This window comes from Danio aesculapii, chromosome 8 (genome assembly GCF_903798145.1).
Source record: "Danio aesculapii chromosome 8, fDanAes4.1, whole genome shotgun sequence".
In the NCBI taxonomy this organism is placed as follows: Eukaryota; Metazoa; Chordata; class Actinopteri; order Cypriniformes; family Danionidae; genus Danio; species Danio aesculapii.
In genome coordinates this window covers 30093836-30238014 of record NC_079442.1, presented here as the reverse complement: position 1 = coordinate 30238014, position 144179 = coordinate 30093836, and the positions used below count along the sequence as shown (strand labels likewise).

The window sequence follows — 144179 nt, the reverse complement described above, 5'->3', positions numbered from 1 at the left end:
CAGCCAAACAATGCTCTTACAAATCTGGAAATTTGAGTGTGTGCGTGCATGCGTGTGTGTGTGTGTGTGATGCTAGGAAGAATCAAAAAGGGTTTTTCACAGTGATGTCAAAATGCAGATTTTTTTTAATTCCCCAAAGTAGGTTTTAAGAAAAGTTTCTTCAAAGAATCATAATTTATGATGTGAAGAACATTGTAATAATATGAAGAAATGTTAGTGGAATGAAAGGTGACTTAAAGACTCTTCATGGAATTATCAATGCCAATAAAGAACCTTTATTTTCTCTGTAAAACATGTTTATGACTGAACATGCTGAACTTCTCACTACCTACCTCTGTGATTCTTTCATTTTCTGTGATCATAAAATTTCGACTGTATTTTGTATGTTGAGTGTTGTAAATCGTGTCATATTTTCTTAATTTATTCATGTACTTAATAAATATTTGTTTAACTTGAATACACTCTATGAAAATTATATTTTTGTTTCGTTAGCATGTTTGGCACAATGGTCTGTATGCACTGCTAGTGTGTTTCAGCCAAAGGTGTTCCAGTAAAAGGTTTATGTGACCATTTTTAGTTTCATAAGGTTCCTTTTACAGCTTTTATGTTGTAGTGTAACTCAAATATAATCCGTTAAATAGACTTAAGCATCTATTTTGTTGTTAAAGCGTAAAAAGAGACGAAAGATCATTTAAACGTAGGTGCCGTCATTAGCAGCAGGCTAGCGCAGAAACCCCTTTGAAAATACTGGGGTGAAATTAATTTGCATATTTTAAAGACATGGCGCGGAAAAATATAATTTAAAGCAATCCTTCTTGTTTGGTCTGATACCCACTTTATATCGTATACCTAGCAGTCTCAACCCAGCATTTGGGTTAAAAAACCAATCCAGCATTTTTTAGAGAGTATATCTCTTCTCAGTGAAGATCGCTGTTTTTTAAAGAAATTACATCTTAAATGCAGCAATTTTGTATGGGATGACAGTTTACCAAAAGCCCTGGGGCTGGCTGACTGAAATTAAAAGTGCATATACCCCTTTCTCCAATAGTAACTGGATGCTGTCTTTCTCCAATGAGTTTTGATATGGTCTCTAGGAAATTCCCTAAATCGCTTCACGTACGTTTTACTGACACCTAGTGGTTAAAATAAAAAAGCATGTGTTTTTGATTCAGTTTTTGGTTGCAACGGCACTGTAGTGCGTGTTGTGAGTCGTTATTCTGGATCACATAATGAACAGTAAGCAAAGACAGCCTGGTATCAGTGAGTAATTAGGTGTGAAGAAGCAGAGCTGATCCCTGTCATAAACTATTAAACACGAAGATCCCCATTCCACTCATCTCTGACTGAGATCAATAGCTAGACCTAATAAATATCAATTAGCTTCCCTGGATGCCCTTCATCAGAATGAGGTTCAGTATAAGAGAAATCTGGGTTTCTTAATATTGTTTTAACTGTGGAAATGTAGATGTAAACGAAGATAAAGAGAAAGATGTTTGATAAATGTTTAGCTTGCCATTTCACAGGCAAATTGTCTATGCCTTTTCATAAAAAATACATAGCCTATGCACACATATGTCGTCAAGCCTGTCATTGACATTAGAAAGTAAAATCTTCTGTAAGTTTTTCACTTATGAATGCATGAAAAAGCAAACAGGAAAATTCGACTATACTGACAAAATATGTTCTTTATTGTTTTATCATCTACTACATGATGGTTTATCACTTCCCATTCAGTGTAGTCATTAAAATGACATATCCTGACATATGTTATGCAAGGAGGAGGTGTGAGTGACGAATGGATGTGATGCAGTGCATTAAGGTTTAAGTAAAAGAGATAGTTTCAGTTTCTTCATAAATGAAATACATGAAGACATATCAGCATATTTATTAAAACTTTTATTAGTATGCTTAATATTAGTTCATAATATTAATTAGTCAATTATTTAATAAATTATATTTTATAAACATAAATCATTAAAAAGTAATAATTTAATTAAAAACGTACACAATTTCTGTTATTATGTGTGACATATATATGTTTTTATTGTATATATACGTACTGAAGAAAATAATAATAAAAAGGAAAGCTTTTTCTGCAGTGATAACTTTTCTCCAATTTTCTCAGGTTGATCACCTCCGCATGGCCACCCGGTCCATGTGGCGTCAGTCCCTCCGCGCAGATCCCGGATGGAGCGGCCATTGGGCGGAAGTGAACAGAGGTGCACAATAACTGCGGGTTGGGAGGAGGAAAAATAATATATACACTTTGAATTAAATTTACACACGGCGTGTGACAGCATTGGATTTAACCCCTGAAACCGCAGAGCCTCTGATTCTCTCGGAAACGTCCTCAGGCTGGACTTTTAAGGCGCTCGAGAGGACCGGATCGCCGGAATCAAGTCGTGGAACTTGCTGAAAAAAAGCGCAGTTGAGCCTGCACGGAGCCGAGAGGAACCCACGGGCTTCGGGTTACGCCGAGCACCCTCGCCGCTGCTTCTTTTTTCTTTGCAAGACTCTTGCCGAATCTAAAGAGGGCCTCTTGATGAATTATGTCTACCACCAGTATTGACCCACAGGTAGGTTGGAGTGGCACGGCGTCGCGAAGGCCTTCAGGAGGAGCAGGGAATGCGCGTGCAGCCTCCGCCGCTTCTGCGGAGACATTACGGGCATCTGCCTCCCCTTGCTCCTCACAAGCCCGAAGGCTAACGAGTTAGCATTCACAACACTTGTGTATATTAACAGCACACCGCATTTCCTCGACCAAAACGGATATTTCCGTTCGACACATCACAAACGCGCTTCGCTCCGGTGTACCTTCAGGATAAAACTTAATTTAGTCCACAATCTCCCTCATCAGCTTCCGAGAGTTACAACCAGTTTTCTCTGGACTTGGGCTGATCTGCGTGGTTGAATCTCTATCTGTCCTGGTGGTCGTGTAATTTTCTTTTATTTGACTACATAAGTGTCAACATAATTTCCCTATTTCGCGTTGTTAGGGGATAGCCAGCGTCCTCTGATAGCGCATTGATTTATTGGTGATGCTCTGATGGAGGCGATGTGGATTAAGAAGAGCGTGAAACCTGAAGTATTTACATGTTAAACACGAAGTGCTTGTGCTTAAAACAGCAATTCAGCGATGTTAATGTGTTATGTTTCTGTTTCTATCCATTTCGGATCACCAACTGAATGGGAAGACATCAAAAGGGCAAGACGCTAAAGGTAAGCTGGCTCTTTAATAGTTGTGTTTATACATGCTAAACGTCTAGGGTTGAGTTTTTCATTCGTTTAATTGCACCACCATTAATGGTGTGCTGCGGCCTTCTAAGTAAGATTGTTGCAGACTTCTGTCAAGTCAAGGTCTGGTTGTTTTGATGCTTCAATATCTTCACGTATCATTAAGAGTTTAATCAATCTTTTGGACTGCAGAACTGCTCCTGTTGGGTTCAATCTGCACTGAGACGTCTATTTGGCATTCAGAGTTTGAACATTAAATAGATTATGCTTAATAATTATGTCGCGTTAACTTCTGTAGTTATTAATTCATGCTCTTTGGGCTTGAGTGATTTATATATTTTTTTCATTCATGCATCTATGCCCAAAAGTAGGGCACATAGACCAAAGTTGACCCATGGTAATCTTTGGTTTGGCCTGCCGTCCCGTCTGAAAAGAGAGGGAGAATGATGGGGAGTTGGTTGGGATGAATGCCTTTGACAGAGATTGTCATTTCGAATTTAATGTATACCCTTTTAATTTTTGTTTAATTAAGGATCTACAAAAAAGCCAACTAAAATTAAATGTTTCATATGAATCAGACTTTTAAAATGTAAAAACTGTCACTTGACAGATAGAGGACCATGCACAAGACATTGGTGAGCAAATCAAGGGAAAGGCAAGAGCAGCTCGACTAGTGTATTCAGTATTGAGCTCCATTGTGTGATAAATGGATATGTTTATGTTTTCACTATAAGTTGATTATAAAATGTTAAATTATACTGTATCATCATTTGAAATCTTTTAAAGCAATTTCTAGATATTTTTAAATAATAAGCAAACAAATTAGCAAATTTAATGTATTATGGTTTGGTTTATTTAACTTCGGCCCACAGCCCTCGATCAAGTTTGATTTTTGGCCCTTTATAAGAAAAAGTTTGGGCACCCCTGATCTATAGTATTGTGATCAGGCAGAACTTGTGGTAAGTGAGTATAATGTAATTGTACATAATTTGTTGAAGATCTAAAATGTCACTAGCGTAGTATTGTTTCATTCTTTCAAGAGACAGAGTAAAGGCTTTTGGATGTAATCTGTGCAGTGGGTTTATTATCAGATGCAGTCATTTTGAGGTAAATCTGATTTAAAATGTCATTCTTTATTTCAGTGCAAAATGGCTCTCTTCATCAGAAGGAAACAGTCCACGACAATGACTTTGAACCATACCTCACTGGCCAGTCTAATCCGGTGAGAAATGTGTGTTTGTCCTTAAATAGGGCTCCGTGAAATTGATCTTGATGTTGCAATGTTTTGCTTTTCTCTGCATGGAAAATTAAAATAACATAATGATAATAACGATGGTTTATAAATAGCTGAAGGTTTAAGGGCAGTATGACTTGAAAAAATCTTCACTCTTTGTTTATGAAGTTCAAACAAAACAGGTTATTAAAGAACTTCTGTTTAATCCAATCTAGTGTGTTTCTTTGTAATTATTTGTGAAAATTACCAGCAGGTTCCGAGTGAAAATTGTTTCAAACTACATCTTTGTAATGTAAATGTTTTCATAGTCCAGTTAAAAACTTGGAACAGTTCATTGACTTAAAAATATTGTGACTATTAATAAAACAGATTATTAATTAAATAAAACGCAAAATAAGAAATGTAATGGCACAATTGTAATGTGAAATATTAAAATAAGAGTATTTTTATTATTTTTATAATTTTTTTTTTAAATGACAGCAAATAAAAATAAGAGTTCTAGGTTTATAAATCTTGGTTTTATTTGCATGTTTTCAGCTCAGAACATCAACTGTGTAAATTAATTTTTTCACTACAATAAATTTGTTTGATTTAAATATTGTTAAAATCAAAAAAGTTGTCACAATATTAATTATAATTTGTATTCCATGTTGCCTTTGAGTGTGAAAAGCAGAAAATGTATGTGTTTTAAGCAGTTATAGAAGTATTTTAAAAATGCTGCATTGTTCTTAAAAGAATTTGCTTTTAATCAAAGCTGTTGCTGTTACTGGGGCAGGTTAAGATTACCCAACTTGTATTTACTTTAAATTTTTTACTAAATTTGTACTAAAATTACTCTTTAAATTTTAAGGTATAATATTAAGTTCTAAAAGAAACTAACATTGTATTGCGTTAACCAGTAGTGCTAAGGAACTGGTTGTGAAATGTAATTATTGCATAATAACTTGAAATATGTTTATGAGAATTGTTACTGAAATTCCATTTAGTTTCATGCCTATTCTTTTTTTTTATCCTGATTAAATGTCTGATGAAATGTTGCATGCAATGGTTGCATTTTGTTGTTACTAATTCTGATGTCTGAATTTCTGGTATTTCCCTCAGAATAACAGTTACCAATCCATGACCGACCCATACCTGTCTAGCTACTACGCTCCCTCAATTGGGTTCCCCTACCCCCTCAGCGAGGCCCCCTGGTCCACAGGTGGAGACCCGCCGATCCCATACCTCACTCCGTATGCCCCCCTCAGCAATGGAGACCATCACTTCATGCATGACACTGTGTTTGGACAGCCGGGAGGTCTGGGCAGTAGCATTTATCCACACCGCTTTAACTTTTTCCCCGAAAACCCTGCGTTTTCTGCCTGGGGTACGAGTGGCTCCCAGGGCCAGCAGACTCAGAGTTCTGCATATGGGGGCAGCTACAGTTATCCGCCCAGTTCTTTAGGTGGAACCTTGGTGCCGGACGGGCAAACGGGCTTCCCTAGTGACACCCTCAATAAGGCGCCAGGTATGAATAGCTTGGAGCAGGGCATGGTGGGACTGAAGATCGGTGGTGATGTGACTGGAGGTGGTTCCGGGGTGAAGACAGTGGGCTCCGTGATTGGAGGAGGGCCGGTGGCTGCGGCGGTGGCCACAGGTAATGGTGGGACTCCTATTGGACTGCCGCCCCCTAAGCCCACATCCTGGGCAGCCATTGCTAGCAAACCGGCCAAGCCTCAGCAGCTGAAGGTGAAGAGCAAGCCGGGGATGCCCATGGCTGGAGGCACTCTGCCTCCGCCGCCCATCAAACACAACATGGACATTGGCACTTGGGATAATAAGGGGCCTGTGACCAAAGTGGCGTCACCTTTGCCACCCCACCACCACCACCAGCAGCAGCCTCCCCTCCACTCCCAGGGTCACCTTCCACCTCACCCACATGGACTGCCACCCCCACCTCAGCCCCCAATGCCGTCTGCCCAATCACTTGCCCAGCAGATGGCCATGCAGGGCCCACCCCCTCCGCAGCCTTACCAGAACCACGCCCCTGCTCCTCCCCCTCAAACCCGGTGGGTTGCCCCACGCAATCGCAATCCTGGTTATGGTGGTGGAGGCAGCGTGGACAGCAGTGGCTCCTCAAGTGGTGGAGGGGTCGGCAATGGTGGCGGAGGTGGCCCACCAGGCTCCGGCACCATCGAGTCCCACCCTGTCTTGGAAAAGCTGCGTGCGGCACACAGCTACAACCCCAAGGAGTTCGATTGGAACCTGAAAAATGGCAGGGTGTTCATCATTAAGAGCTACTCTGAGGACGACATCCATCGCTCCATCAAGTACTCCATCTGGTGCAGCACGGAACATGGAAACAAGCGGCTGGATTCTGCGTTTCGTGCCATCAACGGCAAAGGTCCTGTCTACCTGCTGTTCAGCGTCAACGGCAGCGGACACTTCTGTGGCGTGGCGGAGATGCGTTCGCCTGTAGACTACGGCACCAGTGCCGGCGTTTGGGCGCAGGACAAGTGGAAGGGCAAATTTGATGTGGACTGGCTGTTTGTTAAAGACGTGCCCAACAGTCAGCTCAGGCACATCCGCCTAGAGAACAATGACAACAAGCCCGTGACCAACTCACGCGACACACAGGAGGTGCCTCTGGAGAAGGCCAAGCAGGTGCTGAAGATCATCGCTACCTACAAACACACCACCTCCATTTTCGATGACTTCTCACACTATGAGAAACGACAGGAGGAGGAAGAGGTGGTAAGAAAGGTATTGTGCATGCATCAACCTGTTTAGCTGATTTAACATTACATTGTTAAAGTCCAATTGAACTCAAAATTGACAATGAGCTAGTGTACATAGTTATGCTTTATGTGAACAATTAATCTGTGAAAAACTGTACAAAAGCACGCACATCCCTCTTAACTGGGTGCTCAGCCAAAAAAGGTGCAAATTATATATTCAACAAAGGCGGCAACACCAAAGCTCCTAAAATGCTACATTTATTAAATTAAAAACCTTTTTAATTTAATAAATGTTGCAGTTTTGGAGCTTTGGTTTTGCCGCCTTTGTTGAATAAACAATTAATCTGTGCAAGGTAATCTTCAAAGTCTGACTTGCTTCTGTCTTTGGACTGGCAGTCCTTCACTGTTAGGATCACTGTTCACTAGGGCTGGGCGATTTAATCGATATTATCAATAACTTGAATGTGTAGTTTACACTGAGTTGGTGAAATGAAAATCAGTTATCACTCTAGCTCATGCAACCCTCTCCTTTGGGTTTTCATAGTTCCCCACGTATTTGCCATAGAAGCACACAAACAACATGGCAGCGAGTAGGGAAGAACTTGTGTTAAAGTAATAAAGTAAATGGCAGTACAAGCACATCCACCAAAAAAATAGCATAATTCAGGGCTCTGTCATGCATTCACTGTGAAACACACACATTTGAACCTGCCACACCTTGTACTTCTTAGAAGTAATTGATATTTCTCAATAAGGAGTAATGGATAAGACGGTTAATGTATAGATGCGCATATGAAAGCAACTTTTACCCATCTAATGTTGGAATTCAACATTGCTGTTTCTGGTTAAATGACTCGACCCAGCCGCAGAGACGCTCATTACTCGGTATGGTAAATATCAACACTATGACACAACTCGCACAGAGCATCAGTCTACCAGATGCAGTAGCCTGATTCAAATAAAAGCAATAAAACGTAACCCACTAGCCTAGCGTGAGTAATTTATATAACTGATATAACACAAAATAGGCATGAGTAAACCTCAGAACCAACCATAAACCGACATGAACCTCTGTTCATGTTAGAATAATGAGCACAAATTAATAGGGAAATAAATCATCTTTAAAAAATGGTCCGCTTTTTCACAATCAGGATGAGTTTACTTTCTCTTTAATTACATAAAATGTTTTAATTCATAATAATATTATTATTAAAATGTTGTATGCAGTTGTAAATAGATCTTGATAAATTGGATCTTTTTTTAAATCCTTTAATTATGTATAAGCTAATTTTATAGGTTAATAACCTTAAGCTCCACACATTTTTTAGTGGGCATTTTTATTTATTTATTTATTTATTTATTTATTTTATTTATTTTTTTTTTTGTGAAAAAGTTTTTAAAAGGTATTTTTTTAAAAAGGCCACAACGCCCAGCCCTACTGTTCACCTTAGCCACACTCATCTTACTGTTAGTTTGCTCGGAGGGAATGATGCACAAAAAAGTTCCACGATCTTATCAATATATAGTTTTTATTGGATGTACATCAGCACACATAAAAGTCTCAACAACTGGAAATAGAAAAATTAAGCTTTGATTATTCTCTTTTCAGGCTTGGAGAAGCCTATACAGCAATAGTCAAAAACTTTTTTTGGCCCAAGATGCCTAACCTCAGCCTGGCCGAAAGGCAAAATCTAACCATCAAAAAACGAAGAGAAAAATAAAGCTATATTTCTCATTTGCATTTTCAGCTTGAGACCTTTAATTTAACATTTTTGAACTATGCAAAGAGCACTAGTTTTACCTGCTTTTAATTTTTGTAATTGACGCAACCAAGAAAATGTGTGATGATGCACTGCGACATTAGCAATAATCAGATTATATGTGAATTTAAAAAAGAGATGGGTAAAATGATTTTCGCTTCTGCAGGAACAATATTAGCATTTTATAAATAAGCAGTAATAAAGTTTTAAAATAAATGTAAATAAAAAAACTACAGTAATATGTATACTAAAGCAGCTTACAGCTGTAATAGATCCTTTAGATCAGAGTGTGTCTGCCTAGATTGTTTTGAGTGATTGGTGCTCTCTTGCTTTTGGTAGTTTGGTTATTTCAATTATTTGGTTATTGTCTTGGATGTTTTGCTAAATTATTTATTTTATTTTGTTAGCTTCTGCTCCCAATAAAATGTACATGTACCCAGCTCTTATTAACACAATATGATTTTTTGTAGAAGTAGTAGTAGTATTTACTAGTAATATTTATTTCCCCAAAGTATTAATATTGTAGTAATATTTGTTTTCCCAAAGAAAATGATTAAATCTTTTGACAGGTTGCGTGCATAGCACAATCTCTGTAATTTAGAAAAGGTTTTTATTGTCATTTTTAAGTGGTGAAGTTTTTGAGTTGCATCAGACAGTTATTGATTTGAATCTCTTTTCTTTTTATCTCCTCTGACAGAATCTCGAGCCTGCTCCTATCCAGAACCGATCCCGACTGGATCAAGTAAGTGTTTGTTTTATTCATGTTATTTTAATCCAAAATGTTGTGATTTCCAGTCTGTAAAAATGAAATTAAGATCAAATTAAATTTTCATAATTTTTAAAGTATAAAATGTTTATATTAAAGTTAAGACCTATAATATGTTTCTGGCTGACCGATTTTACATCTCTAATAAATGTTTCAGAAATCCTTTGAGAGTAAAACATGTTCTTTAAAGCTAAATACTATATATAATTATTTTTACTCTTAAAAGGCTCGTTGACACCTGGTATTAAGATCAGCTTTTATCAATACAGTCATAAGTGTATGACACTAAATCTAGGTTTAAATGGCCAATAAAATTCAAGCTTGTCTACTTTCAGACGTATCCAGAGGTAGTTGAAAATGTATCTTGATTTTGTTATGTAAAAGCTCGTTTGGTCGAATAGTTCATATTACCACAAGCAGCATTCACAAGCAGCATTCATATTTTGCTGTATTGTACCACAACACTCAGGTTATGATCGAAGTCTTAGGGCTCGTACACACTGGGACGCTTTTCGTTTGCATTTATCGTCAGCGTTTTTCCGGATTCAAACCAAAACCAATCTTCAAACCCATTTTCATTGGCGTCGAGCAGAAGAGTATGCAAAATCACTCCTTGATGTTAGATGGCTCTACACAACTTTAAGCTTCTGACACCCGCTTGTAACACAGAAGAAGAATACAGAAATTTAACACGCTTGTTGTTAGAGTTACTGGCGATTCGAACACGCATGAATGTTCAAGTAGCAGCTCTAGCGATGAGGAAATTATTAGTGTTCACCAGTGCAATAAGCAGCTCCACGTTCATATCGCCTCTGGGCATCTTCTTCAGCGAGCGCTCGCACTGACAGTTTTGCGCCTCCAAGTGCTGTTTACTGTAACTTCAGCAGCTCCGTGCACATGAACAAAAGTGCTAATCTGATTGGTGGAGAAGGTTTTGACGCAGCGCGGAAAACGTGAGCAAGAAGTGCCCTGGTGCACACAGGCCTTTAGACTCGCCATCCACATACATCAATCGTTTGCTTTCCTGCTCGTTTGTGAACTGTATTACAGGGATTTGCTGATTCAGTAGTAGTTTTCTAATACACTACACATAGTGGGCAGGTCTGAACGCAATAAAAAGGGCAGGTCTGAATGCAAGTGATCACATGACACCTATATTTATAGGGTATATGCAGAAATATGCAGAAGGACTTTTAATTTGGCTGTAACCTGGGTCAAACGCTTCCGGTGAACTGTATGCAGTTACAAAATCGGCATGCTTAAGGTCTGTTTCCTTTAAAAATCAACCATCTCCACTGCCTCATTGATATACGATATAAAGTGGGTCTCAGAATGTACATGAAGCACTGCGTTAAATAAAATTTTCTCGTCCCATATCTTTAAAATATGAACATTTATTTTACTCCAGTATTTTCAATGGAGTTTCAGCGCTAGCCTGCTGATCCTAATGGGCATGTGCGTGTATACGGCTTTTTATCTCGCTTTATGCTTGAACAACTAAATGAACACTGAAGTCTATTTAACTGATTGTATGTTAATTGCAGTACAACATCAATGTTGTAAAAGCAATCGTATAAAATGGAAAAAAATTACATTAACCGTTCCCCTGAAGTTAATTGTATGGAAAGAAACGCTAGCTGTGCATTTACCCTATTTAGTTAAAACTAGGTTGAAACAGTAATAAGTCTTGGCAACCCCTTGAGATGGCTGAAAACATGTTCATCAAGGAGGAAACTGGGACTTTTGTCCTGTTTGGTCTGATCCTTTAAATGTTTCTTAAAAGGATGATTACACAACGTTTTCAGCCAAAAACGTGAAGATTTTACCTGTTTGTTTACGCAACAATAGCATTTTTGAGACTGAAAATGAAAAAGGGAAGTTTTTAAAAACAATGGCATCACATCCATGCATAGTAGGTGTTCAGGGGAGTGTAGATAGAAAGGCAAGCAGAACAATGACGGAGTAAGTGGTGATGTTGTTCTTGCTCAATTGTTTCCGAACGCTTCATCAGCAAAGTGTGGATTCACTTCACATTACAATCAAAAGTGGATATGGCAATTACACATGGCAAATTATATATACAGGGCTTAAAGTATTCCGGCACCAATGCCAGATCTCTGGCGTGTGGCCGTGAGGGGGAAAAAATATATATTTTAGAGTCTGCGCATGTGGTTTAATTAGGGATACTCAAAAAAAAACGCTTAACCGTTAACCGAACGGGTGCGTTTGTTACCAATTAATGGTATCAGTTAAATGATTAAAAAATATACTCTTATATATTTTTAAAGTTTAGCTGCATAAGGGGCAGATATCTGTTGAATGGTTTACTAGCGGCCGCGAGTGTTTTACGCGTGCTGTGTGCTCGAGCGGAAAAAGCGCATTACCTCAATCGCGTCTTTTTCATTCTTCAATCAAATGAAAGCAGAGCAGGGTTTCTGTTGAGGTGACAGCCGGGTTTGGATTGTCAAGGCGACTATGGTAAACTTTTAATAATGGAGGAGAGACTTGTGGTAGCTGTTTCAAGTTATCCAGAGCTGTATTACTTTACAGATCTAGAAAATCACAATATTATTAAAAATGACTATTATAACATCGACAGCAACACGACTAGCGCACAATAGACCAGCTGATTCAGTCGTTTCCTAGTGACATACAAAAGAGCACCGCGCTTTTTTTCTTGTCACAAACTTTCCGTTATGTTACCAAGGACTACATTTATGCATATAATGTTAGACGTGACACTATAAAGGTAAATCAGTAGTAAAAATTGAGAGCTTTCAAATCTAAATGTGAGAACTTGTGAGAATAATATTTGTATTAGTAGGTTGAAATGTACACTCACAGCTCTGATGTGAACAGCTGAATCTCTCGATTTGCACACACAGACAATAATCCAAACACCTGTGTTTTGAATTCAAACACGCCCTTAATGTTTTTGCGCCCTGCACTTTGGGCCTGGATAGAAGCCCTTGAGGTTCATTGTCATTTTCCTTCATCACACGCAGCGCACACACACACCGCGAGTGAGACAGAGGAAATAAGTCATAAGACAAAATCTTTAATCTAATGACTTTTATTAAAAATGTTGACTGAGGTTTTGCATTTAAAGCCGAGTCAATCCGCTGATCTGTCTTAAAGCTGACACATGGGCGATCAGCTGATGAATTGACTGATTGATGCAGTACTTCAGTGTTCATGTCTCTGTAATTGCTTTTGGCGAAGAGTGGCATACCGATGACCTTAATGGCCAATCACAGTTATATCTGTTGATCACCTAAACACAATAGCCAATCACTGCTCAAATGTTACACTAGGGCTGGGCGATATTGCAAAAAAATAGTCACAATATCGTGTTTCATATCATTCGGTATCAATAATTATTGAATATTTTTAACAACCCATTTAGGTATATTAAGATTTCTTTAAATGTAACCATTTTATTTAAATTTACCAACATTGCTAGGCAAATAGTTTTAATAGTCCAAAACAAAAATATTGAAATAAAATCTAATTTCTTTATAATAAAATAAAGATAAGTGTTAGAGAGACTCTTAAACTCGATAAATAAAATGTTAGAAAGTGTGTGCCACTAATGTAGATCAACATCTTTATGGTGTGAATAATAATGATAGAGTAAACCTCAAACTCTGTAAACAAAACAAACTGTGATAGTCAAATCTCAGCTTTCAAGTAAAGGAACCAGCCATCGTTATTCAAATACACGCTGAACATTAAAAATTGTGAAAATGGATGACTACATTACCCCTATGCTAAAAACTCTTTCAGATGGGGAGCTAGTGGCTGGGATGCACAAGAAAAGAAACCAAAAAGCCACTCTGGTGACATCCTTGCAATCTTTTTATTTAGAATCTCCTCACTGCTGCTATACGGCACTCATTTTCGCGTGTGTTGTTATTCTGACCTGAAGTGACAAGCGCGAGTGTGTGGTTTCCTTCACCATTTTGTTTGCGCTTGCATCCCCTGTCGTCTTGCTGTAACTAGGTGACAATCAAGTGTTTTGACAGAGGGTGACAAACGAACAAACCATTGCTGCAGCTCCAATACAAATTAATGGAGAGAAGTAAAAAGCACTGTAGTGTTTGGGTGCGCTGTGTTTGTCTCGGGTAATTAGTCTACTGTTATTACTGAAATGTGTTTATTCCATACAAAGTGGGAAGCAGATTGATTAGTTCTACTTAAATGAATTGCGGTACGCTCACAGCATTCGAAAAAGTTTAGATGTTTTCAACTAGGTGGAAATGTGCGCATGTCACATATGCGCATCGCTCCCATATGCACGTCATGCAAGTTGCGCGCCTCCATTGGAAGTGGCAAACTTACACCCTAATCTTATAGACATTGCTTCGAAGGCACTTGCTCAGCAGCCACATTTTAATAAAACTATAGCACTTCATACCGAAACTTCATACCAAACTTTTTTTTTTCTCATTATTGACAATGGTGTTCGGTCAATGAATACCGATACCAATTTTATCGCCCAGCCCTATGTTTCACTTTAAAAATTTACCGAAGTCGATACTTTTGACAACCCTAGAAACTTTCAAGCTGGAACTTTTAAGGAAATGACAATTCTAAATACTAGCCTGATGTGCATAATACAGCATTTTTGGACTTTTTTGCAAAGGTTTTAAATCTGTTTTGAAAAGGTTCAGGGAATGTGCAAGGAAAAAAAAATTTTTGGTTATATCATTGCCATGTAAATGTAACCTAAATTAATCTGATCTTAAATTAACCTGAGATTATGACATAAAGGGGAATATGTAGAAATAACCCATTTTGACTGTAAATGTTGTCAAAAGTTCAAATAATAAAGAACTGAAAGTTTCAGGGAAAATCGTTGGGCATTAGTTGTGGGAACCATCATTTTGGTGCATTACAAAAAAATAATAGGAATCATTTTTGATGTCTGGATTGCTTTAAAATGAAAAGTTTGTCAAAATTAACCACTCTGTTTTTTTGTTTTTGTTTTTCCAACAGGAACGCCAGAACCGAAATAAACAATAGAAGGCTGCCCCCCCCCCCCCCCTCTACAGCTGATGAGCAGTTGTTTTAGGACTGACCATTTGAAAAATGAAATTTAAAGAGGACACAAGATGAAATTTAAAACAAAAAAATAAACAATCATTATGTTTTTCTATTTAATTCTGGTGACTTCAGCCAGCGTCAGACTCAAGCCTCTGCGCCTCCGGCTTCACTTGTGAGGGCTGAAGTCGATTAGCACCTCTTAACGTCGCGTCATCATTTCGGTTGATTTTTTTTTTTTTTTTTTTTTTTAATCATTATTTTGTTCTTTTCTCTTCTTTTCTATCATTTGTTATTGTTTCCATACACCTCCCTACCCTGTTTGACCAACCAATACCTGCACAAGTCTTTTCTTTTCATCCTATATTATTGTTTCTTCAGCCCCACTGCTCCTTAACGTGCCCTTCAAAGTGGGTTAAATGAGTGGGTCATGACGTGTGTGTGTGTGTGTGTGTGTGTGTGTGTATGTGTGTATCAGGGAAGATAGTGGAGTGTATGTCAGTCATGTGATTTTGAGGGGCGTGTCCAGCAGGAGGGGCATCTCCAGCATCAGTAACTGTAACAGGCCAGTTTTACGTTCTGTAGATCCAGAGTGGTTTGAACCCATTTATGGAGAATAATGCAAATGCATAGAAGGGACAATGAAATGTGTCTTGAGATGATGTTATGAAAAAAAAGAAACTATATTTTTGAATTATGTAACACTTGACTTGTTTTGTTCAGTGACGAGCCACTTATGTCACAGTTTTTGTTTTGTTTTCTCCTTTGTTTTTCCTGCTTGGAGCCTTAACATTTTAAAGCTATGGAAACCGTTTAATAATGGCTGTTCTATACCTCAATTGAAACAGCATTATCAGGGAGATGACATCCCATGCATCCTTAACCAAGGGACGTCAACATTGTCACTGGCTGGACTAAACAAACAAAAAAAACAACACATAAAATAAATTAACTAACGTTTTCGTTATGGTTCAGAGCACAGTGCTCAAGCTTTGTTTTCATACATGCGTAATGTTTAAAGAGCAGAAATGTAACTACTTACTGTTCCAACCCCGCCCAGCAGAGGTCGCTGTTTCTTTAAGCCAATCAGAGATGTAGCAATTCACTGCTTTTTATTTCAAATCACTTTAGATGCATCACCTTTTTTTTCTTTTTTTGTTTCTCGTTCTTTAACAGATTTTATTTTATCGCTCCCCCCCCCCCCCCCCCCGTCCTCAGTATATTGCTAAGCTTTAACGTAGGATCATATAATTATAACAATAACGAAGAACGCCTCAAAACGTGTAACCTGAAAATTAATGTTACTGATTTACTGTTAAAAGTAAGAAAAAAACAAACAAACAAACAAAAAAAAAAGAGTATATGGTTTCTGTGCGTGATTTTTTTTAGGACCTGCTTGCTGTTTTGTGTGTTTGTGTGTGGGAGAGCGGAATTGAGGGTTTAAGATTTCTATAGTCATATAACAAAAGATTCATGAAAATATATGAAATACTAAAAATATTAAAAAAAGAGTTACAAGACAAACATTTAAGTCACCCCTGAGATGAATATGCATTGTATTGGAAGGTCATTATCTATCACGTTCTTAGATTTGATCATGCTCATTATTAAAATAATACTATATGGTGTAATTGATGTTTGAAGGTGTTCTTTTTACTGCCTTGCTTTGTTGGGAGGATTTTCACGTCTGCTATTATTCTGAATCAGTTTTTCCACTTGAACTGCAGAGATTTCAGTTTATTAAAATCACCTTTGATGAACACAGGATAAATATGCTAAAATTGAAGATGTGATGGACATTTATTTGTCATTTGTGTGTTTTCTGAAAATCAAAATATGCACTTCCGGTCAAAAGTTTGGATTAAAAAGTAAGATTTTTAATGTTTTAAAATAAGCTTCTCCTGCTCACCAAGGCTGCATTTGTTTCATTAAAAATACAGAACAAACTGTACAATTGTGAAATGTTATTGCACTATAAAAGAACTGTTCAGAAGTAGTTTTAATTTAATGATTTACTCCAGTGATTTAAATGATGAATTTTTAACTTCATTACTCCAGTCTTCAGAGTCATAATCCTTTAGAAATCACTCTAATATTAATTATTGTTGTTATTATTATTATTATTATTATTATTATTATTATTAATAGCATTATTAATGGTAATAGTAATTAAAGCAATAATAACTGGAGTAATAATTTCATTTGAAACGGCATACAATAAGTAATAAATATTTAATAAATAAATATTTGACTTTTTTTTTTTACATTTAATAAATGCCGCCTTGATGAGGAAAATAATTTTATTTAAATTATTAATCAAAATTAATAATAAAAAAAAATAACCTCTAACCTTTGACCCGTAGTGTACATTTTTCTCAGCGTCACTGTAAAATGAGCTTAGAAATAGAGCAAATGTGAAATTAATCACAAATGCTTTATAGTTCTTTATTTTTTTGTGGCTCAAATCATGAACGGGTAAAACAGTTTGCCATCAAAATTTTAAGGTTTATCTGCAAATAATATTTTATGCACAGTTTCTATTGTGCATCTGTAATCCCTACAGTAAAGATTACATAAGCATAACCTGTTTTATTTCTGTGCACGCCAGGCAGCCAGCATTTCTCAGTGAGGATAGTAACGTCATTGTGGTCACACTGATTTTTTGGCATGTGACATGACATAAAATAATATTTCCTAATAATCATATAAGGCACATTAAAAAGCACTTTTAACCATTTAACCGCCCCACCAATAAAACCTTTTGGATTGCATTTAACTCCTATTGTTGCTAGTTAACGCACTCAATGTTTTTTTTTTGCTTCAACACGTCCCATAATTTCTAAAATATCAACCTCTACCAAATGGTTGATATGTCAGTTTATGGTAAAAGTACTGGAATTAATACACATAATATAATATTATCAGAAAATATGTGTAAGACCAGTTTATTTAAAAGCATAATCAAAATAAAACATTTCTGAATAGTAAATCACCTTTATTTTTTGAAGTAGATAGTCATTTAACATATTTTCTCATTCTATTTTACAATAAAACAAAAATCAAGTGTAGTGCAACAGGATTATTTTCGTTAGATTATTTATTTATTTTTGTAAATCAACAATACATGTGTAGTGTAAAACATTTAAAACAATCATACTTGAAATGACTTTAACAGTCATTATTTAAAACAGTTAAAATATGCTTAACCATTTGGTAGAGCTGGCAGTTAAAGGGCTAAAGATTCCAAAAGGGTATTTTCACAGTGATGCCATTGAAAAGCCATTTTTGATTCCCCTTAAAACCTTTTAGTGAATATGATAGAGTTTTTATAAGCATTTTAATAATCTAAGAAGCTTTTGTGGGATTGAAAGGTTCAACTAATGGACAAATTTCTTCATCTAACCAATGATGATAAAGAACCTTTATTTTTAAGGGTGTAGGTGTTAAGTGTATTTCATTTGTGAAATGCTATCGCTCCCTTTAGAAGTGTGGAATCTCTTTAGCTAACAGAAAAGCGCCATCTGAATTGATTGGCTGCCATCTTGTTCTACTCATCCAGCACATCTAGAGTGACATCATTATGTGGAGTCCTGAGAGAAAGCCAGAAATAAAAACTTGAAACAGCATTTCTAAACAAATGACAGAAATGAATGAAGTAATGATTTATTGATGTGAACAAAGGAACGAAGTGACAGGTCTTGGTAGAAAGTGCTGTGTGAATTTTAAGTTGACATTTAGCAGTTTTATTCCCCCATACATATTCTAGGTAAATGCAGTATATACAAATCAACATCATTTCAAATTAATCTCAGTTTTGTATTTCTGTCTCAGTTTTGATGCATTTTCTGTCTTGCAATGGCAACCAAATTTCTTTGCAAAAATCACTGAGATTTTAATAGCCATCATGCTTATGGTTTCTTTAAGCAATGTAATGTCAGTACTTCAGTAATGTAAACCTTATTTCTCTATAAAAATCTGAGTAGCCTACCTGTATTCAATGACTATATGAAAAACTCATTTTATATTTGATTAAAATATATTACTGGAAACAGACTGACTGAAAAAAGGCAATATACTTTGAATTTGAATAGGAATTTCAAATTCCTGTCAGCTCTCAAAATTAATATTCCTAACATGCGCCGGCAAGTCATCGGCCTCAGTTCCTGTTCGGCTCAGTGGGAGAATAACCGCGCAGTGTTGGCTCTGGATCTGCGCATCTCTTGCACTGCTGCTGCTCATTTTCTGCCGCACACGGGTTTGTCGTTTTAAGACCCCTCTCTTGGCATTCACCGCGTGCCTTAATTGTATGGATATTAAATCAAGGTCCGCCGTGAACACGCAGAGTGGCGGGCCTGTGTCACCACCCTCTATGACGCGCACGCGCGCGAACGCACAAGCACTCGCGCACAGCGGATCAGGCTGCTCTTCAAAGAGTACCGCAAAGAGGGATGTCGTAATGCGTTTTGACAACTCGCCGACGACAAACGTCAAAATAATAATCACAAAAATGTTTCTCCAGCGGGTTTTTCTTTCAAATTCGCGTGCAATACAGTGAAATGTACAAGCAAATATTGCGCATAGCAGGCCGAGCATTGGCCTATATTCATTCCCTTTAGGAGCTGCACAGGGAGCCAGTGTATGATTCTGCAGCCACGGCTATTGTCCTCCTCCTTTTGAGGCTTTGAGGTTTTTGTGGCTTAGTGGCAGAGCGGTTAGGAATTCAAAAAGAATGTCAATGCTCAAATACAGCATATCATAAATTAATAGGTGTCGTGTAAAGCAAGGAACTGCACTGCAGGCGACGAATGGAAGCAATGAAGAAGGCACCATCCGTCCGAAGGGCGCGCATTGTTATGATTCTCACTCGTTTTGCTGACCTCTGCAGTAGTGCATCCCTCAGACTACATCAAGTGTAAACAAAACACTCGGTAAAATCACAAAATACACAATCAACTACCTCATGAAAAGCCGTCAACCAACCTTACTCAACATAATATCACCGCAATAAAAGCAAAATGAATTGAAACAGCACTACAGTCCGCGTCAACACGATGCTCCATTTTCTCCGTCGAGCATCTCTGGAGCTGCCGCGCGCCGTATCCCTCCAGCATCCCACAACGAGGTCACGTCTGTCGATTACCGCTCAAACGCGCTGATTGTATCCCGTTTTAATCGTAATCGTCTTCTGCAGCAGCGTTCAAGAGTCTCATTTGCGTCTTGCTTGTGCTGATCCCTTCTGGAGAGATTAGTGCTTCCTCGCGTCCCCGCGCGCTCGCCCTCCTCTGCTGATAGGACTCAAGCGCGAGAGGATTACATCGGGACATGGTGACGTCATGACCCGCACCAAGCCCCCCTCCCATCCCGTTAACCAAATCCCCATCAGTACGATGCCCTTGAAAACCAGTGAGGCTGACATTCGGAGGACAGAGAGCCATTAGCGCCCTTTACATTCAGCTGAGTTGCTGTAGTGGCTTCCTAAAATTGTTTATAACCACAGCAGAATGTCTAGAAGCACTCTAAATGATATCTGTCACTGTTAGTTCATGGTTTAGCACTTTTGGGTGACCCATTGCCAGACTTTTCACAGGAAGTGAGGTTTTTAATCTCCACCTTAACAAATATGCTCTGTTTTATGGGGAATGTATACTTTACATTTTGCATAAACTGTAAAAGAGAATGTGAAGCTGGTGTAATGCAGCGTTACATTCATGTTAACTGTTTTGTTTAGATGCCATATTATAGAATCTTCAAAGTCACTTATCTTCTTAAATGGCAAAATCCTGAAATATTAAATACTGCCAATCAAATTACACTTTTAAAATAGCAAGTCTGACATTAAATGTCTCACAATACGTCCCAAATGAAGCGCTGTATGAAATTCTGTTTTGTTTTGTTTTTTTGTCATTCAACATCAGTTGAACATTATTACTACATAATTTGATTTGTAAAAATTTTAAGTTCATTAAGTGTCCAACATTCTACATTTACTTCCTAAAAATATTATATTTGGAAGAGCCCTCACCCTCCTTCTCACTCTTGTTGGATAAGAAATGTTCTTTATTTTCTGAAATTAGAAAAAATTAGGTACTCTCTTCACCGAACTAGCACTATTTTTATTCATTGGGAACCCCTTCGCAAATATGTCCAAACTCTTCAGCTTGACCCTGCTCCTTCTGATTGAGTCCCCACCCCCTAATGCCCAGCTTTTATGGGAAACTACTTCTGGTCAACACATTGTAGACTTGTTTTTTATGTATATAAGATTGCACTAGTGTTGTTGTTTTTTATTTTATTTATCTATTTGTTTTCATTATCTCATTTTTATTTATTATTGTTTTTTATTTATATTATTACTATTTGCTCAAAATACTCTTCAGTGTATCTGCTTATTGTTACATGTTTATGTCTTTGTACATTTTTGTAATGTTTCACAATGTATAAATAAAACATTAAAAAAAAAAAAAAAAAAAAAAAAAAAAAAAAAAAAAAAAATATATATATATATATATATATATATATATATATATATATATATATATATATATATATATATATATATATATATATATATATATATATATTATACTTTTGGAGCGAACTATCCGTTCTCCACCGTTGGCAGACAACAACTGTAGTGAGTAGGTCATGTGATAATGACATGACAGATCTGATTTATAAAAAAAAATAATTGTGTAACCTAAATACAAATGATACATATTCATTGTGCAGCTAGTTTCACAATTTTTTACAAAGGATGAGGAAAAAATCTATACATGAAAGAAAAACAAATATTTAAAGAAACAAAATAAACAATAAATCAAAAGAAATAAAACATAATAAATATCTCAAACCATAAGTAAATTATTAAAGTGTTACATAGCCATATCTAAGGGATCTGATCATTTAAAAGTAATGCTTATAATGATAATAGTTTTCTTCAGCGGTACAGTTGTTTTGGCAGCTTTCTAATTTAACTATAGGCAGACAGATTCATAATAAAGTTTCAAGTCAGTAAATGTGCTAAAATTAGGCATACACTCAATAACTCTACATTTGTGAAGATGGAAAAGGCCACAAAGAGTGAACAATTTCAACACATTGTCCACTTCCTTACAATCTGACTCCCAAATAAATTAAAAACAATAGATTCATTGTCTTAAAATCAAAGTTTTTGTAAACTGAGAAAACAAGTCAAGATATTTCTGTCCAAAAAAATTCTACAAAATTGCATTCTAAAAATGAATGTGCTATTGTTTCCAGATTAGAATTACAGAATGTGCATTGTGAATAATTGTTTATATTAAATGTAGATAGTAAAGAATTACAGGGATAGTAATTGTGAAGAATTTTAAATAGTTCTTTCATCTTATTAGGTACTAAATACTATAATCGATACTAGGCCACATTTTAAGGGTGGACAAAAACGTAATTTAATTTCCACTTTTATGCTTTAGGGTACAAGCTAAACTTATCAACAAACTTTCTTCTAATGTAACAATTATTACATTTAATATCAGTCATTTTCACACCTCCAATAGCTAATTTAGACATTTCACATTTTAAGTAAGCATAAGTTCTAGTCAAATGTAATCGTTTTGGAAAAATAGATTTTATTATATACTGAACACCTACATGTATGAGATTATCATCTTTACAGGCTACTAAATAGATCTCTTGCAACAGTTTTGTAGTACCCCTATTGCAATAACATTCACGTCAGTTAAACACATTTTGAAGAAACAAAAACAGGGTTTCGATTAGTAAGATAAAGTGATAAATATTCACAATAGATTACTTTTTGATGGTCTTTTTATACTGATAGTAGAATGTTATAGTGACACTGTGGCCATACTAATCCCCTTCTTTTTGTTTTGCAAAAAAAAAACATCAGCTCATTCAGAAAATGTAGCCCTATATGTGTTTCTGGAGATCGCAAATTATGTAGCCAGAGCTATGGCTGCATTTTGTCTTTAAAACGAACACTATAGGGTGGTGTGACATCATTCCTTTTCTTGCTTACCAGCTAACCCCTTACCTCCATATGGATGGCTTTCCCGCTGTTATCATTTTGTCCAGTTAGCTCGACACGTACATCAGTGGACTTGAGATGCATAGCAGAGTTGACCATGACGACGGGGTTAGAGTCTGGTGAAGAACGGTTCCAGAAAGCAGGTAAGGGGGTGGGCGGGTCAATAGGTGCTTTTTAAAATACTATTGGTTGGGTCAGTTAGTTGGTCAGTCATTCAGTCAGTTAGTTGACAGCGGCCTCTGGTGGATTTGCGAAAACAAAAACTGCAAAAAAAAATGTAGCTCCTGGAATGTATTTTGCTCACACCAGAAATGTATATAGAGGTACATAATCAGAATGAGCGTGTGTTGAAAAAAAGCTATTTTTTCTAAATTTGTACATTTGTATTGTAAATTTCCCCAAAACAGCTTTTTTTGTTTAAGTTTTGGGGGGCTGAAAGCACCTTTTTGTATGTTCCCTGAGTTTGCGTGAGTTATGGGAGTAATTTCTGTTAAACTGAAAACAATCAGTGACACAATTAAAAACTGTGTACAATTCTCCAATAGTATTTAATCTTCTATAAGACAACTTGTCTGTTAGTTTCAAGAAAACTTATTAGCTAGTGTGCTCCAAAACCATGACAAAATTTGTGTTTAGAAAATATTAAACTCTAATATATATATATATATATATATATATATATATATATATATATATATATATATATATATATATATATATATATATATATATATATATACATATACATTTAAAGTTTGTAGTTTGTCACTTCTGCCTTTTTATTACGCCACAGTTCCCTTCTTCTAGACATGGCTCACATTAGGGTTCTGTTATAATGCAGACATAAGCATTAAATGCACAACGTAGGCCCTACCTATTAAAGCATCTTTGGACACAGGACACGATCCATGTCACTATTAAAATAGCTTATTTCTCTGAATTTGAATATTCTTTAAAACATTTGGGATAATGTAAATAGGCATTTATACTGTAAGTCAGCATATATACAGTTGAAGTCAGAATTATTAGCCCCCCTTTTATTTATTAATATATATATATATATATATATATATATATATATATATATTTTTTTTTTTCAAATATTTCCCAAATGGTGTTTAACAGAGCAAGGAAATTTTCACAGTATGTATGATAATATTTTTCTTCTGGAGGAAGTCTTATTTGTTTTATTTTGGCTAGAATAAAAGCAGTTTAAAAACATTTTAGAGACAAAATTATTAGCCCCTTTAAGCTATTTATTTTTTCCGATAGTCTACTGAACAAACCATCATTATACAATAACTTGCCTAATTACCCATAACCTGCCTAGTTACCTAATTAACCTAGTTAAACCTTTACATGTCACTTTAAGCTGTATAGAAGTGTCTTGAAAATATCTCTGTTTCCCAGAGATAGGTTGCAGTTGGAAGGGCATCCGCTGCATAAAACATGTGCTGGATAAGTTGGCGGTTCATTCTGCTGTGGCGACCCTGGATTAATAAAGGGACTAAGCTGAAAAGAAAATGAATGAATGAATATATGCTGGTTTGCAGTATGTATACCAAAGCAAACACACAAAATTGGTTGTTTATAGTTTTTTATATTTTATTGAGGAAATCGTACATTGTGTCTCAAAGAGCTTCGTATACGGTTTATGCGTATTTGCAGGCTACAGTGAAGTGTACATGAATACCGTATTAGCTACAACATATTCTTCAGTCTCAGTTTCCATAAATGATCGTCGTAATCATTTGTGAACCGTAAACAAACAAGCCCATGTCATTTCTACAAATTAACGCCAGTGGCAGGAAAGAAAGTGAAAAGGGATTTGAATAAGCCAACGAACCCACGTGAGATTTCATGGACCTGACAGTTAGCTGCAGTCTGCCATAATCCACCCGTTTACATTCACTCCGTTTCCAATCCCCCTCAGATCGACCGTAAATGCGTAAAATCCAGGAATAGATGTTCAACCGGGAAAACGGTAAGCTATATATTCTTCCCCTGAAGCGATATTTTGGGCCTACATCCTTCTCCGCTGAGGAAAGGAGGAGTTTTGTCTTTGCATTTCAATACGGCCAAGAATTCCTCCTGGTCGTCGCTGCTCTCCAGCGGCCTGTCCGCCCACCGCGCGCCCGGGCCTCTTCATCACAGCCCGTCACTGCAAATACAAGTCAATGCAGGAGGCTTTGCTGATGCAGGGGCGCGATTAAGCGCCTTTGTCATTGACGACGAGTCAAGATAATATAGATGAATAAGAGCTGAGAAAAGCCCATTGCGTTTTAGTAACTGCCTTCACCTGCTTGTACTGTCATGGATATCTAACCTAGCCGTCGAAAGAAGCCCCATACACTTCACAGGATTATTTAAAGACGTTTAAATCTGCTCTGTTGTTGGGTTATTGGCTGCTGTATCAACTACATAACGACAGAAAAATAATATATGGGCTAATAGTTTGAGTAAGACGACTTATATACTGACATGATAGATGGGCCTAAAAAACAATGTTAAAGGAAGCATATGCTGAATAGTTATTGCTACATTATTATTAGCGTACTGGCTACAAAAATATTGGCTTAATATCTGGCTTTTTATGCAATTGTTCTAAATAATTAATAATCAAAAGAGAAAATAGAATAGTAAAAATTCAAAGCTCAAACTGTTATTTAACTGCTGCTGTATTTAACAAGAAAAAAAATACACAAGTTTCAAACTATGTTGGCAACATATAATTTACTGTATTAACATGAATAACATTGTAAAATGGATCAGTTAAATGTCCTGAGAAAAGAACCAGTGAATTTGGATAACAGTATAGTTGCACAGTAATGATACAAAAAATAATGATACAAAAAGTAATATAGTGCACAACTATAAAAGGATCCACTGCAGGAAAAACACGTCTCTTTTTCTGTGCATTTTTACTCATTTTGATCTCTTGCCTTTTTCTACAACTTCCCTTCTCTGTCAGTTTTCATTCTCTGCATCCTCTTGTACTCTGTCTCTCTCTCTCTCTCTCTCTCTCTCTCTCTCTCTCTCTCTCTCTCTCTCTCTCTCTCTCTCTCTCTCTCTCTCCCTCCCACGTGTTTCTGCATCACTCTCTTCAGTATGAGATCTACTCTGCCCTGCACGTCTCAGCTGATTGGACCAGCTGCTCAACTCAAGTTCACCATAGCAACTATGATTCAGTCGCCCAGCAACGGGTTTTACTTTCACCCCACTTCCTACTCAGGGACCCCCGTCTCCCCTCAGCCAAGCGTCCAGTGGGTGAATCTGCTGAAATCTGATAAAGTGTGCTTCTCTTGCACCGATGCAGTGGGACGCTGAGAGCTACAGAATAGATCTGGCAGAAGCCTATGATTTATTTGTGATTTCTGTATTGCAGTTATATTTTTATGTAATATAATCATTTAACCTGCGTACACATTGGAAACAGGTTTCTTGTTTCAAAGTATATTTATCATTAAGAAAATTATTTACATTTAAATATTGTGTTTTTACAATGAAAATGTTTTTGGCCATTTTTAAACTTAAAATGCTGGGTTGTTTTAACCCAATTTTTCATTCATTCATTCATTCATTTATTCATTTTCCTTCGACTTAGTCCCTTTATTCATCAGGGGTCGTCACAGCGGAATGAACCGCCCACTTATCCAGCATATGTTTTACACAGCAGATGTTTTTTAAATAATTTTTCCTCCAGCAGTTGGATTTGTTCACCCAAATTTAGGGTGAAACAACCCAATATACATTTAAAATTAATTGTCGGTGGTGCTGTGGGTGGCTTAATGAGGCATTTGCAAATTAATAAAACTCATAAATGCACATAAAGAAGATTTTGCTTTCTTTTTATTGATTTCTTTCGATTTTTTTCCACATCTATTTACTCATTTCTGTTAATGGGGTGGTCCACTACGATATCATATTTTAAACTGTAGCTCATGTGTAATGTAGCTGTGTGAACTTAAACAACATCAACCCAAAGGGAGACATTGGCTTTTACAGATTTAGCTTAGCAAAGCCTTCAGTGAATGAAGTTGGGCACTACAAAAAATACATCCAGGTTAATGAAATCATAAACGCTTTCGGTTACATGCATACACCACGTGCAGCAATGGGGCGTGGCCTGAGGCGCTGTAACGTTATAGCAGATAAAGCTAAAATGCCGTCTAAACGCTGCTATTTCTACAGAGCTTGTTCTGTTTCTGTATTTGAGCTTCCAAAGGACACAACACAGAGAGAAGTGCTTATAATTTAATTTTAAATATGTTCCAGAGAATTATAAAAAATAAATATAGCTAGCATTTGACAAAGGACAGCTTTCAGAATCTCTCCTAGTTCAGTGCTAGAGTTGGCTAAAAACTCCTCAAAGAAGCAGCTTCAAACAGGATAGATGAAGCTGTGGACTTTTATACTGACACAACCTGTAAGTATTTTTATTTGTTAAAATTGATCTATTATGTGCATAGTGTCTAGTGTTAACATAATGTTGTAGCGAGGACGTAAACAAGGATGTAAACAATGTGAAATGCTGCTTGGCACCGTTAACAATTTAGCTACAAATTCATATGTATCAGTCAAACCCCTGTAAACAGTCACAGTCTTCAGCTCATGCAGTCACTTTCCCTGCTTTCTACATCTCAAATAACAAACTCACAAAAGATATGTGAACGTTTCATATTACCTACACATGCTTATTCCGAATATATGTGAAAGACACTTGTCAGAATTAATTTTAGAGGCGGGATGTTCATCTCTGTGCTCTTCATTTTCTGTCTGATTCAGACTCAAACTGATACGGCTAACAGCGAAACTGACTGACAGTATTTACACAGCAGAGGCACAGCACACTATTAGAGGCGTGACGCATTTCCTGGTGACGTGAAGCTAATCCACAAATCACAGCACATTATATTTGCTGACCAATCAGAGCCTCTTGAGGGTGGGCCTTTCGGAGGAACTAGGAATTATGAGTTGTTTTTATGTTAGCTGAGTAGCGGTATACAATCAAAGTAAGATATATGAAAAAATAGCGTAATTTTCTACAAATGAAGCATGAGCACACATTCCTTTGCATCTTATAAACACAACCAAGCCTTAAAAATACACTCTGGACCACCCCTTTAACTAAGTGTTTTAGTAAACTTTGTTTTTTTTACAATCGTGGCAACAATTTATTATTTATTTCGACATGAATTGTTTTTAAGAGTAGCTCATTGCCGAAAATATATTACAATAGAACAAATCATACTGTTAAGATTAGATAAAAGTAAGAACTTAGGAAAATCATTATTGTTTATAATCAAATATTGACCTAGCATACATGTGTTACACATTTGCATATTTGTATGAAGTGTGAATGAAGATTGCTTCAACAAAAAATGTCAAAGAAAAATATTTTTGATTTTAGTACATCACTGATGTGTCAACAAACCCTAAATGTATTGATCTGTGCTGCATAAATTAGACTTTCCATAATAAATTGACTCAGAGAATATAATCTGAGAAAAATATTGTGTCTTTATCTCACACTGCCAATACAATCAAAAAGAATATTAGATAATTAATATAATTCCTCTCCTTATTTCGCATGTTTATAATGGAATCTTGTTTGCATTTAAATTATTAGAATAAACAAATTACACTGTCAACTCTCACTTATTAAACAGATGCTTCTCCTTATCACAAAATACTTGATTGCGTCCCATCAACCCCCTCCACATGCACAGGATCCCTCCAGCGCCACAAGTCTAATTTGCAATCATGCTCATTTGCATTTGTAAATGATGACTAATTAATCAGTTTGGGGCATTTCTTGGGTGAAAGATGGGCATTGTCATTTATTATAGCATTTAAATATATAATTTTTGTACAACTGGGGAAATTGTTTTCCTAATATAGGATAGAGTTTCATGGATAAAGACCCAATTAATGCTGATACAAATTCATATTATAATATTTGGAACATATTCATTATGTTTTTGCATTTGTTTTATACAGATTTATTTTGACAATGTTCTGTTATTTTAATGATTTTTGTTTCTTATATTTATTTTAATCCACTTTATTTACTTGAATTGTATTCCTTTATAATGTTTGCATTAATGATTTCAAAGATATGTAATTTCAATATTTTAATAATTTTGGGGCTATTTATTTGTTTTAAATATGTGTATGTTTCATTTGTTTTTTTTAAATAGGTTATATTACTGTAATTTAAACTGTTTTTATTATTATTATTTTTGTATTTATTTTTCTCGAAGCATTTTCACAAACTCTTGGCTTCCCTTTGGCTTAGCAGTTTCAGGACTCCAGTGTGAAAACCCCTGCGATACATTTTAACATTTTCCCTTATTGTCACACTCAAAAACAGTTTGTGTGTGCAAGTTTTCTTCTGACGTTCTGGGGGAGATTTTTTGGAAATGTCTGCACCCTTTTGCTTTGATACACTGGGCAGATTAACACAGTGATTTGGCGTGATGACCCACTTTCCAAAAGCAAAGCCTGTCGTTTCCATCTCTCACAAAGTCAGTTTATGTGACAAAATATATAAATTATCTCTAGCTTGACTGGCTGGCTTGATTGTAAAAAAGGAAGAAAAAAAGAAACAACCACCAGAGCAAAATATTTTCTGCTTTTCAAGCTACAGCCCTAATATTACCATTACTATTGCTTTTATTTAGGCTAACAATTTTAATTTGACATTTCCCATAAAAGATTTAATTGTTTTCATAATGACTAAACGTTTATTTCAATGGCATATGACAATGTTTACAACAATAAGCTCCCTGTTTGTCAAAAACAGCACCTGTTTGTCTGTTTTTGTGACTGTGACTGATCCGATTGGACATACTCTTAATCCTTCAAAAGTTTCGACAGGTCAAATATGCGTATATAATACTGCGATAAACTCAATCGACAAAGGACGTCAGACGTAGACGAATATTAAAATCGTATCTGGCATCAGAATGAACCTCTGGAAAATGAATCCAATGGCAGTTGTTGGTGACCACCACGGCTGTGAACTGCGCTTCTACACCAGTATGAGCTGCGCGCGCCTTGGTGAAGGAGTTCCCGCGCATCCCTTCGACGAGTTAACCACAAACCATCAAATAATCGATGTAACAAAATCAGCGGAGACCGACAGAAAAAGTTTCCAGGGTCTGGAAAGTGGATGTCACGGAAACTCGGTGTTGAGCAGCGGGACAGTCAAGGAGCCAGGCGCGCTGCGGTTGTTAATCAATGCGCGTGAACGGAGGCGCATGCACGATCTCAACGACGCGCTGGATGACCTGAGAGCCGTCATTCCTTACACGTCGAACCGCAACCTGAAAAAACTGTCCAAGATAGCGACACTTCTCCTGGCCAAGAACCACATCCTGATGCAGGCTCGAGCCTTGAAGGAGATGCGCAGGATAGTAGAGCAGATGGATGTGACACAGAATATCATGATGCCGCCTCACACACTATCACAAATATAAGACTGTCAGTGTGTTTTTTATGTTTCTTAGCATGTGAGCAATCTGATGATAATTATACACCTAAAATGTATTGCATCAGGTTCTTGCTTGTGTAAATAATATTGTAAGGACATCATTGTACATGAAAAGAGACATTAGAAGTGTTGTTTGTTCCATAGGCTATGTGCATGGTCTTTGAAACATGTTTTCTTTACAACTTCATCTGTTTTATAGTGGAATGACAAATAAAGATATATTTCTGTTAAAAAAAATTGTCTTGAGTTTTGGGGGAAAAAGTTAATAAGTAACTCAATTATGAAAATTTACTCACCAATCTGAAGCGGTTTCATTTGACTTGCTTTCTTTTGTTAAACACAAAAGACGATATTTTGAAGAATGAAAATGACAGCCATTGACTTCATAGTATGAAAAAAAGGAAATTATACTGACCATGGCTATGGGTTTCCAACTTTTTTTCAGTATCTTTATTTGTGTTTAACAGAAGAAAATAATTCAGACATGTTTTGAACAAGTGGAGGGATAGTAAATGATGACAAAATTTTGTGGTGAACTATATCCTTTAATATTCTTATATTTATTTATTATAGTAAAGCACTGCAGGTGAAATCTAGACTACAAAACCAAGAAGCTGGGCATCACACATTGCAGCATTTGCTTAACTGAGCAGATAGATTTTTTATAATATTAGTTATAACAGCTATATATTCTATGCCAACACTCGTAAAAATAAAGGGTGCAAGTTTTGCAGTGATGCCACTGAAGAATTGTTTTTATGGTTCCCAAAAGAACCATTTGGTGAGCAGCTTAGTGTGCACAATAGTCAAACATTTTCCCAGTAAAGAAAACTTTGTGGAATGGAAAGAATTATGCTAAAAGTTCATGATAGAACCGGATGCCTGTAAATAATTTTTTATCAGTTTATTTTTTTAGAGTAACAGCACAAAAACTAAAGTCTTATATTGGAGAATCATTTAAACATCCATTAAATACTTTTTTATTCTTCACTGCATACTTTAGTTAAAGCAAAACAAAATTAGAGATAATAAAAAGTACACTTAAAAGGTTAGTTCCCCCAAAATTAAAATTCTGTCATCATTTACTCTCCCTTTATTTGTTTCCAAACCTAAATTATATTCTACCGTTGAACACAAAATATATTTCAGGAGTTCACACTTAGCTGATGATTGATTATAAAGCATGTTTGGCATGCTGTCCTGGGAGAGAGCCCTGAGCTCATAAGGTCCTCGAGCCCAGGGCTGTTTGCAGGGCAAGAGGGGAGTTTGAGCTCAGGTTGGTCTCGAGAACTCCCCTGCTAACTCCCCTGCTATGGCTAATGACAAATTAAGGATTGCAGAGAGATATACTGCTGATTAAGAGCTCGTCTATGGTTCTAATTTGGTTTGGTCAATTCACCTATGTCGCAAGTTTTTAGACTGTGGGAGGAAACCGGAGGACCCGGGGGAAACCCACGAGGGCACGGAGAGAACATGTAAACTCCAGACAGAAACGCAGACTGGCCTGTTAGAGACTTGGACCAGTGACGTTCTTGCTGTGAGGCAACAGTTCCAACCACTGGGCCGCTGTGCCACCCTATCAAGTAAAAGAAAGGAGGAGTAGGGGTAGAAGGGGGGATTCTTCAAGCTGAAGATGACTGAGGTACAGAACTCTGGTTATTTATAGTGAGTTAGGAATCATTCAATTGGTGAATTATGCATTAGCTAATGCGGGACCAGCAGCGGTCAATCATGATCCTCTTGAAATTAGTTTATAAATAAACTGCACTTTGAAAAAATATGGAAACCTGTAACCATTTTTTTTCATATTGTTTTTCCTTATAAAGGTAACCACTTGATGTTGATTAAATATTGAAAGAATTATTATTTTTAGGTGAATATTACGTGAACATATAAAGCATCAAGAAATAGCTCCTAATTCAATACTAAAATAATTCTTGAAGATAAGTTGTGTTGAACCTTTTATGAGACACAAAGAAACATTCATTCATTCATTTCGCTTGGACTTTGTCCCTTATTTGTAAGGGGCTACTACAGTATAATGAACCGCCAACTTATCCAGCATATGTTTTATGCACTATGGCCAATTTAGTTTATTCAATTCACACATGTCTTTGGACTGTGGGGAAAACCAGAGCACCTGGAGGGAAACCCAAGTGAACAAGGGGAGAACATGCAAACTCCACACAAAAATGTCAACTGGTTCAGCCTTGACTCAAACCAGTGACCTTCTTGCTGTGAGGTGACAGTACTAACCACTGAGCTCCCATGCCACCCACAAAGAAACATTGAAGCAAAATTTTAATGAAATGTTGGATTTAGAACAATTAAACTAAACACATTTTTACTGCTTACAGAATATCTGATTATCAAATAAAATAATAAGATTGATTTGATTTTCCAACAAATATATAAAATCATGGTAAATATGACCCACACAAAGGTTTTATTGCATCACCTCTTTTGTATGTGAAATAACATATTTTTCATTGGCTCATACAATGCGGTCATCATAAGGCAGATTTTAAAACCTTCTGTTGTCATTTTAATGTAATGTGGGGAGACGATAAACAATAGATTATTGCATTGTATTATCTAGACATGTTGTGCCAAAAATCTCCCCCACCATTGTTATTCTCATCTGGTCCTCATAATAAAGGTGATAATCTAATCTCATCTGATCTCTGAGACATAATCAATTATCTTTTTGGTCCTACAGTATATTTTGATGCTTGTTTTGCAATAACAGTACTGTGTTAGATAAGAGGATTAGGCAAATTCATACTTGTTTTGGGAAGGTTAGAGAAAAACAAGGTAAACCATCAAAGGTTATTGTTTGTGTAGGCTTTATCTGATGAAAACACTGAAATTGCTGAATATGTTAGTGAAAACTAAAAATTAGACTATTACATGATTGCTAATATTGTTCAGTTATCGGTTAAACATTATGAAGTTATTGTAAAATGTAGCAAAACAAAAACTTTCTTTTAAAAATATACAACTTGTAATGTTAACATGCAATTAAATAGGCTATATAGGGTGTTTTTTATTTGATGCTGAAAAACAAGTTTACATGAAAACATTGATGCTAATTTGAGTTCAATAGGCATATTTCCCTCTTAAAAACTATTTTCTCTGTCAGAAATCGTTTCTAAACAGACTAAAACAAATGAATACATACTCGATTCATATATTAATGTTCTGTATATCTTTTTTTTATTTATTTGGATTTAAAGTTTTTTTTTATTATGTGAAAAGTGAAAATATACAATCACAGCACATTATAAAGAAAATGAAAAAAATCTATATTTATTTAAAAAAATCAGAAGGGGTATTTACATCACACATTAAAGAAATAATTTACAACAATAAAGAATATAATTTACAAATTTCAGTTGTTTTTTGTAAAAGAGTTTCAAAGTAATACTACATATCAGTAAGCAAAATATTAAAAAAAAGGTTTTTGGTTTGTAAATTTTCATTTATGGATATAAAATTTAGTTATTAAGATAAGAAGAGTAAGGAAATATATTTTGTTTTTAGGAAGAGGTTTTATTTTGCAATTTACAGCAAACCCAAATAAAAAATTTCCATAGTAAGAAAAAGTGTTTATCAACATTCTCAAATACAAAAAGGAAAAAAACTTTCCAAAGCAAAACAGAATAGCTGCGTTGCCAAATTAAGTAAACTATAGGGACTCAGGGTGTTGCTTACAAAAGGAACAATTAGTGTCAATATCTTTTTTGTATTTTAATAAGAGAATATTCACTGGAAATAATACTAAATTAAATTTTCATTCATTTTCTTTTCGGCTTAATCCTTGGTTGCCACAGCGGAATGAACTGCCAACTTATCCAACATATGCTTTACGTAGCGGATGCCCTTCCAACTGCAACCCAACACAAGCAAACACCCATACACACTCATTCACACACATACACTACAGCCAATTTAGCTTATTCAATTCACCAGCATGTCTTTGGACTTTGGGGGAAAATGGAGCACCTAGAGGAAACAAACCCACACGAACACAGGGAGAACATGCAAACTCCACACAGAAATGCCAACTGACCCAGCGACCTTCTTTGTGAGGCGATCGTGCTACCGTGTCTTCCTAAATGAAACTTCTTTTATCTTATTTGTTATTAAGTAGCTATTTGGCATGAGCCATATTTTTTCCAAACAATATCATGAACAAAAGAGTTCCAATAAAAAGTAACATTTGTAACGGGCACTATTTCATTAGGAAATAAAGAGTGTATTGGTTTGCTTGAAGAGGTTGGCGAGAAACATCCTTTTCCTATCATTTTAGTAAAAGAGTCTAAAGGAAGAAAAACTGAAGGATAAGGGATGATTTGAATTGACATAATAACACTAGATGGTATCGCATGAAATACAACAGCAAACTCTTTAGGGTGTGATGGGAAAATTGAATCGATTAAGGAGTTCTTTATAATTTAATAAATGGCCATTTGCATTAAATAACTGACTAACAAACAGAATATTTCCTTCAGACCAGCATTGGAAAAAAAGAGATTTGTTTTTGTACAGCCCACAGCATAAGTCTCAAACTCAATTCCTGGAGGACCGCAGCTCTGCAGTTTTGCTCCAACCCTGATGAAACACAACTGATCCAACTAATGAAGGTGTTCATAACTCTTTTGAACACCACGATTATTTGGACTAGCTGTGGATCAGAGCTGCGGCCCTCTAGGAATGGAGTTTGAGACGTCTGGCTTTTGGTTATTCCAAATAAAATTTTGTAAGGACAGACGTTGTGCTTGTATAGTGATCAGGCAAGAACAAATTGTTCATGAAATTGAGTTAATTTAGGTGGTATTTTTTCAATATAATGTTCTGTATATCAAATAAATCTGTAAATTCGTTCGACGTCACTTTCCACCTGATCTAGAAACCTTTTTTTAATTTTCCTCCTGATCTGGCAACCTTTCCAGCTTTGCCACAGCAACCGTGACGTCACTATTTCAGCCAATCACAGACCTCCCATCAAGTCTCGTTACGAGCTCTTCTTTGTTATCGCGTGATCTTCGCTGAGGCCCATCGCTATTTATAACCGTAAACAGTAAGTATTTTATGTCGATTCTTAATATTTTGCGAAATATACAAGTAGAATTAACAGAAAACCGCTCAAATAAATTCAATTACGGATTATTTTATTTTTATGCGTGCTCACCGGTAAATGTTGTGGCTAGAAAATGGCTGAACAAGCCCGTTTTTTGGCTGTCACGCGCTCGTGCGCTCGGCGTTTGTTTATTTTCGTGCCCAGATACTCGCGAAACATTCAGTTGTATAGATTTTATTGATTTTAATTGTCGATTGCATAAGTGTCACCATTTAAAAAGGTTGTTTTTACGTCTCGTGTGCTGTGTGGCTGTCCCGTGATCCGCTGGCTGCTCTGTTGTGCCTGTGTCTATGAGCAGAAACACCGCGAAAATATGAACGCGCACAGTGCAGTTCATTCATTTACCGTCAAACACCAACAACTTCATCTTAGTCTGCCTTCAAGCGAAAATAGGTTTCTCTTTCTTTATAATTTGGACAACCAAACGCAACATACACTAAAAAATAAACCACACTTCTTTTCTTACAATTACATTTAATAAAAAAAGTGAGTGAATGTGCATTAATGTCATGTTAAATATGTGCAAAATGATATTTGTTATCATTTCATGTCATGTTTAACCCAGCACATCCGTGATGAGCTATTCAGAAAAGCCTGAGGACATTACAAAGGAGGAATGGATGGATAAACTGAATAATGTGCACATTCAGAGGGCGGACATGAACAGGCTCATCATGAACTATTTAGTAACCGGTATGTAAGTTTTATTTTGTGCTTTATTCAAATAAATGTGTAAATTATCCACCTGTTACTTTGCATAATATTACTGCAAAATCAAAAGCCTAATCTGCATGGTGGATCTCTCTTTTCCTTCTACAGAGGGTTTTAAAGAGGCTGCAGAAAAGTTCCGCATGGAATCTGGGATTGAGCCGAATGTTGATCTGGACTCTCTGGATGAGAGGATAAAGATCAGGGAAATGGTTCTGAAAGGTCAGATCCAGGAAGCCATTGCTCTCATTAACAGCCTCCACCCAGAGCTCCTTGACACCAATCGATACCTTTACTTTCACCTTCAGGTAAACACCTGATTTCGTATGGAGGAAATGTCTAACAGATATTAGAAGGAATGGTTTTATACAGAACCAACCATTAGGTATGGGACGATAACCGTTTTCAAGGTATACTGCGGTTTGGAAAAGCAAAGGTTTTAAATCTGCCACAATTTTCTGCTATACCGTTCCTAAGGTATATGTAAGATTTTTTATTTATATTTCTTTAGGACAACAGTATCTCCAGCAGAAAAGATATCCAAAGATACCATTTTAAATTGTATAGAAATCAGTGTTTTTGAAACAAATAAAGACAGCAGAAGTCAGTGATTTATTTGAGTTATTTAGCCTGACATGTTTACTGCTGCAAAATGTTTTAAATGTTTCTCAAAATAAAATGTATTGGGTTCAAAGTGGAAAAAAGTAGTTTTTTTTCCCCCAGACATTTAAAAAAATATATATATATTTTATAGCAGTAATCACAATACTGTAAAACCGTGATATGTTTATCCAAGGTTATCATACAGTTAGAATCTTATACCGGCTCATACCTAACAACAATTCAGAGTACTGCCAGATAGCGATCTAATACCAGCACAATTTTTGTTTTAATATCAATGTAGATCAATGTTCTCAAACTCAATTCCTGGAGGGCCACAGCTCTGCATAGTTTAGCTCCAACCACCTCCAACTCACACCTGCTTAATAGTCTCTAGTAGTTTTGAACACCTTGATTAGTGTGATCAGCTGTGTTTGTATAGAGTTGGAGCAAAACTGCAGAGCTGCGGCCCTCAAGGAATCCAGTTTGAGACCTAGTGTGGAACTAAAACTGTGTTAAGCACAATCGACTAAATACAGGCTACTTCATTATAGAGAAAAATATAGTAAAGAATAAAAAATATATATATTTGTGATGTAAATATATGTATGACAATAATATATATAAAAAAAGCGTTAGTGGATACTTTAGCAGTTATTCTAGATACATCGTGCTTAGGCATGGGCCAGTATAACATTGTGACGGTATGATAACCTTGGATAAAAATATCATGGTTTCACAGTAATATTTTCCCCCATTGTACACAATATATTTTATTTTAAGAAACATATAAAATATTTTGAAACAGTAGCTTTTAATGAGGAGGGTCCTATTCTGCAGGAGATATTGTTGCCCTAAAAACTAAATTAAATAGTCATAAAAAACACATATACACATATTTAAAACCTTGACTTATCCAAACCGCAGTAAACCTCGAAACCGGTTATAGTTCCATGCCTAATCATGCTGTGGCAATTTGATACAAAATTTTAACATTTAGTGCGGGAAAAAAACCTATTTAGTCGGGCACAAATAAAAGTCAATAAGGGCTGCTCTAAACCTAAATCTAAAATGTAGTATGTTTCTTGGTATGGTTTTAAAAGTCATGCTTAAACTATAAATTGTACAGAAATACATATTTTAATAAACTACATTTCTTTTAAAGATAGCACAGCAGCATTTGATAGTATAGACTGAGATGAAAGCCATAAATAAGATTTATTTGCAGAAAAAGTATTGTTAATATGATGAATATAAATATTATTAATATTTGTGCATTCGATGCAAAATGCGTCATTGAAAGGTTTAAAGCACAAAGGGATTAGATAATGATATGTATTGCATTATCATGTTTATTGAGCCTTTTAAGTTTTCTGTCAATTAATTCTGTCCAAAATCGCATACTTCCATACTGTATAGTATGTTAAAAACAGTATGCGAGCCAAGTAGTATGTCTGAATTCATAGAATTGAAAAACAGTAAGCGTTAAGTTACCCAGATAACCTACTACTTTCGGTGAGATTCTGAAGTTCGCATCCAATGGACGCTACGCTATCCCTTGATGCCACGTCAGAGAATTCATCAATGGAAGTGAAGCGAAGCAACTGACGTGGGTAGGTCACGTGATCAATGACAAATGGTGGATGTTGTACGTCCGAGTTCCATTCATGCTTTCACATTCACTATGTAGAATGTACTTTTCTAACGGTCTTTAAGTAAATTTAAATTTAGTACCTACTGAGTAGTAGGTGATTTTGGACGCAGCTTTAGTCTTTTCTATTCCTGCATTGTAATAGATAGCCAATAACTAATAACAACATTTAGAAACAGTAATAAACGTTTATTAAAAATTCAAGTAAAATAAAAACAAGTATCACTCTGAAACCTGTGCATATTTTTTTTTCAAACCATCAAAATAAAAGTCTGATGGGTTGTCATTAAAAAATAATACATTGATAGAGATTAGTTCTGCAATTTTACACTAAAACATTTTTACAATCATATAAATATAAATATTTATTGTCATTTGAAAGTGGTAAAAAAATAAAACTAGAGAATATTAGGATTTAAAATCATGTTGTTACTTTAAAATAGTACATTTCAGAAAAAGATAACAAAGAAACATTTTAAGTTAAACATGACATTTCAATAGAAAAATACTCAAATAACACTACTTGTAGAACACACTGCAGCCATTTTTAAAATCATTACTGAAACATTTAGTCCTTAAAATCCTATATCAAAATTCTCCAACACACTCCAGAATTTTGTATTGTCCAAATGTTGCTATTTGAGTCATGTAGTTCTGTATTTTTTGTATAATGTGAGTTTTTCCCAATATCTTTCAGTCCTAAATCTTGAATTTTTTTTTTTAACCGCAGCAGCAGCATCTGATTGAGCTGATCCGTCTGCGGGAGACGGAGGCGGCGCTGGAGTTTGCACAGTCCCAGCTGGCTGAACAGGGTGAGGAGAGCAGAGAGTGTCTGACTGAGATGGAGAGAACACTGGCACTGCTCGCTTTTGACAACCCTGAAGAGTCGCCGTTTGGAGACCTGCTCAACATGATGCAGAGGCAGAAGGTGTGTGTTATAATAATGTAGAACATACAGATTGGTTACAGATCTTTTTGTGTTTCCGCGACAGACCTTCTCCAGCTAAGATACAGTAAAATAATGTTTCCCAACAGTACTTACACTCACTGGCCACTTTATTAGGTACAGCTCAATAATGCAAATTTCTAATCAGCCAAACACATGGCAGCAACTCAATGCATTTGGGCATGTTGAAATGGTTAAGACGATCTGCTGCAATTTAAACCGAGCATCAGAATGGGGAAGAAAGGTGATTTAAGTGACTTTGAACGTGTAAACATGGTTGTTGGTGCCAGATGGGCTGGTCTGAGTATTTCAGAAACTGCTGATCTACTGAGATTTTCACGCACAACCTTCTCTAGGGTTTACAGAGAATGGTTCAACAAAAAGAAAATATCCAGTGAGCGGCAGTTCTGTGGGTGCAAATGCCTTGTTGATGCCAGAGGTCAGAGGAGAATGGCCAGACTGGTTTAAGCTGATAGAAACGCAACAGTAACTCAAATAACCACTCGTTATAAGCGAGGTATGAGGAAGAGCATCTCTGAACACACAACATGTCCAACCTTGAGGCAGATGGGCTACAGCAGCAGAAGGCCACACTAGGTGCCACTCCTGTCAAGTAAGAACAGGAAACTGAGGCTACAGTTCACACAGGCTCACCAAAATTGGGCTATAGAAGAATGAAAAAACATTGCCTGAGTCTCGATTTCTTTTTTTTTTTAATAATTATTTTTTCAGGGTTTTCACTTTTATTGGATAGAACAGTAGAGAGTATTGACAGGAAAGCATGGGGAGCAGAGAGAGGGGAAGGATCGGCATAGGACCGCGAGGCGGAATCGTACTCTGGTCACTGAGAGCACTGAAGTGCATGTGTCGACGCACTAACCAATACACCACTGGTGCTGACAGTCTCGATTTCTGCTGCAACATTTAGATGGCCGGGTCAGAATTAGGCGTCAATAGCATGGATCCATCCTCCCTAACAGTTCAGGCTGTTGGTGGTGGTGTAATGGTGTGGTGGATATTTTCTTGCCACACTTTGGGCCCATTAGTACCATTTGAGCATTCTGTCCATGCCACAGCCTACCAGAGTGCTGACCATGTCCATCCCTTCATGACCACAGTGTACCCATCTTCTGATGGCTACTTCCAGCAGGATAACGCACAATGTCATAAATTGTGAATCATCTCGGACTGGTTTCTTGAACATGACAATGAGTTCACTGTACTCAAATGGCCTCCACAGTCACCAGTTCTCAATCTAGTAGAGCACCTTTGGGATGTGGTGCAACGGGAGATTTGTATCATGTATGTGCAACCTACAAATGTGCAGCAACTGCGTGATGCTATCATGTCAATGTGGACCAAAATCTCTGAGGAATATTTCCAGTACCTTGTTAAATCTATGCCACAAAGGATTAAGGCAGTTCCGAAGGCAAAAACGGGTCCAACCTGGTACTAGTAATTTGTACCTAATAAAGTGGCCGGTGAGTGTATTTTGGATGTCTCCCTTATCTGACCTATTAATTTGAGGTTTTGGAGTCTCTTCTAATGTTCTAATGAGTCTATTCCAGTGTGTTTAATTAGGAAGAGGTTGAAAATGTGTACTGTTGGTGTGCCTTTAGGAACAGGGTTGGGAAAACACTGCAGTAGAGAGCATGACAGTATTTAGTAGGAATCCTGCATATATGATCATCCCTTCTTACTGCTGGCTTCTCTGTCTCCCTCTATAGGTGTGGAGCGAGGTCAACCAGGCTGTTCTAGACTATGAAAACAGGGAATCTACTCCGAAATTAGCAAAACTGCTGAAGCTTTTACTGTGGGCTCAGAATGAACTGGACCAGAAAAAAGTGAAATACTCCAGAATGACAGACCTCAGCAAGGGCACCATCGAAGACCCCAAGTAGAGACTGTAATGCACATGGACACACTTTGTTTTTGTTTTTTTGTCCTATTTATGAACAGTCAGTGGCTGGATGGAAAATATAAATCTATATATAATGTTTTTTCATTGAGGCCTCTATAAAAACTAACTTAACAGTATATGGTTTTATTTCAATCAAAACTATATTGACTGAAAGCAGTAAGCCTAAATCTTTATTTAAATCTACCATTTACTATGCTGGTAGCCTATTTTCTGAAGAATATAGAGTATTCCTATGGTACTATGGACACTTTCGGACTGACATATCTGTGTTTTATGTATTTTCCATCGTCTTTCTCAACACTGTGTCCTCATGCTTATATTAGGCTCTTTTTGAGGGAGTTTTCAGTTTCTGGTTATAAAGAAAAGTAATCAGATTTATTTTTAGTTTAGCTGGAGACTGATATTACTGAACTACCTTTATCACAATTCCTGTAATTCATTTTTTATTTATGCGCAGCTACAGATGTGGTCAATTAAGCAAATGTTTTAGACTTCCATTATAAGCTATTTTAATTACAATATAACACATATTGTCATTACAGATTTGAAGCATTTTGTTTATGGTTTAATTTTTGTTCACATTTTGTACTGCTTGTTTGGGATAAAGTTGATTTCACAGTAAATGTTGTGTACTAGATTTTTTTCTGGATTCACATTTTATGTTAGCTTATGTTTGTTAAGACCCTCAGAATCTATAGAGATCTTTTCAATCCAGAACAATGTTCCATCAAGGGATGTTTCATCCAGTGTTCCTACGTTGTCACCAGATAAACAAGAATGACCACATTCTCACAGTCGACATGAATAAAAGCCGTTCAGGAAGAGTTGCTCTCCAAAACAAAACTGTCATGTAGGTGTGTCGGAAGCGCGTCTCCGCCTTTTTTCTGTTCTTTGCGTGCTCTAAAATGCAAACTTTCTTGTTCGGTTTAGAGCCGGTGGTCAGTGACCGGTTTTTACTCATTTGGATGTAATGGCCGATGAGCAGGAAACTGACCTCCTAAACCCTCATGAGGACGCACCTTTCATAAAACAGTGCGACTGCAGTACACCTGGATTAAAGATAACGCAAATTAACGACAAGCCAACAGTATGGCCAAGGTATGATTGATAAACTTTGTTTGCTTAAATTCATATATTTAAACATCCTTCATCTGTGCGTTGATGGCACTGGAACTCGTCTTCAGGAGCGCCGCAGGTTAAACATTCTCGTGTAATCAACGGTAAACTCACTGAAACCGCATGCTGGAACTCTCCTCCATCATCCTTCCCTAAATTTTGCTTCCTGGCAACTGTTGCATAGAAATCATCTACTTTGTCTCAGCGGTCCCTTGATATTTTGATGTTTATTAGGGCGGATTATATATGGAAACATTAGGAGAACTCGTAGAAATTCAGTTTCGCGGTGAATATGTGTTTGAGTAAACGTATTTATTTTATTTTTATTCTTTAAACTAGCCTCCTACTCATGACATTTATTCCAAATGGAAATTAGGAAATGTCATTCAAAACATACAAGGACACATACATGAATACATACCCACTGAATAAGTTCTGCGGTTGCAACATTGATTGCTTGGTTATAGTAATTTTGTTGTGTTATTGTAATGTGTATTTGCTATTTTTAATATCTGTATTGCACGGATCTATAGAGAATTATTTCTATAGACTTGTGGCCTATAGAGTATTTATTCTTAAGTTGGTTTTAGTTCAGTACATTAAGGCCCAGTTTCACAAACAGGGCTTAGATTAAGCCAGGACCAGTCCTTTATTAAATTAGGCTTTAAGCCACATTTATAAAAATGGCCTTAAAAAATGTATTACTAGTGTGCACCTGGAGACAAAATAAAAAGACACTGACGTATTTTAAGACATCTCAGCGCAAGTTATTTTGAGTTGAGAAAACTCAAACATGCAATTTAATCTTGACTAGCCTTAAACCTTGTTTGTAAAACCAGGGATGAGTGTATAGGCCTATCTTAGGCATCTTGTCACTCTTAAGAGTTTTCACAGTGATTCCACAGAGCCATTTTAGGTTACCCCAAGATTTTTTTTAATAAAGTGTTCTTAATTAACTCTACCAAATGGTTGAGTATATTTTGACTGTTTAAATTGATGACTGTTGTAAATAATGGTTTACACACAGCATTGTTGGTTTACAAGAAAATAAAACAAATATAATCCTGTTGCACTACTACACTTGATTTTGGTTTTATTGTAAAAAACAAAACAAAACAAAAACGCTTGCTTCAAAAGAAAAGATGATTTAGTATTCAGAAATGTTTTATTTTGATTGTTTTTAAATAAATTGGTTTTACACTTCATATTTTGAGATTTTTCATAGTATATGCATTAATTCTGGTACTTTTAAACCAACATATTAACCTCTACCGAATGGTTGATATTTTAGAAACTATGGAATGTGTTGAAAAAAAATGCATTGAGTTAACTAGTGACATTAGGGGTTAAGAAATCCAATCCAGAAATGTATTTTATTAGTGGGGCAGTTAAAGGGATACATATACACATGTGATTGCGTAGTTACTGTAATTTTGTTGCATTTTTGTCATTTTTATTTGCTACTTTTAATTTCTGTCTAGCATGGCTCTATAGATAATTATTTCTGTAGACCAGTGGTCTATAGAGTTTCTATTAAGTTTATTCTTAAGATAATCGAGATGTATAGGCTTATCTTAAGGCATCTTGTCACTCTTAAGAGTTTTTACAGTGATTCCACAGAGCCATTTTGGGTTACACAAAGATTTTTTTAGTAGTGTTATAAAAATTTACAATTTTTTCTTAGTCTTTTCTTTAACAAGGTAAATAGAATGTTTTTCCACTTTAAAAAGGCTATCTTTGGAATACGAGAGGATTCCAGGTTTCCATTGGTGTGAAATCAATGCCAATAGTTAAAAAAATAAATAAATAAATACATTTTAGGATTTGATGATTTCAGTTTTAGTTAATTTAAATAACTCTGTTTTGGGGTATTTTAAAAGCAATTAATGCCAAAAATTATTTATCAAAAATTTCATGTCACCCACTATATACAGTGCTCAGCATTATTGAGTACACCTCATTTTGAAAATGAATATTTCTATCCATTTCTCAGTGAATATAGGCAATGAATTTTGGTGCATTTAAACAAAACAGATTTATTAAACAGATATATTTATTAAAATATTACTTTAGTCACCAAACATATTTAGAAAAAGAAAGATAATACAGTTAAATTCAAGCAAAATATAGAAAAAAAATTACAACCCACAAAATTTCAACTAAATTTTCTCTTGATTTTTTTTCTCATTTTAAAATTTATATTTAATATTTTTCTATAACATATACGCTTGGGTGTACTAGTTTTTGGACCGTTATTGTAAGTTATTTTGGTAGATAAGCTTCAGATTTGGCTTCAGTACTGACTGAATGTCTAATAGTATAAAATGTCTAAATGTAGTAATATACAGAACTAATGTATATGCACAAATATAATACTGTATAGCTTCCTATTGAAAATATGAATTTAAAAGAGAGATTTGTGAGGGGTGTACTTATGTATGCTGACCTCTGTACACATGAACATTTGAGATACAGTGAGCCACCTATTACACACTTTTATAATTGTAATGTCCATCTGCTGCAGGCCACTAGCCCGGACGTGGACCCTGATGCTACTGCTGGTCACATGTCTTCTCCACTGGTCACGGATGGCCATGCCGATCTGTGCCGTCACTATGGCCAGAGAATTTGAATGGAGCAAGACAGAGACTGGCATGGTGCTGGGGGCTTTTTTCTGGGGCTACTGTTTTACTCAGGTGGTTGGGGGTCATGCCAGTGACAGGTAAGTGTTTATTTCAAAGTCTGAGGCTGTAGATGATGTTGATTCTGATTATGAAGATTTGTTTTTCCAGGATTGGAGGAGAACGAGTCCTGCTTCTGTCCACCTCCTCATGGGGCTTAATGACATCTCTGACCCCGATACTGGCCAACACTGGACTCTCGCCTCTCCTTACAATGACAGCGTCCAGGTTTCTATTGGGTGTAATGCAAGGTGAGGACATTAGGAGGGACAGTGTGAAAAGAGGGAAAGATATTGGACAGATTCTATGAATCTTAGAAATGTGTCTGCATGTTTGAACTAGACATTTCCCTTTTAGTATGCCTGTGAGATCAGATGCTGGGGGCAATGTGCGTAATTACTAGGGTGGGTCTAAGTTAGTTTAATCTGAATCTGCTCGTCTGCAGTCATTTTAGTGGTTCATTTTGCACAGCACATGTTTTTTGCCTTCACTTATATCTCATGTGGCCCTTTATGAAAGGATGTTTCCATCACAGAAGAGAAAAACAATGTAAAGGCTTTGCTAATTGATAATCACAGCATATAAAGACAAAAATATGAGTCATAATTATGAATAATATATTACATAAATATGACAATTATAAAAATGTTGTGAAAAGTATAATATATGTATGAGAAATTCAATTATTCCTGTCATTTTATTTAGTTTTCCTAATACATGCTGCATTTATAATAAACATTTTCTTTACTTTTTATCCCAAAATAATTGACATTTTTAATTGTATAAATATGATTAGTAATGTCAATTACTAATTAATCTTAAATAAGATTAATGCCAATTAGATTAAGATTAATGTCAACATTAATGATACCCCTCTTAGCACAACTTTGACTTTTCCCATATTTATGTCTGACTAAAGAATGTTTTTTGGCTTTCATGAAGAGGATTCAGAGGCAAAGAATTTCAGTGACCATCATTGTTGTTTACAGGAGTTCACTACCCTTCTCTGGTCAGTATCTGTTCTCAGCGGGTGACGGAGGGGGAGAGAGGTTTATTGATGAGCACTCTGGCCTGTGGCTGCTACCTTGGGTAAGAAAACTATACGTGGCTTACAATAATGTCCAAAATCCTTACATTTTTTTTGTCTATAGAAACTTGTTTTAAGTCTTTTTGATGGGTATCTGTGAAATTATATGCCTTTATTGTCCTACTCTTAATAAATGCTGAGTTGTTTTTATCGAAATTGAAATAAAATGTCAACAAATCCAATAATTTTCCATTGAATATTTAACCCAGTGGTTGGATTTTTCAATATTTTACTTAAATTTAGGCTAAAACAACTCAGTACATTTGTACTCTTGTTGGTGTTCTGTCAGGATGCTGCTGGTTGGAGGAGTGGGCTCCCTGATGCTGGACTGGTTTGGGTGGCAGAGTGTGTTTTATGGAGCTGGTCTCCTTGCTGTTCTCTGGGCATGTTGTGTATGGAAATGTCTTCTTCAAGGTATTTAAAATCTTTCCATTAAATGATCCTTTAAAATTTAATCAACATTGTTCTAGAGATTTTGTACATATGTTTTGGAATGATGAGCTATTTTATTATTGTAAAGGCCAGTATTGGTATAATTAATTCTCCTTAGGAAATAACAGTGAATCAGAACCAAAGAGTGTTGACTTCAGTATTGGTGTTTGCCATAGAAACTGTGTGGATGGAGTAATTGGACCTTTTCTTTGCCAGTGCTGTTTAGCAACACTTTTTGTTTTAATAATCTGACTCACCACACAACACAGTAAGATTTCTTATCTTATATTGGTCTTCAGAAAAAGCTTTTGAGGTTTTTTGTTTGTCACAGGTACAGATTTCTCTCTGGACTTGCTGTGGATCAGCAGAAAAGATGTGTCTGAATCCTCTAGAATTAACTGGCTCTATCTCCTCAGAGAGCCTAGTGTCTGGTGAGGTTCAAAACTTAAAGTCTGCTTGAAATCCAAATGTAAAATATTAATTTTGCTCTAGCATATTGTTCGTCTTAAGGTGAACAATTAGTCCATGCAAGTTAGTCCACTAAGAAGTCTTTGTTTGGTAAACTTCAATCAAAATCTAACCTAAATCGCTCTGGAATGGCAATCCTTTTCGGATCACATTAGTTTGATGGCTTTGGCAAAATATGCTTAGACACGTCCTTCCAAGCATTTGTCTGCTGCCAGTGAAAAATAAGAGGTGGAGTCCAAAAAGCCCCTACTCAAAATTCAGTTTCAGTTGGAAGTACATCACGTGGACTGAACCAGAAGTTGCTGAGACTTTTATTTTAGTATGATGATGTACTTCTGACTGAAACAGAATATTGAGTAGGGGTAGGGCTTTCTTTTCCTGTGGTTAAGAATATTGATATATAGTTGCTAAGGAAGCCCTCAATTTGACATCAACAAAAGAACCACCACTGCAAAGGCAGAAGCAAATGATCAGAATTTGTTTGAAGATTACCAAAACATTTTTTTTTCATGGCTTAGCTTGCATCTATTTATTATTCACCTTAAAAAAAAATGACTATGTTTACATGGACACCAATAATCAGATTTTAATATGATTAAGACAATACTCTGATTAAGAGTGTACCATGTTAACGGTGATTTTTGAATAATTTAATCAGATTAAGGTCATAATCGAACTAAAGAAAAATCGAATTAAGACGTGGAGTATGTCGATGTTAGTCACATTATTGAAGTGGAGTACAGACATGTAAACACCTCAAGCAAACTATTTCTATCATTTAGGACTTTTTGCTGCATTTTGCGACAGGTTGGTCCACACACACACACGGCTGTTTGACACTATTCTTTGCACCTACCGAGTCAGTAAAGACCACAGACACATACACAGCGAAATGCGGAGGTTTTTTTCTCCCATTCAGTGTGCGGTATGAAATTCCATTAAAACAACACTCTTCCAGCAGTTCATACTCGCATCCAATATCTTGTTTTTCACAGGGGGCATACATGAAATGTTCCTGAATGAAAGTGAAAGTGCCAAACTGCAGTTAAAGTCGACAAATTAAAAATGAAACACACAGAATTACATGAAACTCTGGAGGAAATGTGGATAGCGTGGTGATGCATTGGCATTAATCAAATTATGTACTATAACATGTAAAACGGGATCCTGAAAGGAACATTCAAAAAGCAGCTCATGTAAACACTTTAATCATATTGTTGTCTTAATTAGATTAAGGCTAATGATTCGATTACTGGTGTCCATGTAAACGTAGTCAATGTTAGATAAATTAAGTACTGCAAATCTAGATTTCACACGGACTTAAAGGAAATGCACTTCATTTCACTCTCTGCATTCACTTATTGTATCAGTGTCAGGCTTAGTTTTCTATTTCGAATAGTTCCTGGTTGGACCTCTTTTTGCCTTCAGAATTGCCAACACAATCTCATGACAATTCGTAACCTTTTGATTTAGTGGCTAATTCGTACAATCTCATTCGTACAATTTAGTATGATTTGCTCATTCCCTTAATGACAATTGGGTTTAGGGGTGGGATTGAATGTTTTTTAAAATCATACATTTTCCTACAACTGAACTTGTACGAATTCTTAAGAATTAGCCACTAAACTGACAAAATGTTTTACGTTTTAAGTTACGTTTCCTCTTCTTGACATAAAGTGCATCTGAAAAGTATTGATAGCGCTTCACTTTTTCCACATTTTTAATGTTACAGCCTTATTCCAAAATGGATTAAATTTATTTATTTTCTCAATTCTACACACAATAACCCATAATGACAACGTGAAGAAAGATTTTGAAATAGTTTCAAATTTATTACAAATTTAAAAAAAAAAAACTGAAAAATCACATGTACATAAGTATTCACAGCCTTTGCTCAATACTTTGATGCACCTTTTCAGCAATTACAGCCTCAAGTCTTTTTGAATATGATGCCACAAGCTTGCCACACCTGTCTTTGGGTTTTTTTTCCCATTCCTCTTTGCAATACCTCTCAAGCTCAATCAGGTTGGATGGGATCCGACATTGTATCTCCCCAGAGATGTTCAATAGGATTTAAGTTTGGGCTCTGGCTGGGCCACTCAACGACATTCACCAAGTTGTTGGGAAGCCACTCCATTGATATTTTGGTGGGGTGAACCGTCGCCCCAGTCTGAGGCAACCCTGGGACCTTTTATAAACAGTTGTATGGCTTTTCAAGCCAATCAACTGAATTTACCACAGGTGAACTCCAATTAAGCAGCTGAAACATCTTAAGAAAGATCAGTGGAAACAGAATGTACCTGAGCTCAATTTAGAGCTTCACGGCAAAGACTGTGTGATTTTTCAGCTTTTTTATTTGTAATGAATTTGCAATAATTAAAAAATTATTGTGTGTAGAATTTTGAGGAAATAAATTAATTTAATCCATTTTGCAATATGGCTGTAACACAAAACAATTTGGGAAAAGTGAAGCACTATGAATACTTTCCGGATGCACTGCATATTCAACAAAGTACTAGAAACATCCCTTAGAGATTTTGGTCTATTCTGTCATGATACAGTTTCTGTATTTTGAAGCTCACAGAATATTGTCTTTTTTTGACAATTTTTTAGTCATGTACTAGTCGTGGATGTGCATGAAAATCCCAGTAGGTCTGCCACCATGGCACATTCAACGTCACCTTTTACCTAAATAAATATCTTTCCTCCGCATGCATTTTGATGCTCAGTTTGAAGAGCAGATCCTCTTGACAATGTATACTAAACTGAGTTCCTTCCATGTAATTGACTGATTAAATATTAGCTTTAAAACACTGTTGCACAGGTTTGTTTAACAATGTAGCCAGTGAGTGTGTACATATTACTCTGCAACCTGATGTAAAACTATATTAATAATTAAAATAATAAAAGAAAATAATGTATTAATGAAAAAGTTTCTCATTGTATATATATGTGTGTGTGTTTTAGGGCCATGATCATTGCTCATCTGTGCTTTAGCAGCTCTTATTACACCCTCATGTCATGGTTACCAACATTCTTCAAAGACACATTTCCTCATGCTAAGGTACCCCGACCTGTTAATGTGTGTGTTTTGGGTTCGCTTCCTACGTTTACACACCAGTGCTGTTCCTGCTGATATGTTAGTTTAACTCTATGTTGCTTAATTACTTATTTAATTGTAAGAGGAAGTGAATTTTGCTTTTTGATGTTTATTTTTTCTGCTTTTGGTTGATGTTGCCGTTTATTAAAGCCCTCTGGGTTTTGCTTCACAGGACTGGGTGTTCAATGTGATCCCCTGGTTTGTGGCACTGCCCACTTCACTGTTCGGAGGCTCTATCTCTGATCATCTCATTAGGCAAGGTGAATGAAACCAACTCACTCGCATGGCAGTTCTTGACTAGTATACATTTTGGGACATTGTGGCTAATGTGTGATGTGGTTCAAGCTAAATTGATTTTTTTTTTGTATAATGTCCTTATTCCAGATTAAGAATTTGTTTTGGGGTACGTTTTCATGCTTCATTCTAAAAGTCTTAATTTTGCTAACTTTATTTTTAATATATTTTATAATGAATTATATTTAATACAATTCAGATTTAATTTGACTTTATTTTTATTTACATTTAATTATCATTTTAAATGTAATCCTTTTATTTTAGTTTAATTTTATATTTTAGTTTATTTTATCTAATGTTTCATTTTAAATGTAATTATTTAATTTTAATTACATTTAAAATTCATTGTAGTTTATTTTAAAAATATCTATATTATTTTATTTTATTTAATGTTGATGTTACTTTAATTTTCTTTAATTTAGTTTAATTTTAAATTTAACACTTTATTTTTTTATAAAACAGTTTATTTTAACTTTATTTTACTTTCATTTTATGTTATTATTTAATTACATTTGAATTCATTAAAAATTTATTTTCTTTTAATTTATTGTATTATTTTTGTTTTATTTAATTTTTGTGTAATTTTATTTTACTTTCATTTAGTTTCATTTTAAATTTAACACTTTAATTTGAATAAAATTTATTCATTCATTTATTTTATTTTTGGCTTAGTCCCATTATTAATCTGGGGTTGCCACAGCGGAATAAACCGGCAACTTATCCAGCACATGTTTTATGCAGCGGATGCCCTTCCGAGTGCAACCCATCACTGGGAAACACCCACACACTTTCAATCACACACTTACACTACAGACAATTTAGCCAGTTCACCTGTAGTGCGTGTCTTTGGACTTGTGGGGGAAATCGGAGCACCCGGGACAAACCCACGTGAACACGGGAGAACATGCAAACTCCACATAGAAACACTAACTGACCCAGCCGAGGCTCAAAAGTGACCTTCTTGCTGTGAGGCGAGAGAGCTACCCACTGCGCCACTGCGCCACCGTGCCAGAATAAAATTTAAATGAATTATAATTTCATTTAGTTTCAATTTAATTTATTGTTTATGTAAATTCCTACAACATTGCTTCCCCATAATAAAGTTGCATTTTCTCATGAAGTAGGGCTGAAATAATCTGTCAGTAATTGTAATAAAATATGACATAAAAATGTTGCCATAAGTTGTCATATTTTTGTCATTCTGGCAGGCTGTGGGACAGCGGCTGTGAGAAAACTGATGCAGGTAACACAACATCAGCTATGAGTTTACTTCCCCCTCATTATTATTATTGTTATTAGTAGTAGTAGTAGTATTAGTATCATTAGTATTAGTAGTAGTAGTAGAAGTAACAGTAATGAAATTCAAAATGTGTGTTTGTTTGAAATGCGGTCTAGTTCTGTTCAATGGGAGTTGCCAGTGTGTTCATCCTCTTTCTCTGCAAGACGAGCAGTTTTATTCAGGCTGTTGCTTGTGTGTCTCTGACTATTGGACTCTCCACCTTTCACAATAGGTAAGACATTAAAAACTTGATTGTCTGGTATTGATTTTGTACACAGATGGGTGTATTGTTGATGCTCAGATATGAATGTAAGAGAAAGTGCAACAGAGTCACTGTGTGTATTTTGTTGTGCAGTGGAGTGTCTGTGAATGTAAACGACCAGGCACCATCATGTGCAGGAGCTCTGTACGGTGAGACCAACACCATTTTTATTAGATTTTTTTCATTATATACATTATTATTTTATTTTATTTATTATATTTTAATGCTACTTCAATGGATTGTAATTTGGTTTAAATTCACATTGTTCATAATTTTGTTAATTTTAACTTAATTTTATGTATTTAAATATCTTTTCTTTTTTGTTGTTTAATATTTTACTTTTATTACAAATGTATTTAAATTGAATTGACTTCATATTTGTTTTTAGCTTTTTACTTTAATTAATAAATTTATTTATTTCACATTTTTGTTGAATTTAATTTGACCTTAATGTATTTTTTATTTCACTTTTTAAAATGTACTATGCTTCATTAAATTCATTTTTACTTTATTTCATCATTTTTACACCATTTTTACTTTATCATTCAGTTAAACACAATGTTTTCTTTTAAGTGTAAATGTCACTTTAATGTGATGTGTTTAAGATTAATTTGATCTAAATGTCTCTCTCTCTTTCTTAAAGGGGTTATGAACACATGTGCAGCCTTTACTGGTGGGTTATAATCCATTTATCCTTAATGTAACCAATTATCTGAGACTGCACTACCTGACAAAAGTCTTGTTTTCGATTCCAGTTGTAAGAGCAACAAATAATAACTTGACTTCTAGTTGATCATTCGGAAAAGTGGCAGAAGGTGGATTTTTCTGATGAATCATCTGTTTAACTGCCTTCCAATCATTATAAATACTGCAGAAGACCCATTGGAACTCGCATGGACCCAAGATTCTCACAGAAATCAGTCAAGTTTGGTGAAAGAAATATCATGGTTTGGGGTTAGATTCAGTATGGGGGCGTGCGAGAGATCTGCAGACTGGATGGCAACATCAACAGCCTGAGGTATCAAGACATTTGTGCTGCCCATTACATTACAAACCACTGGAGAGGGCAAATTCTTCAGCAGGATAGCGCTCCTCATCCTTCAGCCTCCACATTAAAGTTCCTGAAAGCAAAGAAGGGCAAGGTGCTTCAGGATTGGCCAGCCCAGTCACCATAAATGAATGTTATTGAGCACGTCTGGGGTAAGATGAAGGAGGAGGCATTGAAGATGAATCCAAAGAATCTTGATGAACTCTGAGAGTCCTGCAGGAACGCTTTCTTTGCCATTCCAGATGACTTTATTAATAAGTTATTTGAGTCATTGTAGAGATGTATGGGTGCAGTCGTTCAAGCTCATGGGAGTCATACACAATATTCATTATTTTTCCACTGCAGCATGACTTTATATTCTGTACTGTACAGTAATTCTGTTAAGTGACAAGACTTTTGTCTAAGCAAAAGCCTTTTTCCTAATTAGTTAATTAAAAATCAAGGCATGATCATATTTTATTTTCGGTAAAATAAGCGTAATCTAGAGGCCTTTGCCTTTCATATAAGCCACTTTTGATACCAAATGATCGACTAGAAATCAAGTTATTATTTGTTGTTCCTAAAACTTGGATAGGCGACAAGACTTGTGTTTTGTCAGGTAGAGTAGCGTCCATTGAACATTAATGTGCACTAATGCTAGAGAAACTGGCATTTATATATGTTTTAAAAGGTCAGTCTACAGTTTATATTTATATTATGAATAACAGAAACTGATCTGAAACTGAAGTGATCCATTCTGTAGTCTACAAAAATGTGAAATTCACATCACAGTTACTTATAGTATATAATCATTGTCTTTATCTGTACTGTTAATTGCAATAGCTGTTCATTATCTGCTCATATCATGCTGTATTTGCACAGGTTTGCTGATGGTTTACATGTCCGGCTATATGATAGAGGTCACCGGCTCCTGGGTGAATGTGTTTTCAGTGCTGGCTTTAGTGAATGTCATCGGTGTGGCAGTATTTATAACACTGGGTGAAGCGAAGAGAATTGATCAGCTGGATGAACCTGAGATCATCTGAACATCAAGAGGAAACAAAGCCAAACTCTCGGAGGCACACTTGGGGATTCCTTATTTGTCATTTGTAACAAATGGATTGATACTCCTGAACACTTTGAAACACTATGTAATAACTTATTTTAGCATTAAATTAAGATTTATTTTTATTTAATTAACAAATAGCTCTTGTTATTATTAGCCCTCATGTGAAATATGTATTCTCCTTCAAATATTTCTCAAGTGATATTTAATGGAGTAGGGCAATTTCCACAGTATTTCCGATAATATTGTTTCTTCTGGAGAAAGTCTTATTTGATTTAATCTGACTGAATACTAGTATCTTGAATAAATAGCTAGTAAAATATAAAGTACTGTCATCAAAGCAAAGATAAAAGAAATCAGTTATTAAAACTATTATGTTTAGAAATGGGTAAACAATCTCTGTTAAACAGAATTTGTGGAAAAAATATTAAAGAATTTACATGTAACAGGAGGGCTTATTCTGACTTCAATATGAAAGACTGTATATGTTTACAGTCTATGAAAAACATTTAGGTTAATGATATACAGTTTTGTGCTTGAATTAAAAATAATATTTGTTTCATTCTGTGGACATTTCTTCCAAATTGATTATAAAAAGAAAAGAAAGTTCAAACACGATGAATGTTCATTTTTAGACAACATTATACTTAACATAAATTAAACTTCAGAAGAGTTGATGAATCAATATTTGGAGGAATAACTCTAATTCTCAAACATAACAAATAAATTAATTTCTGGCCAATAGTCATATTCTGAAGGGAAAAAAGCTCTAAATGACTGTTTTTTTAAATTAGGAAGAAATGTCTTGGGACCTTTATAGATTTAAACAAATATTAACATTTTACTCAAACTCAAGTACTTTAATTCTATAGCTGTATTTATATTTTGTTGTTAATGTCACAGTCTATACTTTCTATTCAAATGTATATTAAAATATTTGCCAGAGCTGGTCGGACTAATATTTATTTAAAATATAGAATTATGGGACATTCTACCAGAAACGTTCATTTTCACTTAGAAATGTGACAGGGCCTGACTTTTAGCTTGTCGTCCTCAAAAAAATTATACAAAAACAAGCATAAAATCATACAATTCAATAATACAACGCATCCTTGATCACTGTCAGCTTCTCCATCAAATGATGTCAATTCTGAATCATAGCCTTAAAGGTGTATTGGACGCATTTTATGTTGAATTTAATGCAAATGCGACTGGACTGACCGAAACATGTACATTTATTTGAATTATATATTCAAAGTATTTATTTGTAGAATTTATTTATAATTTTATGTATTTAATCAATTGATGGGATGGATAACAACTTAAACTTGCTATTTCTGAACTTTTTTTTCTTCTAAATAGTTTTTAGCATAACAAAACTATTAAAGCTGTACAGTAGGTTAAATTGGGCTGAGGACAATGGCAAGGTTTGTAAATGTGTAAAGTGTTTTTAATAAAGGAAAAAAAAATCTGAGAACCAAATGAATGACATGTTCATTAACAGAACAACTCACAGAAGTCAACCATCAGAAATGTTTGGGATGAAATACTTTTCACTTACTGTGTTTTTGTTTTTATTTCAGAGACAGATAATGTACGTTTCTGGTAGAATCCCTTATATGGAATTTTAAGTATACGAAATATAGTGTAATTTTGCACGAAAATCGTCGTTTGGTTAATAAGTGATTAGGATAATTAAACTGTTTCAGAGTGATCGATGAATTTGTGCACTAATGATTCGATGTCATTTGTCCCCTCACCAGCAGATGGCGACACAGAGAACAACGAAAACTGCGTGATTCAATGAAAACCACAAACCATTATAGTATCAAACAATGTCAAATTCTACTCAAATATCGTTTATTGATTAGTAAACACACATGATAATATATATAATCAGGCTTACTGCTGTGATTTCTTCCTCAGTATCCAGCCCTCATCTCCATCCAGTTGCTCAGGGGGGTGATGCTCACGTCTTTGTGATGATGTCAGGAGTGGGCGTGGCTGAGCGAGATCTGCTGCATCTGGTACACTTACGTGATCGCGCGGTTCCCGGGGATGCAACCACAAATTTAACATCGGTTTCGTTAACGCACTGACATTAAATCACGACGCCGGGGCCGACGAAACGGTAAGCGGTGCATGCGTTAAAATCACGTTACAGTCGCAGAAGAAACGGATTTGTAACCGCTCTCCTAATTTCTCACGGCTCGTGATTATTGGTCTGTAACGTTAACGGGAGTGAACAGGCCACAAAATATGGATGCTGGAGCGCAGAGCAAACCTGAGCTCCGTGGCCCTTCCCGTAATGCAGAAACGAAGAAATTCAGAGATTAGCTAGAAATCCCTGCCATTTGTTTATGTATTATATCGTAGACCGTCATCTGTCGGCATTTTGTAGAGTAGAAAAAAAACATGGGCTCGTTGGCGTTTGTTGCTTAGATTCACATCATCAGATCGCCACTCCTCAGCTTCATATTGATGAAGAATCGTGTGTGTGTTTTGTTTTTTCGTGATGGTGGTGTATTTTGGATTGTCTTGTCTTGAGGCGGACACATAGTGCGACATTTGTTAAAAACCGAGCGCTCTTTCATGCAGACCGAATAGCGCAGTTGTGGATCTGTAAACAGTAGGGATGGGAGTCACGCGAAATTCAACGAGAAATTTCGATTCCACGTATGTTAACCTTATTAGCCTTTATTTTGAGGAAGAAATAACTGAGAACAAATAACTGTTGTCATATGATAAAATAGATTAAACAGAATCAAAGTCTAGTTTTACTGTCGTAAACGTAGCAGGCATTTTTCTCATATATATATCTATATTATAGAGTCTGTAAATACTGGCCATTCTCCCTTATTACAAATTTAAATAACATGTATAAGTCATTAATTTATTTTTCAACCATCTTCAGATCTTTCATGAATCTTCCCAATATGATATGATAACCTGGAAATCTGATATGTGGTTATACATAAACATCTAGACTATATAAAATTATAGATCCTATATTTGAACACCTATGTGTGTTTGTAATTCTAATGGTTAAATAAACATATGCAAACAGTCATTAATGCAATATTTCTTATGTTTTTATATCTGTGAAGTCTTAAAAATGAACTTGTTTGTCATGTTTCAGATTTAAATGGTTAAACACACTCAGTTTTTTCCCCAGTGAGACATGAAGAAGGGGCAGGCCTTGGGCAGTGAATCCTAGTGTGTGAAGCCAGTATAATATTCTGATATGATAACCTTGGTCTGGGTAAAAACAAAAACCTTTCCCCCCATTGAACACAATATATTTTATTTTAAGAAACGTTTAAAATATCTTGCATCAGTAGCTGTTGATGTAGATGTTCCTTTTCTGCTGGAGATACTGTTGCCCTAAAAACCTAAATAAAATAGTTGTGAAAAATATGTAAAATATTTCGACTTGCTTGTCCAAATATATATACACGCACCTTAGGTAAAACTTTGGTGGTTTTAAAACCTTGAATTTTCCAAACCACGGTAAACCTTGAAACCGGTTATGGACCCATGTCTAGTGTGATGACAAATATTTTTCCATCAATCTGAATATCTGGCTAATGATGTTAAGGAATCATTCAAAATACTGGCTCAAAAGAGTTGTTTGTTAAGGAATCACTTTACTGTTTTGAATCCGCTCTATAAGAGAATCCACAGCTTCTTGAACTGCTATCAAAACTACCCATAATTCCTATTTTTTGGTTGTCTACCAAGCAATTGTAAGCTGTCTTTGGGGGCCACATTCACTGATGCTGAATGCTGACAGTCATGTTTCTTCAGCTCCTGAATCCTCCTGAAGCTTCTGGAAAATGTACAGCCTTTAACTTAATTTTTTTTTTGTAATTGTTATATCATATTTAAAGGGATAGTTCATCTAAAAATGTACATTTACTCAATATTTTCACATCCTCAAGTAGTGGTTCCAAACCTGTATGTGTTGCTTTATCTGTTGAACAAAAACGTTTTATTTAATATTTTGAAAAATGTTATAAACTGGTAAACATTGACTTTCACAGTAGAAAAAAAACATACTATGAAAGTCAATAATTACACTTTTTAAAAGAATATTTTTTTGTTCAACAGAAAAACAACAACACAACAAAAAAAGTCAAACAGTTTTGGATGGGTCAAGTGAAGGTTGCTTAAATGACAGAATTTTTAGTTTTGGGTGAGCTATTCCTTTAAATGTCTTTTTTTCTCTGAAAAACAATTTACAGTTGAGTTTACACCTTTTTCTAACGAGTAAAGTTATTTACTTTATTGGAGGCACTGCTGGTTTGGAGAAGTTGCACTCAAAATGACTAAGCCTATTGATGACAGCAGGATGACACTCAAATTTACCTGCCCTTAAAACCGATTTCAAGTGGGTTGGAGACTCATGTCTTGCTTGTAGAATGTGAAAGCCTGGTTGTCTTCAAACTTTCTAGATTTGAATGAGAGTAAAACTGAAATAATTGTGTTCGGTCTATCAAATACTTCTACAGCACAACCAGTAAATCTTGGTAAATCAAGCTTTTCTGTGAAGCCTTGGGTAAAAAAAATCTGGGTGTTATTTGATGATGGCTTGAGATTTAATAAACAGATAAATGCAGGGGTCAAATCCTGCTTTTTTGAGCTTCAATTGACAGTCAAACCTAATCTATCTAGAAATTTTTTTTTAATTAGTTGTAGGTTGGACTACTGTAACTTACTATACAGTATTTTGGGATTAGTCAGACAACTCTATCCAATTTACAGTAAGTTCAAAATGCTGCTGCATAGCTTTTAACCGGTACCAAAAAACATGATCATATCACACCAGTCTTACGCTCTTTGCACTGGTTGCCTGTGCACTATCGTGTCACTTTTAAAATTCTTCTCTTGGTCTTATCTGTCAGACCTGTTGACTGAACATCAGCCTGGTCGGTCTCTTCGGTCATCAAACCAGAGATTATTATGCATCCGAGTCGAGGCTGAAATGCAGTGTTGGCTTTCGCAGTAGCTGGTCGTAGATTGTGGAATGTTCTGCCCCTCTGTAATAGATCTATATAATCTCTGTCTGTTTTTAAATCTAGGTTGAAAACTTACCTTTTTGATTTGGCATTTTATCAGTGAGAATTGTTTGTTTTAGCTATAATTTAATATTTTTCTCTTTGTGATTTGTATTTTGCAGCACATTGGTCAACCTTTGGCTGCGTTTATTTGTGCTATATCATTAAAATTGACATTGGTGTCAGATCATAATGCTGCTTTACAAATAATCCATATCCATTTAGTTTGTAAGTTTTTCTTTGTTCTATTTTCTATAGATGCCAGGAAAATAATGTAATGTTTTGGAGTGACGTAGTATAACAAGGGTATCCGCGTGGTCTTAAAAAAAAAATCTTAAAATGTCTTTCATTTCAAAATCTAAATTTAGGACTGATAATGCAGAAATATTGTGTTGTAGGTCTTAAATTATTTTAAACAGGTCTTCATTTTTCTATGTCTATGTAAAGCTACTCAATCGGGCCAACACCCATTCAGTCACTATCATTCGATCTCAATAAAAGTTTTAACAAAAGTTTACTTATCCTCTCTTATTTAATAACTGCATTTACCAGATCTATTTATATTTTTATTTATGAACATATGGTTTAATTAGTGTTTAGCCTTGTATAAGTCTGAAATTTCATTCATAATTGTCTTAAAAAGCTCTTAAAAAGTCTTAAATTTGACTTGATGAGCCTGCAGAAATCCTGTATAGCAAGGATGTCTAAGGAAAGACCACATTTCAGTCTGCCTTAATTTAATTTTAAATGAAATAATTGCCATCACAAGTTTACTGCATAAAACAAAAATTACATTTTACTCAAGCTTGAATATTTTACTGTGTTAATCTATGTGTTTAACCTGTTAAATATTTTAAAATGCAGAGAAGCTGAACAATTTCAAGTGTTAAATTTTATTATTAGTATATTTTATACCTACTCTTTGGAAACTAGTAGTATACAACTAGTAGTATTTGCACTTTAATTTCGAGTTTATCTGGCGGATATTGTCCCCAATGGCTTCTTTTGAGTCCCTTGGTTGTTTGTTTGACTTATCAGGGTCCAACAGTGCTGAGTAAACTATCTTATATACTCCAGTCAGCCGAGGAAAGCTCTGGAGATTGATTTGACACAAACCCAGGCCTTTCCAGACATGATGATGAGACAAGTAAGCGCACAGAGACAGTTTTACACTTGCTCCTTTCTCCCACTGACATGAAACCATGCCAGATCTTTTATTGCGCACTTTAATATTGAATTGAAATACACCATAGTAACGTTGTAATCGAACAGTTGTCACATGACAATATGGATCTGACTGACTCGCATGCAGGGCAACACTAGTGAAATGTGTCATCGCACTGCTAGGCTGTGAATACAGCATCTGCTGGAAACTGAACCCTGTGATATCCTGTGGTATTGATTTCTCTTTCTGGGGGACTAAAACAAGAAAATCAGCTGACAGGAAAAGTGTGAGTCAGCCGATGAATCATGATTAATCCCTGATGATCGCTAGAGCTGCTAGTTATGTCATCAGTACAGTAGTAAACTGTGTAATCACGCAAGCTGTCATTAGAAACGTCTTTGCTATGACGGATTCAGATAAAAACAAGCAGCTTGATATTCATTGTTGTTCTAAACCTTTTTATTATCTTTAGATCCAGTGGCTCTGTTTTGCCTCTTAAGCCGAGGTATTGATTTGAAATCCATTAAATGTGCTAATTATCTTGAGTGGTTTAAACCACAAACTATGATCTGTAGAATATCGGACACGGTTTCTCTGCAGGTTGTTCATCTGATGATGCAGTTTTTGTGGGTTTAGCAAGTTTATAATCTGTATATATTTGGCAACTTCAAGGGTTTCTAAAGAGTCACGGAGCTGAGATAACTTTGTTGGAAATTCAACAATTTTTAAAATCTTTTTTTGCAGCAATCATTTATCTGTACAATTTATTTGAATTTTTTCTTTTAGTTGTCTTATATTTACAATTTTGGCAAGTTTGAAGTAAACTCTCACTCCAGAATGTCTGGTCTTTTTGAGAAGAGTCCAACTATGTGACATCAAAAATCCATTTTCACTATTAGTTTCAGTCCCAGAGTAAATGAAACGTGCCAGTTTAACTATGGATGTGCCAGTGTGCGTATATTAGTGAGATTTTACTGAAGCAGAACAGCTTTCAGGACATGTTCTAGGGACAGGGGACTTTATGCAGTGATTGGATTGCTGAGCGAATCACTAGTATAACCCTTCCTACTCCCCAAGAACTGTACTTATCCAGAGCGAGCAGAAGGGCTGCCAAAATCACTCTGGACCCCTCACACCCAGCACACTGCCTCTTTGAACTTTTACCTTCTGGTCGACGCTACAGAGCACTGCGCACCAGAACAGCCCGACACAGAAACAGTTTCTTCCCTTAGGCAATCCATCTCATGAACACTTGATGATAATAATTGCAGAACCAACATCACTACTTGCTATACACTTTTATACACATATACACTTATTTAACAACACACTTTACATGCCAATTTGCACATAACAGCTGCACATATAACGTTGTATATAGTAATAAACATGTACATACACTTGTCAATCTGTATATTTGCACTCACTACTTCTATTTTTTAAAATATATTTATTATCTGTTTTTTGTCCTGTCTCTGTAATCCTGTTGCACTGTAGAAGCTCTGTCACGAAAACAAATTCCTCGTATGTGTGAACATACCTGGCAATAAAGCTCTTTCTGATTTCTGGAGGTGTTGTCTGCATGCCGTCTGATTTCAGTTAGACCACAGATTGACATGAAACATATTGTATTCCACATTGAATGATAAATTACTGTAGAATGTACTAATCTGCCTGTTAAAGACAGAGTGTAAGGTCAGATTAAGTAAGATCAGCGGAGTAAATTATAATGATGATGATGAGACATGATTATTTATGATTTATGCTGGTGGTTACGATGAAGGTCAGTGACTTTTATTGTTGATATTCCATTATGCAGTTTCCTAAAGGCTGATTTATACTTCTGTGTCGAGTGATCGGCGGGACCCACGGCGCCTGCCTTGCGCAGTCTTGCATTTATATTTCTGCGTGCTGTTTGTGTTACTCTCCAATAACGTTTCCGAAATGCTAGCTGGCAGTAGGTTTTTATGTTGCTCTGTGTCGAATTTCCTAGCAGGTGTTTTGTTTTTCTGAAAGCTACAAGTAGGCGGACGTGCAACAACTTTAATCATAAGGTAAACACAAAACAAAAGTTTCCATTGGGAGCTCCTTCATGGGGCTCGACACTTGTAAACACTCGCTCCATCGGGCTCGCGGCTCTCAGTGCCACCCATGCTTATCAGCACTACCAAGCTGACCAATCACAGATCTTGCGCTATGGGTTGTTGCAACTTTTAGTTACATTTTTTTGAGAGGTGCATGTCAGCATCAACCACAGCGAGGGCTATGCGACCATATGCGTGCGATTGACGCAGAAGTATAAATCAGCCTCAAGAGTGTGAAGTGACACTGAAGTGTTTTTGCGCTGTACCTTTACAAGTTGAAAGTCTTTAGCAGATTATTTGTTGACAGTTGCCATGGTATTGTCCCGCCTCTCCTCCACTGTGATTGGACAGCTAGTTCAAAAGTGATACTAATGGGTGCTACATATTTCAAAGAGCATATTTCATTAAAAAATGAAATTCAACCACAATGTTAGGAGATGCTCCCACTTATAGTACTTAAACGTGGAAAAAGTCAGATTTTAATAACATGATTTAAGAATATGATGTTTTTGTGAATAGTTTTGCTCTCGTGATTCAGCATGGCTTGTGTTTGTGTGTGTTCAGATTGTCGAGGATTGGCCTGATTCACCATGGCTGAACAGCAGAGGCAGCGCAGTCTCTCCACCTCCGGAGAATCCCTCTATCATGTGCTGGGGGTCGACAAAGTGGCCACTGTTGATGACATCAAGAAGTCATACCGGTGAGTTCCAGGGGCTCCGACCCGTCCTCAGCATCCTGTTTTGGTTCATTTCCCTTAATTCTTTTGCTGGCTGTGGTTTTTACCAGATGTTTATCAGCTAAATGCAGTACAGCAATGTGGAGCCCTGCAGCTCAATAAAACTAAGTGCGTTCAGGGACCGATTCCCATGTACAGTTTTAGCTACTCTAAGACCACATAAAAATAATGAATCTTGGTGTGAAGCTCTTTTTAAAGAGATATTACAGTGTGAGGGTGTAATTACAAAAACATAGCAAAGAAATATCACAACATTGCCATCTTTATATCATAAATCAAAGATACTCAATTATTTTTTTTCTTTAAATAAGCCATTTATTTGTTATAAATATGACAATATATTTTGTTTGGAACAAAAATAGTGTTATACTATATTTGTATAGTATATAGTTTGTGTAATTTTATAAAATAACAATTGTATTGTCATTTATTGGGCAAGCAACAAACTTGAAACAACTAAATATTAGTTTTAATGCTAATTTACACCTACATTTTATACTTGGAAGTCAGAAATGAATCACGGTGAACATTCAACCAATCTTTTTTATTCTACTTATTAATAACTGTAATTGAGCATCTTACAAAGATTGGTGGTGTAATAAATGTTAACACTATATATATATATATATATATATATATATATATATATATATATATATATATATATATATATGTATATACATAAATTATTTAATGAAGTCATTCTCGTTTGTTTTATTTATCTGTTGTGACTGTAAAAGGTCATATAGACTGCATTGGAATGTGTTATACTGATATAAGTAACAGCACCTGGAATTTAATGCAATTGATGTTTTAAAGAAAACTGGCATTGAAGTATCACCCTGACAAGAACCCTGACAACCCTGAGGCTGCTGATAAGTTCAAAGAGATCAACAATGCTCATGCCATCCTCAATGACCCGACAAAGAGAAACATCTATGACAAGTACGGCTCGCTGGGACTTTATGTGGCTGAACAGTTTGGAGAAGAGAACGTCAACACTTACTTCGTCCTGTCCAGCTGGTGGGCCAAGGTATGACTTCATTTGTAGCGTTAATAGGGTTCGTTTATGTGTTTGTGTTTGTTCAGTAGAAAGACTTCATAGTGTTTTCAAAAGGAAAATATATTCAGAAAGAATTTTCAACAGCATTTAATTCAATCTTAGGTGTATTCTAATATGCTGATTATTTTCCCCTAACAAATGTTTTTAGTGTGAGTTTTTAGCTTTTAGAGTGATTTTTGAGAGTCATGTGGAAACCATGGTACATTTTAGCTGTCTTTGATGCACAGAATGCTCAAAATAAAAGCAAATATTTGAAATAAAAATTATTTTAACCATACTTCACCAGAAGATCAAATTAAGAATTGCAAACCCTTTTCTTATTACAAGATTTCTAAAATGCAAATTATGCAGTATTTATGTAAATATGTGCTAATTTGCATACAGTTCTAGTACATAAATCTGAACACTGAATAAAGTCAGGGTTTTATTAACATATTTATTATTTTTACAGTGATTTAGGCTTACCTTTTAATCATAAATCTGAAAGTTTCTTAAAAATAATATTTTTTTAAATTATGTTTGAACATAGTCTGAAAAACCTCACAGAAAACCAAAAAACCTGCAAAAATAAAGCAAATACACTACCTGACAAAAGTCTTGTCATCAATCCCATTTGTAAAAGCAACAAATAATAACTTGTCTTCTAGCTGTTGGAACCCGCATGGACCCAAGATTCTCACAGAAATCAGTCAAGTTTGGTGAAAGGAAAAATTATGGTTTGGGGTTGCATTTAGTATGGGGGCGTGCGAGAGATCTGCAGACCGGATGGCAACATCAACAGCCTGAGGTATCAAGACATTTGTGCTGCCAATTACAGTACAAATCACAGGAGAGGGCAAATTCTTCAGCAGGATAGTGCTCCTTCTCATACTTCAGCCTTCACATCAAAGTTTCTGAAGGCAAAGAAGATCAAGGTGCTCCAGGATTGGCCAGCCCAGTCACTAGACATGAACATTATTGAGCATGTCTGAGGTAAAAGGATGAGAAGGCATTTAAGATAAATCCAAAGAATCTGATGAACTCTGAGAGTCCTGCAAGAACGCTTTCTTTGCCGTTCCAGATGACTTTATTAATAAATTATTTCAGTCATTGCAGAGATGTATGGATGCAGTCGTCCAAGCTCATGGGAGTCATACCCAATATTAATTCTTTTTCCACTGCAGCATGACTTTATATTCTATTGTGTACATTATTTCTGTTAAGCGACAAGACTTTTGTCTAAGCAAAGTCAGACCTTACTGACCTAATTAAATAATTAAAAATCAAGGCATGATCATATTTTATTTTGGTAAAATAAGCGTAATCTAGAGGCCTTTTCCTTTCATTTAAGCCACCTCTGATACCAAATAATCAACTAAAAGTCAAGTTATTATTTGTTTTTCATAAAACTTGGAAAGGCGACAAGACTTTTGTCAGATAGTGTATATAGAAAGAATCTCAAAATCATCAAGTGCATGAATAATCAGTGTTTATGCTTATAGTGTCTCACCTTGCTATTATAAACATCTATAAAAAATCAATATAGTGCATCCTTGCTGAATAAATTCATTAATTTTTCCAGAAAAGAAATGAACACCTTTGATTAATAATTTTGTTGCATTGCTCTCTGTCTCCCCCTGCAGGCTCTGTTTATTTTCTGTGGTCTGGCTACAGGCTGCTACTTCTGCTGTTGCCTGTGCTGCTGCTGCAACTGCTGCTGCGGGAAGTGTAAACCACGGCCACCCGATAGACCGGACCAGGAGTTTTACGTCTCCCCTGAAGACCTAGAGGCCCAACTACAGTCCGACGAGAGAGGTTAGATGTGCTTACGTGCGTTATGTGCTCATGACATGCAACGTATCTGTCTCTATAGAGCACATTAATGCACAGCTGCTCTGAAAATGGTTTTCCCATTCATGTTTTCTATAGGGATGTAAAAGTCTTTATCAAGCATTGAATCAAACAAGTGACTTGACGATGACTATATCGGAAATCGATACAGTGATATAATGTTAGGGAGCCCATATTTTTTACATGTTTAGTTTTAATATCAAACCATCAAGACGATTCATATATAAAAGATATAAGATAACATATATACTTTGCCAATGCTTGTTGCACTTTTTTGAATCTTAAGTCAAACGTCAATCTCTCTATATAGTGTATTTCCTTTACAATTCTTATCCATTGAGCCCTTGTTGGAGGATCAACCTGAAACCATTTTGTAATTATGGCTTTGCTGCTACTTACCAAAAGTATTTGTATTACTGGTAACAATTCTGACATTTTCCCAAAGTATAATATAATAAATGAGCAGTCAGAAAATTGCCTCAGAAAATTCGGTGATGAAATTATAATCATCCTTAAATTTATTTAATTTTTTAAATAAAATAATCTCTAACTGAAATGAATATATATATATATATATGCACAAAAAAACAAATAAGACTTTCTCCGGAAGAAAAAATATTATCAGACATACTGTGAACATTTCCTTGCTCTGTTAAACATACTTTGGGAAAGATTTAAAATAAAAAAAAAAATTCAAAGGGGGCTAATAATTCTGACTTCAACTGTGTATATATATATGTATATATATGTTTATTTCTATTTTAAATGTTTCCCAAATTATGTTTAACAGAGCAAGGAAATGTTCACAGTATGTCTGATAATATCTTTTCTTCTGGAGAAAGTCTTGTAATTATATACATATTATATACATATACATATACATATAATAACGAGCCACGGTCGACCCGGGCTCAAACAAACCTTGTCATCGTCTTGATGAACAGCCACAAAGCCAAAAAGAAGAGTAAAAAGATTTTACCCTGTGTCCCGTAGTTTTTTACAAACCAGTCTGAAGCGTGAGCGGTTTCGCTTTCTTGCTTGCGTTCGCCACGCGTCCATATTTGAAATAACAAACTTCTTTAGCTCATGATAATATTGTGCGCTTGATTATTGACGTGCTTTTGAAACTTGATCCTGTCAGAAACTGATAAACATGAGAGTGACGCGAGAAGAAACAGGAGAAGCCGGAAAAAAGGAGCAAATTATTTTTTCAGCAAACGTGAACAAAATGCCATGTTTAACTATTATTATCACCTTTTGGACCATTATGAACTTGATATGATGGAATTATTTTCTAACAAGAGGCTACATGTGCTGGTGAGGATTAAAGACACATTTAATCATGAGAGGTTTGCACTGACTGGGCGATATTTTGTGTTGTTTGAACCTAAATAAGGACTAAATGTCTGCTGTTTGTAGTTTTTCTGCAAGTGGTAACATATCGGAGACTGTAAGAGACTGTTCAAATATGTTGCATTTATTTTTTTTTTACATAATTACAGATGTTACAGTAGGCTATTTCACACTGTCATTGATCTGCAGTTATAATCAACTCATGTTCATAGAAAAATAAGTAATAAACATTTCTACACAAGTATTTATGTGTAAAGCATCTGTTTTGTGAGAAGTGCTTCTCATATGATATGTGAATAACCTGTACAGCTTGACTGTAGGCATTGTCGAGCGAAAATGACGTTGACTGAAACTTTCTGTCGTACACCATGCCCACCAAAAGAGTACCATTGGTACCCTTTTAGCAGTGGAAACGCAAGCCTGATAAAGATGACCTGTACCAACCCGTACCGTACCAGTCAGTGGAAACGAGCCCTTAAACGATCCAAACTTCCCAATCGCGCCACTCGGCGACCCCTCAATGCAGAAGTTACATTGCAATACACAATACATTGCAGTTACACATGACTGATAACTTCAGAGCTTGAAACAGGTCTGTGACTCTCTTATTGTTAATAATCCACTGGAGCAAATAAATAGAGTTTTTACTTTTGGAACCCAACAGTTGTGTTGTGATGTTGTGTTGTGTTGTCCTTCATATTCTGCTTTAACCGTTGTTTTTCTGTTGAAATCTTCCTGCAGAGGCAGTCGGTGGTGAACCTATCGTGTTGCAGCCTTCTGCCACAGAAACCACCCAGCTAACATCCGACGGGTACCATACTACCTACCACACCGATACCGGCTTCAACTAAAACAGACATCCTGTTGGCCTCCACCACGTGGTTTGTCTCGCGCCATCCCTCCAATGGGAAAAATGAATGAAAAGAATCCTTCAACTACAACAAAAAAAAAGCCTGTTTTGAGAGGAGGAAAGCCAGCGATGGAGCTGAATTGTTTAGCGTATCCCGTCCCTTATTCACACAACCACTTCCATCACCCACGCAAGATCCACCTCACAGTACTGTAGCTTCAAAAAAACAAGCTTAAGAAAAAAAAAACGTAAAAAAAAAAGATCTTGTCGTTTACCCTGATCTCTTTGTTGCCTTTGACCTCCGATCTTGCCTTCCACTCGTTCCCTCGCTCCTCCAGCCAGATTTGCTCGTCGTCCTGTGGCATGCACTGTTCCTTGACTTTGTTTGAGAAATTTCCCCACCGTTTTTGGTATATTTATTGACATGAGATGTTCGTTCCCGGTTCTAAGTGCTTGAATGTGGTTTAAAGTCGACTCCGTGAACTTGCCATAGGTGTTCGAAGACTAGTGTGGCTGCGCTGAGAAGCAGCAGGAATTGTTTTCATTTATAAAATGGAAATTTTGTTTGTTTACCCATTCAATCCTCCTGGTTTACTGCGAAGTTTGTGTCCCTGTAATGCCATTTTATCTCCTATGTGTCATAAATTTGAGAATTAACAGCGATTATTTAAAGTTATCTGGCCTCGCTTTGTTCATTTTGTTTCATTGAAGCTTTCTGAGAGAGAGAAAGATACAAACGGTGCAATTGATAACATGCCATTTGTTTGTAGTATTCTGCTCATTGTACATTCGTTTTTTTGTGTTGTTTTGGGGACGATAACCTGAGCCAAAAGTAGGAGTTTTCTCTGTGTGTGGAATGATTTGAACTGTCATCTCTGTGTAATGTGTAGGTTGTTCGCTGGCGTGTGATATCATGTTTGGACACTCAGCTTTGGTCTTAATGTTAAGCTCAGTTTGGCCCAGTTGTGTCTCTTTTTTGTCATCGGAAAGGGAATCACGATCGCAAACTGATATAAACGCCCATATCTTGAGTGTGTATGTGAGCAGGAAACTTAAGCTAATTTTTATATAGATCTACAATCAACACATCACATGTATGTACAATATATGTATATTTTGGGCATTTTTTTAATATTAGTTTTTGGCGCGTGTAGGTATTCTTTGTGACTGTGGTTCTGGCCTGTTGTGGGCACTTGAGATTCTCTATGACGAGATGTACTGTCTATTGTGAGAGAAATGCTTGTTATTGTTTTTGAAGTCATTAATTATTGAGCAGTAACCGTTTATTTATTGGACTGGCAATTTATTTTAACTCTACAAGCATCCGGATTGCAGAAGTTCAATCTTTCAAGGCCATGCTAAATATTAGTCTTAATGCTAGTTTATACCCATATTTTTATACTATTGATTTGATCAGAAATCAGAAATTAATCACTAAAAAATGTAGAGACCACTTTTAAATTCTGTTTTTCTGGACATGCTGGATTTACTAGGAATGTGTTGAATCAAGTGTTAATATTTGTTTGAATAATCTGTAAAGATCTGATGAGAACATTTCTTTCAAATATCTTTTTTAAAGCCTTTTTTTGCTGAACATGACAGTTAGTGAGAATAACACTCTTTATTCATATTTATTGTCTATTTTAGACAACACAATGTTGTTTTGTCTAAAATGAACACTCAAAAAATTGATCTTTGTTTATTCAAACTACTTACTTAAAATGAGCCAAAACAAAAGTCTTGAGGATTTTTGGGGACAACTTAATTATTTCATGTTCAAACCAGGTTAACTCAAGTTAACTTAATTCCTTGATGTTGTCCAAACCCAAATCAATTGTGTGGAACCCAACATTTTTACAGTGATTTTACAGCATTTTAAACATGTCTGAAAACCTGGAGCGTTAATTTTGTTATTTTGACACAACTGTCATTTATGCTCTGAATGACAACATTGTTAGTTTGAACTTAGAAGAATGCCATTAAAACGTTTTGCTCAACAATTTGACTCTTAATTATGACTATATGATGGCTATAAATTAAAATGACTATAAATGACTATAAATTAAAAATCCAAAACATTAATTTTGTCCATAAATTAATGACCATTAATTAAAATGACTACAAATTAAACTATAAATTAAAAATCCAATGACAAAAATACTTGACTATAAATTCTTAATTTTCCACTGTTAATTGACTATAAATTAAAAATCATGTATATGTCTAGAAATTAAAATCACTCTAAATTAAAAATCCAAAGAAACTGAGAATTGCCAAGTGGTTTATAGTTTCCAGAGCTGTATAATCAATGCCTGTTTGTATGACATTGCAATACATTTTCAGAAAAGTAATGAAAATGGGTTGAATTTTGACAATTTTAAAACTAGAAAAATTATTGTAATGATCATGGATTTTTATGCAATTATAAGGATGTTAAAAAAAGATATATATATATATATATATATATATATATATATATATATATATATATATATATATATATATATATATATATATATATATATATATATATATATATATATATATAAATTAATTCAAATATGGATTAAAAGTAGGCATGGGCCAGTATAAGATTCGGACAGCATGATAACCCCTTGGATAAAAATATCACGGCTTTACGGTATTGTGATTACTGCTCTAAAATATATTCTTTTTAAATGCCTAGGTAAAAAAAAAACAAAAAAACTTTTTTTCCTCTTTAAACTCAATATATTTTATTTTGAGAAACATTTTAAAAAGATTTAGAGCAGTAAACATGTCAGGATAAATAATTCAAATGAATCATTGACTTCTGCTGTCTTCTTTTGTTTCAAAAACACAGATTTCTTTACAATTTAGATCAGCATTTTTGAATATCTTTTCAGCTGGAGATACAGTTGTTCTAAAAAACAAAAAAGTAAAGAAAAAAATCTTACACATACTTTAGGAATGGCATAGCACAAAATTTCAGCGGTTTTAAAACCTTGACGTTTCCAAACCGCAGTATACCTTGAAAATGGTTATCGTCCCATGCCTACTTAAAAGAATGCATAATTGTCTTTATTTTTGCTCTTTCTAAGGGCAGAGATTAAAAACAAGTAAACACAACTTCCTTGGTAGTTGCATTTCCCCTCATTTTCATTAAATAGATTGAACGAAGTTGCAATCTTGGATGACTTAATTGAGTAGCTATGGATTGATGGTACATAACCCTTTCATTGATTCTCCTCAATCTCAGAGATGTGGCATTATCCATCAAAATATTAACTCAACCATCAAGCTGTTTATGTGACATTTAGCCTAATAATGTGGTCCTGATCATCGTGATTGTTTTTGCTTATAATTTTTTATGCTTTAAGCGCTCAGTGAATTTGATAGTGTGGCGACGTTCCAACATCTAAAAGTACTGAGTACGGACGGTCAGTTCCCTCTTCAAGTATATCAGAAAGTGCTTTAATAACCTTCTTATACCAAACCTGATTTTCTGAATCTGCAATTACAAACACCACAATGACCATCAATGCCATGTTAGCTCATGCTTTTTACTTCAACGTGTCTCAATGCCTTCTCACATGGGCATTTCTGAATTGTGTTTTTCATCTGTCTGCCTTCATTTTTCCTTCTCAGCTCAATCTGGAGCTAAATACAAATGTCACCAGCCATGTTCATTCACATTTTCTAGATACTCTTCAAATGCCAATGATTTTTCATCAAACTGTTTACATTTCATTATTATTGAGTACAATGGTATCTTGGGTCACTATCTACTCGCTTTCTCCTCTCTCTTTTTCTCTCTCTTACTGTCTTTCTCATTCCCTCGTTCCAATGCTCTAGATGGTTTTAATGGATGTTAGCCTCTGTGGTCTTTTTTCCCTGTGCATTTATCTGTATCAGAACTACACTTGTATAAAGAGTATGGCTTATTCGTTGACATTTTAAGTTTGATGATTAAAGGAGAATAAAAAAAATGAAATAACATAAAACAGTGGAGTAAAAATGATCAGGAAAATGTTGCATATTATGTCTTCAGAAAGAAGAGAAGATGTTTAGTGTAATTATAGTGAAATGGTAATTTTATGCATTTTTTATTTTATTTATGACCTTATTTTGTCATGTTTATAAACATATGTCCTGGTTTCAAATGGTATGTTACATGAGTTTGACTCTGAAACTATGCTACTCATGGTTCTATAGTGAAGGTCTCTTGTACATACACTGAATTATTAAAAGAATAATACTGGACCTTTATGTTGTAGCATGGTTATTGTATTAATAAAAGAGAAAACATTTATTTGCTGGTGTAAAATAAATGTTTATGAACATTTGATGTGGCTGAGAGTAATCTTCTTAAAGGGCGTTTAATCATATTTGTGTAGCAATAGTCTGTGAATATAACCAGTTTCTAATGGTAAACATTTATTCATTTTATTTCTTATAATCACACTTCATAAAAACAGTCTGCAGAAACACTTCGATAGACATTCCCCCTTTGCACGTGTCATCAGAGTGGGAAAACCTCGCGCATTAGTGACGATCTCGCCCTCATTTGTATAGGACAGTGTTTCCCAACCCTGTTCCTGGAGGCACACCAACAGTACATATTTTGGATGTCTCCCTTATCTGACTCATTAACTTCAGGTTTTGGAGTCTCTTCTGATGAGTTGATTCAGGTGTGTTTGATTAGGGAGAGGTTGAAAATGTGTACTGTTGGTGTGCCTTCAGGAACAGGGTTGGGAAACACTGGTATAGGATATTAGTTTTGGTTTTGTATCTGCCACTATGCTGACACATGGGTGTTTGTAGCTCCACCCTTGTTTGACAATAGGACTGGGAGCCCAATCTCATTTGAATTTAAAGTGACAGTCACCATAATGGGGCACAATTAGGATTAATATTGGGCAGTTTCAAAAGGTTATAAAACATTATTTTGTGGGGTATTTTAAGCTGAGACTTCGAGACCTAATTTACATTTTGGAAAAAGGGGCATAGTAGGTCCCCTTTAAAATAAAAACAACAAAGGACTTTTTAAGTAAATGATAATAATGCCAAGAAAGTAAAATGAGAAAAAGAATAAAAACAATCCATAATTTTATTAGGAAATGATTATAAAAATAGAAAATAAAATATTACTGAAATAAAACTTAGCGCTTTGGGTTTTAGAAAAGCGCATTATAAATAAAATGCCGTAGAATGCTACATTCGCATGTCAAGTTTTTATAGTAAATACAAAGTGTTATGAGCAATCATATAGCTTAAGATGAGAGGCATGGCAAGCAAATCCTCTCATTAACCATTTCAAAATGTCAAAAATAAAGTGTCATAAACGAAAACCATATAAAGATCAAATATATATTCTGAATCCTTTAGTATTGTTATACTGGTGGTTTTTAGCACAAAATGTGAATGTATACTCCTAGTTGAAGTGATAAAGTAAGTGCAGAATCTTTTTTTATAAGTACCAAAGAAGAGTGACAACCTTTTTTACAGTCTATAGTGACAACACATTTTTATAAAACCTATAATGAAATGCGCATTTTCTCACAATGCTTTTTAAAACAATTATTATTAATTCTGTCACAAGAACAAGAAGTATTACATATGTAAGTAGTTTTCTGAAAGACAAAATATATAAATAAATAATATATATTATAATATTTGTAATATATATATATATATATATATATATATATATATATATATATATATATATATATATATATATATATATATATATATATATAATTAACTAACTGTTTTCAGTGCTTTTTTGTTTTGTGATTGTTCTAAAAGATTTATATATAATTTGAAGTCATTCGCAAAATGGGAAAAGTTTGGTTTACATTGAGCCCACTTTTGAATCTTTCCAAAACCTGTTTAGCAGGATAAATTCTATGATTTTTTTTATATTTTGTAAGACACTTCTTTGATTCTGTTATTTATGCAAAACTTGTTTGTTAACTTCCAAGCTTCAACCAAACACTGTAAAACCCAACAGTCAACTTTATCAAATTAAATGAATGTAGTTAACTGAAAATTGACTGAAAGTTGATTCTACTCATTTGAAAAGAGTTTTGAACTTAGTGTTGAAGGCAATGAGTTAATTAAATACCTCATTACTTTAACTTAAATGGAGTAAGTTCACAGTACTCATATAGATTAGTTTTTCAACTCAAATTGTTGCAATCGCTTTCATCAAACGGTTTGAGTTGCCTTAACTTATTGGGTTTTACAGTACTCAGTTGGTTTGAGTTCTCTGCATTTATTGGGTTTTACTGTGCTGAAATTGCTTCATTTACTCAAATGGATTAAGCTCACAGTACTCATCAGGATTAGTTTTTGTATTTAAATGGTTTGTTGCAATCGGTTTCTTCAAATGGTTTGAGTTACTTTAACTTTTTGGGTTTTACAGTAAAGAAATATTAGCAAATAATAAAAGGCAAAAATATCTTGCCGTAGGTAGAGACAACAGAGAGCATTCCGTATAACCTTACTGTTGTTTTAAAAATCGATATTTTAATGAAAATGTTTTCACAAGGATTACCTGCTAATCTCTTCTGAAATGCAGTTTTTAAAAGCAAAACCATACCCTTTGGAAAACAATAGCGAATTCTTTTAGTTTAACTGCTAATATAAAATTTTAAAGAAATTCAGTGTAAGAGAACAAATATTTATGAGGATTAATTAACTGCCTTACTAAAAATATAAGTATTGAAACAATTTTGATAAAATAAAGATTTGTTTCTAAATAAAATATCCTTGTTATTCCATATGAAATAATTGTGGGGTGAAAATTTGTGTTTATATACCAATTTTCATAATAGAAGGGCTCGTCTGGTTTCTCACAATGCATAGAACGTGGCGTACGGCGTGGTGATGTCATATCCGCGCTCCGGAAGCTCAAGCTCGTCGCTGGTTAAACCCAAAGCCTCTTGTGTACGTAGAAGCCAGGAAGGGTCGAGTGTTTTTCTCCCGTCTATCGCTACATATAGGCAGTGACATTTGTTTAAACACTCGTGAACGTGTTCGAAGATCGTCTTTAGTCAGAAATGGACTCTTCTGGACAGGGTAAGTGTCGTCTGTGGTGAGTTTTCAATGTTTTTTTCAGCAGGTGCAGTAAAGGTGCGTGTCAGTGTGTGGGTGGCGCTTATAAAAAGTGCAAAACAGACCGTTTAAACGCTTATAAGAGAGAATTATATGGAGTTCTCCTTAATATTATTAAAACATTTATGTATGTGTTTCTTCGGGTTAAAGTGGGGTGTTAAAAATTAGGTGTACTAAATTAACAAGAGCTGCCAGCGCAGTAATGGAGCAGTCGACCTGATAGCTGAACATGTAGTGTGTTGACCTTTTTAAACAAAACAAACAGGCTTTACTGTCTGGCTAAGGACACTAATGTACAACATCTGATATTGTGCCTCTGCTATAAAGTGGACTTTCTGGAATTGCATTAATTGTGTTACTGATTTTAGCTTGGTATTTTGTTTATTTAAAGTTGTAGGAAACAAAATGAGGACGACGTAGAAATCTCAATGAAAGTGTTTATTCAGCATAGTAGTCTCAAAGTACATGGCAGTACCCTGGTTTCATCTGAGTCAGAATGAAGCCTGAACATTCTTAAACTCAAACCTTTATACTGTTTCAGATGTTACAGTATAACAGTGTAACTTGCCTTGCCTTTCTCTATCTCTCTATGTTAATGCAGTTTTAACACTATTGATGAGATGGTTTTTCTGTGCACCACACCCATCCCCATTCTACAATTGTTACCGTTTGGTTGAGATGTTGTCACATCAATTAATGCAGAGACAAACAAACATACAACAACACAAAAGCATGGATATCAGTTGCTGTATCAGTTTATCAGCACTTTTGAATTCCCAAATTATATTTTTTTTCCTTTAGGCTCTTCAATGAATGCAGGTGTAGCAGATGGAATGACTCTACCACCAGGCGTGACCGAGGAGGAGGCAGAAGAGATGCAGATGGAGCTCATCAAGGTACCATAGATTTATCCTCCTCCATATTTACAGCACAATCTACTGTTAATTTGAAATATGTGGAAGATTATTTAAAACATCATCTTATTGGGAAAGTTCACCAGTGAAGAAGAATTCGAATCTCTTAAATTTTAATTCTATATATAATGTAAAAGCTGTTGAAAATTAGAATATATTATTGGATAATTATTATATATATTTTTTTTTTTGGCCAAAATGCTCCTATATTTAGTGCCATTTTGGTTCTCTTTGGAGCTTGACAGTGAATCACTCTCTGCTTTTGTGTATAGAAAAAGATGAACTTTGATATTTGATAACAATGCCATGTGTCATGGTTGTGGTGCATTTTTTTATGCAAAGCACAAAGATTTCTTTTTGACTGAGATTTTAGCCTTTCTGAACAGAGCAAGACTATCATACATTTATGAACCTTCGTTTACAGAGGGTAACCGGTAAATTATAATTCATGTAACAATATTGTGTATAGAAAAAAATGTGTAAAATGAGATGTTGTCTTAATGAGATATTGAAAGATATAAAGATCAGAGTGAAAACTGAGTATGTGCCATGTTCCATAATTTGCCAGTATCTTTTAAAACAGCAGGTTTTAACTGTTTGTCAGCAAAAAAAATTTATTACATTGAGTCATTTTCATTTATAATGTAATAATATTTAGTATGATCAGTTTTTGTTAAATACTTACAGATAATAAGTGCAGCTCAGTATCTTTATTATTTTTACATAAATATATGTTACAATGACTGACAATGGAACTTTTATTTCAACAGTTTTTAAAATTATTTTTTGTTTTTGTTTTATGGATCATGAAGAGGATCAAATGAACTAATGAATCAGATAGGTCTGAAACTCTAAACTTTAGTTGTGTCATCTTGTATTTCACTGTAAGGTGGAAGATGAGATTGAGACACTGAGGCAGGTTCTGGTGGCGAAGGAGAGACACGCAGCTGAGCTCAAGCACAGACTGGGCATCAGTCCTCTCTCTGAAATCAAACAGAACATCACCAAAGGCTGGCATGACGTGCAGTGCTCCAATGCGTGAGTACTTCTGTCTGTTAAAACACTGTCTCATTCTTTTGTTTTTAATCTCACGCTGTGTTTCTAAACATGGGCTGTCTGAATCTTTTAACAGGACCCTAATAGGACATTTAATTGTTTAATCTTGAGTTAGGGCTGTTAATTAAGTTAAATGAATTACTTGCTAATGTAATAGTTGTGTAAAATGTTAATTTACTACATTTATACAACTCGCAGCATGTAACCAACAGAATGCAATTATATACCTAAGAAGATATTAGGCATAATTTAGATTTTTTTTGTCTTCTGTTTATATTAAGGCTGCACAATATATTGTTTCAGCATTGATACGCAATGTTGAGTTGTTTTTCTGCAAGTGTTTTTTGAGGCCTGAGACTGTGTGAGGGTTTTTAAAGCATTCAGCCATAAGAAGTTGTACCATTTGTAACTTTGACAAATTAAAAACGATAAATTCTACTGAATTGTTTATAAAATGAAGACTTTTCAGTATTATTTTACATTTGATTAATTAATTACAGTATACCTGAATACAGTTTGACGCCTCTGAAAAAGTAAATTGAATAATTTGTATCTTTTTCTCTATTGAATTTATCTATACTTGTAGATTGTTTCTTATATTTTATGCATACTCACTTCCCTACAGAATCATCCCAATCAGTCTAAAACTATAAATTCTTTTCAAATAGTTATTGAACACATCTTGTGAAATTCTATTCATATTGCAATATATATCGCAGAACAAAAAAATAATATCACAATTTTCCAATATTGTGCAGCCCTAGTTTATATCATATAATAGAAGCCATATCAAACAGGCAAAGAGTGCTTTGTATCACACAAACAAAGAGCCATTCACTTTGTTTTTGAATCAATCAACTGTTTGAAGGATTGGAATGTAAAACATTTACCACCATCCACTGGCACTTTTGGTTTCTTGTTTAGAGTGGGATTTAATAATAATAATGATAATAATAATAGTAATGTGGCGCAGTGGGTAGCATGATCGCCTCACAGTAAGAAGGTCACTGGTTCGAGCCTCGTCTGGATCAGTTGGCATTTCTGTGTGGAGTTTGCATGTTCTCCCTGTGTTCACTTGGCTTTCCTCCAGGCGCTCCGGTTTCCCCCACAAGTCCAAAAAACATGTGATATAAGAGAATTGGGTAAGCTGTAATTGTCCGTAGTGTGTATGTGTGAATAAGTGTGTATGGATGTTTCCCAGTGATGGGTTGCAGCTGGAAGGAACATCTGCTGCATAAAACATATGCTGGATAAGTTGGCGATTCATTCCGCTGTGGTGACCACTGATTAATAAAGGGACTATGCTGTAAAAAGAATGAATGAATAAATAATAATTATAAAATCATATTTCCATCAAAACGATAAAGAAGACTAAACTGAAAAAATTGAGCTAAAAACCTTGCAATATTTGATGTCTTTTTTTGTATTTTTCTAATAACTCACATGTAATTAAATATTTGAACTTCTCAGCAGCCCTAATTTGACTATATAATGTATATACTTTGTATATTTGCATATACATGTATAAAATGTATAAATAAATATTGTATTAAACAATGTACATACAAGGTTTATTTATACGTACACAATATCTCTGCAGTTTATTTTCTCCTATGTTGATCACTAGCATGTCCGCTAATTCCAAATTAAGCTTCTTTTGTTTCAGTTTCTATTAATATTTCTGTATTTCTGCTTCTAGTTATATGAGAACCTCACAAACTCTTGGAGATTTGAATCGTAGAGTTACTTCATCTAATTTGTGAGTTTTCTCTCTTTCTTCTCCAGTAGTTTCTATTTCTTGGTCTGTTTGCTACAGTAGGTGTGGACTTGCTGCCCGCTTGTTTCTGTTTCACTTGTATTCTTAGTGCCCTTTCCCTGATCCTTTGCCTGCTGTGTGATCCTTTTGCCGTCTTGTTTCTGTTTCATCTGTATTCTTTATGCCTTTTCCCATGATCCTGGATAAATTAAACATTTCAGTGCTTGCTTTCCATAAGTGGGACTTTGCCTTGTCTCAAAAAAGGATCACAACAGAGAAAGAAGATCTGATCATATAATAGAAGTAGTATAAGTTTACACTTCAAACCTGTTCTGTAAAATCAGAAGAAATAGATATTAAACGCATTAATCTGTAATGTTAGTCTGTCCTTTTTGTTTGTAAATTTAAGGAGGGTTCCTCAATATTACAAGTCAAAAGTATAGCATATATTAGTTCTCAGTGTATTTTATTATGTAGTTAAATCTTATTGATTCCAAGTTCCACTGGCCATATTATGTGGTTGAAAACATCATTGTCATTGGGCTTCAGCTCATAAATGAGTTGGGGTTGGGCGATGTTGGGGTTTGGCATCGTACGATGTCTAATGTGAAACAAAATATTCATATGAATAATTAATTCATAAAGAATTAATTGCGACACCGGCTCGGCATCATGATGGACGATGGGATCATCTATTGACCCAACCCTAATATGAGTATATGTAAATGCTTGAAAATGATTTAAATGAACAGACATTCCCTCTCAATTGAATATGCTGATAAATCTTGGCCAAAAAATTATATCTATAACATGGGGTTTTATGATTTCTCTTCTGAAGAATGTTTTGAGGTAACTGCTAGGCTACATGTAAGTGGTGTATACATATCTAGGCAGGGTGTTAAGACAGCCAAGCCAAAACGCTTGAAAGAGAAGTCAAACCTGTTTTAGAGGTTTGTCGACATCACTGGCTGGTTGTGTTTGAAGTGATTTGCATTCACATCTCTGTTTGCAATTTCCGGTCATGTAATCTTTGAAGTTTTAGGCTTTTGTTTTGCATTATGTCCAGCACCATTGTCTTCTTAGCCCATTAATTGTGTCATCAGATGAAGATTGCAGTGTGCTGAGTTTACAGCATTTATTAAAAAACAAAAAACGTTTGCATGAATTATATCTGTAATGTCAAACCTTTGTGTTTGTAGATACCTTACAGCTTCAGCCACACTTGAGGACATTGGACGTTCTGATGCGTAAGTTTGAATTTTAGTTTTTGTTTGTTTATTAAAATGTTTACATATGGGGCATGCAGAATATAAGAGGATACAATTATTCATTTATTTATTTTATTTTTAGATGCAATTGTTAATCAAACTGGCAAATTTAAATCTAATGTTAAAGCAGCACACATAAACGATGCTGCTTTTTGTTTTCTGTAGTGCAGAAAACTGGAATGGCATTGTGGAATACTTTCAGAAAAAATGCAATATACTGTATAATGCGAATATTAAAACCTGGCAAATTTGTAATAAATAAATCACCACCTAATAATAACAACGTATTGGCTAGTGTATAATAGATAAAACGCTATTTAAAGGAGAAGTTTGTGTGAATGAATTGTGCAACCTCTTGTGTATCTTATCTTACTATATGAAAACATGAACTTCATAATTTTTATCATTTAAACAAAGAGAAAAAAGTATTACACCGGTACTCGAGCATCATGACAGCCCATCAAAATAAACATTTGCCTTTAAGACATTGTGCCCGAAAAAAAAACCATTTATTGTAGTGCTTAAGTGCTTAAAGGTGCAATTTTTCCTAAAAGTGCACCACCATCCAACCACCAAAAAAATAAAGCACTAAATGGTAGAGCTGTGCAATTAATCAAAAATTCAGTTTCGATTTTGGCTCCTAACGATTATGAAAAAACATTAATCGAGATGAACGATTATTGCATCATATACCGCCCCCTTTCCAGTTGTACACATTTGTTGCTCTGCAAAGCTCAGTTTCACGTGAAAATTACTAAAAGCGTGTACTGTAATGTAACTTTTGCAGCATGGGAGGCGCATCGTTCATTCATGTACACTCCAATCATTCATGTTTTTAAAGCGCGAATGAGACCGCATGCTGTTGTGTGTGTACGCAAGTGCGCTAAGCCTCAGAGACGAGCAGAGCACACACATCTAAATTCAGCTTAATGTGAGCACTTTAATGGTCAAATAGGTGTCAAAACGCGGTGTTTAGTGATAGTCATTTGTGTAATAAACAAATGAGTTGAGAATCAAGAGACATGAGAAAGAGAAACCATTAAACAGAACCGCACTGCTCTTAAAGTGACAGTGCACAGTATTCCTGCTTTTATCATTATTAATCAAACAACAAAAGGACAAAATCACTCACTGCTCTTGACTGAAGGACCTTTATAGCTATAATTAAAGTTTTTTTTCTTACAGTAAAAATGCTTAAAGCACAGTATGTTTCATATTTTATTCTATTGTATTTATTTCCCTTATTTACAGGGAGGAAAATAACTGTGTATATATACAGTTGAAGTCAGAATTATTAGCCCTCCTGAATTATTAGCGACCCTTTTCCCCTAATTTCTGTTTAATGGAAAGATTTCTAAACATAATAGATTTAATAACTCATTTCTAATAACTGATTTCTAATAACTGACTCTTTGCTATAATGACAGCACTTAATATTGTACTAGATATTTTTCAAAATACAAGCATTCTGATTAAAGTGTGATTCAAAGGCTTATAAATAAGTATATGTAAGGGTAATTTGGCAAGTAATTGTATAACACTAGTTTCTTCTGCAGACAATCAAAAAACATATTGCTTAAGTGGGCTAATAATATTGACCTTAAAATAGGTTTCAAAATGTTTAAACCTGCTTTTATTCTAGCCAAAATAAAACAAATAAGCCTGTCTCCAGAAAAAAAAAATTATAGGAAATACTGTGAAAAATTCCTTGCTCTGTTAAACATCATTTGGGAAATATTTATTTAAAAAAAGTGAATAAAAAATCACAGGAGGGCTAATAATTTTGACTTCAACTGTAATTGTTTTGAATAATCATGATTACAATTATGACCAAAACAATCGTAATTTTGATTTTCCCATAATTGAGCAGCCCTAAGAAATAGAATAAATAGAACATCGTATGGATTTAGAAAAATATCAATCTGGTTTCAGAGCCCCCACTGAAATGAGTTGAAAAGCTTTCTCTTCAGATGTGGAGACTTTAATATTGTAACAGCACTGATGTCACTGGTGGCTAGAGAAATCGAACAACAGGCTTCTCAGTTACACAAACACAGTTTTTTTTTTTTGTGTCACGCGTTAGACCCTTCAAATGTTGAACAAATCGGGTCATAATTTAAAAGGGTATAATTTTTACTCTTAAAAAAATCTGGGAGATTTCCTATTCAAAGATTTAAGAAGGAAAAAAAATGGCAGAGATTTACTTTTCTTATCGAAACCATGATCTTACTGAAGTCAAACCTTCCCATATCTGCTGTACCGAGTAGCGTGTCAGATGTGTGGCTCAATAAATTTCAATGCTGTGGAGTACTGTCTGATATCAGACCTTGAGATGACAGTGGGTTCCGGCTATGAATGTTGTGCATTTTGTGAAGGGTGTAGTCAGTGTTTGTGCTCTGGGCATGTGCTAAGAAAGCTGACTTGGAGAACACATGATGGGATTTTCCCCAAGCAAAGTGGCTTAGCCTTACCTAAGGTCATTAGAGGACTGTGAGTGAGCCTTGTTTGCTTGAAATAGTATGTGTGAGAGGATGACAGGATAGTGTATAAAGTTTATATGTTTTTGAAAAGGTTTATATACACTATAAAAATGGTTAGTTGACTGTACTTAAAATAAGTGGGTAAACCTGTTGCTTTTAAAAACAATTAATTGACTTAAAATAAGTGGGTAAGCCTGTTGTCTTAAAGTCTTTTAAGTAAATGAACTATGTGCATAATTAAATCAACTTAACAGTTCTAATTTAGAATGGGTTTACTCCCTTATTTAAGTAAAGTCAACTTGTCACAAAATTTAAGTCAACAGGTTTACTTCCCATTTTTTAATTCAAGTAGTCACTTTTTACAGTGTATTTTTGTTTATGTCTCTGCATATGTATGTGTGTTTGTGACTAGTGTGCATTTGTCTGTGAATATAAGGTGTATACAGGGTATATATGTATGTAATTGGAGGGGGTTTGCGTGTTTGGTCCTGGTGCAGATTGTGTACAGTAAGATTTAGACAACAGCATCTGGTGCAAAAAGAGGGACAGACTGGTGTTTAAGTAGACCTGTTCTTAAATCAATAGTTACACGTTTGTTACAAACTATTACACTATATATTAAGCCTTTTTATGCAATGTATATGATCCTGGACCACAATTTTCTTTTTTTATTGAGATTGATACAAGCTTAATAAATAAGCTTTCTATTAATCATTGGCTTATTAGGATAGGACAATATTGAACTATTTAAAAATCTGAAATTGAGGGTTCAAAAAATCTAAATGCTGAGAAATAAAGCCTTTTAAAGTCGTCCTAGATAAGTTTTTAGCAATGCATATTACTAATTAAAAATGTAGTTTTGATATATGTACAGTAGGGATGTATTTAATAATATAATGATTTCTGGCATAATAGAAAAATCTATTATTTTGAACAATACAGTGTGTTTTGATTATTGCCAAAAATATATCTGTGCAACCTAAGACCATCACCTAAGTGATCCAGGGTCACTCTAGATTAAGGAAATTAATCAAAAGTGACACTAAAAACATTTATATTTACAAAGGTCATTAAATGCTGTATTACAGGGTTAATACACCCGAGGATTAAAATCCTGTCCTCATGTTGCTCCAAACCCATGCAATTTTTCATCAGAACACAAAATGAAGATATTCTAATCAAGTTTTCCGAGATATCTGTTCTTTTTATTAATGGTGTTTATAGTGGAACAGTATGCTTTTGTATTTATTTGTTTCTCACTTGTAAGTGATGCTAGATGTTTAATTTAAATCTGTAGATGAATGTCAACATTTTAAACTGATAAAATAGAAATGCTCTTGGTGGATTCACTTCTAAAGTTATATTTTATTGCTGTCAGCTTCTGTCAGTTATAATTCAATGCCAGCTGTTGTGTTCGAAATATACCTGGCAACTGCTAAAAGGAGAAGTGCTTGTGTGTTGTTTCTGTAGCTATAAGAGGACTCAGGAGACTTTCTCTCAGGCCGGTCAGGTGACATCAGCTGCGTTCTCCTCTATGGGCTCCGCCATCAGAAGCAGATTTGGAGAGATGAGGTAAACTCAGTATTCCTCCTCTTATTCATTCTCTCACTGTTTCTCATTCTTCCACTGCTAGTCTCCAATCATCATCCTCTCCTACCTCAAACCTCCATTTCATCACTGCCTCAGTGATTGCTCTGATTCCCTCAACAAAGCTTGGTTTATATGTATGAATTCAGATTCTCTATTCGATACCAGTCTTTCTAAAGATCAAATGTCACTTTTATTAATGTATCAAGACTACATACATGGAAGCTAAGCATGTGAATACTTAATACATATTATTGTAATTGTTGATGTTTTACAATGTGTCAAGTTTACTTTTTCACTCCTTTTGCAGTATCTGCATCTCAAATGGCACACTATCCACTATGTACTTAAGCACTTGCACACTCAACAGCATAGTATATGTACACTTTCAGAAATAAAGGTATAGGAGCTGTCACTGGGGCAGTAGCTTTTCAAAAGGTACGTATTTGTACCTGAAGAGTACATAATGGTACCTCAAAGGTACTTTTTAGGTACATTTGGCCACTAATATGTGCCTTTGAGGTATCAATGTCGACTCTTTGGGTACAAATATGTATCTTTTGAAAAGGTACTGCCCCAGTAACAGCTTCTGTGCCTTTATTTTTGAGAGTGTATTTGGTGTAACACTACTGTTTTTTTTTACTAAGCGGAAATTCAAACTGTTTCCCTGATGACGTTTGACGGTTGCCAAATGAGTGAAATAAATGACCAAACTACCAAATAATACCTGCCATGAGTAAAACCGCATTCACAATTGGGAGGCCCTATAATCACTCTCGTAGAAGAATTTTGCTTTCACAATCCAAAATAAATAAAGTAATCATACATCAGTGTCCGAAAGCTCCACCTCTGCCGCTATGTGAGCAAAGCAGCATCTGTTGAGTGTGTGAAGTCTCCATCATTCCACATTTATTTTTAACAGTTGAACAAGTGCATCATTCTCTGGGTACTTATTTTTATCTGGGTATAAAAATAAGTGCATCTATTATTTTTAGAGTTTTCAGTGTGAATGCACTACTTACACTATTTATACTACAAAATGGCACAGAATAGTGCATAAGTAAGCAAATTGGGATGCACCTAACACTTGCTTAGTCTGTAAATGAATCAGCCATTTTAAGTGAATCATTCGAGTTAACTGAGTTGACAAAGATGATTTATAAAAGCGAAAACAAAAAAATAAAGCAAATTGTCTTGGGATTTTAAATGAGGGAGAAAAACAGGATAAAGTGTACTAAAAAAGCAGCAGTGCAAAGCAAAATGAGTCAGAACAAAAGACTTCTCTGGGGAATAATGGACCACCAGAGGAAGTCCCGTTTAGTGCTAAAATTCTGATATTTATGTCCTCCACATAAAACTAATTTCAATAACAGAAGTCACAGTAGACATTGTGTGGTCACCAACAGACACGAAAGAGAGGACAGAATCTGAATGTTGATTCAGTGACTCACTCAAGACAGAGACTTGCCATGACAAGCCTAAACCAGTAAGGTACTAGCGTTAAAATCATGCTCAGTATAAAAATGTTTAATTATAATAAAATCAAACAATACAGAGATATCATAAGTTGTCAGTATCGCACACCGCTAATGGAAGCTCAGTTTTTAACCTATATTCTGCCATAATGTGAATGAGTGAACAGGAAATGCAGCAAGAAAAAAAACACATTGATTTGTGATAGATTATGTATGATAGATTACTTTAAAATAGTGTGCTCTGATGAATAATGCTCTGTTTGAATTAAAGTGGGCTGAGTTTTGAATTTTTAAATTGAAATGAGCTTCTAGTATTCATTGAAATGTGAAGCAGGCATCTAGATTGAGTACATATTTGACCAGGCATCTGTCTTCATATTAGACCTGAGACTATTATTCAGCAGCCACTGACTCTCAGTATCAGTAATAATGAGGTATTTGTATGCTGGGAAATCTCCAGATGGTTAAAGTAATGTGAGCCGTGTTGAGTGGCGAACAGCTTGTTTTGAACACCATGTCAAGGAACACAGCTTATCAAAATAAGACATTCTGCTCTGCTTTAACACAACATGTTAATTTACTGAGCTTCTCAAATGTGACTATAGCCTGGTCTTTGCTTCTCTGACTAACTAACCTTTAATGCACACTACTGTTCAGATGTTTGGCTTATTTGGTCAGAAATAATATTGTAAAATATTTAATTAATGTAAATGTTTTATATTTTAATATATTTGAATATGATGCACGGTCTAGGGATGCTCAATACTGTTAAACTGCCGATCGTTAACCAAATATTAACTGTTTAGTCAAACTCAATTCTTGGAGGGCCGCAGCCCTGCACAGTTTAGTTCCAGCCCTGCTTCAACACACTTACCTGTAGGTTTCAAACAAGACTGAAAGGCTTATTTAGTTTGATCAGCTGTGTTTAATTAGGGTTGGAACTAAACTGGGCAGGGCTGCGGCCCTTCAGGAATAGAGTTGGGCATCCTTGTGTTAAATGGTCAGATTAATTGTTTTTATTAAAAAAACAATAATAATTGAGGTGTCTATTTTGTGTCTGACACATTAAATATTGCATTTAATTATAAATTTGTGATTTATTTTAACATGGAAAGATGTTCTGTTGTTAATATGTTCACAACAGCATAGAAAAAAAGAAGAAACTAAAAAAAAAGAATAAAATAAATAGTCCCGCCCTAGATATTTTTCACTTAAATGACAAGTTTAGATCAAAAAATGAAAACACTGACTGGATCCTTTTTAAGAACTGGCATATGCATTTTTTCCCCATCATATGTTTATTTTCTTCAGTCAAATTAAAAATCTGCATTTAATTAAAGCTCCACTGTTATTCTTATATCATGAACCTCAGTCAACATTTTTAATAGAGATCATTAGTTTAAAGATTGTCTTGAGCGTCTGGTTTTTCCTTAGAGCTTGTGTGCTTTTCTTTTGTCTCCCTCGGTTCATGCTGCGTGTAATGAAAGACAATGACGAGGCTCATATGTTCACTTTTTGTAAAGTATAAGCTACTCTAGCATATAACTATTTAGTTGTTTAATATAATATTGCATTAATTAGCATACTTTTTTATATATTTAACTTGTATATGCACTTGTACACAGCAACAGTATACAATGCATTACTTTTTCATACGCATTTGTAAACAGCACCTTATAACTTGTATATTTATAACAAATCTGTACATACAATTCAACATCCGGAGGTTTTTACTAACTGCATTTCTGTTTAATGTTTATCGTCTTTTTCATATTTATTTTGTTGTCACTTTATGTACACTGGAAGCTTCTGTAGTTAAAGCGAATTCCTTGTGTGTGTAAGCATACTTGGCATGAAAACCGATTCTGATTCTGATATGCTATAAAATGAACGCCTCAGTTTGGTGCGGTGTTATCATTACGCAAAAATCTAAATCATTGGATTTATTTGATTTGTAGATTATGTAGGCTATTTTAAAAATGGATCTTTTATAAGAACTATTAATCACTGTAATTTTCCAAATGGATATAAGGTTGGTTTGTTGGTTGTACACTAAACCATCACAACTATAACCTATTTGTTGTACTTATGAGCGGTGCCAGATGAAGAGAAAATCACGACTCTCCAACTTGTGGCCGACTTGTTTCCAAAGCAGCGCACATTTCAGAAAGTTTTGTTTTGCTGCTGCTTTCTCCAATTGTGCAAATAAACAGAAGTGTTTATGATGCAGATGCAGGACAGACGCTAACGGTGAGGTAGGTTAATGGTGAATCAGTTATTATGAGCATCCCTAATATGATCCTTCAGAAATCAGTTGTTTGTTTTTATTTCCAGACTCTTTGGTGATTTAAAAGTTCAAAACAGCAGCATTAGTTTTAAATAGAAATCTTCAGCAACTTTATAAATGTCACTGATCAATTGAATGCGTTATTACTGAACAGAAGTGTTGGTTTCTATTGAAAACTTGTAAACTTACTGACCTCAGACTTGGAGCGGTAGTGTACGTCAACATCAACTAACTTTCTAATTTGCATTCTGTGTTTGCCCAGCTTTTTTTTCCTATGCTTTTTTAAATCTCCTTTGTCATGTATACAGTAGTTTTACTGTTTTGAGGTCTTTGTGGTTGTTTATTGTTGTATTTTTCTCCTCACTGCTGCATTTGGCTGCTCAGGGCTCTGCCATACTCTAACTCTGGGTAAGAGCTTTTTACGAGAGCCTGCGCTGAAGACGCACATCTTGTTTTTCAAGAATATTTTATGGTACCCATGAAACACTAGATGTATCCGAACTTGTATTTTATGGAAGTCTCGTTCTTAAATGTCATTATACAGTGCCTATGAAAAATCATCATACCCCTTTGAAATAATGGTCTTATTTGTCATATATCCTGAAATCAAATCACATTCCACATAACTTTTACAGCCTTTAAAATGTTTTTGTATCCCTCTGCTAACCTGTGCCTTTCTCCAACTTTATCCTGAAGGTCTTTTGAAAGCAGGGTGTAATTTGAGTAAAGGTATAGATTTTCATAGGGTATGATCATTTTTTATAGGCGCTGTATGATAGATATGATGTCCAGTGTAAAGTTTGCTGTGATGCCCTAATAAGTTTTTTTTTCTTCTTCATTGTGCTCTGATCTCTTTCTCTGTGCTGGGCTAATGCTGTCTGCTCCGCTAACTCTGCCTGCTCGCTCTGTCTCCACAGTAGCAACCTTTCCATGCGTCACTCTTTAAGTATGCCAGCGATGAGGTAAAGTACTTCTCTCTAACATTCCCTCTGCATATTAATATCTGGCTGAACCTTCTGGCCTTTGTCTGATGTGCAAATACTTGTAAAGGTGTTAGAAGTGTATGGAACAATTTCAACTTTTCATTTGAACCATATTAGACCTGCCGTTTATGTAGACTAATCAATCTTTAATAAATGAAAAGGTGTTTTTAAGCAGGAGAGATTGACAAATAAGCAGATTAAAGTCTTTAATCAGTGGTGATTAAAGTCTTTTCATTGGCTATTTAATTCATTAACGCCATAGACGCATGTGCGATTAGATATTAGAGTTTCCTCTTGTTATGCTACAGTTGACTATGTAATCATAGATCTTAAGCCCGGCTCTCTTTTTTTTTTTCATGCTTATAGCTTATCAGACTATAAATTTTAACTCAACCATTGGGTTAAATAAATAACTCAATGTTTTGTATGAACACAATCCCCATGTTGAACTGTAAGATCTCAGTTGTCAAAATGTCTAAACAACAATCAAGACAGCAAATGCGCACACACACACACACTCACGGAAGACTCATCTAAAGTTGACATCATCAGTGACATATTCAGTAACCCAGGATATAAAATGATGCATCACAGAAAACAAACAATCCAGGGTTCCCGCCCTTCTTGAAAGTACTTCAATTTATGGGTTCAAGGCCTTGAAAGTACTTCACTAACACAGGCCCTAGAAAGTGCTTGAGATAAATTTGTTCATGGTTTTATTTCAACTATTATACTTGTCATAAACGGAACAAAAAAAGCAGACATCCTTAAATAAAAAATCTTATATTTAAGTCTTGTACAATAACACTGACTAATAACGCTCATTTTTATCAATATTTCAGAAACCCCATTTGAATATCACTAGTAGGGCTGCAATGATTAATTGAGATTTATTTTGTCACAGTTACTAATTGTAAAGGCTTCTCAACACCGCGTTTCTGCATAGAACAAAACTGCTGCAACTAAACAAAGTTATGCCAACTTTGGGCTAGTTTAAAGTTCTGAGCTTATGCAAAGAGGCTAATATGCAAGCACACTGGGTTAAAGCTTGATTTAAATTATGGCTGAGGCTATTAGGGGCCTTTCACATATCCCGTCTTTTGTACGTGCAGGTTTGTTATTTCTAATGGAGGCGCACGGCTTGTGTGTGCTTTTTGGCAGCATCATGAACGCGGCACACAAGAAGCACAAAACACTTTTTTTTCACTTATTTTTAAGTCAAAATAGAGATATGGATTGTTGTTTGTTTGTTTTTTGTTATTGTTTTGTGCTGAATTATTTGGTTACTGAGCAGCATTAAATAACACTTTAAATATGAGGAGTTTCATGTGATTTTCTAAACTAGTAGTGTTTTAAATTTAACTAACGCATAATCATCGTGATATCATGATTATTCCTCAGACTATAATTGTACAATTAAAATCTATAATCATTGCATCTCTAATCACAGTATTGAATTCAGCAAATTGTATTAAAATTCTTTGAACATGAGTTTTTTAACCGGTTTAAACCGATGTTTTGATGTGAATGTTAAGTGTAAGTGAAATGTTAAATACAGCAAGGCATTTCATGTGCTGGGCTGAGAATTACAATGGTGCTTCATTTAAAGTGAATGGTGCTTTCAAAAGTCCTTGATTCTACTGTTCATGAAAGTGTGGGAACTCTGACATCCTGTGGCATTCATTTCACTCTGAGCAGATCTTTTATAACTAAACCAGATTTTTTTTCAACATTTCCCTGAGGGAGTTTGAAGTTGTCCTGCTGGTTGTGTTATAAGGCTCAGAGTTCAGACTGCATGATTTTAGCCTCGATTTTTGACTTACCGACAGGTTTTGAGAAATCGCAGACAAATGCCTGAAATCACAGGCAAATCAGTGCTTTTTCACTCGAGTAACAATCACACAGTGTGAACTATCAAAGACGGGATCTGAGAGATTCACCGATGAGTGGCCAACACTTGTGAGATATTTGGAATGCTAAATACTTGGAGCTGTCAGGGATTCAAATCTAGTGAACTTTGTTCTGATTGAAAGGAACATTGGAGATTAACTACAGCCAATGAGAGAGCAGCATCCACTAGTGTGGGTATCTGCAGGCCAGTGGGAGTTTGGGGAGGAGTTTAAACTGCTTATTTTCTGTCTATTTGGACCCAAGAAATTGAGGAAAGCTAGTGTTAATTTGGCAGGAGCACTCGTGTCTGTTTAACAGGCCATCTGAGCAATATCAGAACCGAGTCGAAAAAGAAAAAAGTTGAGGAGAAATTGCCAATTCCCGTCAAACCCAGGTGAACAAAATAAGTTCATTTTCTACCCCACTAAAGTCTTCTTTCTCATTATGTAGTTAATAACAAAAGATAAACTACGTGACCTCATGATGTTTCCATGTCACTTCCTGTGTGTGTTTTTTGTGAGACGTAGTTTGTGGACTAAGACAAAGTTGTCGGCGATTCTTTCTATTGTAAAGTCATGCAGTGTGAAACCCCCTGTCACCGATCCATCTTGTAGTGTAAACAAAGCAGTGATGAAACGCTAGCCCAGATTGCCATGCAGTATGAAAACATCTGTGACTTCTTGACTTCTTTGAAAATCCTGCAGTCTGAACTCGACACAAGTGACGTCACTGCAGGAAAGTGTCTGAAACCTTCTGTCACTTGCAAAATGTCATTCGAGGGAAAATTTGATCACAACAACTATAAATCTGCTGTCGGTGAACACGTCGAACCAACAATACAATCAAAGACCTCAGATTTTGGATTTTTCAGCCGGCCTTTCATTAATTGTGCAGGACTTTTTTTCTCTTTCTTAATGTAAATGTAGGAAGCATTTTCTGATTCTAACAGAACAAAACATTTACTGATAATCAAGATGCAACTTTCTTTTTCTCCCTGGGAAGCAAATGCTTTTTCACTTGGCTGCATAAACCCTATCAGCACTGCTTCACCTAAACTGCTAGGAAACTATTCCCTAGTCTTTTATTAAATCCTTAAAGGTGTTTGTCTGTTCCTGTCAAACAATTGAGGTTGCATGTTAACTGCAGCTAATTATGATTAGTTATTCAATTTGAAACTATCTCCTCAGGAACTCACCAAGCTTTAAGTCTTTTGAGGACAAGGTGGAGAACATGAAGGTTAGCTCATTCTCTCTTCACAAATACCTGTTTTTGCTATGATAACGACAATGATACATGTTTATGCTTCCTCCTTTTGTTATTACTCCATCCATCATGTGTTTTCCTGTTTTCCTTTTTAAAGTACAAAGTAATGGGCCGAGCAAACGGGGAAAACGACCATTCACCAACCAGCAACAACGCACCTATGTGAGCAAGAACTGACCTCTGTGATCCACTATAACGCTCTACCCAAATACACTCCTTCACTGCAAACGAATGTACAGATGCTTTAATCAGCGAAGATGCCACCGTGATCACTGTAACGTCTGAAGACCGTCACCCTCGTGAATGCATTTTAGCCAAACAAAACATCTCCAATGAGCATGGTGGAAACCCCTTTTTGGGTCTATTCGGTTCTCTTCTATGCATTAAAAACTACCTTTAAATGTATTCTGCTGTTTTATTTAGTCAAACAACAGGGCTTCTTTGACACTTTACAATGGTCTGTTACGATCAGCATGAATATGTTTGCATTGTTCACGCTGAGAATGTCAGTGAAAGCATCTTCGACCTGCTGTAATGATGCTGTTTGTTGTTGTTACATGCTTCCCACTTTGACTATTGCACTTGTTCTTACCCTGCTTGTTACTCAGGGCAAAAGGTGCTAAAGCTTTCCTCTATCGTGACTAGTCCCGAGCACCGTCTCTGAAGCTATGTGCTCAATTATTCACATTATTTTATTGTCTTGTCTTTTTTGAACTGTTACTTTTTAAAAAAATGCTACAACTGTTCATAAAAGATGTTGAAAGATTCAGACTACGCTCACCTGCCCGGTTTGTTCTCACTCATTTTTGAGTTTAATAGTTTTTGTTTTGGCCACAAAGAAAATCAATTTATTTTGTTAAATGTTTTGCAGTAAATAAGATCAGTTTTTCTTCTTGGTTGCCTGTATTTTAGATTGCTGTCTCATGTAGATTTAGCAGCCCCCCCGGCTCATTAATCATTACTGTAACTGTGATCATGAAGGTGTTTGAATATGGGCTTTGAAAAATTAATTGAGAATCAAATACCAGGCTAACATTTACTGGTGAGATGATTAAATGTAATGATTCTAATCTTTAATCCTAATATTGTATTGGGCAACAAGGTCGAGTTCACTGTGAGGTGATGGAAAACCCATTGTTATTGATTTTTGTTTTTTGTTTGTTTATTTGTGCTGATGGGAAGTTTGTGCCATGATCTGTACATGAATGTTACCAATCTGACCTACTTACTGTATTCATGTTGGATGCTTTTGGCTGTAATGTACTACACTGTTCAGGGTTTAATAAAGACCGAAAAGTCAACAGGAACACACTAGATTGATCTGTGCCTATGCTCTTGTGTGTGTGTGTGTGTGTGTTTTGAAAAGCTATATTGTTTTTACGGCTTGATGGTTTAAGTAATACAGACACCAGGTGGCGACAAAATGTGTGTGGACACTTTAAAATCCTTCAGGCTTTTTGAAGATGTTATGAACCCTCCATAACGCATTTGGATCCGTTTTGTTCAGGAAGAGACGCATAAAATGTCTAAAATGCATGTTGTCAGTAAAGGAGCGATTTTGTTGATCTAAAGAGATATAAACATTAAAGATTGGGCCTTTCACATTGTAACTATTATGGTACCAGTAGGGCTCAAATTACTGTTTTGTTTGGTGTTTATGAAGCTATATTTAGTGTAAATGTTTAAAAACCATTTATATGTTTATAAACTCGCTTTCAAATTAAATTTTGCTTTGACATGTATGTTTAATGTTCGTAAATGTAGACTTTTCTTGAGCAACTGAGTTATAAAATCAAAGAAATTTAATTAAATTTGTTCCAGTGGGGTTGTGTTTTTTCCTTATTCACTTTCACATCCCCTCGTTGAGAAGCTGCTAGATATAATGTATTTTTACTTGTAATGTATAATTATATTTATTTTTATTTATAAATAAGACAAATATAGTCACAGATCGTATCTATTTCAAAAACAGGATATTTGCCTTTTATCTATTTAAAAAATCACTCCTGTCGGTCAAATCTCAAAAACACGTGCCCTTGTCCACAGATTTAGCTCTGCTGAACAACATTGTTTTGACCTGTCAATCCCGTGCCCGGCAGGCAAACCACGCCCACAAGATCATGCCAGCCAGCTGGCCACGTCCTCCGCTTGTGCCACAAACAAGCCACGCCCCCATCCTGGAGTCAGCAGCTAAGCCAAGCCCTCTGCTAAATAAATAGAGCGCGCGTCCTTCAGCCTGGGCAATTTGGAGCAAAGGAGCGAAAGACCTTGGAGGGTCTCACCCAAAACAACAAACTACCAATGGGCACCGTCGCCTAGCGTTTACCCGACCAACCTTGCTTTTGGTGCATTACCAACATCACCAACTCACCAAAATAAAAGGTAAGTGAATGAAATAATAGTTCTTTCCGTCTAAAAAGAACTTTTTTTAGACAGGCAGGTCGAACTTACAAGGTATTGTCTTTCCTTTTTTATTTACAACTACACTATATACATATGGTCATTTTTAAAGCGAATAAAAAGTGGTACAAACATTATATAAATAAAGGCACCTTACACGACATGGCTTTCTGTAAGGTAGTATATCTTATTATTTTGGGCTTCGACTTAACAGTTTCTGTTATTCAATCAAAGTTTAGCCTTTAGTCTATCCTGCTTCTCAAAGTACTGGTGTGATTAAATGTCTGCTCTGTTATATGTAGAACAGAAGGGTATTAGACAGGTCACGTGGCAAATCCCTCTTCCCATCTGCAGCCTGACATTAACGTCTGCAAGACGAAAACAACACACTTTTAATCAGTGCATTATTAACAGTGTTGGGTAAAGTTACTTTTAAAAGCGTTATATCACAATCAAGACCCCTTTTTCACAGTGACTAAATGTGTTCGTTTCTTTTAAAGGGAAGTAACGTGAATGTTTGCATGTTTAAAAACAAAGATAAGCTTAAGATTGTAATATTACTTCATCCAACATTGATTTTTAGCATCTATTTTTAATCTACATTGGTAGCTTGTTTTTTTTTTTTCCTCTCTTTTGAACACAAAAGATATTCTAAAAATGTTGAGGAAAAATAGACATTGGCATCCATAATGAGAACAAAGTTAATAGCTGATTTTTCCCATCATTCTTTGGTGTTTCTTTCTGTGTTCAGCTAAGACATTCATAAAAGTTTATAACCACTTGAGTGCAAGTAAAGGTTTTCAGTTTTGTGTGAACGCATTATGTTTTGAAGTTGTCTTCACCTTGGAAACCAGGTATTTTTACATGCACGTGTGGTGAAACATGAGCTGTTCTGCACACTTGTTGCAGAGGGTCTCGGCTGTTCCCAGCAAGTGGGTCAGTGTCAGAGAATGTGGAAATCTGATACTTCAAGTAGCAGCTGTGAACTGTCATCACGTCACAGTTTGCTAGTAAGGAAGGGTTGGATGAACGGCTCTCAAGTGGAACATTTTCAAATCTGGTCATCTTAACAATACCACCAACTAACTGGATGAAAAAATATATAACAACGTGGCAGCACTTTTTCTTGTGTAGCTGACAGGGTTAAACCCTCTTTAAATATTTCATGGGCGTTGAGTGAAAGCACAGATTTTCCAGCATCTGCCTGCCCGAGGTGTTTTCCAAGCCCTATTAAAAAGATCACATTGTTGTGTTGTCACAACTGTTTACCTCAAACAAAACGACCCTCATCCGACCTGTTAATCCTCTTTCCCCAACAGGTCTTCCTTCTTTCCATCTTCCACACGGTCGACCCTTTAGAGGACGGGGAAAATGGCAGCGATTCCATCCAGCGGTTCCCTCATCGCCACCCATGATTACTACCGAAGTGAGTTTAGTTTACTTTTACATCGTAATAAATCAATACAGTGGGATCCAATCCTAAATCCAACAAGAGTGGATTATAAGTGTTAATAAATACACCTGAAAAAGTTTCACCATGGTAAATGCACTGGTTATTTTCTATTAGTTACATTTATCACAAAAAAAGGAGGAAAACGGAGGAATAATCAATCTGCAATTCTGATTTTATCTATTTAGTCTTGTGTTTATACATTTAATTTGCAATAAGAGAAGGCTGATGCTCAGGAAAATGAGCTTTAATTCTTATTATTTTATAATTTACACTGTATTATTTATTGATGTTTCAGGGCGCATTGGATCTACGTCCAGTAACAGTTCCTGTAGCAGTTCGGAGTACACTGGGGAGGTCATTCCACACCCACCAGGTATAAATGTAGCATCACATCAGTACCACAATGACTGCATTACAAACACACACAATGCAGTCAGTCAGCTCTCATTGTGCCAAAAGCTGAAGGTTTTCTTGCACGGCAGGTCTGACACGTCAGGACTCTGGCCACTGGTGGTCCAGTTTTTTCTTTGGGAAGCAGAATCAAATGGGAACGCCCAATGGATTTGAGTCCCAGCAGAAGTGAGTTGAACACCTGCTGTTGTTGTTATTTAATGTCTTAACTCTGCGCAGTGCTGGTTTTCACAGTGTTTTTGTGTGGCAGGACTGGCACCTACACAGTGACAAACGGTCAGGTGACCTGCGTCGCTCGCGAGATCGTAATGAAGAGGCATTTGAGCGAGAGCAGTGACTCTGGGAAGGAGCCGGGTTCACCCCTGCCCTCATAAAGCACACACCCCCACGCACCCCACCCTCATCCGGGAGTCACCGCGGGCCGGCGCAGGCGACGGAGGCTCTGCTTTTTTTTTTTTTCCTTATTCTTATTCTTTTTTTAGTAAAAGCCGGCTGCTTTTTACGTCATGCTATATAGTGCTCTTTTTTTATTCCTGACCAAATCAACTTTGTAAAGCTTTAAAGTGCAAAAAAAAAAGGAAGCTTTCTGTATGACGAGAGTTTAGTGTAGGTCACTGTATCACTGGGTGCACTTTGCAATTGTGTTATTATACTTGATATAAATAAATGACTAACTGCAGCCTAAATTATGGTGTGTTGGTCTTAATTCCTTCGCCATACCATCACTACAAGGTACATTTAAAGCAAGACATTTGTATTACAAGTTTTCTGAAATGTTTAAATAAATAAGGGGATTCGATTAATGAAAAATGAGCTCATATAAAAAAATCTGAATTAAATGTTTTTATAGAGGATAATAATTTGTTTTTAGGAATCTTATTCAGTCATTCATTTTCTTTTCAGCTTAGTCCCTTTATTAATCTGGGGTCGCCACAGCGGAATGAAGCATGCAACATGCAAACTCCACACAGAAATGGCAACTGACCCAGTGGGGACTCAAACCAGCAACCTTCTTGCTGTGAGGTGACCGTGCTAACCACTGACCACTTTACATAAAATACATTCATATTACAAGTTTTCTGAAATCTTTAAATGTGCAAATGAGGGATCGTTTAATGAATTATGAGCTCATTTGGAAACAAAACTTAACTTGTGGAAATGTTTTTACAGATGAGAGTTATTTTTTAGGGGAATCATTTTTTTTGAAAGTCAGAAAATACTGCGAAAAGCCAGAAAAAGACACAATTTCTTGTAGAATAAAATGTATATAATCAACAGCGGTGGAAAGAGTACTGGAAAATTATACTCAAGTAAAAGCACCAACAGTTGCCCAAAAATGTAGCGCGAGTAAAAGCATCTGTTGTAAATATTACACAAAGTATGTTCTAATTTCAAAAGTACTCAAGAGTAGTGAGCATTGAGTGTTGTGCTGTAAAAAGCTGATGCATTTACGTGTCATTTTTGTGTGTGTGTAAACGTAACATTCTGTAGTGCTTTTAGTTACAGTTTAAGGCTGTTTTGGTCATCATAGTCATCATCACCCGTCATCTTTACATCATCACATGCATCTAAACAGTGTCTGGGTCATTGTGTGTAAAGATTTTGCACATTCTTGGACACTTTTAATGCTTCCAAACAATTTGCTGCATTTATAAAGCGCCCATGTCCTGAGGTTGTTCAGTGCGATGCGATTTACTGTCTATTGGACAGGAATCACAGGCTAGATTTTACTAATCGCCATAGACAGGAAAAATAAAGTAGTGACTGCAGGTTGAAGGAATATAGTGGAGTAAAAGTACCAACAGCACTAAAAATGTACTCAAGGGAAAGTAAAAGTACACATTTTTAAAACTACTTAGTAAATTACAATTCCTGAGAAAAACTATTTTACACCACTGATGATCAGTATTAGCCTTCTGTAAAAACCTACAGAATATTAATGTGAAGAAAGTGTGTGTTTGGTCAAGTGCTGAGACATGTTATGACGTGTTCATTTTGACAAAATGGCCTTTAAAAATATATTTTGTGAATAAAAACTAGACACAAATTTAAAAGTAGCTGTATAGAAACTCTAAAAGGTTTATTTAGGATGTTTTCTTCCCATTAAAAGCACTTTATGAAAGTCCTAAAATCTCAGATTGAATAAAAAGACGTGTTTTTGGTTGCAGTGTCTCGCTGTGGATCGATCATACCCAGCATCATTAGCATGGATTACAGTGAATCACTATTAGGCTATCAGTGACTTTCATCCAGGGATTAGCATGAAACAGTTTCTGTTCACTGACTCTGCTTTTCTCCAGAGAATGAGCTGCTCATCCACAGCCTGTGCGCAAGACGTTTGGCATTAAGGAGGCTTTGATGTGATTAAAACTCTTGCGCTAAGACAGGACACACTAATGCGCTTTATATAACACTACATCTACTGTACATGTGGCACCAAGCAACTGGAGCTGTTTTTTTCCTCCATCTGGCAGAATTAGCTTTTAGAAAGCAGCTCAATAGAATAAGTAGCTGCTCCATGGTCATCTGAGCAATCGGACAGCGCTTTGGTTAAATAAAAGGAGTGAAAAGGCAGCATTTCTAATGCCAAATCTACTTATATCTGCTGCTAATCATAGAAATGGGGCATACATTTACAAGCAGATTATTACTTACTAAAAACAGCTGTTTTATTTTTGGACTGTGGCCTACATAATACACTATTAATACAATTCTCCATGACAGGCTTTGATTGATTGGTCAGTTTGTACTTTTTAAGCTGAATTTATTGACCTAGATTCTGTGTTGAAGAGGATGTATAATGGATTGTTTACCACGTGCTACATACTTACATTTGCTGTACTAATTTTGCTACAAATATGAAGCAAATTAAGCAAAAATAACAAGCAGGTAATAAACTCTAAACAATGTGGGGTTGTTTTAACCTACATTTAGGTCAATATAGTAAAAAGAAATTAAAAAAACAAATATATATATATATATAACCCAACGGTTTGGTTTGTCCATTTTTTGCCCAGATTTGGGTTGAAAACCAGCATTTGTTGTGTGGTGTAGTAAAGGTCTTAAAAGCACAAATATATAATACATATGAAAACAATCATCTTAAAATAGTTTTTAATTAATGTTATTTTGTCCACTGACTATAAAAGGCCCTGATTTTCATTTCATTTTTATCTGATAACAGTTCTGCTTCTAGAAGTAAAAACTCTTTTTCTCCATAGGGACAGAACTGCCAATAAAGCTTTACAGACAGACATGCTATGAGCTCTAAGGCTGTTAATCACCTGAATATCATTTTGTTGAACAAATGTGTTCACATTAATGAAACCAATTTTTCAAAACAATTGAGTATAAATTCAGAATTCTGCATCATAAAAGTAAATACACCCTACAGAAAATTCCACCAACCCTTTTTGCTTCAGAACTGCCTTAATTCTTCGTGGCATAGATTCAACAAGGTACTGGAAATATTCCTCAGAGATTTTGCTCTATATTGACATGATAGCATCACACAGTTTCTTCCATGATGCGAATCTCCCCTTCCACCACATCACAAAGGTGCTCCATTGGATTGTGCTCTGGTGACTGTGGAGGCCATTTGAGTACAGTGAACTCATGGTCATGAAACCAGTCTGAGATGATTCACACTTTATGACATGGCGCGTTATCCTGCTGGAAGAAGCCATCAGAAGATGGGTACACTGTGGTCATAAAGGGATGGACATGGTCAGCAACAATACTCAGGTAGGCTGTGGCGTTGACACAATGCTCAATTGGTACTAATGGGCCCAGAGTGTGCCAAGAAAATATCCCCCACACCATCACACCACCACCACCAGCCTGGACCGTTGATAAAAGGCAGGATGGATCCAAGCTTTCATGTTGTTGATGCCAAATTCTGACCCCACCATCTGAATGTTGCAGCAGAAATCGAGACTCAGGCAACGCTTTTCCAATCTTCTATTGTTTAATTTTAGTGAGCCTGTGCAAATTGTAGCCTCAGTTTCCTGTTCTTAGCTGACAGGAGTGGCACCTGGTGTGGTCTTCTGCTGCTGTAGCCCAGAGATGCTCTTCTGCATACCTCGGTTGTATTGAGTGATTATTTGAGTTACTGTTGCCTTTCTATCATCTCAAACCAGTCTGGGCATTCTCCTGTGACCTCTGGAATCAACAAGGCATTTGCGTCCACAGAGCTGCAGCTCACTGGATATTTTCTCTTTCTTAGACCATTCTCAGTAAACCCTAGAGACTGTTGTGTGTGAAAATCCCAGTTAACCAGCAGTTTCTGAAACCAGCCCATTTGGCACCAACAACCATGTTTACACATTCAAAGTCACTTAAATCCCCTTTCTTCCCCATTCTGATGCTCGGTTTGAACTGCAGCAGATCGTCTTGACCATGTCTACATGCCTAAAGGCATTGAGTTGCTGCCATGTGATTGGTTGATTATTATATATTCTAATATTATAGATATTATACACACACACACACACACACACACACACACACACAATGTGTGACATTCATATATATATATATATATATATATATATATATATATATATATATACTGCTCAAAAAATAAAGGGAGCATTAGAGTTACATTGTATTGTTTAAGTGTTCCCTTTCTTAAACAAACTTTTTTCAAAACTTGATCTACTTCAGATTTTGCAGTTTGCCATGTGCCACCGGTTCGAATGTTAAATATTGCTTAAATAAAAAAAGTACTATTTCCAAAAACATATTGCACCATGTAGGTTTCCTTTTGTCACTTCAGCTAATACTTTTAACATGTTTTTATTTTAATAATTTATTTTAATGTCATCATTATGGCCTTTCACCCAGAAACTTTTTTTGGGTCACAGAGTTTCCCCCCTGATCCCACAGTTGTTTCTAAACAGAGGCGAGAGCTAAAAACAGTTTGAGTCTGCTGTCTGCGTGAGTTTCCCGATCATCGCCTGCTGTCGGGTTACTCTGCATAAAGGTGAACACATGCACACATACACACACAGCTTGTGTCCATTCACATTCTTGGAAATCTTTCAAGCTGCTCCACTTTTACTATCACCAGTGTTTGGAAACAGTAAAACAGGAACAGAGTTTCCTGGTATATTCACAAACGTCTTTCTGTTTATTTTATCAGTGGCAGAGTCTCTGTTTATATGTGACACGTGTTCGTTCTGATAATAGGCCATGACGTTTGTCCTTTCTACTATTTTATTGGTGGTCATGTTTGCTCACTGTCCTAGCTGTTAGCTTCATGCGTTAGCACACGTCTCGCATATGAATAAAATATCAACTTGCATATACTTCGTGTTTGCGCTTTAAATAGCCTATGAATGAACTGGGTCTACTTGTACTAGTATGACTGGCCCAGTCCCAAGAAACCCTAAACATAGACCCAGAGCGCCTACATTTTAAATCTGCCTTTACTAATTTTGTTTTCCATTATCCAGCTGAAATGTGAAATTAAATACAAGCAATGTGTATATTCAGACACGATACAAAGTCAAAAATTATCCAAATGCATCATTTTGGCTTATTGTAGTTCACGTCAAGCACTTGACTATACATACTAATAAAATAATGCTCATTTAAAAGTATTAATAACTTATTTTCAGTTTTACTACAGTCAGTGTAAAAAGGTTCTTGTTTTTTTTTTAATGTACTTTAAAAAGTAGTGATAATTATAAATTAAAAAATGTAATTTTATTAATAAAAGTCATCATTCACTAATAATTAGTACTAATAATTCATATTTTGTGTCTGCAGAGATGTGAAAATAACTAATTATATAATATAGTCTAGTTTATAAAAACGTGTGCTGCAAAATATAAGCATACAAAGTAAAATCAGGCATAGTAAATGGCAAAAAGTGTTTTACGTTACTTATCAGCTACAGCAGGAAAATAAATGCATGGGCGTTGAGGTTAGGGTTAGACCAAATCATTTCTTAGTTGTTAACTGTAGACTCTCTCTGAACGAGTCGTTTATACAGTGAGTTGTTAACTCTATGCTAACTGAATCGCATGAGGTGCCAACAATTTTCACAGCTTATTTGAACTTTTTACTTGCTACATTTAAGACATGTAGTCAAATATTTACTTTTAGATGGAATTGAAGTAAAAGTTTCCTTAAACCCTTATAGTACACTTATTGAAATATTCTGAAAACACTGGAAAAACACTGACCTACCCTCTTCCTTCCCTAAACCCAGCCAATAGTGTTTTCAAAAGCACAGATTGACCCACCCACCCACTTTTCTATACCCAACCGACAGTTTTAAAAACTAATCCAGAAAAATAAAAGCCCTCGTCTAATTTTTACCACATTCTCACCCTGTTGTTTATTTGTTTATTTGACTTCTGTTTGTGTCTTTCCAGCTTTCTGGAACTGTTCTTTGCCAGACTAGAACCCTGTCATCGTGGGCAACTCCTCTCTGCGTCTCTAGTCAGCTGATGTACATGGCAAGCTAACAGGACAAACTGGTAACAGTGGGAAAGCCATCAATACAAAGTTAATTGGTCAGCTGGAAAGCGCGAAAAGGATTGGCATCATACTGCCATGTAGCGTTTGTTTTAAAGACTAAATACTGCCATACGTACTTCTGGCTACATAATTCGCAATCATCAGAAATATATATAGGTCTACTTTTTTTAGAATGAGCCTGTTGCAACGTTCATTCCTAAATCAGTTTCCAAACAGAAGCTGAAAAGTTGCACACCCCAATTCTTAAATCTATTTTTTTGTATAAGTTTCTAGAATTGTTATTAGATTATTTTGCTTACTCCACTGGCAAGTTTTGAAAAACTCACTTAATTTTGAGTACATTTATTCCTAAAACAAGACAATAATTTTACTTCTCTAGAACATGATTCTAGACTAGAAACAAGACAAAAACTCTATGTAAGTAAATATATGTTTTTGCAGTAAATACATTTTTTTTGTGGTGTTTGTACCATTTTTGTCACATTTTGCACTAAATCAGCACAGTTCTATGTATAAATCAAGGCTTGATGCAACAGGCAGTGATGGACAAACTGCGCTTCCTATTGTGATTCTGATTTGTGAAACAGGACTGCAATGTTATTTCATCACACACTCAAAGCTAAGATTGAAAAGCAGACAAATCATTCTAAAAAAATCAGAGGCTTTGGTTATAATAGACTTCAACATTGAAAACTGAATTATTGGGTATCTGATTGCGGAGTACAAGAGGTGTTCAAAATCCCCCCGGGCTGCCATGCAGTCATTATGCAGATGTGACCTTCCTGAACATCCTGTCATTTTTTCCGATTAGTTTGTCCAGAGCATTCTCGATTCTATTTCTGCTCGCCACGCACTCGCAACGTGAACACGCTGTGGCAACACTCATGTTACTGAGTTTCACTGTTTCAGCAGTGGAGATAATCAGCAGTGTGTCATGCACAAATACTCCATATCCATTTATAATCCTTCAATGTCTCACAATCAAATTATTCATTTCACAAGAAAATTTTCTGTTTAGTTGCAATGATTTATTATGACTATTTCAGTACATTTCCGTTGCTTTCTACTCTATAAACAACACTGTGCCAACTCAAACAGCACTGGAAAGATTTCAGAGATTGTGAAATGAGGAACTGGACAGACTCGTTCTGTTTGGGATGCTGTGTTTACATTCACTGTGAAAGGGCTAATAAAAAAATTCTGTTTACCTGCACATGCAGTGTACTTACCTAAAAACATAAGGTACATTGGTTAGGGTTAGGCTTGGGATTATTCAATAGATATTATTCATTAATGTAATTATTAAAACAAGTAGAACGCATGCAAGTGGACTGGGAAATAAAGTGCTAGCCAAATCTTTCTTGATTTCCTTGTATTATGAATACTGCAACTTTCAAAATATCTTTTTCCCGAAAAACAAACCTTTTAATGAAGTCTATTAATTAATTATAAATATAAATATAAATATATATATATATATATATATATATATATATATATATATATATATATATATATATATATATATATATATATATATATATATATATATACACATATATATATATATATATATATATACAATTGTAAATATACAGACGTGGAGATAAGTGTTGGTACCCTTCCAACAAGGAACAACACTGAAATAATTTGAAACCGAAAACAGTCATGATTAACCAAAAAGTTGCTGAAAAAAAAAACTATTGAAAATCCATTTTTGCTTTTAAATTGTGTTTCAACAGAAGCATTGAAAAAGGGTACCAACAATTTTGTCCATGTCAGTACATATTTAAAATTATTGTTATTATAAATAACGCTGCCATAAATTTAACAAAAGTTATATAAACCCTTTAAATGTTTGCTACTTATACTAGGGCTGCATGATATTGGACAAAAGCTACAACATTGCGATATTTAGTTTGTCTGCAATATATATTGCGATATAAATATAATTTCACAATAGAATTTTATCTCTATTTTGAATTAATTTATTATTTTACACTGGGATTATTTTGAAAAGGTGTATCTGCATAAAATAAAATAAAAGATACAAATACATTTGATGATCTTGTGTGGAATCTAACAGTATTGAGGTACAGAAATCCAATAATAATGTATAAAAATAACACTGTATTGTGTATAGTCTTCATTGTTTAAATAACATTCATTTTGTTTATATACCTTTAGAGCCTCTTGGTTTAAGTTTGCTGAAATCTTATACAGTCACAGGTCTTAAAACACATACAAATGAAAATCTTTCATTCAGTTTTAAGGTTAAAGTTTTGAAAGTACCCACAAATCACATATTCTGAACTGTGATGCTACTCAACTATAATCCCAACTTGACATTGCTGATCCTGCGATGTGATTATTGCAGATTATCAATGCTGAAACAATATATTGTATATTCTATAACCAATACACAATTAATTTTCAAATAAAGAGCACAGATCTGGTGAAACTGTGCAATTTTGTTGTCGGTTTTTTATCTATTAGTTCATTTGATTCATTAGAAATGTATTTAATAAGTAATAAACAAATAAATCAAAGTAAAATAATCTTCAGCGTTAACTAGTGTTGATTTTCAAGCATTTACTTTTATGACATTTAGTAACCTTTCCTTTTTATCACGTCGTGTGTTGATTAAATGTTTGTAAATTGTAGTCTGGTTTTAGTTAATGAAATCATATTTTTGGCAAAACTATGGCATTTTCATGAGAATTTCACCTATTTTCTTGATTTATTATAATGTGATCAATTAATGTACTCTACAATGTTGATTAAACACAGAAGTTTCTCTGAAAAGATACAACAGGAAAGTCTTTATACTATTTGTATACTTTCTTTTAAGCAGAATGTTGAAGTGAAGTTCTAAAGTCCAGTTTACATATTTGCTGACGTTTTGAGATCCTGTGTGCTGTTTCTTAGCACAGAAACAGAATGTACTGCCAGCTTGTGAAGATAAACTAAAACACAGCGTAGTAAAAGTGATAAGGGGATATAACTCTTGACATCTGGGAACCCCCAAACATGAAAGCTCATGGGGTACTGTTCTTAATATTTTCTCCTTTTTTGTTTGCTGAATTTATTTTGTCTACAATTTAGTCTTGTCATTTTTGTTAATGATATTGCATATTGATAGAAAGGTAATGTTTAACCCTTTAACTGCCACTCTAAGATTTTCTTTACCAATTTTTTTATTAAAATTGTGTATCTCACACCACACTTTTATGTTTTAATGATGATCCATTCAAAGGGTCAACTCAACTGTACAGTTGCAATATGTATTAAATGATTAAGAAAATCAGTGTTGTCACACCATTAACTTATCTAAGTCATGGAAAAAATGTCTTTAAATTAAAAATAATATAACATCCTTTTTAATCCTATAATATCCTAAGTAAAATTGGTAAATAAATGCAGGAATACTGTATAAAGTTGCAAAGCTATGTGTGGAAAGGTCATGGTGCATTAAAACAGGAGTGTGTCACAAAGTACTATTGTTGGCATGTTCCCACTCACTTGACTCTGCTTAGCATTGCTAACTGACGCCTCCTTTTGGATCTTATGTGTCATTGCAGCTCTCTGTGTTCTGGTCCGTGCATGGAGCACAATAGTCTTCTAGAATATGTAACAGTTCACTGAAATCTGGCCTTTCCTCAGCCGAATATCTCCAACACATCAGCATTATGTCATAGATGTGGGACGGGCATTTGGGAGGTGCGGGCATTCTGTACCCCGCCGTGATCATGTTGTACACCTCGATATTTGAGAAGGCTGCAAAAATATAAAGAGAAAAAAGATGTATCCTAACCTCCTAATGTATCCCAATTGTAATTTTTACCTATTAGTTCATATTATTTATTAATAACAACAACAACAAAAAAGGTCAATAATCTTCATTGTTAACTAGTGTTGATATTCAAGTGTGCAAACCTGGATATGGGACTCCACCATAGGTGAACATTTCATATAGCAGGACTCCGAATGACCAGACGTCAGATTTGTTGGAGAATCTTCCATGGCTGATGGCTTCAGGAGCAGACCACTTGTATGGGATTTGTTTATCTTCTGATGAGTAAACTGTCTCCTGGAAAACAAATCATAAGAACATTTGAAGCATAAAATCTTGCTAGAGTGTGGAACTGAGGAAAATTACTTTAAAGGAAAACGACTTTTGTTAGTCTAGCCAAATTAAAGAGTTACAATTATTTTAATTACTTTCGTGTTGTTACAATCCCCTGAGACCTTTATTAATCTTCAGAAAACAACTTAGGATATTTTAGATTAAATATGTGAGCTCTCTCATTCTCCATTGTCAGAACATTTCATGCGATTTCACTGGTTGAACACTACTCATATGAAGCTCCAAGAACAGTTTTGTGCACTAAAACCACCAACCTCCATATTAGAGCACAATGCATTTACTATGGGTAATATGGCACTTGCATGTTGTACTTCAGGCTCTAATGACAATACGTCACACTGCCTGACCCGTAGTGAACACACCCTGACATTGACTTGAGAAAGAAAACACATGAGCAGAGTCATATTTAAAGTGTTTTTGGAGTATGAAAAAGTTGTTTTGTATGAAAACAAGTGATGTAACATGGAATGTTTCGACATGTTTTTGGTTACTTTGAATGTCTCTGGAATGGAATTTTGGAACGGGTTTGGAACAATTTGAGGATGGCTAATTAATAACAGAACTTTCATTTTTGGGTGAACTAATCCTTTAACTACAGATTAAGTTAAAGTGAAAATAGAAAAACAATATTCATTTTCTCTTTATTCAAATGCATTTAATAAACATTTTAAAATGTCAAAAGTAATATAGTCATATAATAGTAATAGGTATATTAACTAACATTTAATAATAGGTATATTAATTAGCTACAAGGTGATCCTCACTTTGACGATTCGAGCTAGCCCTAAGTCGGCCACTTTACAAATGTAGTTGGCTCCCACTAAAACATTGCGGGCCGCCAGGTCTCTGTGGATGCTGTTCTGCTCCTCAAGGTACGCCATCCCATCAGCCACCTGGGATGCCATTTCTGTCAGCATCTGTGAATTCAGGTCCAGGCCCTCCTTACCTGTGGAGGACAAATTAAGTAATCCATGATTGTCAGCGGTAGGGGTTTTGATAACTGTAATGATAACCATATTAGTGTCCACACCAGCAGAAGATAATAACCTGTTTTTCTAAAAATGTGCTGAAGTTTTGTCATTTTCAGCCCTAAATGTTTGGAATTTTTTTTTTTCAGCAGAATTGATTCCGATTGGCTTTAAATATTTGTATTGTTCATTAGTTGGAAACATTTTTTCTGAAAGTGACACAAACTACTGTTAAACAAAAAGGTGCCATCTTTTCAGACATGTTTAGATTTCAAGTTTAAATGGTCTATTTATTATGTATATTATGTTTACATATCATATAAATATATACATAAAAATATGATAGGTTTGGCTTTATCATTTTGAATTTTACCTCAGCATTTGTTAATAAGCAATATTATATATATATATATGCTTAGAATATTGCTTATATGGGATATATATACACAGTGGGGGAAATAGGTATTGAACACGCCATGCTTTATTCCTGGGAATAATATTTCTAAAGGAGTTGTTGACATAGAATTGAACCAGATTTTTGTAAAAAAAAACCTAAACAATACAAACAAAAATAAAACAAAATGTAAAAAAAGTTAGTTATGTGTAATAACAATGGAATGACACAAGAAGAATGTACTGAACTACAGAAATGTATTTATTACTTTATATAAAAGGCTTTTTTTAGCATCTTAAATACGCCTCTCTGTGAGAGATTTCAGCTGCTGTCTGTGCTTTCACTGCCTTTCTACACCTCCCTCCTTTCTTCATGTGTTCAATACTTTTTCCCTGTGCCATTTCACATTACACACAACTTAATTTGTAGTATAATAACTAATTAGTTTTGTTTTCTTTGCATATATGGATTTCTTTAGTTCTTACCAACATCTGGTGAAAATTTCTGATAAACATGGTGACGTGTTCAATGCTTATTTCACACACACATATATATATACACACATATATATTAATCTGGACTGTTTATCCTTTTGGTTTTTAGAAAATATAATCTCAAAATTCCAATAAATGCAAATGTTGCACAGAGCACAAGTCAATGATCATCTCTTCCCCTTTACAACAAAAACTTGAGTAAGCAGATCAGAAAGCAGTGTGTAAAAAAACAAACCAAGTGTAATAATCTCACATGTAATCATCAAATCAGTTTTCAGCAAAACAGCTTGTAAACAACTAAACAAGATAAAATCATTAAATATGTGACTATATTATAAAGCTTTTGATTTTTACTTCCTTTATTACTGAGGTTTTGAATCAATCTTCTAATTAAAAAAATAATTTGGAACATATATATTAATATATATTAGGGGCAGTTTCTTCAAAACATGTTTTTGTGGGAGAGATATAATCAACAATTGTTGATCATAACTCAACAACTGTTTAAAGTAGAAACATAAGGGTATAATTTGAAATCAAACCCCTAAGGACTGTTTAGACCAAGGACAATGTTTTTTTCTAATTCTATGAGAATAATGAAATCAACACAAGAACTTGTGAAACATTTTCTACATTTATAGCCAATTATTCACTTGTTAAAAAGTGAATGTATTATCTAACTAACTCTAAGGCAGACTTATAATAAACATTGCTGTTGGGCATTTGTGTGGATGGCAATACTAATTCACCTTAAAAATAGAGCCAGACAGAATCTGCTGACATTTTTTGCTATTTCTGCGCAGAATTTTGTTAAAGATCTGCGGATTTATGTGGAATGATTTCGGGAGTATCACAACTAAAACCTTAATATATGAAATAAAAAGTAGTACCTTTTAAACTTGTATTTAATGTTTACAATGCAAATCATTGCAAATCAAATTTACCAATTATTTGGTAAAGAAAGCAAGTCTTCTATATAATATATCTACTAAAAGACAGAAAATATTACTTTCCAAAATGAAAATAAATAATTTATCTGAACATTTTCATATTAGTCAATAATTATACTGAAATTAATTTAAAAACCGAATAAATATAAATTTACACCCATTTACACAAGAGAATAAACAGAATCAATGATGGGCTAAAAATCTGTGGAATTCTGCACGCACAGATTCCGTGTGGGCCTACTTATAACCTGTATATTTATAACAAATCTGTACATAAAACTCAACATCCAGATCGTTGTCACTTGTCACTTTATCTACACTTGGAGCATCTGTAGCCAAAACAAATTTCTTGTGTGTGAAGCACACTTGGCAATAAAACTGATTCTGATTCGGTCGTGAAACTCTTCCTTGAAGCTGTTCAGCTGTCTTACTGCCAGTTCAGCAACCATTCACTCACTTTTGTCTATGTATCTATTATCTCAGTAGCCCTCCACCACCCCAGCACCACCTGTCCAAATCTCGTTTTGTTTTTTATTTATCTTGTAGCAGTACATTAAAGCATCATTCACTTATGTATTTTGCAGAAGCTTGAACATAATTATTTCATAAAAGCAGTAGCACAGATGATCAAAATCAAAGCTATTTACATTGATATTGCTCATTAATAAAATATAACATAGTTACAGTATTCTTGACTGAAATATAATTACAATTATGATCACTGTTTTTGGATTCAGTAGGATTTTTGTCACCTTTAAATTAAAAGGTTAAAAAAAAGTTATTAATAAATTTTAATTCTGTGATGATGTATTTACATTATATGATCTAAGCTGTGTACATTGTTGAACTTTTTATTCAGAAAACCTCATCTTTGTATTTTTTATGCCATATGAGGAACACTAAAACCTTATAATTGCAAAGTGGTATGTACTTTAAAATGTGTTTCTGGTCAAAACAATTGAAATTTAAATGAAAGAAACTGTAACCTTTGAGCAAACTGAGCAGGTCGCCTTTTTCCATGAGTTCAGTGATGATGTAGAAGGGGCTTGAGCTTGTGCAGACAGCGAAAAGTGTGATGAGGTGTTTGTGCCTGAGCTTTTTTAATATTTGTGTCTCCAACATGAACTCCCTGTGGTTGATAGAGTCTAGAAGATAAAGAGAAACACTGTTAGGCACATCAGAATGAGAGTATATGAGTGATATAGTTTATAATATCACGTCTGTCAAATTATGGAATTCAGTCCATTAGGTTAATGTGGTCTTGTGGTCTCACAAACAGAGTTTTTTCGAGAGTTGTTGCCTATATTTGTTAAGCGAGAGCGGCAGTGTGTGTCATAGAACAAGAAAGACAACATTTCTCACATTCACACACTATCTAGGACAGAAGACAAGTAGGTGAAAAGGAAGCAGTCTATTTTGGAAAAGAGGAAATGCTAAATGAGGAAATGTGCCTTGTGGATCTTAAGTGAGACTATTAATTGAGTGCAACAATTATACCATTTTTGAGGATCTTAATGGCCACATTGACCATGCCTTTCCATTTTCCACGGTAAACATCTGCAAAGAATCCTTTACCAAGCTCCTCTTCAAGTGTGAACTCTTCCTTAGGTAATTCCCAGTCATTTACTGTACTGTGGGAAAGATCCTTTGGCTTTGGTTCTGGCTGATGACACAAAAATATTTTAAAATAAAAATATTATTAATAAAGGTTCATTGGTATTTGGTGGTTCCATAAAAAACCCTTAACATTGTTCAAAAGTTACTAAAAAAGGGTTAGGGTTAGGCTTCTTCAGTTATTCAAATATTCTTTCAATATTCATATTCAAATTAATACAGTTTTTTATATATAATAGTAATATTAATAACATAAGGGTTTTTATCTTTAAGAGTGTATTTTCCAGAAAAGACACTACATTACAAACCATAAAGAAAAAGCTCTAGTCATGCAAGAGCCAAATAAAATAGACGAATACATTATAAATATTGCAAAAAGACACGTCTGCCATTACAAGAGTTCACCCTTAGCTGATGATTGATAATAAAGTGTATTTGGCATGCTGTCCCAGGAGAGAGCCCTGAGCTCAAAAGATCCTTGAGCCGGGGCTCCCTCCTGATAGAAGGGTGAGAGTGGAGTTTGAGCTCGGGTAGATCTCAAGAGCTCCCCGTTTATAGATGACAAATTATGAATTGCTATGGAAATATACTGCTGACTCATCTATAGTGCCAATTTGGTTTGCTCAATTCACCTACAGTTGAAGTCAGAATTATTAGCCCCCCTGAATTATTAGCCTCCTTGTTTATTTTCCCCCAATTTCTGTTTAACGGAGAGCAGATTTTTACAACACATTTCTAAACATAATAGTTTTACTAAATTATTTCTAATAACTGATTTATTTTATCTTTGCCATGATGACAGTAAATAATATTTGACTAGATATTTTTCAAGACACTTCTATACAGCTTAAAGTGACATTTAAATGCGTTAATAGGTTAATTAGGTTAACTAGGCAGGTTAGGGTAATAGAAAAAAATAGGTTAAAGGGGCTATTAACAATGACTTGAAAATGGTTTAAAAAAATAAATAAATAAATAAAATAAAACAAAACAAATAAGACTTTCTCCAGAAGACAAATATTCTTAGACATACTGTGAAAATTTCCTTGCTCTGTTAAACATAATTTGGGAGATATTTAAAAAAGGAAAAAAGAATTCAAAGGGGGGCTAATAGCTGACTTTAACTGTATGTCCCATGTCTTTGGACTGTGGGAGGAAACCGGGGAATCCTGGGAAAACCCACGCGAGTACACGGAGTACACGTAAACTCTGCACAGAAATGTCAGCTGGCCTGATAAGGATTTGAACCAGTGACGTTCTTGCTGAGAGGCAACAGTGCTAGCCACTGGGTCGCCGTGCCACCCTGTCTAGAAAGGAAGGAGGGTTTGGAGTGGAAAGAGAGATTTTACACAATGAAGATGATTGAGGTAAGAATTTCTGGTTATTTATGGTGAGTTAGAAATTGACTTATTGGTAGATCGTGTATTAGGTAATGCTGGATCATAAGCATGCGCTCCTCTTGAAATTAGTTTATAAATAAACCACACTTATACAAAAGATTAGTAACTAAGCCTGTACAAAATACAGATGATGTTAAAGGAAAATGGGAACTAGAACTAAATACTATAATTGAGGATGTAGTCTGGATTGAGTTGTGAAGGATGTCAAAGGAATTAATAGTCAATTATGAACAGAATTTGATTGGAAAGTAAAATTGAAGTACTTTAATACTCCTTTTGTAATTTCTACACATGTAAAAGGACCATCTCTTGCTTTGGGTCAGAGAAAATGTGGTAAAATTTGAGATCATACCAACATTTATTTAGGACAGCCCTAAGATTCAAGAATTTTAGAAAAAAAGGTTAAAAAAAGGAATAGTAACTAAATTAGACTTAGGAATACCCCTTAATCCAGTTGTGTGCTCATTGGGAGCACTGTCCAAATGAATGTTTAATGAAGAAACAAAATTTGTACTAAGGATATTATTACTGGTCGCAAAATTAACAGTACATTGGATGGAAGAAGGTCCTCCAAAAGTGGCTCGGTGGATTCAGAGACTTAAACAGGTCTATGCAATGAAAAAGTGACTGCATGTCTTTTGTGTAGAATATTAAATATGTGCAAAGTATTAAATGAATTTAAGGTCAGAATGACTTTACAAAGCTTCACAATCACAAAGCTTCTACAATCCCTAATGTCTTTACAAATCTGGAAACTGAATATTTAAGGTTTGAAATGAATACAAAAGGCTTTTTACTGTTCAAGAACCATTCAACCCAGTTTTGTAAACCACTTCAATTGATTAGCTGAAAATGTTAGAATCAAAAGAGGAATTCATTTATAAACCAAATGCAGCTGCTTCTCTTGTGAACATAACAAGGACATCACGCCTTTCATTAAACAAATCAAATATCCTCACAAGCAATTTTCATATGACCTTAGAAGACTGTATTATGAATGCCTGTTTCAGCCACTGAACAAAAATAATAAATACAAATATTCGTCACAATTTAAACTTTTTTTCTTGCAATTGCCAGTTTATATTTCACCATTCTAAGGAATAATCATTATTATTATTAATTCTGAGGGTAAAAAATTCTAACAATTCTCATAATTCTGACTTTGTAACATAATTGCAAGTTTATATCTTGTAGTTCTAACAAAAAAGTCAGAATATTTTAATCATGCAAAAAATGCTGTGAGATGTAAACTCACAACTGTGAGGACAATACTCATAAATGTGAGATTATAAAAAGTTTGCAATTACATATTTAATTTTTTATTCAAGGGTGGAAACAGGCTTCCGTACTTTCCAGCGCACAGTTTGTGTACCTCACTTTTATAATGCTATGTTTTCATTTTCAGTTACGTTATATTAAAAATCAGCTAGCATATTCTTAAATAAGTCATTTTTTGAGTCATACAAAATTAAGGCATGCAGATTTTAAAATGACTTGACAAATGGAGGAAGTAAAATTTCTGCCATTTCTGATTTAATGTTTTATGTTTTTCTTTCTTGCTTCTGACTCACCCGTCTGCATGGTTGTTTGAGAAAAGAGTCACCGTGCAGGGAAATCTTCCGGTAGTGATCCACCAGTTTCTCCAGGCTTTGAAATGTTTGACTCTTATCAAGATAGAAACTTCCATTCTGATTCTGATGGATCTTAATATGTTTTACTTCCTTGCTTCTGTCATCTAATAACACTGACAGATTGGCACAGAGAGAGAGAAAGGCAGTAAACAAACACCGTTCAGAAAATCGCTGATGTCATTACATTAAATTAGAGGGAGAAAAACAAATAGAACTGCTTGTACATTCAACATATCTATTCATGACCGGATTGACAACATTACTATTGTTTGACAACATTTAAACAAATCTTACATTATGACAATGAGTTTGGGTATGCAGCATTACGTGTGAAGCACAGGCAGAACCTGATGTAAATTGTAGTCTGAGTTTAAAATCAAGTTCAGTATACGCAGCAAATGCTCTGACATACCTGATAAAACATAACCTATGTTATCCTTTTCGCTGTGTCGTACCAGGAAAGCTCCAACACCATTCTCTGGAGCCAGGAGCAAATTCTCAGTCTCAAAGCGGTTCAGTGTGCCAAAGTACCAGCTAAAAAACACAGCAGTTTCAGATGGGTCACACACAAACATCTTTTTACATTTTAATGATTTTTTTTATTAACCCACCAACCAACAAATACATAGTACACAGATAAATAAAACTAGTACACAACTTAATCACACCATTTCATTTTACAGCACTGTAAGAAGAATAAAGATAGGGAAAGGGAAGGTGAATAAAAATGAAACTTTAAATCCCCTGTATCCAGCTTTGAATGAGATCAAACAAATTGTAATGATAAAAAGGTGACCGAGTTAACCAGCTAGACTGCTTATTTAAAAAGTATTTACTAATACACTTTATTAGGTACACCTTACTAGAACCGGGTTGAACCCCCTTTTGCCTTCAGAACTGCCTTAATTCTTCGTGGATTAGATTTAACAAGGTACTGGAAATATTCCTCAGAGATTTTGGTCCATATTGACATAACAGCATCACACAGTTGCTGCAGATTTGTCAGCTGCCCATTCATGATGCGAATCTCTCTATTAGATTGACATCTGGTGACTGTGGAGGACATTTGAGTACAGTGAACTCATTGTCATGTTCAATAACCAGTCTGAGATGATTCACACTTTATGAAATTGTGCGTTATCCTGCTGGAAGTAGCTATCAGAAGATGGGTACACTGTGGTCATAAAGATATGGACATGGTCAGCAACAATACTCAGGTAGGCTGTGGCGTTGACACGATGCTCAATTGGTACTAATGGGCCCAAAGTGTGCCAAGATAATATCCCCCACACCATTACACCATCACCATCAGCCTAACCCGTTAATACAAGGCAGGATGGATCCATGCTATCATGGTGTTGATGTCAAATTCTGACCCTGAATGTCATAGCAGAAATTGAGACTCATCAGACCAGGCAGCATTTTGCAATTTTGGTGAGCCTGTGTGAACTGTAGTCTCAGTTTCCTGTTCTTAGCTGACAGGAGTGGCACCTGCTGTGGTCTTCTGCTGCTGTTGTGTGTTCAGAGATGCTCTTCTGCACACCTCGGTTGTAACAAGTGGTTATTAGAGTTACTGTTGCCTTTCTATCGGCTGGAACCAGTCTGGCCATTCTCCTCTGACCTCTGGCATCAACAAGGCATTTGCGCCCACAGAGCTGCCGCTCATTGGATATTTTCTCTTTTTCGGACCATTCTCTGTAAACCCTAGAGATGGCTGTGCGTGAAAATCCCAGTAGATCAGCAGTTTCTGAAATACTCAGACCAGCCCGTCTGGCACCAACAACCATGCCACGTTCAAAGTCACCTAAATCACCTTTCTTCCCCATTCTAATGCTCGGTTTCAACTTCAGTGACCACGTCTTGACCTAAAGGCATTGTTGTTGCTGCCATGCGATTGGCTGATTATAAATTTGCATTAACAAGCAGTTTGACAGGTGTAGCTAATAGAGTGGCTGGTGAGTGTGTTTTACCTTCTGGAGAAAGTCTTGCTTCTTTTAGTTTGGATGAAATAAAGCAGCAGACAAACCACCCTTGTTTTTCAGTGTGTTTGTTCTTGTGTGTACACATTATGAGTTCTGTAATTGGTTAAATAAACTGAATAAAGTGTCATTGTTTTAAGTTTGCCCTTAAAGGGATTTAATTCACTGAAAAATTTAATGATTGTCATTATTTACTGTCCTTTTTGAGTTCCTTCTTCTGTCAAACACAAAGAAGCTATTTTTAAGATGACTGGGTTGATGGCACCCACTGATTTACTTTCTTGTTATGGTCAACAGGTAACCACTATGGTAACCACTATTTTTCAAAATATCTTCTTTTGTGTTTGTTAAACTAGAAAGAAACTTTAACATAAACATAAACATTTAAAACCACTTGAGGAAGTGTAAATGGTGAGGTAATCTTCATTTTCAGGGCTGCGCAGTGGGTAGCACGTTCGGCTCACAGCAAAAAGGTTGCTGGTTCGAGCCTCGGCTGGGTCAGTTGGCTTTTCTGTTTGGAGTTTGCATGTTCTCCCCGTGTTCGCGTGGGTTTCCTCCAGGTGCTCCGGTTTCCCCCACAGTCCAAAGACATGCAGTACAGGTGAATTGGGTAAACTAAATTATCTGTAGTGTATGTGTGTACAAATGTTCCCCATTAATGGGTTGCAGCTGGAAGGGCATCGGCTGTGTAAAACATATGCAGGATAAGTTGGCAGTTCATTCCGCTGTGGCGACCCCTCATTAATAAAGGGACTAAGCCAAAAAGAAAATGAATGAATGAATTTTCATTTATCTCTTTTAGGTTCCCTGAACCTTAGTGAAAATTCACCCCAAAACTGAAAGATTTGCTACCACTTACTTGTCACAAACCTGTTTCTTTCTTCTGTTGAACACAAAAGAAGTTATTTTGGTTATATCGAAAACCTGAGGCCTAACCATTGACGTCCATAGTTTTTTTTCCTACTGTGGGAGCAATTGTTACAGGTTTCTAACTTTTATCAAAACAACTTTTGTGTTCAACAGTAAAGGGAAAGTAAAAGTCTGGAACAACATGAGGGCGAGTAAATGAGAATTTTTGGGTGAATTATCCCTTTAGAAATGTAGCAGAAAATAACTTCAGGGATGTAAATTGTACTCACGGTTGCTCTTTCACCGTTTGTCTTCTCGCCAGGTAATGAATCGGAACAAAGCCCCTCCCGGTGACCGCTCCATCTCTCCCCAGTTTTAGAGCCGTCCACCACTCGCCCTGGCGCTCGCAGATGCGGAACTGCTCTCCCTCCTGGAAGGAAAGTTCATCCGCCCCGCGAGCCTTGTAGGACCACATCGCCTTGTAGAGCTCACTCCCGGGCTCACAGGCCGAGGCGCGGGATGGACTCGGGACATTCGCTGTCTGAAGTTTGGCCGCGTTTGTAGGTTTTTCAGCCTCAGTCTTGTCAGACGACGTGAACAATATCTGACAAAGCGCCCTCAGCCCGGGACACGAGCAGCACACCTCCTCCTGGGACATTTCATCTGAGTGTGAATCTTTGGCGGCAGGTTTGGCAGGTCGTGAAGATTGATACTCCACAGGTAAGTTTCTGAAAGAGAGAGAGAGAGAGAGCTGGGTGGAGCACAGACAGGTTGTGTTTCACAACAGCTACGGACCTGGACAGCATTTCTGACTGCGCCTGTAAAGCACAAGTTGGCAAGAATGCTGTTTTGGTACAGTAGATAAGTATAGCACAATAATTTTGACAAGATCAAAGTTTGTACATTTGTACACACTCAAAGATCAAGAGTTGTACACTGCGTAAAGGGGTTACATGATCATTTGGTTCATATTTATTTATTGCTAATGTGTGAACACCAAGAGCTTATAACGAAAAATCAGGTTTTCTCAGAGTTCTTGAGATGTATGGCAAGCCTTTTTGACTTTTATTCATTCTCAGGATATGATTTCTTCAGTTGTCTTGAAAAATCAACTATTCAGTTCTTGATATCAAAAAATTAAATTGCTCATATCTATAATATTTTTACCAGTTAAATGTCACCATGGGCTGTCATTTAATTTTAATTGGTGATTTCAAGAATTAATTTCTTAGTTAAAATGAAGTTGTTGATATCAACAACTGAATTGCTACAAGTAAAATGTTTATTCATTTCAAAATGTTAATCATTTCTCATATAAAAAATGTCACTAGTTTCTGTCACCTTAATTTCTTATGTCATTCATTCATTCTCCTACCGCTTTGTCCCTTTATTCATCAGGGGTCGCCACAGCAGAATGAACCCCCAACTTATCCAGTATAAGTTTTACACAGCAGATGCCCTTCCAGCTGCAACTCATACACTACGGCCAATTTAGTTTATTCAATTCACCTACAGCGCATGTCTTTGATCTGTTGGGGAAACCGGAGCACCTAGTGGAAACCCCATGCTAACACAGGGCGAACATGCAAACTCCACAAAGAAATGCCAACTGGCCCAGCCGGGACTCGAACCAGTGACTTTCTTGCTGAGAGGCAACAGTGCTAACCACTGAGTCGCCTTAATTTCTTATATTGTGAAGAGTATATATCAGAAACTACTCTCCTGATATCAAAATGTTTCAGATATCAGGAGAGTAGTTTCTGATATCTACATTCACATATCAATAAGAAATGTAACATGTTATAACTAGTAACACTAAATTCTTGGTACCAGTAACTGACATTCTTACTAGTGTACACTTGTAACATCAATCATTCCATTTGCTTATTGTTCAACAGGATATTTATTCTTGATATTAAGAATTAAACAGTGGAAATCAGTTTTTTTTATATCACTAATTGTATTTCTGCAAATGATGACATCATTGTTAATATCAAGAATTAACATTGTTATATTGTTGAAATATAATTCTTGATATCAAGAACGCCGAATGTCGACATCAACAAATAAATTCATGAAATCAACAATTCATATTCTGGGAATGAATAAAAGTCAAAAAGGCTTGCCTTAGAGTTTGTGTACAAATAAGTCTATAGATGATTTATGTATTTTTTATGTAAAGACTAGGCATTGGAAGATAACCTTATCAAGGTTAACCATGGTTTGCAAAAGACAAGGTTTTAAAACACTCAAAATACAGTATATGCACCTTTTTTTACATTTTTTTTTTTAGTTTTTTTAGGACAAAAAACAGTTTAACAGTATCTCCAGCAGAAAAATCTCCAAAGATGCCATTTTAAATTGTAATGAATCTGTGTTTTTGAAACAAATTTTAGATTTTTAAAACAGCAGAAGATTTTTAGAAGCAGCAGATTTGACATTTATGTGTGTTCATGTGCTCCTGAGAACTTTTCCTTTGGACACATAAAACAAATGCAATAATACAATGTCATTGTTGATGATAATTCTATAAATTCTATAAAGTAATACATATAGTTTAGGCATATTAAGTTGTTTTTTTAAAGACAACATGTTGAATGCAATTACAATATGTCTGATCTTTATGCCACTGGCTTTTTCAAACATACTCTATTTCATAAAGGCCAATTTTAGGACAAGGAAACAGTGACGATGAAAGAAAAGGCAGGCAGCAGAGTGCTTTCAGTTCACAGATTTTATTCAGACAGCTCTGGAGGAAAGAGCAACTCAGGTTGCAGGTGCTTTCTCTGACCACAGCGATGACATCACACCGAAAACTTTAAAATGTCTTAGAATGAGTCTCTCTGCAAAGTGATATGTAAAAGGCAGGACAACCACCCACCTGTGCTTTTTCTTTTTTTTTCTTTTCTTTTTTTTTTTTACATTAAACAAACAGAAATGATTTTTTTACCTGCCATATTCTCCATCTTTTAGGCGCTTCACATATATATTTATATATATTTATGTTTATCAACACTTTTCTAAAGAATTCAAATATTCAGCCACATGTACTGGATTCACTTTAAAATCACAATAAATATATAAAAAACAAATGAACGAAACACATACATAGCAAATCCAATATAATTGGGTTGATAGTGGAGAGAGGGAGGACTCGTCAGCCAAGTCGTACGGACCTGCTTTAAAAAGAAACGCAGATTCGAAGGGTTCCTGAGGTTTGCGTGTTCCCCGTACACAAGACCAGTGTAAGGGGAATGGCTTTCCGGCTCACTGAGAGGCTTCTGACTGAGGTCAAAGAGCACAGGTCAGTTGGTTTATGAGTTGGGTGGATCTGCTCCATCCCAAATACGATGCCCCTATCCAATACAAAATGACATGACATCAAAAGTTTTGTCTTTAGAGCAAGCACAAATAACTAAGAGATTTCCAGTAAGGGGGCATTTTACTCCCACAATTGTGGGGAAGAAAATTAGCGGTGCCTTTTGAGCTGATGATAAGTCCCTCCTCTCTCGCGTCCTCGACATCTACCATCAGCAGTGACAACCATACGTCTAAAGGCCCTTACACAGTAGACACTTCGCACTGGACAACAAAAATCAAAGAAACAAAAGCATAATAACTTACAGTTCACATTCTGTCCTTCATTTTCTAAACAAAAAATTAAAAAGGATTAAAGCAACAGTTTGTAAGGAAATAAATATACAGGTTTATGCACAAAAGCGTGCAAAGGCCTTTACTGTGGTTTAAGTTCAGCTTGTCCCTCAGTGTTCCCCTCCATTCAGATTCGATTTAAAGTAAAAAGCACGTTGTGGGGTCACGACAGGACTAGAAGTGGGGTTTTACTAGGACAAACAAAACCAACAACAACCGAAATGAAAGCAACAACAAAAGAAAAGTCTTAAATTCTGTACATGTAAACATCACACACTTTCACTGAGTCAAAAAACCAGAAAGAAATCATACAAAGCTTCACATTGGTATACAAAGAGAAACTGAGCTTCAGTCTACAGTTTCTAGTTAAGTACAGGAGTAAAAACACAAAAAAATACCATAATAATATTACAAAGCACCACAAAATTAAAATATATCACAGGCAATGGTTGTTACCACATTTGATTGCAGATTTTAGCTGCACGGTTTAAAAAAATAAACGGTTGTAGCTTTTCTTTTCTTGTCTCTTCCTTTTTCTTCTCAGGTGTCTTGTGTTCACTAATCTTAGATGTCCAGAGAGCTCCCAAAAACATCTGATATTTAGGAACAAAAGGTTCTAAGCAAAACAAAATCTATGGCGTAGTACAACTTCTGGACTTTTCAATACACCACTGTTTTCTTGCAATCACCGTATAATTAGAATAAGCTGTAATACACTTTCCTTCTTTCAATGTAAAGCCTAGTACTGGGCTCAAAGTTTCCTGCATGGAGTAAAGAAAAGAAATAAATATAATACAGAGCAATAAAAACACAACATTATGGCTTGAGAATGATCAGCTGCATTTGATAATTTAGGATCATTTGGGTGGTTTTAAGGCTCCGTCCCATAAACATTTGACCCTCATGTGTTTACATCTTTTCCCTTTGCGGACTGTAAAGTGCTACTATGTCAACCAATTTAATAATTTATAAAGTGATACATCTGAATATAAATTAATGAATGGTCCTGCACATATCGTTTCATCTGTTCTTAAGGAATCTATTTCAGTGAGGTAATAAACTGGCTTTCAGCCACGTATCAAATCTAAGTGGTCACCACTGGAGACAACTTAGTTGTTGTTTTTTTTTGTCTTCAAAAGTCATTTGGATGTCTTATTCAGCATTCTGAGACCAATCTGAGATGTGTTTTACTGTTGGAATGTTGAGACTCGCAACACTGATTTCCTTCAGACTGTCAGTGTTTTTAAATAAGAAAATAATGAAAAAGGTTTAGAGGTAGTTCACTCAATAGAAATGCTGTTAGTTGACTCACCCTCAAGCCATTCAAGATGTAGGTGATTTTTGTTTTTCAGTAGAGCATTAAAGAAGGTTTTATTCTGAAACTGTGATACTTGGTAATTCATAAAATGCAAGTCAACAGCTATGAGGACTTTAAGAGTCCAAAAAATCATAAACAGGCTTAACAAAATTAGTCATAACTGCTGATAATGCATGGATGTCTATGACAAACTTTGATGTTGGCTTGAGAAAGCCAATGTGACTGTGCTGGGACTCACAGTAGTTAGCAGGAAGGGCATCAGCATCAGTGGGTGGTGAATGTGAAGAGTTGGTAAGGGGGCTGCTGAAGGTGAAGACCTGGTTGGGGGTTGAATGTAACAAGGTGGTGGGTGGTGAGGAGGGGGAGGAGGGGTGTTGAAGGTAAAGAGCCAGTAAGGGGTAGTTTGGTCCAATGTTAAAGCAATTGGATTTGAATTCCCTATGTTTTAAATGGAAGTTTGTTTACCATTGTAAGTCAATGGGCAAATTTGGGGCACTCTTGCACCCCAGGGATACAACTTACTCCCCAGTTTAATATGTAGATATACACAACTTGGCAGGCTCTTCAATTGTGGAAGATCTAAGAATTTCTCTTTTAAAGTTATTATGCATCAAAGTCTGCTTCAATGCTAAGTCAATGGGATTTTTTCAAGTTTTCCAGGTCAGTTTCTGGAAAACCGAAAGCCAGATCAGTTCGAAAAGATATAGCTGCTTGAGTCAGACTAGTCTAAAGGTCTGGCTGAAGTTTGGTGGCCATAGCATTAAAGTCCTAGAAGGAGAAGAAGTTGGTAAATTTTTGGCTCAGAAAAGGGAATAATATTAAGTAGCAAAACAGTATATTGGCTTTTGAAAGTGAAGAGCTGGGGGGTGGGGGTGTTGTCCCAGACAAAAGTGAAAAAAAAAGGGGAGGGGGGTTGATTGGGCCCCCTAATAGTAACTCTGGGGGCCCCCAAAATGGCGTGGGCCCTTAAAATTGTCCTAACTTCCTCCCCCTAGCAGCGCCCCAGCTGCTAGCTGTCGATTCTACATTGTCTATATAACAAGCTTCGGCTAAAATAATGTCTAATGCTCAACCGAATAAAATTGCCACCTACATTTGGATAACTTGAAGGTGAATTAAATTAACAGCAGATTTTAATTTCTGAGAGAACTATTTCTTTAAGTTATTAAATAAAAAAGTAATACAAAACAACAAATAAAGCACAAATGGAATGGCAAGACAGAAAAAAAATACATCCAGATCACTAAAAATGGATGTTTGCAGCTAAACTGTGGTAAAAATTCTCTGTTCCGCATAACCATGCTGCAGAGTGAGGACACGGTTCAAGCTATGGCTACAAGACTTGAAACTTGAAGGCCCTGTATTGTCACCACACCAGTAAAGGCTAGAGAGTCTATGCCATTTTACGAGGGATCAAGTCACAATTGTTCAGGATTGTCTTTTGCTTTTTTTTTAACTCTAGTTTTCTAGTTTTTTCAAGGATGGCATTTGTGAACATGAGAAAATTCAAGCAGGAGGAAGAGTGAGGCTGGTGTTCGGGAGGCACAGCATCGTCAATGTTTCTCACGTACCGCTCGCTTCCAGTGGATGATGCTACCTTTAGTCCACCAATCACTGCTTCTCAAGCTGACAGACAGGAAATGACGTCACCATCGTTCCTTTTAAAGTAGGTCCTTTCTCTCCAACTCGCTATGCATATACAGTATGTGTGCCAATAGAATGTTAAGTCCCTCTGTTTCGATTGGTCCCCGTGAAGATGAAAGTGTCTCAGTCATGAGGTTAGAAAAAAAGAGCAGCATTCGCAACTTAACAGAATGTGTTTGCAATGCAGTGCAGCATGGGAACTGCAGTCCTTGTCCGTTGTTTTGTTTTCTCTCTCTCTCTCTTTTTAACATGTCTCTTTATGGTCCTCCTTTGTGGAAGGTCAATGTGGCCCAAGTTTTCATTTCCAACTGTGCATTGATGTGCTGAAGATGGAGGTTTGCCAAGGCGTTTAGGAAAGGGTTTGAAGCGTTCTACTCAGCACAGCTTCATTTGCATAATGTCCAACATTCCCAGCCAATAGAATTTTAGCATTTTTTTGCACTCACCAATTGTGGTTACTTTCAGTAGAGTTGTACGTGTGCATGTGTAAGCTTGAATGAAAATTCTTATATATGAATGAGGAATATATATATACTGTATATATGTACAAAGGACATCTGGTAACGTGTATGATTGAAAATGATACATTTTCAGACGCTGACACACTATAACGATTATCATCTACATTGCACCTTCTCCCCAAACCTCATTAGCATTGAACAGATAGAAAACAAACACTTTTTTTCTTGGATCTGTTCTATATCTAAAATGGCTAAATCTGGAGCAAAGCTGCTGCATGGAAAGGTCTGTGATAAAAGAACTTAAATCCTCTTTAAAATTCAGTAAAACGTGACACCGTTGATGTGCAGGAATCTAATCTGATAGCAATATTTTGTGCCATAGTGTAGGCACTTTAGGCAGATGACGACATCATTTTGCATTTGTTTTGGGCATGGGTTCTTAATTACCATTTTTCTGTCTCAAATGCGAAAGGTCTGGACTCTCTGATCGCTCTCAGAGTGTGATTGTGCTCTGTGCAAGACTACTGCAATGCTGTGTTGAGTACAGACGCCTCTTGCATTGTGTAGTTTCCGATCATCTTATAATAAAACATTTAACAAGTCATCTTAGCCGTCCAAAAGGGATTAAGCCCTGCTGGACTCAAAGGTAAGGACATTTGATGAAGACACTGGCATGGACATAAAGCTGTCATGAGAAATGTGTGATAGGTAGCTTTAAAGAAAGAGCATAGGCAGAGTTTGAGGGCTGTCTGGGGAAGGGAGTGTTTAGAGCTCGAATGGAGTGTGTGTACAGTGCTCAGCATAATTGAGTACACCCCATTTTGCAAATTAATATTTGTATCCATTTCTCAGAGAATATAGGCAATGTATGTTGGTGCATTTAAACAAAACAGATTAAACAGATATATTTATTGAAATTATATTTTAGCCAACAAATTTATTTAGAAATCGAAAGATAATACAGTTAAATTCAAGCAAAATATTGCAAAAAATTACAACCTACAAAATTTTAACTAAATTTTTCAATTTTTTTGCTTCTCTTCATTTTTCCTCTTTTTTAAGTTTGTTTTTAATATTTCTTTTATAACATATAAATTTGACTGTACTTGTTTTTGAACCGTTATCCTAAGATATTTTGTTAGATAAGCTCCAGATTTGGCTTCAGTACTGACTAATCTAATGCATATGCACAAATACAATATTGTATATCTTCCTATTAAAAATATGAATTTAAAAGATAGATTTGTGAGGGGTGTACTTATATATGCTGAGCACTGTATATATATATAATCAGATTAGTTATGTTTTATTTACAGATATTATACTGTCAAAATAAGAGCACCTGTTTTCTTGGTCTGTGTCTTAAACTTTGTATTTATGATAATGTTTTTTTGCTGTTTTAATTATTGACTGGCTGCAGTCTTGTTTGAGAGCATGTATTCTTACTTATATGTAAGCCCAAAATTTGCTTGCCAAATAGTACCTGACAATTCCCAAATGCAAGTCAAATTTGGCAGGTAACTTTATTTAGAATAGCAGCATAATTTATGTTTTAATTGAAATATATATTTAACTGGTTGGACTGCAAGATCTCAGTACTTTTGGAAAGAATTGTATCCCTCCATAATTATTCAACTATTTGCCCATTAATCCAGCAAAAGTGTACTTATTTATTTGTATTTATTTACTTAATTTTAGAGGTAGCATTTCATATTGAAAATGGCAAATATAGTGCAGTGAAATTTGTGTATTTAACTGTATTTGTATGCATAAAAATTAAATAAATTTCAACTAAATAAATTAAATTGAAATACAATTTTATATAATTGAAATGTGCACAATTTCAATTGGCAACTATTTTACGTTAGTGCCTTATTTATATAAATATATATGATGCGCAGCTCATTCACTATTGATTGTAATTTTAGGGTAAATTAACTTTTTTGTATTAGTGAGATCCTACAAAATCATACAAATTAGCCACTATTTCACCTAAAATAGTTTTATTTCTGCATCTGGCTGCAAATACTAATTCCTGGCCCGTAAATAAAATTATTATATCAATATGGCTGTCTGTAAGCATGCTTTTGAACAACCTTATCCACCATTTTGCTCCCCAAGTGAGCTGAAACTCTGCCTACGGGCTTTAAGTGTATATTTATGTAAGTGCACATAGCTACATGTATCTTTCCAGTCCTAGTATGCCGTTACGTCTGTGTGTGTGTGTTGATGAGAGAGAGACGGACAGCACCAGCCTGTGTGCAGTGCTTAGTTCTGCTGCAGTATGAGGTTCTCCAGCTCATCGGCGGAGCGGAGCAGGAAGGCAGCAGACTCGCGGTATCCAGCAATCAGTTGCCGGACGGCTGTGACCTCAGGTGGGCTGAGTTGAGCAGACGCTCCTCCACCACCTCCACCCTGACCATGACTGTTTGAACTGGAGGAGGAAGTGCTGTTGGATGCCAAAGATTTCATACTGAGATCAGTAGGACCTGAATGAGAAAGAAAGAGACATTCGTTTAAATTAATATCTAGTAAATCTATGTTAAAAAGAGAAGAATCTGGTTGTTGCATACTGGTTATAGGGTGAAATATGAGGATTTTTGATCATTTGATTAAATACTAATATGAAATATAACTATTAAAGGTAATAATAAATTTTTTTAATTGATACATTGATTTCTTATAGTTTTTCAAGTTCTCCTGAGTTAGAAGTTGCAGAGACTTTTGAGAGTATGTTGCTGTACGTCCAACTAAAACTGAATATTGAGTAAGGGCGGGGCTTTCTTTTTGTGGATCATTCTCTCATCGCAAACTAATGGGAAGAGTGGCGTGGTTAAAAATATTGAAGCCATCAAACTGACGTCAGCATTAAGGACTGCCACTCCACACATGAAAGCAAATGGTCAGACTTTGATTAAAGATTTCTAAAAGAAACATTTTTCAGTGAATTAACTGATTAATTGTTTAACCTAAATAACATAGTGTGCTAGCAAAATAAACACTGTACACTTTGCTTTCACACAGAAAAGGTCTTCACTCTAAAAAAAGCTAATTTCATCACGTTAACTGACTCATAATGGAATAAAACAAGACTGTTAAAGACATGTTGGCATGCAAATCATTTGGGAGAGATCAGTGACTGACGCTCAGGACTGCGGATTGTAAATAATGTAATAAAGTTCAGTTGTTGGTATTTGCACAGGAGCCACAAGCTTTCATTTTGTTTTGCCTGTATATATATATATATATTATTATTATTATTTTTTTGACTGAAAGTGTCAGCACCTGATGACTCACAAGGTCCACACTTTCAGATCAAATCTTCTTTACTGTTCTACTAAAGAAAAGGTTATCTACATCTTTGACAATTGAGTGTGAAGTAAATTAAGAGCAAATATAAAAAAAATGTTTATGATAATTGAAAACATTCTTTTTATTTCTGGAGATAGATACAACTGCTCAATTACATTCATCCTATGTCATCCAGATTTGTTTTGTTTTTTTCCCAGAAAATCTGGATAACTTTGATGCCATGATGCCCTGATGGTGAGTAATTTATCAGATGATTTTATTTTTGGGTGAACTGTCCATTTTAACAAATAACCTCAAGAGTCAAGACAACCAATCACTCAAATGCCATCACCGCAAAGCAAATCACAGTGATCCAATCACTTCCCCCAGTTGAAAAAAAATGTAAGTAGTGACTAACATTTTATCTTCTGAAATTGTTTTCACTTAGACATACAGTTGAAGTCAGAATTACTAGCCCTCCTGTGATTTTTTTTCTTTTCTTTTTAAAATATTTTCCAAATTATGTTTAATGGACCCAGAATTTTTACAGTATTTTCACAGTAAGGAAAATCATAGTATTTTTGATAATATTTTTTCTTCTGAAGAAAGTATAAAAAATAAAACTTACTTGTTTTGTTTTTTTCGGCTAGAATAAAAGCAGTTTTAAATTTTTTAAATACCATTTTAAGGTCAATATTATTAGCCCACTTAGGCTATTTTTCTCCGAATGTCTACAGAACAAACCATAGGCGGAGGGTGAACAAACTCCAGGGTAAGGCTAATATATGCGCTGCCCTTTAATGCATTTAAAAAGTTTTGCGACCGACCAAGAAGAGGTTTTAACAAAAGCACCGCCTATCAACAAACGTCTATTATATTCAACACGCACATTAAATTATTTTATTAAACTAACCCACTGATCTACACTACCAGTCAGAAGTTTGGGGTCAGTTTATTTATTTTTTGTTATTATTACTTTTATTTAAAAATTTAATTAAAATTATTCTGTTCATCAAGGCGGCATTTATTAAATATTTAAAAAAATTGTTAAATACTTATTTATTAAATATTTATTACTTACTGTATGCAGTTTCAAATTAAATTATTACTCCTTGTTGCTTTTATTACTATTACCAATAAATAGTAATAATAATAATAATAATAATAATAATAATAATAATAATAATGTGATTTCTGTAGGATCCTGCGACTCTGAAGACAGAAGTAATAAAGCTGAAAATTCATCATCGCGGACGCAGCCCTCACTATTCTGCCGTCTAGGTTGCCTCTGGACGCGCCGGCCCTGAGAATCCGAAATCATTCTCTTTTTCACGAGGCCAATCGAAAACCAAACTTGTAATACAGCAATAAATATTTGACCTTGAAAATGTAAAACTCCAAACGATTGCCTAAACAAGATTACTACACTATAGGCTTGACTACATTACAATTAAACTACCAATTTCATTTAATGCTAAAAACAAATAAAACCAGAATAATATAATATTATACTTCTCTCGTAATACTCATTTGTCGTTTTATTACTCATTCCCTTGACCAGCAAATCAAAATAGTCTGCTGGCCAGTACTTTTGGTTTGGTTTTCAGAGCAGCTGCTAACTCCAGAAATAAACAGCACTCGTGCGGGGTTGGACAGTTTCATTTTTGTGTGGAGGGGGACCTTAAATTTGATTGACAACTTACAATAGCTAAAGTGTTGTGTTAATTATCAACATTAAATTACAACATTAAATTACATTCATATTCCGCCTTACACCCGTTACATGTTTTCAATGCAGTTTTTTTTCTTTGCCGCTATCTCCGTGGTCTCTGGCCAGGGGGAGGTTAAGCCTTCCCCAGCCTTACACACACTCCGCCTATGGAACAAACCATCATTATATAATGATTTGCCCAATTACCCCAACTCGATTAGTTAAAATAAATAATCCTTTAAATTGCACTTTAAGCTCAATACTAGAAGAATCACATCCCTGAATGTATGTTCTGTCACGATGGCAAAGATAAAATAAATCAGTTATTAGAAATAAGTTATTAAAACTATTATGTTTAGAAATGTGTTGGAAAATCTGCTTTCCATTAAACAAAAATTGAGGGAAAAGATATACAGGGGGGCTAACAATTCTGACTTCAACTGTATATCACAAAAGGAAAGAAAAGACTTCAAACTACATTTCATGCTGGATTCAAGAAAAACAAACTTTAATCTCTGCATTTCACTCACCATTGGTTTGTGACGTGCCGTTGTTTTGGAGGTTGTTTCCAAGTGTCCCGTATCCACGAAAACTGTAGTTAAGTCCACCATTGGTGTAGAGTTGGTCCTGGGAGTAGGCCGAGGCAGCCAGTGTGAAGCCTGAGTGAGCCAGAGCAGCCGGGTCTCTGGAGTTCGGCTTGTCTGCTGTAGTCGACTCATCCTGAACAAAAATAAGGCAAAGCGTTACTTTCCATAATGAATTCAATCTGACTGACGATCTAGAGAACAGCGCACACATTGACTCACATGGGCCTGATAGATGTCAAGGCGCATCCTCTTAGCAGCGTTACGCGTTTCACTCTCACAAGCTGCTGCGAGGATGTTCTCAGCCATGGCGGAGGTGAGGTGAGGAGGTGTGGGCCGCGACTGACAGCATCAGAGGAAGCAGGGAAAGATCAGTTTTAGCACTTTATGCATTCTTGACAATGCATTCAATTAGTATGATGTTTTAACCTTTAATTCATCTGTTATGATAAATACTGTATACTTTTTAAGCTATGCTCAGGAAATGAATGCATTGAAATAGATGTTTTCTAGAAACATTCAATAAATATATCTTTAAAACACAGGAAAGTTATGCATTGCCTTTTGAATACCAATGATGCAACTGCTCAATTACATTTGACCTTCTCAAGTTTAATATACAACTGATTTCTAAAGTCTTTAATAGGGTCCGATGAAATACTTTTCAAATTGTATTTCTCCACCATAATTTAAATTATATCATTTAATTAAAGTTAAAGTAAGTTGCACATTTACATTTTTAGGACATCTATTAAATCTTATTATTCATTTATGCATTTTCTGGACCACAAATCCAGTCTCATGTTGTACTGATATGATTTTTTGCAATGAAAAAAAATACATTGTTTGGTTAAAAATTATTGATATTTCTTTTCAATCATTACGAGATTAAAGAAAGATCATGTTCCTTGAAGTTTTTAATACATTTCCTACTGTAAATATATGAAAACAGCAATTGAGTGATAGTTTATTTCACAGATCTTTTTAATGACGATACTTTTGCTTCTTTTAACAACCAACATCCAAATATAATTTACATGCTAACTTGTACAGTCTACAGACTTATTCAGGTATTTTTAACTTTGTCATTTTCCTAGTTTTTTCCCTCCCACCTGATAAAACCTGAAAAAAGAATGTATTGTCATCCTCTTCAGATAGTAAAATCTCTTTTATTTATCTCAAGTTGATTTCTTTTAGAAAATCCTCTCTTTCTGGTTTAAAGTTAAACTGGGAGAAGGAATTAGAATTCAGCTTATCTGAAGAGCTGTGGTCCGAGGCTACTGTTAAGAGTTAACTCTACCTCATCTTGAGCTCAATTAAGCCTGATTCTGTTAAAGATTCTCCATCTTTCTCACTATATTAAGGCAAGACTCCACAAATTGTTTCTAGAAACCGATAACTGCTTCATTAGATGCTCGTTTTCTCCAGGCGATCATCTTCCTAGATTTTTTAGTTGTAGTGCACTGATATCATATTGGTTTTCTTTTAGAAATTTTATTTTAGGGGCTTTACATATTTGTCTTCCTACCTGTCCTTTGATTGGCATCTTTGGTGTGTCTATGTTACCTTCTCTTCTTTCTAAACAACAATTTGATGTTATTGCATTTGCTTCACTGGTTGTGAGAAGACGCATTTTGCTTCATTGGAAGTGTCCAACTCCTCCCTGTCTTAATAGCTGGTTAATAGATCTTATGTCGTTTCTTTCAAGTATTCCGTTCAGGGCTCTATTGACAAATTCTATAAAACTTGGATCCCCATTCTAACTTGACCTTGTTAGATTGACTGACTGAGATTGTCAGAGGTAAACTTGTCTTTCTGTTGTACTGTGCCATCCTGCTGTGTAAGTATTTGGTCTGAATTGTATTTACGTGTATGTTATTTCCATTGCATCCCATGATACAAAGTCAATTCGATCTATTTTGTCTATCAAAGCAATCAAAGGGCGCTATTTTGACTCCACCAGCAGTTTCCAGAAATTCCAGTTTGACAGCATTTAATTCCAGTTAAATTAACTCATACGACAGCTCTACACATTTTGGATCTCCCTTCCATCTGGCACACCCAGTTCAGGTCTTTCATTAGGCCTTCTGAACCATGCTGTGGTTCTCAAAGAACAGAGTTTTGAAAAGACTGTAAACAACCCTATCAGCCACTAGAGGGCAGTAGTGCGCCATTGAACACTATGTAGCACAAACACGTTCAAGCTGTTACTTCACACTAAACATTGTGTTGTTTTGTCACAGCATTGATATTGATGGCAGATGGTCATGATTGTTTAGCAGTATGTCGATTTTTTTACCTCGAAGCCACCCTTCTTCATGCGGCGACAGGATTTGAGGTAGGTTCGGATACGTTTGCGAGAACGTTCTTGGAACTCTGGGAACTGGCGGCTGCAGGACTCGATGATGGCCTGGATTTTCTCTTTGGGCTGCTTTGAGATTGGAACCATCCGGTCCAAGTTCTCATCCACAAACAACCGCACAAACATCTGAAAAAAATAAAGAAACACTTGAGCTGACCAACAAACGAACTACGAAAGGGAAATAAATTGGAAACATGATGGAGATGGAAGATGGAAACATGAATGGGAGGGTGAGGGGAGAAAATAACATCTGGTTTAGCAATAATAATTCAAGTTCAAAAGGCCATTGAAATGCTTCTGTTGTTAATCACGGTTTTTCCTCTTATTACCAGCATGAAGTTTTGAGAGAAATTGGAAATTGAAAAATTAATGTCAGTTTGTCTATCTTCTGCTTAAATAACAGTAGCACTCGATCAGCATAAACTCCACAATTCTATATAAAACTTGAATATATTATTCAATGTTATTAATTCATATAATGATAATATTAATAATAAATTCATAATAAAAATATTACTATTCAGATTTAACTTCAAGTAAGTGATGTAAATACTTTAAAGGTGTCTTCAGAGAGTAGTTAAGTCTCCCTAAAATTCAATGTAAAAATGCAGTGCCATATATAAGCCAGACTGAATTATTCCTGCACTGTATTAAAACTATACAGTTATAATTGACATGTATATGCAATAATACCAAATTTTAATTGATTTTATTTATGCATATATTTTTTCGTTGGGATGAACAGAAACATTTCCTTCCAGGGAGAAAGGCCAAATGGTCCTGGTCCTGGCCAAAATGACCGTACAGAAACAAGTCTCATTTTAAGCCTAATTTTGAGGGCAATATGACATATAAAACAAAACACACACTACCGGTCAAAGGTTTGGGGTCAGTTTTTTTTTCATGTTTTTTTGTTATTATTCTGTTCATCAAAGTAGCATTTATTAAATGTAAAAAAAAAAGGTAAATATTTCAATATTTATTAAAATTTTCAATAACTGCTTTCTTATTGTATGTAATTTCAAATGAAATTATTACTCTAGTCATTATTGCTTTTGTTACTAATACATTAATAATATAAATAATGAAAATTTATATTAGAGCGATTTCTGAAGCATCATTTGACTCTGAAGACTGAAAAAACTCTTTAAAATCACTGGAATAAATTATTAAATTAAAGTATAAACTACTTTGGAACAGTTCTTTTATAGTGCAATAACATTTTACAATTTTACTATTTTTACTGTATTTTTGATTAAATAAATGCAGCCATGGTGAGCAGGATTAGCTTATTTTAGAACATTTAAAAATCCTACTGACCCCACACTTTTGACCGGTAGTTCATATATATATATATATATATATATATATATATATATATATATATATATATATATATATATATATATATATATATATATATATATATATATATATATATATAAAACACAGGGATCATACATCAAATTCTTAATGAAAACGCCAACAAGGCTCATTCAATTCACACTGCACTGCAATAAATGCTTAAAATTAGTCAAAGGGGGAATTGCTTCTAGTTGTGTATTAATCAATAAGTTATTCCACAGCCAAGGAGTATAATAAGAAAAAGCTCATTTCCCATGTTCAGATTGAACTCCCTGCACTTCTAATTGAATTCCAGATGAAGAAATTGGAGCATTAAACATTCTGTGTAAAGACGCCCAAATGCCATTTCAGAAGTGCCTCTGTGTCACATTTGCATTGTAAAATTCTCCCAATTTATATCAAGTAGTATCCAATAGCAATGTTAAAATTTTCCAAAACCAAATCTGCACTGCAAGGGTGGCTCAGAAGCACCTCTAAAGTGTCAATTAGGTATCTTTCTAAAATGTTTATTATTCCAGGAGTAAACAGATGTAAAAAAATCACTCAAATGTGATGCCTCCTGCACTGTGCCTCCAAACATAAGCAGTGTAGACTACAAGGCTTTTAACAGCAAGAAAAGGGTCATAAAATATCAAATCTAATGCAAGCCCTATGAAATGGAAGTCAGTCTCACGTTAAAAGCTTTAAGTCGTTCAGGGTCCAGACCCTCGGCATCATTTATCTTGTCGCTGTCGTCGTGGTCATCGTGATCGTCGTCATCGTCATCTATAACCTGAGAGCGACCAGGGGTCATGTCCTCCCCGCACGTGCTCAGTTCCGTCTTCACAGAGTCATAGCTTCCTGAGCTGTACTGAGGGGACTGGAGAGCACATACAGTATGTAGGGTAAAACCAAATCTGATGCCATCCAAAAGTAATTAAGAGTTAAGATGCAAAAGTGTCGTATTTAGTTGTTAAATTATGGCGATGTATAAGGTTTTTTATTGCCATTAAAGTGAAATAACTGAATATAACTATAGGAGTCTTAGAAAAACATTCATTTTAGAAGAACATTTCAGAAGGTACTTGGAGGCCTTTGTATCTAAACTCTTAAGTTATTATTTGACATATTAACATATTCATAATCTCATACCTTGTTTCCATACTCGGTTTTGACAGGGAATTTTCGGTTCGGGTCAGATGCGTAGGATCCGAGTGTCACGCCAGGCAACAGTCTGTCGCTCAGGTTGACGGGCTGCTGTCCCTCCTGGGAGGAAGAGGAGGATGAAGTGCTGAAGTCCAGCGGCGCTGCTGCACCATTACCGTTCACCTCTCCGTAAGGGACCACCCCCTCCGACGCAGGAACTCCTCCGGTCGCCATAGCAGCACCACCAGGCGGAGTCAACGCAGGCAGACCGTTAGCCGTGCTGCCATTCTCCGAAGAGGAATCATCTGAGAGAGAGAGAGGGAGAGACACAAGGAAAGGTTTGACTGTGTGTTCATAAAGTTGCACGTGTGGATGTTTGAGTGTGTCTAATGGGGAAGGAGAGTGTGTTGTGGGAAGGTGTTTGTGTGTGTGAACAGGAGAACAACATTGGGGTCAACTGTCAGAACCAATGGAAGGAGGCGAGGTGAAGAGGGAGACAGCTGGGATGAGGAGAATGGGATGGGTGTGGGGTTTCTAAGTGAACGGGAGCAAGTATTCGGGAAAAGGGAGATATCCGAGGGGGAAGGGGCGAAAGATGAACAAGAAACAAAACACATTCTTGTCCCCTCATTTAGAGAAAGGAACGGAAATACCAAGAGCTTTTAGAGTGTATATTTATCTAGCAAACAAACAAAAAAACACTGTGAGATGACCAGATGTCATTAAGCAAGTATTTTTTACTCCAATTTTTTTATTACGTTTTCATTATGAGTCCCACTTTATTTCAGGTGGCCTTAACTATTATATACAGTTGAAGAATTATTAGCCCCCCCTGTTTTTTCCCCCCAATTTCTGTTTAAAAAAGAGATTTTTTTCAACACATTTCTAAACATAATAGTTTTAATAACTCATTTCTAATAACTGATTTCTTTTCTCTTTGCCATGATGACAGTAAATAATATTTGACTAGATATTTTTCAAGACACTTCTATACAGCTTAAAGTGACATTTAAAGGCTTAACTAAGTTAATTAGGTTAACTAGGCAGGTTAGGGTAATTAGGTAAGTTATTGTATAACGATGGTTTGTTCTGTAGACTAAATATAGCTTAAAGGGGCTAATAATTTTGACCTTAAAATGTTTTTTTTATTATTATTTAAAACTGCTTTTATTCTAGCCGAAATAAAACAAATTATACTTTTTCCAGAAGAAAAAATATTATCAGACATACTGTGAAAATTTCCTGGCTCTGTAAAACATCATTTGGGAAATATTCAAAAAAGAAAAAAATTCAAAGGGGGGCTAATAATTCTGACTTCAACTGTAACTGTCTAAAAAAATAAATACAATGTACTTGATGTGTTTAAAATGTATTGTAGAACACTCCTGGTGCTCTTGAGGTGGAATATGGTAGGGTTAGAGACAGGGGACAGTATTTAAGGGTGGGTTAAGGTATAAGATATGGTCATCAGTGTAATTACAGAAATTAATTACATATGTAATTACATGCAGGTGTCAAAACTAGGGATCCGATCAGGATTTTTTTCCTCCGATCAGGATCCCGAGTACTGATTCTTTGTAATGGTGATCGGCCGGTAACAAGAACCAAATCTAATGCTTCAGGCATTATAATGCATTTAGCACATTTTCCCCTCTAAGTATGATACTTAAGTGGAGATCTTGCCTTACCTTAGAGAATAAAGGATGCTGCAAATATTAACCTTAAACACATCTCTTTTAACCATTTAGTGTGGACATGTCATGGCCAGAAGCAGCTTTACAGAAAACAATATAATTCAATTCAATACATCTTTATTTCTATAGCGCTTTTACAATGTAGATTGTGTCAAAGCAGCTTAACATAGAAGTTCTAGTAAATTGAAACTGTCAGTCCAGTTTTCAGAGTTTAAGTTCAGTTTAGTGTTGAACTAAACTGAATATATAATACACAGATATAAAAATTGGTAAGAAAAATTACAAACAGCGCAATTTGGAAAAATTGCAAATAATAAAATAAGAATTCAACATGTCTCAATCAAGAAAAAGTTTGGAGCGCATATTTGATGCATAAGGAATTAAAATGCACACCTATAAATCCATTCCTTTTCACTAAAAAAAATATGCCTAAAAACTATGTTACAAGTTATATTATTAACTATTCATGAAAAAAATAATAGACTAATAAAAAATTGCACCAATAAACTGTATAAACAGGTCACACCGCGTCTGTATATATTTTAGCTGTTGTGACGTGAGCTCATTGATCTCTCACGCCCCCACTCATCATTTACCTCCTCATGTGTTGTGGCAGTTGTAGGCTATGCATAATATACAGAAGTGCACGTGCGTCTTCCTCTGTTTGTAAACTCATAAACAGACCCCTGCGATCGGTTCATGAGATCGGCCTAATTGGCGAGTATCGATCGAACCATCACATGTGATTATTGGCCGATACCGGTCTTTGGCCGATCGATCAGAACATCCCTAGTCAAAAAATGTACTTACACATTAAGTACATTGTGACAAATTATTAATCTTAGTGTAAGTACATATTAGTTAAGGCTACCTAAAATAAAGTGGGAGCAAAATATGCAACACAGGCGCATTGTGGATGTGTACCCCTGTCTACATTTCTGAAGAGCACAAATTATGTTGCCAGAGGTATGTCTGACTGCATTTCGTATTTACAACGAACGCTACAGGGCGATTAGACGCCGCCGACGGCTTCTGTTTATTTTAGTGCTTTCAGCTGACCGCTTACCTCTGTACGGACGGCTTTACTGGTGTTAAACGTATATCAGCAAACTTGAGACACGGAGTAGAGTTGACCGCGATGATGGGGTTCGAGTTTGGCGAAGAACGATTCCAGAAACCAGTTAAAACAAATAAATAATTAAATAAAAAACAGGCTGAAAGCGTGGTGAAATCATGCAGCCAAGATGGCTTTTCTTTTTTTAGATCTGGTTGGCTGAAGTGTATATTGCGCCCTCTGGTGGATTTATGCGAGAAGAGGTGAAATTTGTGATCATCAAAAAGCATACACAGCAGCCTCTGGTGGATTTGCAATCACACAAACTGCAAGCAGACGTACCTCCGGTAATGTATTTAGCTGTCCCCAGAAATGTAGACAGGGGTACATATCCACAATGAGCCTGGATTGAAAATATGCATTGTGTGGACAATGAGATCTCAACGAACAATATATAGTGTGTTAAAACAGCAAAAAGGACCGCTGCACTCTGATGGTGGAGTGTGTGTTTAATCATCATCCTCTTGCCCTGTGTGTCTCTTAACAGAAAACAAGTCTGCCTTGAGTCAAAGGAGGGATCCATTAGTGCATGGTTACATTTATACAGAGCACAGGATGGGAAAAGCCTCATTACTTCATAAAACACAAGGAGTGGATCACAAGCGCATCCCATAACAACCACACCAGACAGCGCAGATATCGAAAATTACAAAGCAGATTTGAGTAAACAAGAGCAGCGCCGGTAGCTACGCAAAAACTGTCTGTGGGAGAACACACACTTGATAACGGCAGGAAATGAAAGACATATCAAATTAATAAACCAGTCCCAGACAGTCACGATTTGTTTGCTCCACCTAAACAGCATTTTCAAGGGTTGAAAGCTCACTGAATAGGGATAATACCCTCACCAGTCAATTTAGTAAGTACACTTTGCTAGTACTCTGTTGCTTCTGAACTGCCTTGATTCTTCATGATAGATGCTGGAAACATTTGCAGCAGACTTGTTGGCTGCACTTACATGATGCAAATCCCCTGCTCCAACATCCCCTGGTTGCTCTACTGAATTGAGATGTCTTTAAAGGTCATTTGAGGCTAGTCATATCTATCTCTATCTCATAACTCATTATCATGAAAGCAGTTTGAGATGACTTGAGATTTGTGACTTGTCATCTTTCTGGAAGTACAAAGTTTCAGTAACATTACTTTGTTGGTAAGCTGTTGCAAGCTCAGTTGGTACTAAGGGGCATAAAGTGTGCCACGAAAATGTACACACAGACATCACCTACTATATAACTGCAGGTTAACCATGTTTACATATAATAATTTTAATTGTTAAAAGGTATTAGTTACTAGTAAGTTAAAGGTATTTGTAACTAATAGGTTGTTTTCAATCACGTGGTTCTGGTGACGTGCAAAATTCAGATGGAGCACAGGAAGTAAAAAACTGAATGGGGAACATAGAGGAAAGTCCATATTTTTGCGATTTATACACATAGTAAATAACCACATATCTTGGGAATGATCCTTATATTATGAAGAGGACCGAGTTTTCCACTGAACTAAAATATATTTGCCTGCCATCGAGGCAGTAGATAGCCATTATAGTAAGTACTATAGTGTTTTGAAGCATACTTGAACTAAACTGTCATAGTAATTATATGGTTATGGTACAACACAACTGTAGTAATAAATTATCCAATAGGCTACAATTTTTATAATTATACACCATCACAAAGCACCACAGTTTACACTAACGTTACAGTATTTATTACAGTTTATCAGTTTACTGGTATTCTGTAGCATTCATTAACAAAGAGCTGTACTATACACTCAGTATGGTTCAAAAACATATTATAAATTACCTTTTTTTTCATGCAGATAAATTTATTTCTCCCAGACATATACACTAAAAAAAACAGATGAAAGCTAAAGTGTGGATGCATTGTCACATTATTATTATCATCATCATTATTATATATATATTAGTTGGATGGTAAACTGTGCTCCACAATAATAACCATCTAGTTTTGCTCGCAGGAGTTCTTTTTTGTTCGGTCGATGAACTCACGCTCACACTACAGTTATTTATTCTGTCGAAAAGACAGTAAAGACATGGATTATTGCAAAACAATATGGAGATTTCATTGCAGCAATTACAGGGCAGGGTAATTTATTTATGTTCTGGATTTTGTATACGCGTGGTGGTGTTTGTATCTGATTTTATATAACACATAAACATATAATACACATAGTTAGGCCTGTAATAATTATTAATGCTGTCAAACGAATTATCGCATTCAAAAAAGTTTGTAAACATGGATGTACTGAATAAATGTTTTTACATGCCGCCTTTTCTTCAATTTTTCCCCCTTTATGAGCTAAAACTTTTGAAAGTCTATAAAAGCTGTTTAACATTTATCATTTTAGCCAATTTAAACAATTATAAACAACACAAATCATAAATATTTTGATGTTCTGATAGCGATTCCTATGTAGACGAATCACTTCCTGCCCTCCATCTGAGTCTCGCGCATCATCAATGACCCTATGAAAGTTGTGGTAACTAATTTCCTTAATTTTTCCGAATTTGACTGTAATGCAGTAATGTACACCTTTTGTAAAGCCGCTTTGAAACAATAATAATTGTGAAAAGCCCTATACAGATAAACTTAAATTGAATTGAAGAAAATCTCCACAGTTACACCAGCAGCAGCAGGTGATCTGATCTCCTAATACAAGGATGGATTTATGCTTTTATTTGTTAACAGCAAATGTAGCCATCCAAAATCATAGCAAAAATTACTCATCTAATCAGACAACAGTATATGATTTTTTTTCACATAACATTCGTGAGTACTATACTGCTAAGATTTGTATTGTGGTGTTGTTGTAATGTTCAACGAGGCTGCATTTGTTTAATGAAAAATACAATAAACCAGTATAATTATCAAAATTATGTATAAAAAATATTTTTATATTTCCTAAATTTATTTAAAAATGATTTATACCAAATTCGATAATATAGTGTAACATAAATTCCATACATTTATATAAATGCGGCTTATTTTGGTGGAATTTTTTTATTCAGGACTATTTGATGAATAATAAAGTTTGAAAGAACAGCTCCCATTCAAATCACTTAATTATCTACTATCACTTTTAATCAGTTCGATGCATTCATACTACAAAAAAAGCTGTAATATCTTTAAAAAAAATTATATTGACCTCAAACATTTAAAGTTGAAAGCTAATACATACTCTATAGACACAGATATTTACATTAGATGTCGGCTACGCTATTGTTGTCTATAGGAAGGAATGTGTCAATAGATTTGCCATTTTAGTACAGGGTATCGCTCCTTTAAAGTGAATGTAGGACCAATGTGCAGTGCCATCTAGAGCCATAGATATATACAGATATATACATATATCTATGATCGGGAGTTTTCCCAGTGGTCAGTATGCTAATTTTTATTATTTTTTTTATTATGGAAATGAAATTTTTACATCACTTTTCTACATTGATGGATAAGTGACAGCCATTGTCGACAAAGAGCGTATGTTTGTGTGCATGGAAATGTATTATCCTCTCTCCCTGTTAAATTTGATATAATCCGTGTCCTGAAACACACCCCCTCTCCTGCTTTCACTTCTAATTCTTATGGAGGGAGCGATTATAGTTTGTGAATGAATCACCGTTAGGAATGATTCGTGTGAACCATCGATATCCCTGCATCTTAATGTGCATATGCACATTTCTAAACTAAGTGGTATATAACATTTGTAATCTTCAATAATTAAGGTTGGACAGTATGCACATTGAGGCGCAGGCACTGTTATGTTATCAGGCACCCTTATAAGTTACTTCAAAAACTAGCCGTTACTTCACTTAGCTGACAATAATACAAATTTCTGGCACCGCAGCACCTTGTTATCATATTTCATTTACATTGTTTACTGATTTTATTCAACTAAGCCTAGTATTTAGTGTGAGTTGCTGCTACTTTGCCTTATGGTCAATGAAGTAAATGACTGTATTGCATCAATAAGCACAAAAGTTCGTAACATACAAAATCGTAATTTGACCTTAAATTTACTTCAGTTGCTGTTATCTTATGCACTTAGGTTCATTCAGACATTTGACACCATAAATGATATTAATATTTGTAAATTAATAACAATGTCTTTTTAAAATGTTTTTGTTTTAACATTTCTTAAACTCGCAGTGAGTGTGTGTGGATGTTTCCCAGAGATGGGTTGCGGCTGGAAAGGCATCCGCTGTGTAAAAACGTGCTGGATAAATTGGCGGTTCATTCCGCTGTGGCGACCCCGGATTAATAAAGGGACTAAGCCGACAAGAAAATGAATAAATGAATAAACTCGCAGTCAAAATCACTTTTTTTTTGCCTAAATCACCAATAAGTGCAAAATCCAGACATGCTTAAGACAGAGCAGAGGGGTAACCTTTATGCGCACAGCTCTGTCCACCATTCCTAAAATACTATCATCCTTCTTTAGTTTAATTCCCAGCAGGGCCTCTCCAGCTGTCCATCAAGGGTAAGGTGCAGTGAGCATGTGCGACCCTTTAGTCACTTTCTCCCTCTGTTATGATGGAGTAAGCGGACACGCGTCTGTGTGTGTGGCCGAGCCATTTCCTGCAGCCCCTCAGAGCAAGATTACACGGGATTAGCCCACAAAAGAAGCGACCCAAGCTGCTTCCTCCCTCTCTGCCACCCAATAAGACCCTCCACTGTCCCAGCAGCCATTTTAAAAAGCATCTCCATGTCCCCCTCCCCCTGCCAGCTCCATTCATACTGCACCGCAGCCCCCCTGCACTCCAGCTGAATTACAGACAAGACAAGAGCGAGCGAGTGCGGGAGAAAAGGAGGACGTGTGTTTGGTTCAAAAAAGGGGGGCAGGGTCAACAACCCTGGAGCCCTGCAGTTGTTTACACTCAGCTGCAAATATGGGAGCCATGGTGGCCAATGATTACTATATATGTTCGGCATTACAGATAGTTATATATGTAATCTATATACAGTATTGTACTACATGTATTATATTACAGATTGTCTACATAATTTGTTATATTAAACAAATATATATATTTAATATACATTACAGATTATAATTTTCTTGATTTTGGTTAGATAACAGTAACACTTAGAAACATTATAATGAAGATATAATATTATATAGACTATATTCAATTAGGATATTGATATTCATATAATATCAATATAATAAATATGATATTTTACTTGGCATGGAAAAAAATTACTTTTTAATTTACTTGATCTTAAAATAGATTTTTTTATTTTAGTGTTTATATTTTATATTGAATTAATTTTATTTATTTATTTTAAATCATGTGGGCGACATGGTGGCGCAGTAGGTAGTGCTGTCCCCTCACAGCAAGAACGTCACTGGTTCGAGCCTTGGCTGGGTCAGTTGGCATTTCTGTGTGGAGTTTGCATGTTCGCGTGGGTTTCCTCCGGGTGCTCCGGTTTCCCCCACAGTCCAAAGTCCATCTTCCATAGTGTATGTGTGTGATTGAGAGTGTGTGAGTGTTTTCCCAGTGATGGGTTGCAGCTGGAAGAGCATGCACTGCGTAAAACATGTGCTGAATAAGTTGGCGGTTCATTCCGCTGTGGCGACCCCAGATTAATAAAGGGACTAAGCAGAAAAGAAAATGAATGAATGAATGAATTTTAAATCATGAACTTATAAACTAGCATTAACAGTATATAGCATTTTCCCTATGGAACATATAGACTGTTGCACACACAACCTAAAAAATACAGCACATAAACATTTCGGCTGTGTCGACTCTAGGGCTGGTTTAAGAATATTATTTTCTTGTTTTTTCTTCTTATTTAGTTTTTATTGCAGTTTTCAAATTTACATACATATGTTTGGTGTGTATAAGGTTTTCTACAATGGGTACACAAAACATCGGAATCCAGAAATTGTGGAAATAAAAGAAATTATGAAATATAAAAAATTTCCACAAATAAATAAATATGGAAGTTACATTAATGATTCAAGGACATTATAAGAACAATCAAAACAATACACTCATACAATACACAAACAATACACAACTCATTTTGTATATCGTCAAAAGAAAACAGATTAAACTGATTTGTTGCTTTTCAATTACAATTCAATTGTGTACTTTTGTTTTTAAACCATATTGTGGCACCCAGTCTCTCCCCCCCCACCCGAACTGTGAAACTGTGAGGATGGTACTTTTAGAGGATAGGTACTTTTCTTAAATGTTACATTTTGTTTATTTTTTAAATAAGTATTGTTCTTCTCACTGTCTGTCTTTTATGTTTTTTCTTATTACAAAAATAATACACAAAATAAACAAAATAAAATTCATATCTTTCTGACTATACATTTTATATTAAATCTGGTCTTAATGGAAGAATATATTCTACCCATTTTCTCCATGTCTCATTAAACTCTTCAGTCTAT

General features: G+C 35.4%; 9 protein-coding genes across 15 annotated transcripts in view; 7 read left to right on the top strand and 2 right to left on the bottom strand.

The window, feature by feature from the left end:
- nkain5 (sodium/potassium transporting ATPase interacting 5) overlaps positions 1-353 on the top strand; it is a 61339-nt gene extending 60986 nt beyond the window's left edge. For both annotated transcript variants that reach the window (XM_056463683.1, XM_056463684.1), the window contains one exon: positions 1-353. This exon is cut by the window's left edge and continues 186 nt beyond it. The gene's annotated coding sequence lies outside the window, so the exon portion shown is untranslated.
- A 1825-nt stretch (positions 354-2178) lies between these two features.
- ythdf1 (YTH N6-methyladenosine RNA binding protein F1) lies at positions 2179-15689 on the top strand. Of its 2 annotated transcripts, none has more exons than XM_056463680.1 (6): positions 2179-2576; positions 3195-3219; positions 4377-4456; positions 5570-7201; positions 9643-9687; positions 14710-15689. In XM_056463680.1, exons 1-6 carry the CDS (start codon positions 2550-2552, stop codon positions 14734-14736), a joined length of 1836 nt encoding a protein of 611 aa, XP_056319655.1. In that variant the 5' UTR covers positions 2179-2549; the 3' UTR covers positions 14737-15689. The 2 variants fall into 2 exon arrangements, with proteins under 2 accessions (XP_056319655.1, XP_056319654.1); XM_056463679.1 differs by having other exon boundaries at positions 5570-7210.
- A 19583-nt stretch (positions 15690-35272) lies between these two features.
- gid8a (GID complex subunit 8 homolog a (S. cerevisiae)) lies at positions 35273-41855 on the top strand. The gene is made up of 5 exons (XM_056463678.1): positions 35273-35361; positions 35987-36114; positions 36241-36437; positions 39111-39308; positions 41054-41855. The coding sequence occupies exons 2-5, from the start codon at positions 35997-35999 to the stop codon at positions 41225-41227; spliced, it is 687 nt and encodes a 228-aa protein (XP_056319653.1). The 5' UTR covers positions 35273-35361; positions 35987-35996; the 3' UTR covers positions 41228-41855.
- A 165-nt stretch (positions 41856-42020) lies between these two features.
- Positions 42021-54621, top strand: slc17a9a (solute carrier family 17 member 9a). Its single transcript, XM_056464387.1, has 13 exons — positions 42021-42345; positions 44888-45085; positions 45156-45295; positions 46034-46133; positions 46421-46545; positions 46895-46994; positions 49999-50095; positions 50304-50391; positions 51634-51668; positions 51821-51936; positions 52060-52115; positions 52610-52639; positions 53876-54621. The coding sequence occupies exons 1-13, from the start codon at positions 42218-42220 to the stop codon at positions 54037-54039; spliced, it is 1377 nt and encodes a 458-aa protein (XP_056320362.1). The 5' UTR covers positions 42021-42217; the 3' UTR covers positions 54040-54621.
- Positions 54622-56067: 1446 nt separating this feature from the next.
- Positions 56068-70197, top strand: dnajc5aa (DnaJ (Hsp40) homolog, subfamily C, member 5aa). Its single transcript, XM_056463677.1, has 5 exons — positions 56068-56190; positions 62930-63065; positions 63921-64134; positions 65787-65958; positions 68089-70197. The coding sequence occupies exons 2-5, from the start codon at positions 62956-62958 to the stop codon at positions 68196-68198; spliced, it is 606 nt and encodes a 201-aa protein (XP_056319652.1). The 5' UTR covers positions 56068-56190; positions 62930-62955; the 3' UTR covers positions 68199-70197.
- Positions 70198-75094: 4897 nt separating this feature from the next.
- On the top strand, positions 75095-93568 carry tpd52l2a (tpd52 like 2a). 5 transcript variants are annotated; one of them, XM_056463671.1, is made up of 10 exons: positions 75095-75262; positions 76100-76194; positions 77102-77250; positions 78968-79027; positions 80224-80271; positions 84243-84344; positions 88506-88529; positions 89039-89083; positions 92182-92230; positions 92355-93568. In XM_056463671.1, the coding sequence occupies exons 1-10, from the start codon at positions 75244-75246 to the stop codon at positions 92421-92423; spliced, it is 660 nt and encodes a 219-aa protein (XP_056319646.1). In that variant the 5' UTR covers positions 75095-75243; the 3' UTR covers positions 92424-93568. The 5 variants fall into 5 exon arrangements, with proteins under 5 accessions (XP_056319646.1, XP_056319648.1, XP_056319647.1 ...); XM_056463673.1 differs by lacking the exon at positions 78968-79027; XM_056463672.1 differs by lacking the exon at positions 88506-88529.
- Positions 93569-94480: 912 nt separating this feature from the next.
- Positions 94481-97207, top strand: ppdpfa (pancreatic progenitor cell differentiation and proliferation factor a). The gene is made up of 5 exons (XM_056463670.1): positions 94481-94639; positions 95977-96083; positions 96406-96483; positions 96593-96689; positions 96772-97207. Exons 2-5 carry the CDS (start codon positions 96029-96031, stop codon positions 96893-96895), a joined length of 354 nt encoding a protein of 117 aa, XP_056319645.1. The 5' UTR covers positions 94481-94639; positions 95977-96028; the 3' UTR covers positions 96896-97207.
- A 7406-nt stretch (positions 97208-104613) lies between these two features.
- ptk6a (PTK6 protein tyrosine kinase 6a) lies at positions 104614-124533 on the bottom strand. The gene is made up of 10 exons (XM_056464342.1): positions 124496-124533; positions 120613-120721; positions 117727-118187; positions 115021-115142; positions 114549-114721; positions 111461-111626; positions 110950-111108; positions 107922-108103; positions 106947-107100; positions 104614-106787 (listed from the first exon to the last, which is right to left on the bottom strand). The coding sequence occupies exons 1-10, from the start codon at positions 124531-124533 to the stop codon at positions 106576-106578; spliced, it is 1776 nt and encodes a 591-aa protein (XP_056320317.1). The 3' UTR covers positions 104614-106575.
- A 1944-nt stretch (positions 124534-126477) lies between these two features.
- Positions 126478-144179, bottom strand: part of nol4la (nucleolar protein 4-like a) — an 86871-nt gene continuing 69169 nt past the window's right edge. The window contains exons 6-11 of the mRNA XM_056463669.1: positions 134955-135253; positions 134497-134682; positions 132396-132584; positions 130319-130438; positions 130043-130232; positions 126478-126999 (exon numbers count right to left, since the gene is read on the bottom strand). Coding sequence (XP_056319644.1) covers positions 126779-126999; positions 130043-130232; positions 130319-130438; positions 132396-132584; positions 134497-134682; positions 134955-135253 — 1205 coding nt within the window. The 3' untranslated portion in view covers positions 126478-126778. The remainder of the gene's footprint in view (positions 127000-130042; positions 130233-130318; positions 130439-132395; positions 132585-134496; positions 134683-134954; positions 135254-144179) is intronic.

Excerpts from the sequence above, each read along its gene's own strand:
- ythdf1 (XM_056463679.1), top strand. The coding sequence starts at position 2,550 with ATGTCTACCACCAGTATTGACCCACAG. Across the intron at positions 4,457-5,569 it reads TCACTGGCCAGTCTAATCCG|AATAACAGTTACCAATCCAT; the intron begins GTGAGAAATGTG and ends TATTTCCCTCAG. Across the intron at positions 9,688-14,709 it reads ACCGATCCCGACTGGATCAA|GAACGCCAGAACCGAAATAA; the intron begins GTAAGTGTTTGT and ends TTTTTCCAACAG.
- gid8a (XM_056463678.1), top strand. The coding sequence starts at position 35,997 with ATGAGCTATTCAGAAAAGCCTGAGGACATTACAAAGGAGGAATGGATG. Across the intron at positions 36,115-36,240 it reads CATGAACTATTTAGTAACCG|AGGGTTTTAAAGAGGCTGCA; the intron begins GTATGTAAGTTT and ends TTCCTTCTACAG. Across the intron at positions 36,438-39,110 it reads ACCTTTACTTTCACCTTCAG|CAGCAGCATCTGATTGAGCT; the intron begins GTAAACACCTGA and ends TTTTAACCGCAG.
- slc17a9a (XM_056464387.1), top strand. The coding sequence starts at position 42,218 with ATGGCCGATGAGCAGGAAACTGACCTCCTAAACCCTCATGAGGACGCA. Across the intron at positions 45,086-45,155 it reads GGGGGTCATGCCAGTGACAG|GATTGGAGGAGAACGAGTCC; the intron begins GTAAGTGTTTAT and ends TTGTTTTTCCAG. Across the intron at positions 46,546-46,894 it reads ATGGAAATGTCTTCTTCAAG|GTACAGATTTCTCTCTGGAC; the intron begins GTATTTAAAATC and ends TGTTTGTCACAG.
- dnajc5aa (XM_056463677.1), top strand. The coding sequence starts at position 62,956 with ATGGCTGAACAGCAGAGGCAGCGCAGTCTCTCCACCTCCGGAGAATCC. Across the intron at positions 63,066-63,920 it reads GACATCAAGAAGTCATACCG|AAAACTGGCATTGAAGTATC; the intron begins GTGAGTTCCAGG and ends GATGTTTTAAAG. Across the intron at positions 65,959-68,088 it reads ACTACAGTCCGACGAGAGAG|AGGCAGTCGGTGGTGAACCT; the intron begins GTTAGATGTGCT and ends ATCTTCCTGCAG.
- tpd52l2a (XM_056463671.1), top strand. Across the intron at positions 79,028-80,223 it reads AGAGTTACTTCATCTAATTT|ATACCTTACAGCTTCAGCCA; the intron begins GTGAGTTTTCTC and ends TTGTGTTTGTAG. Across the intron at positions 88,530-89,038 it reads CTGCCATACTCTAACTCTGG|TAGCAACCTTTCCATGCGTC; the intron begins GTAAGAGCTTTT and ends CTGTCTCCACAG.
- ppdpfa (XM_056463670.1), top strand. The coding sequence starts at position 96,029 with ATGGCAGCGATTCCATCCAGCGGTTCCCTCATCGCCACCCATGATTAC. Across the intron at positions 96,484-96,592 it reads GGTCATTCCACACCCACCAG|GTCTGACACGTCAGGACTCT; the intron begins GTATAAATGTAG and ends CTTGCACGGCAG. Across the intron at positions 96,690-96,771 it reads GGATTTGAGTCCCAGCAGAA|GACTGGCACCTACACAGTGA; the intron begins GTGAGTTGAACA and ends TTTGTGTGGCAG.
- ptk6a (XM_056464342.1), bottom strand. The coding sequence starts at position 124,533 with ATGCACACGTACAACTCTACTGAAAGTAACCACAATTG. Across the intron at positions 114,722-115,020 it reads CATAGGTTATGTTTTATCAG|TGTTATTAGATGACAGAAGC; the intron begins GTATGTCAGAGC and ends CCAATCTGTCAG. Across the intron at positions 106,788-106,946 it reads TGGTGGAGTCCCATATCCAG|CCTTCTCAAATATCGAGGTG; the intron begins GTTTGCACACTT and ends ATATTTTTGCAG.